Source organism: Oncorhynchus gorbuscha, linkage group LG23, assembly GCF_021184085.1.
Source record: "Oncorhynchus gorbuscha isolate QuinsamMale2020 ecotype Even-year linkage group LG23, OgorEven_v1.0, whole genome shotgun sequence".
In the NCBI taxonomy this organism is placed as follows: Eukaryota; Metazoa; Chordata; class Actinopteri; order Salmoniformes; family Salmonidae; genus Oncorhynchus; species Oncorhynchus gorbuscha.
Window position 1 is genome coordinate 2,258,852 of NC_060195.1, and position 144,179 is coordinate 2,403,030.

Consider the following 144,179-nt stretch of genomic DNA (forward strand, 5'->3'; position numbering starts at 1 on the left):
AGCAGAGTAGAGCAGAACACAGTATATTAGAGCAGAGTAGAACAGAGCAGAGTAGAACAGAGCAGAGTAGAGTAGAACAGAACACAGTATATTAGAGCAGAGTATATTAGAGCAGAGCAGAGTAAAGCAGAGCAGAGTAGAGCAGAGCAGAGCAGAGCAGAGTAGAACAGAACACAGTATATTAGAGCAGAGTAGAACAGAGTAGAGTAGAGTAGAGCAGAGCATGGTAGAGTAGAGCAGAGTAGAACAGAGCAGAGTAGAGTAGAGCAGAGTAGAGCAGAACACAGTATAATAGAGCAGAGTAGAACAGAGCAGAGAAGAACAGAGCAGAGTAGAACAGAGCAGAGTAGAACAGAGCACAGTATAGTAGAACAGGACACAGTATATTAGAGCAGAGCAGAGTAGAGCAGAGTAAAGCAGAGCAAAGTAGAGCAGAGCAGAGCATAGTAGAGTAGAACAGAACACCACATATTAGAGAAGAGTATTTTAGAGCAGATTAGAGTAGAGTAGAGAGAGTAGAGTAGAGTAGAGTAGAGTAGAGCAGAACACAGTATATTAGAGTAGAGTAGAGCAGAGCAGAGCAGATTAGAGCAGAGCAGAATAGAGTAGAACAGAACACAGTACATTAGAGCAGAGCAGAGTAGAGTAGAGCAGAGTAGAGTAGAGGAGAGCAGAGCATGGTAAGGTAGAGTAGAGTAGAGTAGAGCAGAGTAGAGTAGAGCAGAACACTGTATATTAGAGCAGAGTAGAACAGAGCAGAGTAGAGCTGAGTAGAGCTGAGTAGTGCAGAGTAGAGCAGAGCAGGTTAGAGTAGAGTAGAACAGAACACAATATATTAGATCCGAGTAGAACAGAACAGAGTAGAGTAGAACAGAACACAGTATATTAGAGCAGAGTAGAACAGAGCAGAGCAGAGTAGAGTAGAGCAGAGCAGAACAGAGCAGAGTAGAGCAGAGTAGAGCAGAGTAGAGTAGAACCGAGTAGCGTAGAACAGAGTAGAGCAGAGTACAGTAAAAGTAAAGCAGAGTAGAGCAGAGTAGAACACAATACATTAGAGCAGAGTAGAGCAGAGTAGAGTACAGCAGAATAGAGCAGAGCAGAGTAGAACAGAACACAGAACATTAGAGCAAGTAGAGCAGAGTAGAGTAGAACAGAACAGAGTAGAGTTGAACAGAACACAGAATATTATAGCAGAGTAGAGCAGAGCAGAGTAGAGCAGAGTACAGTAGAACAGAACAGAGTAGAGTTGAACAGAACACAGAATATTATAGCAGAGTAGAGCAGAGCAGAGCAGAGTAGAACAGAACACAGTATACTAGAGCAGAGTAGAACAGAACAGAGCAGAGTAGAGTAGAGTAGAGCAGAGCAGAGTAGAGTAGAACAGAACACCGTATATTAGAGCAGAGTAGAACAGAACAGAGTAGAGTTGAACAGAACACAGAGTATTAGAGTAGAGTAGAGTAGAGTAGAGCGGAGTAGAGCAGAGTAGAGTACAACAGAATAGAGCAGAGCAGAGTAGAACAGAACACAGAATATTAGAGCAAATAGAGCAGAGTAGAGTAGAGCAGAGCAGAGTGGAGCAGAGCAGAGTAGAGTAGAACAGAACACCGTATATTAGAGCAGAGTAGAACAGAACAGAGTAGAGTTGAACAGAACACAGTATATTAGAGCAGAGCAGAGTAGAGCAGAGCAGAGTAGAGTAGAACAGAACATAGTATATTAGAGCAGAGTAGAACAGAACAGAGTAGAGTTGAACAGAACACAGAATATTAGAGCAGAGTAGAGCAGAGCAGAATAGAGCAGAGTAGAGTAGAACAGAACACAGTATATTAGAGCAGAGTAGAACAGAACAGAGCAGAGCAGAGTAGAGTAGAGTAGAGTAGAGTAGAGTAGAGTAGAGTAGAGCAGAGTAGAGTAGAGTAGAGTAGAGCAGAGTAGAGTAGAGTAGAGCAGAGCAGAGTGGAGCAGAGCAGAGTAGAGTAGAACACAACACAGTATATTAGAGCAGAGTAGAGTAGAACAGAACAGAACAGAGAGTTGAACAGATCACAGAGTATTAGAGTAGAGTAGAGCAGAGTAGAGCAGAGCAGGGCAGGGCAGGGCAGGAGAGGGCAGGGCAGGGCAGGGCAGAGTAGAACAGAACACAGAATATTAGAGCAGAGTAGAGCAGAGCAGAGTAGAACAGAGCAGAGTAGAGTAGAACAGAACACAGAATATTAGAGCAGAGCAGAGTAGAACAGAGCAGAGTAGAGTAGAACAGAACACATAATATTAAAGCAGAGTAGAACAGAAAAGAGTAGAGTAGAACAGAGAATATTCGAGCAGAGTAGAGCAGAGCAGAGTAGAACAGAGCAGAGTAGAGTAGAACAGAACACAGAATATTAGAGCAGAGCAGAGTAGTGTAGAACAGAACACAGTATATTAGAGCAGAGTTGAGCAGAGTAGAGTAAAACAGAGCAGAGTAGAGTAGAACAGAACACAGAATATTACAGCAGAGTAGAACAGAACAGAGTAGAGCAGAGCAGAGTAAACAGAACACAGTATATTAGAGCAGAATAGAACAGAGTCATTGCAAACCATTTCAATTTAGTTGAGGTTAGGGGATTGCGGTGGCCAGGTCATCTGATGCAGCACTCCTTCACTCTCCTTGGTAAAATAGCATCTCACAAAGACACAGTGTTTGGAACCAAAAATCTCTCATTTGGACTCCAGACCAAAGGACAAATTTCCACCGGTCTAATGTCCATTTAGAGTCAGTTTCATCATAGAGCATGATCATAGAGCATGATGTTTTTTTGCGACTGCACTTTTTTGCGACTGCACTTCTTAAAAAATCGTTTCTCTTTGCTTATTTGAGCTGTTCTTGCCATAATATGGACTTGGTATTTTAACGTATTACCATTTTACCATATAGGGCTATCTTCTGTATATCACCCCTACCTGTCACAACACAACTGACGTTAAGTTCTTTGGGAACGGGGGGCAGTATTGAGTAGCTTGGATGAATAAGGTTCCCTGAGTAAAGTGCCTGCTTCTCAGGCCCAGAAGCTAGAATATGCATATAATTAGTATATTTGGACCGGACACACTCTAAAGTCTCCAAAACTGTTCAAATAATGTCTGTGAGTATAACATAACTCACAAACCTGAGAAAAATCCAACCAGGAAGTGGGAAATCAGAGGTTTGTAGTTTAAAAAAAAGTATGTGCCAATCCAATATACAGTGTAAATGGGGTCAGATTGTACTTCCTAAGGCTTCCACTAGATGTCAACAGTCTTTAAAACGTTGTTACAGGCTTCTACTATGAAGGGGGAGCGAATAAGAGCTGTTTGAACCAGGGGTCTGGCTGAAAGCCTTTAGCTAAGTCTCGCACGCGGCCGTGAGGGCAAGCTCCGTCCCTTTCATACCTAAAGACAAAGGAATTGTCCGGTTGAAACATTATTGAAGATTTATGATAAAAACATCCTAAAGATTGATTATATACATCCTTTGACATGTTTCTACCAAACTGTAATGGAACTTTTTTGACTTTCCGTCTGGACTTAGTGCCTGCGCATTGTGCATTTGGATTACTGGATTCAACGCGTGAACAAAAAGGAGGTATTTGGACATAAAGATAAACTTAAGTGATTCATTTTAACGCTATTTCTGACTGTTGTGACACCTCTCCTTGGTTGGAAAATGTCTGTATGGTTTTCTGTGGCTAGGTGCTAACATAAGATAATCGCAAAGTATGCTTTCGCCGTAAAGCCTTTTAGAAATGAGACACTGTGGCTGGATGTTTGAGAAATTTTATTATGAGATTTCTGTTGTTTGAATTTGCCGCCCTGCAATTTCACTGGCTGTTGGCGAAGTGGGACGCTACCGTCCCACATATCCCAGAGAGATTTTACGGAAATGAATCCCTTTAACTTAAGTTAACAGCCACACATGTTAATTGAAATGACTTCCAGGTGACTACCTCATGAAGCCAGTTGTAAGAATGACCAAGAGTGTGCAAAGTTTTCATCAAGGCAAATGGTGGCTATTTGAAGAATCTCAAATATAAAATGTTGTTTAACACTTTTTTGGTTACTACATGATTCCATATGTGTTATTTCATAGTTTTAATGTCTTCACTATTATTCTACAAATATAGAAATTGGTAAAAATAAAGAAAAACCCTGGAATGAGTTTGTTTAACTGGTAGTGTAAGTGTTCAGACCCTTTACTTTGTTGAAGCACCAGTGACTATAGCCTTGAGGAATTTTGGGTATGACTCTACAAGCATGTCACGCCTGTATTTGGGAAGTTTCTCCCGTTCTTCTCTGCAGATTCTGTAAAGCTCTGTCAGGTTGGATGTGGAGTGTCGCTGCACAGCAATTTTCAGGTTTCTCCAAAGATGTTTGATCAGGTTCAAGTCCGGTCTCTGGCTCGTCCACTCAAGGACATTCAGAGACTTGTCCAGAAGTCGCTCCTGCGTTGTCTTGGCTGTGTGCTTAGGGTCGTTGTCCGGTTGGAAGGTGAACCTTCACACCAGTCTGAGGTCCTGAGCGCTCTGGAGCATATTTTCATCAAGGATCTCGCTGTACTTTGATCCATTCATCCTTCCCTCAATCCCAGTTCCTGCCAATGAAAACATCCCCACAGCATGATGCTGCCACCACCATGCTTCACTTTAGGGATGGTATCATGTTTCCCCTAGACGTGACGCTTGGCATTCAGGCCAAATAATTTAATATAGATTTCATCAGACTAGAGAATCTTGTTTCTAATGGTGTGACAGTCCTTTAGGTGCCTTTTGGCCTTTTGGCAAACTCCAAGCAGGCTGTCATGTGCCTTTTACTGAGGAGTGGCTTCCGTCTGGCCACTCTACCATAAAGGCCTGATTGGTGGAGTGCTGCAGAGATGGTTGTCCTTCTTGAAGGTTCTCCCATCTCCACAGAAGAACTCTGAAGCTCTGTCAGAGTGACCATTGGGTTCTTGGTCACCTCTCTGACCAAGACTCTTCTCCCCCAAATGCTCAGTTTGGCTGGGCGGGCAGCTCTAGGAAGAGCCTTGGTGGTTACAAACTTCTTTCATTTAAGAATGATGGAGGTCACGGTGTTCTTGGGAACCTTCAATGCTGCAGACAGTTTTTTTGTACCCTTTCCCAGATCTGTGACTCAACACAATCCTGTCTCAGAGCTCTATGGACAATTCCTTCAACCTCATTATTATTTATTTTGCTCTGAACTCATGGCTTGAGTTTTGCTCTGACATGTACTGCCAACTGTGGGACCTTATATAGACAGGTGTGTGACTTTCCAAATCATCACCATGGACTCCAATCAAGTTGTAGAAACATCTCAAGGATGATCAATGGAAGCTCTGGAGTGGCACAGCTTTCCAAGGCACTGCATCGCAGTGCTTGAGGCATCACTACAAGCCCGGGTTCGATCCCAGGCTGTGTCACAGCCGGCCTTGACCTGGAGTCTAATGAGGTGGCGCACAATTGGCCCAGCATTGTCTGGGTTAGGGGACGGTTTGACCAGAAGTGATTTCCTTGTCCCATCTCGCTCTAGCGACTCATTGTGGTGGGCTCGGCACCTGCAAGCTAAATTCCATCGCCAGTTGGAAGGTGTTTCCTCCGACACGGCTGGCTTCCGGGTGAAGCAAGCAGTGTGTCAAGATCAAATCAAATCAAATTGTATTGGTCACACACATGGTCAGCAGATGTTAATGCGAGTGTAGCAAAGTGCTTGTGCTTCTAGTTCCGACCTTGCAGTAATATCTAACCTGTAATCTAACAATTTCACATCAACTTCCTTATACACACAAGTGTAAATACATTAATAAGAATATGTACATATAAATATACAGTGGGGCAAAAAATTATTTAGTCAGCCACCAAATGTGCAAGTTCTCCCACTTAAAAAGATGAGAGAGGCCTGTAATTTTCATCATAGGTACACTTCAACTATGACAGACAAAATGAGAAAAAAATATCCAGAAAATCACATTGTAGGATTTTTTATGAATTTCTTTGCAAATTATGGTGGAAAATAAGTATTTGGTCAATAACAAAAGTTTATCTCAATACTTTGTTATATACCCTTTGTTGGCAATGACAGAGGTCAAACGTTTTCTGTAAGTCTTCACAAGGTTTTCACACACTGTTGCTGGTATTTTGGCCCATTCCTCCATGCAGACCTCCTCTAGAGCAGTGATGTTTTGGGGCTGTTGCTAGGCAACACGGACTTTCAACTCCCTCCAAAGATTTTCTATGGGGTTGAGATCTGGAGACTGGCTAGGCCACTCTAGGACCTTGAAATGCTTCTTACGAAGCCACTCCTTTGTTCCCCGGGCGGTGTGTTTGGGATCATTGTCATGTTTTACTCACGTCGGCTGCAGTGAAGGAGAGGTTTTGGTTGCGGGCCTTGTTAGTGACACTGTATTGTCCTCAAAGCGGGCAAAAAAGTTATTTAGTCTGCCTGGGAGCAAGACATCCTGGTCCGTGACTGGGCTGGTTTTCTTTTGTAATCCGTGATTGACTGTAGACCCTGCCACATACCTCTTGTGTCTGAGCCGTTGAATTGAGATTCTACTTTGTCTCTATACTGACGCTTAGCTTGTTTGATTGCCTTGCGGAGGGATAGTTACACTGTTTGTATTCGGTCATGTTTCCGGTCACCTTGCCCTGATTAAAAGCAGTGGTTCGGGCTTTCAGTTTCACGCAAATGCTGCCATCAATCCACGGTTTCTGGTTTGGGAATGTTTTAATCGTTGCTATGGGAACGACATCTTCAACGCACGTTCTAATGAACTCGCTCACCGAATCAGCGTATTCGTCAATGTTGTTGTCTGACGCAATACGAAACATATCCCAGTCCACGTGATGGAAGCAGTCTTGGAGTGTGGAATCAGATTGATCAGACTAGCGTTGAACAGACCTCAGCGCGGGAGCTTCTTGTTTTAGTTTCTGTCTGTAGGCAGGGATCAACAAAATGGAGTCGTGGTCAGCTTTTCCGAAAGGAGGGCGGGGCAGGGCCTTATATGCGTCGCGGAAGTTGGAATAGCAATGATCTAAGGTTTTTCCCGCCCTGGTTGCGCAATCGATATGCTGATAAAATTTAGAGAGTCTTGTTTTCAGATTAGCCTTGTTAAAATCCCCACCTACAATGAATGCAGCCTCCGGATAAATGGTTTCCAGTTTGCAAAGAGTCAAATAAGGTTCGTTCAGAGCCATCGATGTGTCTGCTTGGGGGGGAATATATACGGCTGTGATTATAATCGAAGAGAATTCCCTTGGAAGATAATGCGGTCGACATTTGGTTTTGAGGAATTCTAAATCAGGTGAACAGAAGGACTTGAGTACCTGTATGTTGTTATGATCACACCATGTCACGTTAACCATGAAGCATACGCCCCCGCCCCTCTTCTTACCAGAAAGATGTTTGTTTCTGTCGGCGCGATGCGTGGAGAAACCCGCTGGCTGCACCGATTCCGATAGAGTCTCTCCAGTGAGCCATGTTTCCGTGAAGCAAAGAACATTACAGTCTCTGATGTCCCTCTGGAATGCTACCCTTACTCGGATTTCATCAACCTTGTTGTCAATAGACTGGACATTGGCGAGAAGAATGCTAGGGAGTGGTGTACGATGTGGCCGTCTCCGGAGTCTGACCAGAAGACCGCTCCGTTTCCCCCTTTTACGAAGCCGTTTTTTGGGGTCGCCGGCTGGGATCCATTCCATTGTCCTGGGTGAAAGGCAGTACACAGGATCCGCTTCGCAAAAGTCATATTCTTGGTCTTACTGATGGTGAGTTGACGCTGCTCTTATGTTCAGTAGTTCTTCTCGACTGTATGTAATGAAACCTAAGATGACCTGGGGTACTAATGTAAGAAATAACACGTAAAAAAACAAAAAACTGCATAGTTTCCTAGGAACGCGAAGCGAGGCGGCCATCTCTGTCGGCGCCGGAAGTAAAAGTGTTAAGAAGCCCAGTTTGATTGATTCTTTAATTAGCACAACAGTTTTCAGCTGTGGTAGCATACTTTTTTTTTTCTAATGATCAATTAGCCTGTTAAAATGATACACTTGGATTAGGTAACACAACGTGATACACTTGGATTAGCTAACACAACGTGATACACTTGGATTAGCTAACACAACGTGATACACTTGGATTAGCTAACACAACGTGATACACTTGGATTAGCTAACACAACGTGATACACTTGGATTAGCTAACACAACGTGATACACTTGGATTAGCTAACACAACGTGATACACTTGGATTAGCTAACACAACGTGATACACTTGGATTAGCTAACACAACGTGATACACTTGGATTAGCTAACACAACGTGATACACTTGGATTAGCTAACACAATGTGATACACTTGGATTAGCTAACACAACGTGATACACTTGGATTAGCTAACACAACGTGATACACTTGGATTAGGTAACACAACGTGATACACTTGGATTAGGTAACACAACGTGATACACTTGGATTAGCTAACACAACGTGATACACTTGGATTAGCTAACACAACGTGATACACTTGGATTAGCTAACACAACGTGATACACTTGGATTAGCTAACACAACGTGATACACTTGGATTAGCTAACACAATGTGATACACTTGGATTAGCTAACACAATGTGATACACTTGGATTAGCTAACACAATGTGATACACTTGGATTAGCTAACACAATGTGATACACTTGGATTAGCTAACACAACATGCCTTTGGAATACAGGAGTGATGGTTGCTGATAATGGGCCTCTGTACGCCTATGTAGATATTCCTTTAAAAATCTACTGTTTCCAGCTACAATAGTCATTTACAACATTAACAATGTCTACACAGAATTTCTGATCAATTTGATGTTATTTTAATGGACAAAACATGTGCTTTTCTTTCAAAAATAAGGAAATGTCTAATTGACCACAAACTTTTGAACGGCAGTTCAAGTTTTATATTAAGTCTGCAAGCTAGATCCCTGCAATGTCTCATTGAAGGGATCTAGATAACTTTTCTGGACTCTCTGGACTAAAATATAATTATGATAAGTGTACAATATTACGTATTGGATCTTTAACAAATACAACTTTTACATTACCCTGGTCCTGTGATCTTGGTAAGCATGGCGCTTGTAAATACAACTTTTACATTACCCTGCAGTTTACCTATAAAATGGGCTGACGATGAAGTAGACATACTTGGTATATATATCACAAAATATATAAATGCAAGATTAAAACCAATTGATTTCAGCATTACCCCAAAAATGGAGGAGGCAGGTGGCAGCGGGAGGAGGTGTCTGTCTGCCCAATATAAAGGATCAATACTGGAGAAGGCAGGTGGCAGCAGGAGGAGGTGTCTGTCAATATAAAGGATCAATACTGGAGAAGGCAGGTGGCAGCAGGAGGAGGTGTCTGTCAATATAAAGGATCAATACTGGAGAAGGCAGGTGGCAGCGGGAGGAGGTGTCTGTCAATATAAAGGATCAATACTGGAGGAGGCAGGTGGCAGCGGGAGGAGGTGTCTGTCAATATAAAGGATCAATACTGGAGAAGGCAGGTGGCAGCAGGAGGAGGTGTCTGTCTGCCCAATATAAAGGATCAATACTGGAGGAGGCAGGTGGCAGTGGGAGGAGGTGTCTGTCAATATAAAGGATCAATACTGGAGAAGGCAGGTGGCAGCAGGAGGAGGTGTCTGTCTGCCCAATATAAAGGATCAATACTGGAGGAGGCAGGTGGCAGCGGGAGGAGGTGTCTGTCAATATAAAGGATCAATACTGGAGAAGGCAGGTGGCAGCGGGAGGAGGTGTCTGTCAATATAAAGGATCAATACTGGTGAAGGCAGGTGGCAGCGGGAGGAGGTGTCTGTCTGCCCAATATAAAGGATCAATACTGGAGAGGGCAGGTGGCAGCAGGAGGAGGTGTCTGTCAATATAAAGGATCAATACTGGAGAAGGCAGGTGGCAGCGGGAGGAGGTGTCTGTCAATATAAAGGATCAATACTGGAGAAGGCAGGTGACAGCGGGAGGAGGTGTCTGTCAATATAAAGGATCAATACTGGAGAGGGCAGGTGGCAGCGGGAGGAGGTGTCTGTCTGCCCAATATAAAGGATCAATACTGGAGAAGGCAGGTGGCAGCGGGAGGAGGTGTCTGTCAATATAAAGGATCAATACTGGAGAAGGCAGGTGGCAGCAGGAGGAGGTGTCTGTCAATATAAAGGATCAATACTGGAGAAGGCAGGTGGCAGTGGGAGGAGGTGTCTGTCTGCCCAATATAAAGGATCAATACTGGAGGAGGCAGTTGGCAGCGGGAGGAGGTGTCTGTCTGCTCAATATAAAGGATCAATACTGGAGGAGGCAGGTGGCAGCAGGAGGAGGTGTCTGTCTGCCCAATATAAAAGATCAATACTGGAGAAGGCAGGTGGCAGCAGGAGGAGGTGTCTGTCTGCCCAATATAAAGGATCAATACTGGAGAGGGCAGGTGGCAGCGGGAGGAGGTGTCTGTCAATATAAAGGATCAATACTGGAGAAGGCAGGTGGCAGCAGGAGGAGGTGTCTGTCAATATAAAGGATCAATACTGGAGAAGGCAGGTGGCAGCGGGAGGAGGTGTCTGTCTGCCCAATATAAAGGATCAATACTGGAGAGGGCAGGTGGCAGCGGGAGGAGGTGTCTGTCAATATAAAGGATCAATACTGGAGAAGGCAGGTGGCAGCAGGAGGAGGTGTCTGTCTGCCCAATATAAAGGATCAATACTGGAGAAGGCAGGTGGCAGCGGGAGGAGGTGTCTGTCTGCCCAATATAAAGGATCAATACTGGAGGAGGCAGTTGGCAGCGGGAGGAGGTGTCTGTCTGCCCAATATAAAGGATCAATACTGGAGGAGGCAGTTGGCAGCGGGAGGAGGTGTCTGTCTGCTCAATATAAAGGATCAATACTGGAGGAGGCAGGTGGCAGCGGGAGGAGGTAGGGAACTGGTCTGTCTGCCCAATATAAAGGATCAATACTGGAGGAGGAAGGTGGCAGCGGGAGGAGGTGTCTGTCTGCCCAATATAAAGGATCAATACTGGAGGAGGCAGGTGGCAGCGGGAGGAGGTAGGGAACTGGTCTGTCTGCCCAATATAAAGGATCAATACTGGAGGAGGCAGGTGGTAGCAGGAGGAGGTGTCTGTCTGCCCAATATAAAGGATCAATACTGGAGAGGGCAGGTGGCAGCAGGAGGAGGTGTCTGTCAATATAAAGGATCAATACTGGAGGAGGCAGGTGGCAGCGGGAGGAGGTGTCTGTCAATATAAAGGATCAATACTGGAGAGGGCAGGTGGCAGCGGGAGGAGGTGTCTGTCTGCCCAATATAAAGGATCAATACTGGAGAATGCAGGTGGCAGCAGGAGGAGGTGTCTGTCAATATAAAGGATCAATACTGGAGAGGGCAGGTGGCAGCGGGAGGAGGTGTCTGTCTGCCCAATATAAAGGATCAATACTGGAGAGGGCAGGTGGCAGCGGGAGGAGGTGTCTGTCTGCCCAATATAAAGGATCAATACTGGAGAATGCAGGTGGCAGCAGGAGGAGGTGTCTGTCAATATAAAGGATCAATACTGGAGAAGGCAGGTGGCAGCGGGAGGAGGTGTCTGTCAATATAAAGGATCAATACTGGAGAGGGCAGGTGGCAGCGGGAGGAGGTGTCTGTCAATATAAAGGATCAATACTGGAGAAGGCAGGTGGCAGCGGGAGGAGGTGTCTGTCAATATAAAGGATCAATACTGGAGAGGGCAGGTGACAGCGGGAGGAGGTGTCTGTCTGCCCAATATAAAGGATCAATACTGGAGAGGGCAGGTGGCAGCGGGAGGAGGTGTCTGTCAATATAAAGGATCAATACTGGAGAAGGCAGGTGGCAGCGGGAGGAGGTGTCTGTCAATATAAAGGATCAATACTGGAGAGGGCAGGTGACAGCGGGAGGAGGTGTCTGTCAATATAAAGGATCAATACTGGAGAGGGCAGGTGGCAGCGGGAGGAGGTGTCTGTCAATATAAAGGATCATAAATGGCGGAGGAATAAAAACAGCGTAAATAGGAAAGTATACCTCCTCATTTGAGGAGCAGGATGTTGACAAATGTAGTTGGTATCTTATTAGGATCCCCATAAGCTGTTGTAAAAGCAGCAGTTGCTCTTCCTGGGGTCCACACAGAACACAGAACCCAGAACACAGAACCCAGAACCCAGAACACAAAACATTAAACATAATGGCATAATACAGAACATCATTAGATAAGAACAGCGTCGTCCGGGTTAGGGAGGGTTTGGCCTAGCGTCGTCCGGGTTAGGGAGGGTTTGGCCTAGCGTCGTCTGGGTTAGGGAGGGTTTGGCCTAGCGTCGTCCGGGTTAGGGAGGGTTTGGCCTAGCGTCGTCCGGGTTAGGGAGGGTTTGGCCTAGCGTCGTCCAGGTTTGGGAGGATTTGGCCTAGCGTTGTCCGGGTTAGGGAGGGTTTGGCCTAGCGTCGTCTGGGTTTGGGAGGGTTTGGCCTAGCGTCGTCCAGGTTTGGGAGGATTTGGCCTAGCGTCGTCTGGGTTAGGGAGGGTTTGGCCTAGCGTCGTCCGGGTTTGGGAGGGTTTGGCCTAGCGTCGTCCAGGTTTGGGAGGATTTGGCCTAGCGTCGTCTGGGTTAGGGAGGGTTTGGCCTAGCGTCGTCTGGGTTTGGGAGGGTTTGGCCTAGCGTCGTCTGGGTTAGGGAGGGTTTGGCCTAGCGTCGTCTGGGTTAGGGAGGGTTTGGCCTAGCGTCGTCCGGGTTAGGGAGGGTTTGGCCGGTAGGGATATCCTTTTCTCATCACGACTCCTGTGGCGGGCCGGGCACAGTGCACACTGACCAGGTCACTACACACATTGGTGCAGCTGGCTTCCGGGTTGGATGCGCGCTGTGTTAGAAGCAGTGCGGTTTGGTTGGGTTGTGGCTTTCAACCTACGTCTCTCCCGAGCCATTATTGTAACTACTAACAATTGTATACCACGAAATTAGGGGGTAAAATATATATATTTTTCAATAGCCTACATATAAATACATACACACAAACTATCTAGGTCAAATAGGGGAGAGGTGTTGTGCCGTGAGGTGTTACTTTATCTGGTTTTTGAAACCAGATTTGCTGTTTATTTGAGCAATATGGGATGGAAGCAAGTTCCATGCGACAAGTTCCATGCAATAAGGGCTCTATATAATATTATACGCTTTCTTGAATTTGTTATGGATTTGGGAACTATAAAAAGACCCCTGTCTGGTGGGGTAAGTGTGTGTGTGTCAGAGCTGTGTGTAAGTTGACTATGAAAACAAGTTGGGATTTTAGGCACATTGAAGTTTCTTATGAAGAGAAGAAGTGATGCAGTTAGTCTCTCCTCAACTCTTAGCCAAGAGAGACTGGCAGCATAGTATTTATATCAGCCCTGTGATTACAATGAAGAGCAGAACGTTCCGCTCTGCTCTGGGCAAGCTGCAGCTTTACTAGGTCTTTCCTTGCAGCACTGGACCACACGACTGGACAATAATCAAGATAAGACCAAACTAGAGCCTGCAGGACTTTCTTTGTGGAGTATGGTGTCAAAAAAGCAGAGCATCTCTTTATTACGGCTAGACGTCTCCCCATCTTTACTGTGCCATACATATTGTACTCCACTCTGTATCTACTGACCCAGCTTCCTCCAGGCTCTCTTCTCATACCCTCTGTATCTACTGACCCAGCTTCCTCCAGGCTCTCTTCTCATACCCTCTGTATCTACTGACCCAGCTTCCTCCAGGCTCTCTTCTCATACCCTCTGTATCTACTGCCCCAGCTTCCTCCAGGTCAGTAAATACATAGCTCTCTTCTCATACCCTCTGTATCTACTGACCCAGCTTCTTCCAGGCTCTCTTCTCATACCCTCTGTATCTACTGCCCCAGCTTCCTCCAGGTCAGTAAATACATAGCTCTCTTCTCATACCCTCTGTATCTACTGACCCAGCTTCCTCCAGGCTCTCTTCTCATACCCTCTGTTTCTACTGACCCAGCTTCCTCCAGGTCAGTAAATACATAGCTCTCTTCTCATACCCTCTGTATCTACTGACACAGCTTCCTCCAGGCTCTCTTCTCATACCCTCTGTATCTACTGACCCAGCTTCCTCCAGGCTCTCTTCTCATACCCTCTGTATCTACTGACCCAGCTTCTTCCAGGCTCTCTTCTCATACCCTCTGTATCTACTGACCCAGCTTCCTCCAGGCTCTCTTCTCATACCCTCTGTATCTACTGACCCAGCTTCCTCCAGGTCAGTAAATACATAGCTCTCTTCTCATACCCTGGCCTGCATGGCCACGCAGTCGTGGGTGAACAGGGAGTACAGGAAAAACATTACATTTACATTTAAGTCATTTAGCAGACGCTCTTATCCAGAGCGACTTACAAATTGGTGCATTCACCTTATGACATCCAGTGGAACAGTCACTTTACAATAGTGCATCTAAATCTTAAAGGGGGGGGGGGTGAGAGGGATTACTTATCCTATCCTAGGTATTCCTTAAAGAGGTGGGGTTTCAGGTGTCTCCGGAAGGTGGTGATTGACTCCGCTGTCCTGGCGTCGTGAGGGAGTTTGTTCCACCATTGGGGGGCCAGAGCAGCGAACAGTTTTGACTGGGCTGAGCGGGAACTGAACTTCCTCAGTGGTAGGGAGGCGAGCAGGCCAGAGGTGGATGAACGCAGTGCCCTTGTTTGGGTGTAGGGCCTGATCAGAGCCTGGAGGTACTGAGGTGCCGTTCCCCTCACAGAACGCACCCTTGTGGGGCCCCCGTGTTGAGGATCAGCGGGGAGGAGATGTTGTTGCCTACCCTCACCACCTGGGGGCGGCCCGTCAGGAAGTCCAGTACCCAGTTGCACAGGGCGGGGTCGAGACCGAGGGTCTCGAGCTTGATGACGAGCTTGGAGGGTACTATGGTGTTAAATGCTGAGCTATAGTCGATGAACAGCATTCTCACATAGGTATTCCTCTTGTCCAGGTGGGTTAGGGCAGTGTGCAGTGTGGTTGAGATCGCATCGTCTGTGGACCTATTTGGGCGGTAAGCAAATTGGAGTGGGTCTAGGGTGTCAGGTAGGGTGGAGGTGATATGGTCCTTGACTAGTCTCTCAAAGCACTTCATGATGACGGAAGTGAGTGCTACGGGGCGGTAGTCGTTTAGCTCAGTTACCTTAGTTTTCTTGGGAACAGGAACAATGGTGGCCCTCTTGAAGCATGTGGGAACAGCAGACTGGTATAGGGATTGATTGAATATGTCCGTAAACACACCGGCCAGCTGGTCTGCGCATGCTCTGAGGGCGCGGCTGGGGATGCCGTCTGGGCCTGCAGCCTTGCGAGGGTTAACACGTTTAAATGTCTTACTCACCTCGGCTGCAGTGAAGGAGAGACTGCATGTTTTCGTTGCAGGCCGTGTCAGTGGCACTGTATTGTCCTCAAAGCGGGCAAAAAAGTTATTTAGTCTGCCTGGGAGCAAGACATCCTGGTCCGTGACTGGGCTGGGTTTCTTCTTGTAGTCCGTGATTGACTGTAGACCCTGCCACATGCCTCTTGTGTCTGAGCAGTTGAATTGAGATTCTACTTTGTCTCTGTAATGACGCTTAGCTTGTTTAATAGCCTTGCGGAGGGAATAGCTGCACTGTTTGTATTCGGTCATGTTGCCAGACACCTTGCCCTGATTAAAAGCAGTGGTTTGCGCTTTCAGTTTCACGCGAATTCTGCCATCAATCCACGGTTTCTGTTTAGGGAATGTTTTTATCGTTGCTATGGGAACGACATCTTCAACGCACGTTATAATGAACTCGCACACCGAGTCAGCGTATTCGTCAATATTTTTATCTGACGCAATACGAAACATGTCCCAGTCCACGTGAAGGAAGCAGTCTTGGAGTGTGGAATCAGCTTGGTCGGACCAGCGTTGGACAGACCTCAGCGTAGGAGCCTCTTGTTTAAGTTTCTGCCTGTAGGCAGGGATCAACAAAATGGAGTCGTGGTCAGCTTTTGCGAAAGGGGGGCGGGGCAGGGCCTTATATGCGTCGTGGAAGTTAGAGTAACAATGATCCAAGGTTTTACCACCCCTGGTTGCGCAATCGATATGCCAGTTTCCCTTTATAACCAGACAAGATGGTTCTATGGGGCCAGTTTCCCTTTATAACCAGACAAGATGGTTCTAGGGGCCAGTTTCCCTTTATAACCAGACAAGATGGTTCTAGGGTCCAGTTTCCCTTTATGGAACAACTTGATGGTTAAGTTTATACATTAATACCGACTTGTTAAGGTAAGGGTTTGGGATGAGGATAAAAACAGAATGTGTAGCACTGGGATTGAACCCGCAATCCTAGGAGCTGAAACGCTTGGTTTGCCATAGTGGACGTTATCGAATACATCTCCCGATGTCCTGGGACCTGGACAAACGTCAAATACTGAGGACTGTCTGGTGTGATCTTGCTGACCATCCTGCAATCACTATCGTCCAATCACTATCACTGTCCTCCAATCACTATCGTCCAATCACTGTCCTCCAATCACTGACCTCCAATCACTGTCCTCCAATCACTATCGTCCAATCACTGTCCTCCAATCACTGTCCTCCAATCACTGTCCTCCAATCACTATCGTCCAATCATTATCCTCCAATCGCTGGCCTACAATCATAAGCTAGTTAGGTTGTTTATAAGTCAACAAGGGAGACTGTCGATGACGATCATTAAAATTCTGACGAAGGTGAGGAAGATAATGGGGGTGATGATGATGATGGTGTAGTACATGTTTGTGTGTGTGTGTGTATGTGTATGTGTGTGTGTGTGTATGTGTATGTGTGTGTGGGTGCATGTGTGTAACCATAGCAGTGTGTAGCTGAAGGGAGGCTCGTGCCCAGACTATGAGCATGTCCGGCAGCATTCCCTGGGCAGGCAGGCTCTCTGCCGCAGCCATGTGTGTGTGTGTGTGGTGTGTGTGTGTGTGTGTGTGTGTGTGTGTGTGTGTGTGTTTGTGTGTGTGTGTGTGTGTGTGTGTGTGTGTGTGTGTGTGTGTGTGTGTGTGTGTGTGTGTGTGTGTTTATAAACACAGAGCAGGCGGTCTGTGTCTCAGTGCTGAGTGGTTCTGACAGCTCCTGATGGTTTGTTTTAGGTTGGATAGTGATGCTGAGCGGTGTGTGTAGAGTTGGGTCTGTCTTTGGGGCCTTGGGACAGGATGAACACTACTAAGGAGTCCCTTAACGTGCCACCCACTCTCTAACCCCCCCTCCCTAACGTGCCACCCACTCTCTACCCTCCCACACACACACACACACACACACACACAAACCCTCACCCCACAAATACTCACCCGAGGTCCCAGAAAGCCCACCATCAGAAGCTATGTTTTCATGGCAGAGTTATTTTCTTGCTAAATGCGCAGCTCTGAGGACCTGTGTGTGTGTGTGTGTGTGTGTGTGTGTGTGTGTGTGTGTGTGTGTGTGTGTGTGTGTGTGTGTGTGTGTGTGTGTGTGTGTGTGTGTGTGTGTGTGTGTGTGTGTGTGTGTGTGTGTGCGTGTGTGTGTGTGTCTATATATATATATATATGTATTTATGTGTATATACAGTGTGGGGCATAGTGACCAAGGTTGGCACAACCTCAGCAAGCCCATCTGAATCCAATAACACAGACAGACCTACATGGTGCCTGGCTGGTCTCTCTCTAGCAGCAGGGCTAAGGTTAGAACAGACCAGCACAGTGCCTGGCTGGTCTCTCTCTAGCAGGGCTGTGGTTAGAACAGACCTACATGGTGCCTGGCTGGTCTCTCTCTAGCAGGGCTGTGGTTAGAACAGACCTACATGGTGCCTGGCTGGTCTCTCTCTAGCAGGGCTGTGGTTAGAACAGACCTACATGGTGCCTGGCTGGTCTCTCTCTCTCTCTAGCAGGGCTGAGGTTAAAACAGACCAGTACAGTGCCTGGCTGGTCCCTCTCTCTCTAGCAGGGCTAAGGATAGAACATACCAGCACAGTGCCTGGCTGGTCTCTCTCTCTCTAGCAGGGCTGAGGTTAGAACAGACCAGCACAGTGCCTGGCTGGTCTCTATCTAGAAGGGCTGAGGTTAGAACAGACCAGCACAGTGCCTGGCTGGTCTCTTTCTCTCTAGCAGGGCTGAGGTTAGAACAGACCAGCACAGTGCCTGGCTGGTCTCTTTCTAGCAGGGCTGAGGTTAGAACAGACCAGTACAGTGCCTTGCTGGTCTCTTTCTAGCAGGGCTGAGGTTAGAACAGACCAGCACAGTGCCTGGCTGGTCTCTATCTAGAAGGGCTGAGGTTAGAACAGACCAGCACAGTGCCTGGCTGGTCTCTTTCTAGCAGGGCTGAGGTTAGAACAGACCAGTACAGTGCCTTGCTGGTCTCTTTCTAGCAGGGCTGAGGTTAGAACAGACCAGCACAGTGCCTGGCTGGTCTCTCTCTAGCAGGGCTGTGGTTAGAACAGACCAGTACAGTGCCTGGCTGGTCTCTCTCTAGCAGGGCTGAGGTTAGAAAAGACCAGTACAGTGCCTGGCTGGTCTCTCTCTAGCAGGGCTGTGGTTAGAACAGACCTACATGGTGCCTGGCTGGTCTCTCTCTAGCAGGGCTGTGGTTAGAACAGACCAGTACAGTGCCTGGCTGGTCTCTCTCTAGCAGGGCTGAGGTTAGAAAAGACCAGTACAGTGCCTGGTTGGTCTCTCTCTAGCAGGGCTGTGGTTAGAACAGACCTACATGGTGCCTGGCTGGTCTCTCTCTAGCAGGGCTGTGGTTAGAACAGACCTACATGGTGCCTGGCTGGTCTCTCTCTAGCAGGGCTGAGTTTAGAACAGACCTACATGGTGCCTGGCTGGTCCCTCTCTAGCAGGGCTATTTATTTATATTTACATTTTAGAACAGACCTACATGGTGCCTGGCTGGTCTCTCTCTAGCAGGGCTGAGGTTAGAACAGACCAGCACAGTGCCTGGCTGGTCTCTCTCTAGCAGGGCTGTGGTTAGAACAGACCTACATGGTGCCTGGCTGGTCTCTCTCTAGCAGGGCTGTGGTTAGAACAGACCTACATGGTGCCTGGCTGGTGTCTCTCTCTCTAGCAGGGCTGAGGTTAAAACAGACCAGTACAGTGCCTGGCTGGTCCCTCTCTCTCTAGCAGGGCTAAGGATAGAACATACCAGCACAGTGCCTGGCTGGTCTCTCTCTCTCTAGCAGGGCTGAGGTTAGAACAGACCAGCACAGTGCCTGGCTGGTCTCTATCTAGCAGGGCTGAGGTTAGAACAGACCAGCACAGTGCCTGGCTGGTCTCTTTCTAGCAGGGCTGAGGTTAGAACAGACCTACATGGTGCCTGGCTGGTCTCTTTCTAGCAGGGCTGAGGTTAGAACAGACCAGTACAGTGCCTTGCTGGTCTCTTTCTAGCAGGGCTGAGGTTAGAACAGACCAGCACAGTGCCTGGCTGGTCTCTCTCTAGCAGGGCTGTGGTTAGAACAGACCAGTACAGTGCCTGGCTGGTCTCTCTCTAGCAGGGCTGAGGTTAGAAAAGACCAGTACAGTGCCTGGCTGGTCTCTCTCTAGCAGGGCTGTGGTTAGAACAGACCTACATGGTGCCTGGCTGGTCTCTCTCTAGCAGGGCTGTGGTTAGAACAGACCAGTACAGTGCCTGGCTGGTCTCTCTCTAGCAGGGCTGAGGTTAGAAAAGACCAGTACAGTGCCTGGTTGGTCTCTCTCTAGCAGGGCTGTGGTTAGAACAGACCTACATGGTGCCTGGCTGGTCTCTCTCTAGCAGGGCTGTGGTTAGAACAGACCTACATGGTGCCTGGCTGGTCTCTCTCTAGCAGGGCTGAGTTTAGAACAGACCTACATGGTGCCTGGCTGGTCCCTCTCTAGCAGGGCTATTTATTTATATTTATATTTTAGAACAGACCTACATGGTGCCTGGCTGGTCTCTCTCTAGCAGGGCTGAGGTTAGAACAGACCAGCACAGTGCCTGGCTGGTCTCTCTCTAGCAGGGCTGTGGTTAGAACAGACCTACATGGTGCCTGGCTGGTCTCTCTCTAGCAGGGCTGTGGTTAGAACAGACCTACATGGTGCCTGGCTGGTCTCTCTCTCTCTAGCAGGGCTGAGGTTAAAACAGACCAGTACAGTGCCTGGCTGGTCCCTCTCTCTCTAGCAGGGCTGAGGTTAGAACAGACCAGCACAGTGCCTGGCTGGTCTCTCTCTAGCAGGGCTGTGGTTAGAACAGACCAGTACAGTGCCTGGCTGGTCTCTCTCTAGCAGGGCTGAGGTTAGAAAAGACCAGTACAGTGCCTGGCTGGTCTCTCTCTAGCAGGGCTGTGGTTAGAACAGACCTACATGGTGCCTGGCTGGTCTCTCTCTAGCAGGGCTGTGGTTAGAACAGACCAGTACAGTGCCTGGCTGGTCTCTCTCTAGCAGGGCTGAGGTTAGAAAAGACCAGTACAGTGCCTGGTTGGTCTCTCTCTAGCAGGGCTGTGGTTAGAACAGACCTACATGGTGCCTGGCTGGTCTCTCTCTAGCAGGGCTGTGGTTAGAACAGACCTACATGGTGCCTGGCTGGTCTCTCTCTAGCAGGGCTGAGTTTAGAACAGACCTACATGGTGCCTGGCTGTTCCCTCTCTAGCAGGGCTATTTATTTATATTTATATTTTAGAACAGACCTACATGGTGCCTGGCTGGTCTCTCTCTAGCAGGGCTGAGGTTAGAACAGACCAGCACAGTGCCTGGCTGGTCTCTCTCTAGCAGGGCTGTGGTTAGAACAGACCTACATGGTGCCTGGCTGGTCTCTCTCTAGCAGGGCTGTGGTTAGAACAGACCTACATGGTGCCTGGCTGGTCTCTCTCTAGCAGGGCTGTGGTTAGAACAGACCTACATGGTGCCTGGCTGGTCTCTCTCTCTCTCTAGCAGGGCTGAGGTTAAAACAGACCAGTACAGTGCCTGGCTGGTCCCTCTCTCTCTAGCAGGGCTAAGGATAGAACATACCAGCACAGTGCCTGGCTGGTCTCTCTCTCTCTAGCAGGGCTGAGGTTAGAACAGACCAGCACAGTGCCTGGCTGGTCTCTATCTAGCAGGGCTGAGGTTAGAACAGACCAGCACAGTGCCTGGCTGGTCTCTATCTAGCAGGGCTGAGGTTAGAACAGACCAGCACAGTGCCTGGCTGGTCTCTATCTAGCAGGGCTAAGGTTAGAACAGACCAGCACAGTGCCTGGCTGGTCTCTATCTAGCAGGGCTAAGGTTAGAACAGACCAGCACAGTGCCTGGCTGGTCTCTATCTAGCAGGGCTGAGGTTAGAACAGACCTACATGGTGCCTGGCTGGTCTATATCTAGCAGGGCTGAGGTTAAAACAGACCTACATGGTGCCTGGCTGGTCTCTCTCTAGCAGGGCTGAGGTTAGAACAGACCAGCACAGTGCCTGGCTGGTCTCTCTCTAGCAGGGCTGTGGTTAGAACAGACCTACATGGTGCCTGGCTGGTCTCTCTCTAGCAGGGCTGTGGTTAGAACAGACCTACATGGTGCCTGGCTGGTCTCTCTCTAGCAGGGCTGTGGTTAGAACAGACCTACATGGTGCCTGGCTGGTCTCTCTCTCTCTAGCAGGGCTGAGGTTAAAACAGACCAGTACAGTGCCTGGCTGGTCCCTCTCTCTCTAGCAGGGCTAAGGATAGAACATACCAGCACAGTGCCTGGCTGGTCTCTCTCTCTCTAGCAGGGCTGAGGTTAGAACAGACCAGCACAGTGCCTGGCTGGTCTCTATCTAGCAGGGCTGAGGTTAGAACAGACCAGCACAGTGCCTGGCTGGTCTCTTTCTAGCAGGGCTGAGGTTAGAACAGACCTACATGGTGCCTGGCTGGTCTCTTTCTAGCAGGGCTGAGGTTAGAACAGACCAGTACAGTGCCTTGCTGGTCTCTTTCTAGCAGGGCTGAGGTTAGAACAGACCAGCACAGTGCCTGGCTGGTCTCTCTCTAGCAGGGCTGTGGTTAGAACAGACCAGTACAGTGCCTGGCTGGTCTCTCTCTAGCAGGGCTGAGGTTAGAAAAGACCAGTACAGTGCCTGGCTGGTCTCTCTCTAGCAGGGCTGTGGTTAGAACAGACCTACATGGTGCCTGGCTGGTCTCTCTCTAGCAGGGCTGTGGTTAGAACAGACCAGTACAGTGCCTGGCTGGTCTCTCTCTAGCAGGGCTGAGGTTAGAAAAGACCAGTACAGTGCCTGGTTGGTCTCTCTCTAGCAGGGCTGTGGTTAGAACAGACCTACATGGTGCCTGGCTGGTCTCTCTCTAGCAGGGCTGTGGTTAGAACAGACCTACATGGTGCCTGGCTGGTCTCTCTCTAGCAGGGCTGAGTTTAGAACAGACCTACATGGTGCCTGGCTGGTCCCTCTCTAGCAGGGCTATTTATTTATATTTATATTTTAGAACAGACCTACATGGTGCCTGGCTGGTCTCTCTCTAGCAGGGCTGAGGTTAGAACAGACCAGCACAGTGCCTGGCTGGTCTCTCTCTAGCAGGGCTGTGGTTAGAACAGACCTACATGGTGCCTGGCTGGTCTCTCTCTAGCAGGGCTGTGGTTAGAACAGACCAGTACAGTGCCTGGCTGGTCTCTCTCTCTAGCAGGGCTGAGGTTAGAAACAGACCAGTACAGTGCCTGGCTGGTCTCTCTCTAGCAGGGCTGAGGTTAGAACAGACCAGCATGGTGCCTGGCTGGTCTCTCTCTAGCAGGGCTGTGGTTAGAACAGACCAGTACAGTGCCTGGCTGGTCTCTCTCTAGCAGGGCTGAGGTTAGAAAAGACCAGTACAGTGCCTGGCTGGTCTCTAGCAGGGCTGTGGTTAGAACAGACCTACATGGTGCCTGGCTGGTCTCTCTCTAGCAGGGCTGTGGTTAGAACAGACCAGTACAGTGCCTGGCTGGTCTCTCTCTAGCAGGGCTGAGGTTAGAAAAGACCAGTACAGTGCCTGGTTGGTCTCTCTCTAGCAGGGCTGTGGTTAGAACAGACCTACATGGTGCCTGGCTGGTCTCTCTCTAGCAGGGCTGTGGTTAGAACAGACCTACATGGTGCCTGGCTGGTCTCTCTCTAGCTAGCAGGGCTGAGTTTAGAACAGACCTACATGGTGCCTGGCTGTTCCCTCTCTAGCAGGGCTATTTATTTATATTTATATTTTAGAACAGACCTACATGGTGCCTGGCTGGTCTCTCTCTAGCAGGGCTGAGGTTAGAACAGACCAGCACAGTGCCTGGCTGGTCTCTCTCTAGCAGGGCTGTGGTTAGAACAGACCTACATGGTGCCTGGCTGGTCTCTCTCTAGCAGGGCTGTGGTTAGAACAGACCTACATGGTGCCTGGCTGGTCTCTCTCTAGCAGGGCTGTGGTTAGAACAGACCTACATGGTGCCTGGCTGGTCTCTCTCTAGCAGGGCTGAGGTTAAAACAGACCAGTACAGTGCCTGGCTGGTCCCTCTCTCTCTAGCAGGGCTAAGGATAGAACATACCAGCACAGTGCCTGGCTGGTCTCTCTCTCTCTAGCAGGGCTGAGGTTAGAACAGACCAGCACAGTGCCTGGCTGGTCTCTATCTAGCAGGGCTGAGGTTAGAACAGACCAGCACAGTGCCTGGCTGGTCTCTATCTAGCAGGGCTGAGGTTAGAACAGACCAGCACAGTGCCTGGCTGGTCTCTATCTAGCAGGGCTAAGGTTAGAACAGACCAGCACAGTGCCTGGCTGGTCTCTATCTAGCAGGGCTAAGGTTAGAACAGACCAGCACAGTGCCTGGCTGGTCTCTATCTAGCAGGGCTGAGGTTAGAACAGACCTACATGGTGCCTGGCTGGTCTATATCTAGCAGGGCTGAGGTTAAAACAGACCAGCACAGTGCCTGGCTGGTCTCTCTCTAGCAGGGCTGAGGTTAGAACAGACCAGCACAGTGCCTGGCTGGTCTCTTTCTAGCAGGGCTGAGGTTAGAACAGACCAGCATGTGCCTGGCTGGTCTCTCTCTAGCAGGGCTGAGGTTAGAACAGACCAGTACAGTGCCTGGCTGGTCTCTTTCTAGCAGGGCTGAGGTTAGAACAGACCTACATGGTGCCTGGCTGGTCTCTCTCTAGCAGGGCTGAGGTTAGAACAGACCAGCACAGTGCCTGGCTGGTCTCTCTCTAGCAGGGCTGAGGTTAGAACAGACCAGTACATGTGCCTGGCTGGTCTCTCTCTAGCAGGGCTGAGGTTAGAACAGACCTACATGGTGCCTGGCTGGTCTCTTTCTAGCAGGGCTGAGGTTAGAACAGACCAGTACAGTGCCTGCTGGTCTCTTTCTAGCAGGGCTGAGGTTAGAACAGACCAGCACAGTGCCTGGCTGGTCTCTCTCTAGCAGGGCTGTGGTTAGAACAGACCAGTACAGTGCCTGGCTGGTCTCTCTCTAGCAGGGCTGAGGTTAGAAAAGACCAGTACAGTGCCTGGCTGGTCTCTCTCTAGCAGGGCTGTGGTTAGAACAGACCTACATGGTGCCTGGCTGGTCTCTCTCTAGCAGGGCTGTGGTTTAGAACAGACCAGTACAGTGCCTGGCTGGTCTCTCTCTAGCAGGGCTGAGGTTAGAAAAGACCAGTACAGTGCCTGGTTGGTCTCTCTCTAGCAGGGCTGTGGTTAGAACAGACCTACATGGTGCCTGGCTGGTCTCTCTCTAGCAGGGCTGTGGTTAGAACAGACCTACATGGTGCCTGGCTGGTCTCTCTCTAGCAGGGCTGAGTTTAGAACAGACCTACATGGTGCCTGGCTGGTCCCTCTCTAGCAGGGCTATTTATTTATATTTATATTTTAGAACAGACCTACATGGTGCCTGGCTGGTCTCTCTCTAGCAGGGCTGAGGTTAGAACAGACCAGCACAGTGCCTGGCTGGTCTCTCTCTAGCAGGGCTGAGGTTAAAACAGACCAGTACAGTGCCTGGCTGGTCTCTCTCTAGCAGGGCTGGGTTAGAACAGACCAGCACAGTGCCTGGCTGGTCTCTCTCTAGCAGGGCTGAGGTTAGAACAGACCAGTACAGTGCCTGGCTGGTCTCTATCTAGCAGGGCTGAGGTTAGAACAGACCAGTATGGTGCCTGGCTGGTCTCTCTCTAGCAGGGCTGTGGTTAGAACAGACCAGTACAGTGCCTGGCTGGTCTCTCTCTAGCAGGGCTGAGGTTAGAAAAGACCAGTACAGTGCCTGGCTGGTCTCTCTCTAGCAGGGCTGTGGTTAGAACAGACCTACATGGTGCCTGGCTGGTCTCTCTCTAGCAGGGCTGTGGTTAGAACAGACCAGTACAGTGCCTGGCTGGTCTCTCTCTAGCAGGGCTGAGGTTAGAAAGACCAGTACAGTGCCTGGTTGGTCTCTCTCTAGCAGGGCTGTGGTTAGAACAGACCTACATGGTGCCTGGCTGGTCTCTCTCTAGCAGGGCTGTGGTTAGAACAGACCTACATGGTGCCTGGCTGGTCTCTCTCTAGCAGGGCTGAGTTTAGAACAGACCTACATGGTGCCTGGCTGTTCCCTCTCTAGCAGGGCTATTTATTTATATTTATATTTTAGAACAGACCTACATGGTGCCTGGCTGGTCTCTCTCTAGCAGGGCTGAGGTTAGAACAGACCAGCACAGTGCCTGGCTGGTCTCTCTCTAGCAGGGCTGTGGTTAGAACAGACCTACATGGTGCCTGGCTGGTCTCTCTCTAGCAGGGCTGTGGTTAGAACAGACCAGCACATGGTGCCTGGCTGGTCTCTCTCTAGCAGGGCTGTGGTTAGAACAGACCACATGGTGCCTGGCTGGTCTCTCTCTAGCAGGGCTGAGGTTAAAACAGACCAGTACAGTGCCTGGCTGGTCCCTCTCTCTAGCAGGGCTAAGGATAGAACATACCAGCACAGTGCCTGGCTGGTCTCTCTCTCTCTAGCAGGGCTGAGGTTAGAACAGACCAGCACAGTGCCTGGCTGGTCTCTATCTAGCAGGGCTGAGGTTAGAACAGACCAGCACAGTGCCTGGCTGGTCTCTATCTAGCAGGGCTGAGGTTAGAACAGACCAGCACAGTGCCTGGCTGGTCTCTATCTAGCAGGGCTAAGGTTAGAACAGACCAGCACAGTGCCTGGCTGGTCTCTATCTAGCAGGGCTAAGGTTAGAACAGACCAGCACAGTGCCTGGCTGGTCTCTATCTAGCAGGGCTGAGGTTAGAACAGACCTACATGGTGCCTGGCTGGTCTATATCTAGCAGGGCTGAGGTTAAAACAGACCTACATGGTGCCTGGCTGGTCTCTCTCTAGCAGGGCTGAGGTTAGAACAGACCAGCACAGTGCCTGGCTGGTCTCTTTCTAGCAGGGCTGAGGTTAGAACAGACCAGCACAGTGCCTGGCTGGTCTCTCTCTAGCAGGGCTGAGGTTAGAACAGACCAGTACAGTGCCTGGCTGGTCTCTCTCTATCTAGCAGGGCTGAGGTTAGAACAGACCTACATGGTGCCTGGCTGGTCTCTCTCTAGCAGGGCTGAGTTTAGAACAGACCTACATGGTGCCTGGCTGGTCCCTCTCTAGCAGGGCTATTTATTTATATTTATATTTTAGAACAGACCTACATGGTGCCTGGCTGGTCTCTCTCTAGCAGGGCTGAGGTTAGAACAGACCAGCACAGTGCCTGGCTGGTCTCTCTCTAGCAGGGCTGAGGTTAAAACAGACCAGTACAGTGCCTGGCTGGTCCCTCTCTCTCTAGCAGGGCTAAGGATAGAACATACCAGCACAGTGCCTGGCTGGTCTCTCTCTATCTAGCAGGGCTGAGGTTAGAACAGACCAGCACAGTGCCTGGCTGGTCTCTATCTAGCAGGGCTGAGGTTAGAACAGACCTACATGGTGCCTGGCTGGTCTCTCTCTAGCAGGGCTGTGGTTAGAACAGACCAGTACAGTGCCTGGCTGGTCTCTCTCTAGCAGGGCTGAGGTTAGAAAAGACCAGTACAGTGCCTGGCTGGTCTCTCTCTAGCAGGGCTGTGGTTAGAACAGACCTACATGGTGCCTGGCTGGTCTCTCTCTAGCAGGGCTGTGGTTAGAACAGACCAGTACAGTGCCTGGCTGGTCTCTCTCTAGCAGGGCTGAGGTTAGAAAAGACCAGTACAGTGCCTGGTTGGTCTCTCTCTAGCAGGGCTGTGGTTAGAACAGACCTACATGGTGCCTGGCTGGTCTCTCTCTAGCAGGGCTGTGGTTAGAACAGACCTACATGGTGCCTGGCTGGTCTCTCTCTAGCAGGGCTGAGTTTAGAACAGACCTACATGGTGCCTGGCTGTTCCCTCTCTAGCAGGGCTATTTATTTATTTATATTTTAGAACAGACCTACATGGTGCCTGGCTGGTCTCTCTCTAGCAGGGCTGAGGTTAGAACAGACCAGCACAGTGCCTGGCTGGTCTCTCTCTAGCAGGGCTGTGGTTAGAACAGACCTACATGGTGCCTGGCTGGTCTCTCTCTAGCAGGGCTGTGGTTAGAACAGACCTACATGGTGCCTGGCTGGTCTCTCTCTAGCAGGGCTGTGGTTAGAACAGACCTACATGGTGCCTGGCTGGTCTCTCTCTCTCTCTAGCAGGGCTGAGGTTAAAACAGACCAGTACAGTGCCTGGCTGGTCCCTCTCTCTCTAGCAGGGCTAAGGATAGAACATACCAGCACAGTGCCTGGCTGGTCTCTCTCTCTAGCAGGGCTGAGGTTAGAACAGACCAGCACAGTGCCTGGCTGGTCTCTATCTAGCAGGGCTGAGGTTAGAACAGACCAGCACAGTGCCTGGCTGGTCTCTATCTAGCAGGGCTGAGGTTAGAACAGACCAGCACAGTGCCTGGCTGGTCTCTATCTAGCAGGGCTAAGGTTAGAACAGACCAGCACAGTGCCTGGCTGGTCTCTATCTAGCAGGGCTAAGGTTAGAACAGACCAGCACAGTGCCTGGCTGGTCTCTATCTAGCAGGGCTGAGGTTAGAACAGACCTACATGGTGCCTGGCTGGTCTATATCTAGCAGGGCTGAGGTTAAAACAGACCTACATGGTGCCTGGCTGGTCTCTCTCTAGCAGGGCTGAGGTTAGAACAGACCAGCACAGTGCCTGGCTGGTCTCTTTCTAGCAGGGCTGAGGTTAGAACAGACCAGCACAGTGCCTGGCTGGTCTCTCTCTAGCAGGGCTGAGGTTAGAACAGACCTACACAGTGCCTGGCTGGTCTCTCTCTAGCAGGGCTGAGGTTAGAACAGACCTACATGGTGCCTGGCTGGTCTCTCTCTAGCAGGGCTGAGGTTAGAACAGACCAGCACAGTGCCTGGCTGGTCTCTCTCTAGCAGGGCTAAGGTTAGAACAGACCAGCACAGTGCCTGGCTGGTCTCTCTCTAGCAGGGCTGAGGTTAGAACAGAGCTACATGGTGCCTGGCTGGTCTCTCTCTAGCAGGGTTGAGGTTAGAACAGACCTATATGGTGCCTGGCTGGTCTCTTTCTAGCAGGGCTGAGGTTAGAACAGACCAGTACAGTGCCTTGCTGGTCTCTTTCTAGCAGGGCTGAGGTTAGAACAGACCAGCACAGTGCCTGGCTGGTCTCTCTCTAGCAGGGCTGTGGTTAGAACAGACCAGTACAGTGCCTGGCTGGTCTCTCTCTAGCAGGGCTGAGGTTAGAAAAGACCAGTACAGTGCCTGGCTGGTCTCTCTCTAGCAGGGCTGTGGTTAGAACAGACCTACATGGTGCCTGGCTGGTCTCTCTCTAGCAGGGCTGTGGTTAGAACAGACCAGTACAGTGCCTGGCTGGTCTCTCTCTAGCAGGGCTGAGGTTAGAAAAGACCAGTACAGTGCCTGGTTGGTCTCTCTCTAGCAGGGCTGTGGTTAGAACAGACCTACATGGTGCCTGGCTGGTCTCTCTCTAGCAGGGCTGTGGTTAGAACAGACCTACATGGTGCCTGGCTGGTCTCTCTCTAGCAGGGCTGAGTTTAGAACAGACCTACATGGTGCCTGGCTGGTCCCTCTCTAGCAGGGCTATTTATTTATATTTATATTTTAGAACAGACCTACATGGTGCCTGGCTGGTCTCTCTCTAGCAGGGCTGAGGTTAGAACAGACCAGCACAGTGCCTGGCTGGTCTCTCTCTAGCAGGGCTGAGGTTAAAACAGACCAGTACAGTGCCTGGCTGGTCCCTCTCTCTCTAGCAGGGCTAAGGATAGAACATACCAGCACAGTGCCTGGCTGGTCTCTCTCTATCTAGCAGGGCTGAGGTTAGAACAGACCAGCACAGTGCCTGGCTGGTCTCTATCTAGCAGGGCTGAGGTTAGAACAGACCAGCACAGTGCCAGGCTGGTCTCTTTCTAGCAGGGCTGAGGTTAGAACAGACCTACATGGTGCCTGGCTGGTCTCTTTCTAGCAGGGCTGAGGTTAGAACAGACCAGTACAGTGCCTTGCTGGTCTCTTTCTAGCAGGGCTGAGGTTAGAACAGACCAGCACAGTGCCTGGCTGGTCTCTCTCTAGCAGGGCTGTGGTTAGAACAGACCAGTACAGTGCCTGGCTGGTCTCTCTCTAGCAGGGCTGTGGTTAGAACAGACCTACATGGTGCCTGGCTGGTCTCTCTCTAGCAGGGCTGAGGTTAGAACAGACCAGCACAGTGCCTGGCTGGTCTCTCTCTAGCAGGGCTGTGGTTAGAACAGACCTACATGGTGCCTGGCTGGTCTCTCTCTAGCAGGGCTGTGGTTAGAACAGACCTACATGGTGCCTGGCTGGTCTCTCTCTAGCAGGGCTGTGGTTAGAACAGACCTACATGGTGCCTGGCTGGTCTCTCTCTCTCTCTAGCAGGGCTGAGGTTAAAACAGACCAGTACAGTGCCTGGCTGGTCCCTCTCTCTCTAGCAGGGCTAAGGATAGAACATACCAGCACAGTGCCTGGCTGGTCTCTCTCTCTCTAGCAGGGCTGAGGTTAGAACAGACCAGCACAGTGCCTGGCTGGTCTCTATCTAGCAGGGCTGAGGTTAGAACAGACCAGCACAGTGCCTGGCTGGTCTCTATCTAGCAGGGCTGAGGTTAGAACAGACCAGCACAGTGCCTGGCTGGTCTCTATCTAGCAGGGCTAAGGTTAGAACAGACCAGCACAGTGCCTGGCTGGTCTCTATCTAGCAGGGCTAAGGTTAGAACAGACCAGCACAGTGCCTGGCTGGTCTCTATCTAGCAGGGCTGAGGTTAGAACAGACCTACATGGTGCCTGGCTGGTCTATATCTAGCAGGGCTGAGGTTAAAACAGACCTACATGGTGCCTGGCTGGTCTCTCTCTAGCAGGGCTGAGGTTAGAACAGACCAGCACAGTGCCTGGCTGGTCTCTTTCTAGCAGGGCTGAGGTTAGAACAGACCAGCACAGTGCCTGACTGGTCTCTCTCTAGCAGGGCTGAGGTTAGAACAGACCTACACAGTGCCTGGCTGGTCTCTCTCTAGCAGGGCTGAGGTTAGAACAGACCTACATGGTGCCTGGCTGGTCTCTCTCTAGCAGGGCTGAGGTTAGAACAGACCAGCACAGTGCCTGGCTGGTCTCTCTCTAGCAGGGCTTAGGTTAGAACAGACCAGCACAGTGCCTGGCTGGTCTCTCTCTAGCAGGGCTGAGGTTAGAACAGAGCTACATGGTGCCTGGCTGGTCTCTCTCTAGCAGGGTTGAGGTTAGAACAGACCTATATGGTGCCTGGCTGGTCTCTTTCTAGCAGGGCTGAGGTTAGAACAGACCAGTACAGTGCCTTGCTGGTCTCTTTCTAGCAGGGCTGAGGTTAGAACAGACCAGCACAGTGCCTGGCTGGTCTCTCTCTAGCAGGGCTGTGGTTAGAACAGACCAGTACAGTGCCTGGCTGGTCTCTCTCTAGCAGGGCTGAGGTTAGAAAAGACCAGTACAGTGCCTGGCTGGTCTCTCTCTAGCAGGGCTGTGGTTAGAACAGACCTACATGGTGCCTGGCTGGTCTCTCTCTAGCAGGGCTGTGGTTAGAACAGACCAGTACAGTGCCTGGCTGGTCTCTCTCTAGCAGGGCTGAGGTTAGAAAAGACCAGTACAGTGCCTGGTTGGTCTCTCTCTAGCAGGGCTGTGGTTAGAACAGACCTACATGGTGCCTGGCTGGTCTCTCTCTAGCAGGGCTGTGGTTAGAACAGACCTACATGGTGCCTGGCTGGTCTCTCTCTAGCAGGGCTGAGTTTAGAACAGACCTACATGGTGCCTGGCTGGTCCCTCTCTAGCAGGGCTATTTATTTATATTTATATTTTAGAACAGACCTACATGGTGCCTGGCTGGTCTCTCTCTAGCAGGGCTGAGGTTAGAACAGACCAGCACAGTGCCTGGCTGGTCTCTCTCTAGCAGGGCTGTGGTTAGAACAGACCTACATGGTGCCTGGCTGGTCTCTCTCTCTCTAGCAGGGCTGAGGTTAAAACAGACCAGTACAGTGCCTGGCTGGTCCCTCTCTCTCTAGCAGGGCTAAGGATAGAACATACCAGCACAGTGCCTGGCTGGTCTCTCTCTATCTAGCAGGGCTGAGGTTAGAACAGACCAGCACAGTGCCTGGCTGGTCTCTATCTAGCAGGGCTGAGGTTAGAACAGACCAGCACAGTGCCTGGCTGGTCTCTTTCTAGCAGGGCTGAGGTTAGAACAGACCTACATGGTGCCTGGCTGGTCTCTTTCTAGCAGGGCTGAGGTTAGAACAGACCAGTACAGTGCCTTGCTGGTCTCTTTCTAGCAGGGCTGAGGTTAGAACAGACCAGCACAGTGCCTGGCTGGTCTCTCTCTAGCAGGGCTGTGGTTAGAACAGACCAGTACAGTGCCTGGCTGGTCTCTCTCTAGCAGGGCTGTGGTTAGAACAGACCTACATGGTGCCTGGCTGGTCTCTCTCTAGCAGGGCTGAGGTTAGAACAGACCAGCACAGTGCCTGGCTGGTCTCTCTCTAGCAGGGCTGTGGTTAGAACAGACCTACATGGTGCCTGGCTGGTCTCTCTCTAGCAGGGCTGTGGTTAGAACAGACCTACATGGTGCCTGGCTGGTCTCTCTCTAGCAGGGCTGTGGTTAGAACAGACCTACATGGTGCCTGGCTGGTCTCTCTCTCTCTAGCAGGGCTGAGGTTAAAACAAACCAGTACAGTGCCTGGCTGGTCCCTCTCTCTCTAGCAGGGCTAAGGATAGAACATACCAGCACAGTGCCTGGCTGCTCTCTCTCTCTCTAGCAGGCCCTACACCCAAACAAGGGCACTGCGTTCATCCACCTCTGGCCTGCTCGCCTCCCTACCACTGAGGAAGTACAGCTCCCGCTCAGCCCAGTCAAAACTGTTCGCTGCCCTGGCCCCCCAATGGTGGAACAAACTCCCTCACGACGCCAGGACAGCGGAGTCAATCACCACCTTCCGGAGACACCTGAAACCCCACCTCTTTAAGGAATACCTAGGATAGGTTAAGTAATACCTCTCACCCCACCCCCCCTAAGTTTTAGATGCACTATTGTTAAGTGACTGTCCCACTGGATGTCATAAGGTGATTGCACCAATTTGTAAGTCGCTCTGGATAAGAGCGTCTGCTAAATGACTTAAATGTTAATGTTATGTTAATGTTAGAACAGACCAGCACAGTGCCTGGCTGGTCTCTATCTAGCAGGGCTGAGGTTAGAACAGACCAGCACAGTGCCTGGCTGGTCTCTATCTAGCAGGGCTGAGGTTAGAACAGACCAGCACAGTGCCTGGCTGGTCTCTATCTAGCAGGGCTAAGGTTAGAACAGACCAGCACAGTGCCTGGCTGGTCTCTATCTAGCAGGGCTAAGGTTAGAACAGACCAGCACAGTGCCTGGCTGGTCTCTATCTAGCAGGGCTGAGGTTAGAACAGACCTACATGGTGCCTGGCTGGTCTATATCTAGCAGGGCTGAGGTTAAAACAGACCTACATGGTGCCTGGCTGGTCTCTCTCTAGCAGGGCTGAGGTTAGAACAGACCAGCACAGTGCCTGGCTGGTCTCTCTCTAGCAGGGCTGAGGTTAGAACAGACCAGTACAGTGCCTGGCTGGTCTCTCTCTAGCAGGGTTGAGGTTAGAACAGACCAGCACAGTGCCTGGTTGGTCTCTCTCTAGCAGGGCTGAGGTTAGAACAGACCAGTACAGTGCCTGGCTGGTCTCTCTCTAGCAGGGCTAAGGTTAGAACAGACCTGCACAGTGCCTGGCTGGTCTCTCTCTAGCAGGGCTAAGGATAGAACAGACCTGCACAGTGCCTGGCTGGTCTCTCTCTAGCAGGGCTGGGGTTAGAACAGACCTACACAGTGCCTGGCTGGTCTCTCTCTAGCAGGGCTAAGGATAGAACAGACCAGCACAGTGCCTGGCTGGTCTCTCTCTAGCAGGGCTGAGGTTAGAACAGACCTACATGGTGCCTGGCTGGTCTCTCTCTAGCAGGGTTGAGGTTAGAACAGACCTACATGGTGCCTGGCTGGTCTCTCTCTAGCAGGGTTGAGGTTAGAACAGACCAGTACAGTGCCTGGCTGGTCTCTCTCTAGCAGGGCTGAGGTTAGAACAGACCAGTACAGTGCCTGGCTGGTCTCTCTCTAGCAGGGCTAAGGTTAGAACAGACCAGTACAGTGCCTGGCTGGTCTCTCTCTAGCAGGGCTGAGGTTAGAACAGACCAGCACAGTGCCTGGCTGGTCTCTCTCTAGCAGGGCTAAGGTTAGAACAGACCAGCACAGTGCCTGGCTGGTCTCTTTCTAGCAGGGCTGAGGTTAGAACAGACCAGCACAGTGCCTGGCTGGTCTCTCTCTAGCAGGGCTGAGGTTAGAACAGACCAGTACAGTGCCTGGCTGGTCTCTCTCTAACAGGGCTAAGGTTAGAACAGACCAGCACATTGCCTGGCTGGTCTCTCTCTAGCAGGGCTAAGGTTAGAACAGACCAGTACAGTGCCTGGCTGGTCTCTCTCTAGCAGCAGGGCTGAGGTTAGAACAGACCTACATGGTGCCTGGCTGGTCTCTTTCTAGCAGGGCTGAGGTTAGAACAGACCAGCACATTTCCTGGCTGGTCTCTCTCTAGCAGGGCTAAGGTTAGAACAGACCAGCACAGTGCCTGGCTGGTCTCTTTCTAGCAGGGCTGAGGTTAGAACAGACCAGCACATTGCCTGGCTGGTCTCTCTCTAGCAGCAGGGCTGAGGTTAAAACAGACCTACATGGTGCCTGGCTGGTCTCTCTCTAGCAGGGCTGAGGTTAGAACAGACCAGTACAGTGCCTGGCTGGTCTCTCTCTAGCAGGGCTGAGGTTAGAACAGACCAGTACAGTGCCTGGCTGGTCTCTCTCTAGCAGGGCGAAGGTTAGAACAGAGCTACACAGTGCCTGGCTGGTCTCTTTCTAGCAGGGCGAAGGTTAGAACAGAGCTACACAGTGCCTGGCTGGTCTCTTTCTAGCAGGGCCAAGGTTAGAACAGACCAGTACAGTGCCTGGCTGGTCTCTCTCTAGCAGGGCTAAGGTTAGAACAGACCTACACAGTGCCTGGCTGGTCTCTTTCTAGCAGGGCTGAGGTTAGAACAGACCAGTACAGTGCCTGGCTGGTCTTTCTCTAGCAGGGCTAAGGTTAGAACAGACCTACATGGTGCCTGGCTGGTCTCTCTCTAGCAGGGCTGAGGTTAGAACAGACCAGCACAGTGCCTGGCTGGTCTCTCTCTATCTAGCAGGGCTGAGGTTAAAACAGACCTACATGGTGCCTGGCTGGTCTCTCTCTATCTAGCAGGGCTGATGTTAAAACAGACCTACATGGTGCCTGGCTGGTCTCTCTCTAGCAGGGCTGAGGTTAGAACAGACCAGTACAGTGCCTGGCTGGTCTCTTTCTAGCAGGGCTGAGGTTAGAACAGACCAGCACAGTGCCTGGCTGGTCTCTCTCTAGCAGGGCTAAGGTTAGAACAGACCAGCACAGTGCCTGGCTGGTCTCTCTCTCTCTAGCAGGGCTGTGGTTAGAACAGACCTACATGGTGCCTGGCTGGTCTCTCTCTAGCAGGGCTGTGGTTAGAACAGACCTACATGGTGCCTGGCTGGTCTCTCTCTAGCAGGGCTGTGGTTAGAACAGACCTACATGGTGCCTGGCTGGTCTCTCTCTCTCTCTAGCAGGGCTGAGGTTAAAACAGACCAGTACAGTGCCTGGCTGGTCCCTCTCTCTCTAGCAGGGCTAAGGATAGAACATACCAGCACAGTGCCTGGCTGGTCTCTCTCTCTCTAGCAGGGCTGAGGTTAGAACAGACCAGCACAGTGCCTGGCTGGTCTCTATCTAGCAGGGCTGAGGTTAGAACAGACCAGCACAGTGCCTGGCTGGTCTCTATCTAGCAGGGCTGAGGTTAGAACAGACCAGCACAGTGCCTGGCTGGTCTCTATCTAGCAGGGCTAAGGTTAGAACAGACCAGCACAGTGCCTGGCTGGTCTCTATCTAGCAGGGCTAAGGTTAGAACAGACCAGCACAGTGCCTGGCTGGTCTCTATCTAGCAGGGCTGAGGTTAGAACAGACCTACATGGTGCCTGGCTGGTCTATATCTAGCAGGGCTGAGGTTAAAACAGACCTACATGGTGCCTGGCTGGTCTCTCTCTAGCAGGGCTGAGGTTAGAACAGACCAGCACAGTGCCTGGCTGGTCTCTTTCTAGCAGGGCTGAGGTTAGAACAGACCAGTACAGTGCCTGGCTGGTCTCTCTCTAGCAGGGTTGAGGTTAGAACAGACCAGCACAGTGCCTGGTTGGTCTCTCTCTAGCAGGGCTGAGGTTAGAACAGACCAGTACAGTGCCTGGCTGGTCTCTCTCTAGCAGGGCTAAGGTTAGAACAGACCTGCACAGTGCCTGGCTGGTCTCTCTCTAGCAGGGCTAAGGATAGAACAGACCTGCACAGTGCCTGGCTGGTCTCTCTCTAGCAGGGCTGGGGTTAGAACAGACCTACACAGTGCCTGGCTGGTCTCTCTCTAGCAGGGCTAAGGATAGAACAGACCAGCAGGGCTGTGGTTAGAACAGACCTACATGGTGCCTGGCTGGTCTCTCTCTAGCAGGGCTGTGGTTAGAACAGACCAGTACAGTGCCTGGCTGGTCTCTCTCTAGCAGGGCTGAGGTTAGAAAAGACCAGTACAGTGCCTGGTTGGTCTCTCTCTAGCAGGGCTGTGGTTAGAACAGACCTACATGGTGCCTGGCTGGTCTCTCTCTAGCAGGGCTGTGGTTAGAACAGACCTACATGGTGCCTGGCTGGTCTCTCTCTAGCAGGGCTGAGTTTAGAACAGACCTACATGGTGCCTGGCTGGTCCCTCTCTAGCAGGGCTATTTATTTATATTTATATTTTAGAACAGACCTACATGGTGCCTGGCTGGTCTCTCTCTAGCAGGGCTGAGGTTAGAACAGACCAGCACAGTGCCTGGCTGGTCTCTCTCTAGCAGGGCTGTGGTTAGAACAGACCTACATGGTGCCTGGCTGGTCTCTCTCTCTCTAGCAGGGCTGAGGTTAAAACAGACCAGTACAGTGCCTGGCTGGTCCCTCTCTCTCTAGCAGGGCTAAGGATAGAACATACCAGCACAGTGCCTGGCTGGTCTCTCTCTCTCTAGCAGGGCTGAGGTTAGAACAGACCAGCACAGTGCCTGGCTGGTCTCTATCTAGCAGGGCTGAGGTTAGAACAGACCAGCACAGTGCCTGGCTGGTCTCTTTCTAGCAGGGCTGAGGTTAGAACAGACCTACATGGTGCCTGGCTGGTCTCTTTCTAGCAGGGCTGAGGTTAGAACAGACCAGTACAGTGCCTTGCTGGTCTCTTTCTAGCAGGGCTGAGGTTAGAACAGACCAGCACAGTGCCTGGCTGGTCTCTCTCTAGCAGGGCTGTGGTTAGAACAGACCAGTACAGTGCCTGGCTGGTCTCTCTCTAGCAGGGCTGTGGTTAGAACAGACCTACATGGTGCCTGGCTGGTCTCTCTCTAGCAGGGCTGAGGTTAGAACAGACCAGCACAGTGCCTGGCTGGTCTCTCTCTAGCAGGGCTGTGGTTAGAACAGACCTACATGGTGCCTGGCTGGTCTCTCTCTAGCAGGGCTGTGGTTAGAACAGACCTACATGGTGCCTGGCTGGTCTCTCTCTAGCAGGGCTGTGGTTAGAACAGACCTACATGGTGCCTGGCTGGTCTCTCTCTCTCTAGCAGGGCTGAGGTTAAAACAAACCAGTACAGTGCCTGGCTGGTCCCTCTCTCTCTAGCAGGGCTAAGGATAGAACATACCAGCACAGTGCCTGGCTGCTCTCTCTCTCTCTAGCAGGGCTGAGGTTAGAACAGACCAGCACAGTGCCTGGCTGGTCTCTATCTAGCAGGGCTGAGGTTAGAACAGACCAGCACAGTGCCTGGCTGGTCTCTATCTAGCAGGGCTGAGGTTAGAACAGACCAGCACAGTGCCTGGCTGGTCTCTATCTAGCAGGGCTAAGGTTAGAACAGACCAGCACAGTGCCTGGCTGGTCTCTATCTAGCAGGGCTAAGGTTAGAACAGACCAGCACAGTGCCTGGCTGGTCTCTATCTAGCAGGGCTGAGGTTAGAACAGACCTACATGGTGCCTGGCTGGTCTATATCTAGCAGGGCTGAGGTTAAAACAGACCTACATGGTGCCTGGCTGGTCTCTCTCTAGCAGGGCTGAGGTTAGAACAGACCAGCACAGTGCCTGGCTGGTCTCTTTCTAGCAGGGCTGAGGTTAGAACAGACCAGTACAGTGCCTGGCTGGTCTCTCTCTAGCAGGGTTGAGGTTAGAACAGACCAGCACAGTGCCTGGTTGGTCTCTCTCTAGCAGGGCTGAGGTTAGAACAGACCAGTACAGTGCCTGGCTGGTCTCTCTCTAGCAGGGCTAAGGTTAGAACAGACCTGCACAGTGCCTGGCTGGTCTCTCTCTAGCAGGGCTAAGGATAGAACAGACCTGCACAGTGCCTGGCTGGTCTCTCTCTAGCAGGGCTGGGGTTAGAACAGACCTACACAGTGCCTGGCTGGTCTCTCTCTAGCAGGGCTAAGGATAGAACAGACCAGCACAGTGCCTGGCTGGTCTCTCTCTAACAGGGCTAAGGTTAGAACAGACCAGCACATTGCCTGGCTGGTCTCTCTCTAGCAGGGCTAAGGTTAGAACAGACCAGTACAGTGCCTGGCTGGTCTCTCTCTAGCAGCAGGGCTGAGGTTAGAACAGACCTACATGGTGCCTGGCTGGTCTCTTTCTAGCAGGGCTGAGGTTAGAACAGACCAGCACATTTCCTGGCTGGTCTCTCTCTAGCAGGGCTAAGGTTAGAACAGACCAGCACAGTGCCTGGCTGGTCTCTTTCTAGCAGGGCTGAGGTTAGAACAGACCAGCACATTGCCTGGCTGGTCTCTCTCTAGCAGCAGGGCTGAGGTTAAAACAGACCTACATGGTGCCTGGCTGGTCTCTCTCTAGCAGGGCTGAGGTTAGAACAGACCAGTACAGTGCCTGGCTGGTCTCTCTCTAGCAGGGCTGAGGTTAGAACAGACCAGTACAGTGCCTGGCTGGTCTCTCTCTAGCAGGGCGAAGGTTAGAACAGAGCTACACAGTGCCTGGCTGGTCTCTTTCTAGCAGGGCGAAGGTTAGAACAGAGCTACACAGTGCCTGGCTGGTCTCTTTCTAGCAGGGCCAAGGTTAGAACAGACCAGTACAGTGCCTGGCTGGTCTCTCTCTAGCAGGGCTAAGGTTAGAACAGACCTACACAGTGCCTGGCTGGTCTCTTTCTAGCAGGGCTGAGGTTAGAACAGACCAGTACAGTGCCTGGCTGGTCTTTCTCTAGCAGGGCTAAGGTTAGAACAGACCTACATGGTGCCTGGCTGGTCTCTCTCTAGCAGGGCTGAGGTTAGAACAGACCAGCACAGTGCCTGGCTGGTCTCTCTCTATCTAGCAGGGCTGAGGTTAAAACAGACCTACATGGTGCCTGGCTGGTCTCTCTCTATCTAGCAGGGCTGATGTTAAAACAGACCTACATGGTGCCTGGCTGGTCTCTCTCTAGCAGGGCTGAGGTTAGAACAGACCAGTACAGTGCCTGGCTGGTCTCTTTCTAGCAGGGCTGAGGTTAGAACAGACCAGCACAGTGCCTGGCTGGTCTCTCTCTAGCAGGGCTAAGGTTAGAACAGACCAGCACAGTGCCTGGCTGGTCTCTCTCTAGCAGGGCTGAGGTTAAAACAGACCAGTACAGTGCCTGGCTGGTCTCTCTCTCTCTAGCAGCAGGGCTGAGGTTAGAACAGACCAGCACAGTGCCTGGCTGGTCTCTCTCTAACAGGGCTAAGGTTAGAACAGAACAGCACAGTGCCTGGCTGGTCTCTTTCTAGCAGGGCTGAGGATATAACAGACCAGCACAGTGCCTGGCTGGTCTCTTTCTAGCAGGGCTGAGGTTAGAACAGACCAGCACAGTGCCTGGCTGGTCTCTCTGTAGCAGGGCTGAGGTTAGAACAGACCAGCACAGTGCCTGGCTGGTCTCTCTCTAACAGGGCTGAGGTTAGAACAGACCAGCACAGTGCCTGGCTGGTCTCTCTCTAGCAGGGCTGAGGTTAGAACAGACCTGCACAGTACCTGTCTGGTCTCTTTCTAGCAGTGCTGAGGTTAGAACAGACCTGCACAGTGCCTGGCTGGTCTCTCTCTAGCAGGGCTGAGGTTAGAACAGACCTGCACAGTGCCTGTCTGGTCTCTCTCTAGCAGGGCTGAGGTTAGAACAGACCAGGACAGTGCCTGGCTGGTCTCTCTCTCTCTAGCAGCAGGGCTGAGGTTAGAACAGACCAGCACAGTGCCTGGCTGGTCTCTCTCTAACAGGGCTGAGGTTAGAACAGACCAGCACAGTGCCTGGCTGGTCTCTCTCTAGCAGGGCTGAGGTTAGAACAGACCTGCACAGTGCCTGTCTGGTCTCTTTCTAGCAGTGCTGAGGTTATAACAGACCTGCACAGTGCCTGGCTGGTCTCTCTCTAGCAGGGCTGAGGTTAGAACAGACCTGCACAGTGCCTGTCTGGTCTCTCTCTAGCAGGGCTGAGGTTAGAACAGACTAGGACAGTGCCTGGCTGGTCTCTCTCTCTCTAGCAGCAGGGCTGAGGTTAGAACAGACCAGCACAGTGCCTGGCTGGTCTCTCTCTAACAGGGCTAAGGTTAGAACAGACCAGCACAGTGCCTGGCTGGTCTCTCTCTAGCAGGGCTGAGGTTAGAACAGACCCACACAGTGCCTGTCTGGTCTCTTTCTAGCAGGGCTGAGGTTAGAACAGACCTGCACAGTGCCTGGCTGGTCTCTCTCTAGCAGGGCTGAGGTTAGAACAGACCAGTACAGTGCCTGGCTGGTCTCTCTCTAGCAGGGCTGAGGTTAGAACAGACCAGTACAGTGCCTGGCTGGTCTCTCTCTAGCAGGGCTGAGGTTAGAACAGACCAGTACAGTGCCTGGCTGGTCTCTCTCTAGCAGGGTTGAGGTTAGAACAGACCAGCACAGTGCCTGGCTGGTCTCTCTCTAGCAGGGTTGAGGTTAGAACAGACCAGCACAGTGCCTGGCTGGTCTCTCTCTAGCAGGGTTGAGGTTAGAACAGACCAGCACAGTGCCTGGCTGGTCTCTCTCCAGCAGGGTTGAGGTTAGAACAGAACTTGTAGGACATTTGGCATGTTGGATTCACAATTCCCTCTTTTTTAGTGGCAGGTACAGTATACAGCTCTGGGGTGTGTGGAGGGGTTAGAGGGAGTGTGGGACAGAGAGGAAGGGGAGGGAGTGGAGGGAGAGTGGGAGTTGTTTTGAAGTCATAGTGACCTTTCTCCTGATTGGAACGTTTCCACCTCTCCTTAACAAGCCTCCTAATGAGGAGTCAACCGGATGCCAATCACGTCGCTTTGTGCCCTAGAGTTAATTGGACGTGCCGGCCAACTGGAAGTCACACTCAATTTCGTCTTGGCTTTGATTGGTTATTCAAATATCATCCAAAGTTGTCGTCTTCTGCTCCACTGATCTCCAGCCAGCCTGAAGAGGAACAACACTTATCTGATTTACTGATTTTAGAATTGGAGGAGACTTCACACCTGATGTTACTGAGACACCTGATGTTACTGAGACACCTGATGTTACTGAGACACCTGATGTTACTGCTGTTACTGCTGTTACTGAGACACCTGATGTTACTGAGACACCTGATGTTACTGAGACACCTGATGTTACTGAGACACCTGATGTTACTGAGACACCTGATGTTACTGAGACACCTGATGTTACTGCTTTTACTGCTGTTACTGAGACACCTGATGTTACTGAGACACCTGATGTTACTGAGACACCTGATGTTACTGAGACACCTGATGTTACTGATGTTAATGAGACACCTGATGTTGCTGATGTTACTGATGTTACTGAGACACCTGATGTTGCTGAGACACCTGATGTTACTGAGACACCTGATGTTACTGATGTTACTGATGTTACTGAGACACCTGATGTTGCTGATGTTACTGATGTTACTGATGTTACTGAGACACCTGATGTTGCTGATGTTACTGATGTTACTGATGTTACTGAGACACCTGATGTTGCTGATGTTACTGATGTTACTGATGTTACTGAGACACCTGATGTTGCTGATGTTACTGATGTTACTGAGACACCTGATGTTACTGAGACACCTGATGTTACTGATGTTACTGAGACACCTGATGTTATTGAGACACCTGATGTTACTGAGACACCTGATGTTACTGCTGTTACTGCTGTTACCGAGACAACTGATGTTATTGAGCCTTGTCTGAGTACTCAGGTCTACCTACCTTTTGTAGAAGAGATCGTCATTTTCTCTCCTTCTCTGTCCTCTTGCTGTCTCTTCTCTCCTTCTCTCCCCTGGTAGTGCCAGTCTACCCCCAGTGTGGGTAATGGCTCATAGCATCCAGCTTTTACTGGCATCTGAACCTGAACAAGAGGAGAGGAGGAGTACAGGAGGAAAGAGGAGAAGGGAAAAGGAAGTAGAAATAAGGAGAAGAAACAGCAGCCCATCTTTGAGCTGCTGGGCTTTGAATGCCAGGACGCATTCACCCACCGCAAATGTGTTGTGAATTATCTCTCCCTCCTTCTCTTTCTCTCTCTCTCTCTCTCTCTCTCTCTCTCTCTCTCTCTCTCTCTCTCTCTCTCTCTCTCTCTCTCTCTCTCTCTCTCTCTCTCTGTCTCTCTCTCTCTCTCTCTCTCTCTTCTCCCCCTCTCTCTCTCTCCCCCCCTCTCTCTCTCTCTCTCTCTCTCTCTCTCCCTCCTCCCTCCCCCTCCCTCCTTCTCTCTCTCTCTCTCTCTTTCTTTTTCTCTCTTATCTCTTTCTTTTTCTCACTCTCTCTCTCCCTCTCCTTTCTCTTTCTCTCTCATTCCCTCTCTTTATCTCTCTCCTCTTTCTCTATTTCCTCTCTCCTCTCTCTCTCTCTCTTCTCTCTCAATTTAACACACATTAAACTTCTTTCCACTAGGCTGTCTGTAGTCCAATAACACACCCAACACTTCTCTCTCTCTTTATCTCATCTCTCTCTCTCCTCTTTCACTATTTCCTCTCTCTCCTCTCTCTTTCTCTCTCTCTCACTTGATCTCCTCTCTCACTTTAATAGACATTAAGCTTCTTCTGTCCTCAGTGTTTCCACTAGGCTGTCTGTAGTCTAATAACACATCCATCTCTCAACTGTTTTTTCAGCTAATTATTTTTGATGAAAATGTCCTTCTTCCCCCTCTCTCTGTCTATCCCTCGCTCTCTTTGTCTCTCCCTCCAACTTTCTCTAATATAATACATATTCCAATTAGCAGATGCTTTTATCCAAAGTGACTTACAGTCATGTGTGCAAACATTTTATGTGTGGGTGGTCCCGGGAATCGAACCCACTATGCTGGGGTGACAGGCACCATGTTCCATCAACTGAGCTCTCCTCTCCCTCCCTCTGTCCTTCTCGCTCTCCTCCCCTCCTTCCGTCTCCCCCCTTTCCCTCTATGTCTCCCCCCCGCTCCCCCTCCCTCCTTCTGGCAGTATGGTTAATGGTTGTGGTCAGAGCAACAAAAACACTGGTAATTGATAATGAGACTGAGACTGGGGATCTAAGTATATAACAGAGTCCAGCAGCATGTCTCCAGGTTCTCACAGCTCAGTCTGGCAGATAGAGAGATAAACAGGCAGAGTGATTTGGGCATTTGGGATTCTGGGTGTGGTTTGGGAATAATAATCCTTCCCAAAGGGCTTTGTAAAGATGGGAAACTTCTTCCGCAACAATGATTAGCCCTGGGCAGCTTAAAACGTATACATTATTAGCCTGACGAGTCATGACTCACACTAAATGATTAAATTATTAACAGCTTAATCTTAAATGTAACTAAATGTAAACAAAAACTTAATCCCCAATTTAAAAAAAAAAAATTTGAGAGGGGCATAAAAAAATAACTAGTAATGCTGAATTAAGAAAGGTAAAAGTCTGTAAACATTTGTATAAATTGCTGAGGTGTAGTCAATAACACAATAACATGATACAAATATGAAAATATGAAATGTTTATTTTATGTATTTGCTATTCAGAAAAACTGGAGGAATAAGGCTTGAAATGAATTATATTTTTTTCTAGAAGCTAGAAAAAAAAGCTTTCAGGAAGCTAGGCGTATGTTTAACATCACTACTTATATGTGACCCGTTCCAGGAAGCTTCAGGAAACTAGATGTATGTTTAACATCACTACTTATATGTGACCCGTTCCAGGAAGCTTCAGGAAGCTAGGCGTATGTTGAACATCACTACTTACATGTAACCCGTACCAGGAAGCTTCAGGAAGCTAGATGTATGTTTAACATCACTACTTATATGTGACCCGTACCAGGAAGCTTCAGGAAGCTAGGCGTATGTTGAACATCACTACTTATATGTGACCCATACCAGGAAGCTTCAGGAAGCTAGATGTATGTTTAACTTCAATACTTATATGTGACCCGTACCAGGAAGCTTCTGGAAGCTAGGCGTATGTTGAACATCACTACTTACATGTAACCCGTACCAGGAAGCTTCAGGAAGCTAGATGTATGTTTAACATCACTACTTATATGTGACCCGTACCAGGAAGCTTCAGGAAGCTAGGCGTATGTTGAACATCACTACTTATATGTGACCCGTACCAGGAAGCTTCAGGAAGCTAGATGTATGTTGAACATCACTACTTATATGTGACCCGTACCAGGAAGCTTCAGGAAGCTAGATGTATGTTTAACATCACTACTTATATGGTACCCGTACCAGGAAGCTTCAGGAAGCTAGGCATATGTTGAACATCACTACTTATATGTGACCCGTACCAGGAAGCTTCAGGAAGCTAGGCGTATGTTGAACATCACTACTTACATGTAACCCGTACCAGGAAGCTTCAGGAAGCTAGGCGTATGTTGAACATCACTACTTATATGTGACCCGTACCAGGAAGCTTCAGGTAGCTAGGCGTATGTTGAACATCACTACTTATATGTGACCCGTTCCAGGAAGCTTCAGGAAACTAGATGTATGTTTAACATCACTACTTATATGTGACCCGTACCAGGAAGCTTCAGGAAGCTAGGCGTATGTTGAACATCACTACTTACATGTAACCCGTACCAGGAAGCTTCAGGAAGCTAGATGTATGTTTAACATCACTACTTATATGTGACCCGTACCAGGAAGCTTCAGGAAGCTAGATGTATGTTTAACATCACTACTTACATGTGACCCGTACCAGGAAGCTTCAGGAAGCTAGGCGTATGTTGAACATCACTACTTATATGTGACCCGTACCAGGAAGCTAGGCGTATGTTGAACATCACTACTTACATGTAACCCGTACCAGGAAGCTAGGCGTATGTTGAACATCACTACTTATATGTGACCCATACCAGGAAGATTCAGGAAGCTAGATGTATGTTTAACATCACTACTTATATGTGACCCGTACCAGGAAGCTTCAGGAAGCTAGGTGTAAGTTGAACATCACTACTTATATGTGACCCGTACCAGGAAGCTAGGCGTATGTTGAACATCACTACTTTTATGTGACCCGTACCAGGAAGCTAGGCGCATGTTGAACATCACTACTTATATGTGACCCATACCAGGAAGCTTCAGGAAGCTAGGCGTATGTTGAACATCACTACTTATATGTGACCCGTACCAGGAAGCTTCAGGAAGCTAGATGTATGTTGAACATCACTACTTATATGTGACCCGTACCAGGAAGCTTCAGGAAGCTAGATGTATGTTTAACATCTCTACTTATATGTGACCCGTACCAGGAAGCTAGGCGTATGTTGAACATCACTACTTATATGTGACTCGTACCAGGAAGCTAGGCATATGTTGAACATCACTACTTATATGTGACCCGTACCAGGAAGCTTCAGGAAGCTAGGCATATGTTGAACATCACTACTTATATGTGACCCATACCAGGAAGCTTCAGGAAGCTAGGCATATGTTGAACATCACTACTTACATGTGACCCGTACCAGGAAGCTTCAGGAAGCTAGGCGTATGTTGAACATCACTACTTATATGTGACCCATACCAGGAAGCTTCAGGAAGCTAGGCGTATGTTGAACATCACTACTTACATGTGACCCGTACCAGGAAGCTTCAGGAAGCTAGGCGTATGTTGAACATCACTACTTATATGTGACCCGTACCAGGAAGCTTCAGGAAGCTAGGCGTATGTTGAACACCACTACTTACATGTGACCCGTGCTAGATGTATGTTGAACATCACTACTTATATGTAACCCGTACCAGGAAGCTTCAGGAAGCTAGGCGTATGTTGAACATCACTACTTATATGTGACCCGTACCAGGAAGCTAGGCGTATGTTGAACATCACTACTTACATGTAACCCGTACCAGGAAGCTAGGCGTATGTTGAACATCACTACTCATATGTGACCCATACCAGGAAGATTCAGGAAGCTAGATGTATGTTTAACATCACTACTTATATGTGACCCGTACCAGGAAGCTTCAGGAAGCTAGGTGTAAGTTGAACATCACTACTTATATGTGACCCGTACCAGGAAGCTAGGCGTATGTTGAACATCACTACTTTTATGTGACCCGTACCAGGAAGCTAGGCGTATGTTGAACATCACTACTTATATGTGACCCATACCAGGAAGCTTCAGGAAGCTAGGCGTATGTTGAACATCACTACTTATATGTGACCCGTACCAGGAAGCTTCAGGAAGCTAGATGTATGTTGAACATCACTACTTATATGTGACCCGTACCAGGAAGCTTCAGGAAGCTAGATGTATGTTTAACATCACTACTTATATGTGACCCGTACCAGGAAGCTAGGCGTATGTTGAACATCACTACTTACATGTGACCCGTACCAGGAAGCTAGGCGTATGTTGAACATCACTACTTACATGTAACCCGTACCAGGAAGCTAGGCATATGTTGAACATCACTACTTACATTTGACCTGTACCAGGAAGCTTCAGGAAGCTAGGCGTATGTTGAACATCACTACTTATATGTGACCCATACCAGGAAGCTTCAGGAAGCTAGGCATATGTTGAACATCACTAATTACATGTGACCCGTACCAGGAAGCTTCAGGAAGCTAGGCGTATGTTGAACATCACTACTTATATGTGACCCGTATCAGGAAGCTTCAGGAAGCTAGGCGTATGTTGAACATCACTACTTACATGTGACCCGTACCAGGAAGCTTCAGGAAGCTAGGCGTATGTTGAACATCACTACTTATATGTGACCCGTACCAGGAAGCTTCAGGAAGCTAGGCGTATGTTGAACACCACTACTTACATGTGACCCGTACCAGGAAGCTAGATGTATGTTGAACATCACTACTTATATGTAACCCGTACCAGGAAGCTTCAGGAAGCTAGGCGTATGTTGAACATCACTACTTATATGTGACCCGTACCAGGAAGCTAGGCGTATGTTGAACATCACTACTTACATGTAACCCGTACCAGGAAGCTAGGCGTATGTTGAACATCAAAACTCATATGTGACCCATACCAGGAAGATTCAGGAAGCTAGATGTATGTTTAACATCACTACTTATATGTGACCCGTACCAGGAAGCTTCAGGAAGCTAGGTGTAAGTTGAACATCACTACTTATATGTGACCCGTACCAGGAAGCTAGGCGTATGTTGAACATCACTACTTTTATGTGACCCGTACCAGGAAGCTAGGCGTATGTTGAACATCACTACTTATATGTGACCCATACCAGGAAGCTTCAGGAAGCTAGGCGTATGTTGAACATCACTACTTATATGTGACCAGTACCAGGAAGCTTCAGGAAGCTAGATGTATGTTGAACATCACTACTTATATGTGACCCGTACCAGGAAGCTTCAGGAAGCTAGATGTATGTTTAACATCACTACTTATATGTGACCCGTACCAGGAAGCTAGGCGTATGTTGAACATCACTACTTACATGTGACCCGTACCAGGAAGCTAGGCGTATGTTGAACATCACTACTTACATGTAACCCGTACCAGGAAGCTAGGCATATGTTGAACATCACTACTTACATTTGACCTGTACCAGGAAGCTTCAGGAAGCTAGGCGTATGTTGAACATCACTACTTACATGTAACCCGTACCAGGAAGCTAGGCGTATGTTGAACATCACTACTTACATGTGACCCGTACCAGGAAACTTCAGGAAGCTAGGCGTATGTTGAACATCACTACTTACATGTGACCCGTACCAGGAAGCTTCAGGAAGCTAGGCGTATGTTGAACATCACTACTTACATGTAACCCATACCAGGAAGCTAGGCGTATGTTGAACATCACTACTTACATGTAACCCGTACCAGGAAGCTAGGCGTATGTTGAACATCACTACTCATATGTGACCCATACCAGGAAGATTCAGGAAGCTAGATGTATGTTTAACATCACTACTTATATGTGACCCGTACCAGGAAGCTTCAGGAAGCTAGGTGTAAGTTGAACATCACTACTTATATGTGACCCGTACCAGGAAGCTAGGCGTATGTTGAACATCACTACTTTTATGTGACCCGTACCAGGAAGCTAGGCGTATGTTGAACATCACTACTTATATGTGACCCATACCAGGAAGCTTCAGGAAGCTAGGCGTATGTTGAACATCACTACTTACATGTGACCCGTACCAGGAAGCTTCAGGAAGCTAGGCGTATGTTGAACATCACTACTTACATGTAACCCATACCAGGAAGCTAGGCATATGTTGAACATCACTACTTACATGTGACCCGTACCAGGAAGCTTCAGGAAGCTAGGCGTATGTTGAACATCACTACTTATATGTGACCCGTACCAGGAAGCTTCAGGAAGCTAGGCATATGTTGAACTTCACTACTTACATGTGACCCGTACCAGGAAGCTTCAGGAAGCTAGGCGTATGTTGAACATCACTACTTATATGTGACCCGTACCAGGAAGCTTCAGGAAGCTAGATGTATGTTGAAGATCACTACTTATATGTGACCCGTACCAGGAAGCTAGGCGTATGTTGAACATCACTACTTATATGTAACCCGTACCAGGAAGCTAGGTGTATGTTGAACATCACTACTTATATGTGACCCGTACCAGGAAGCTAGGCGTATGTTGAACATCACTACTTATATGTGACCCGTACCAGGAAGCTAGGTGTATGTTGAACATCACTACTTATATGTGACCCGTACCAGGAAGCTAGGCGTATGTTGAACATCACTACTTATATGTGACCTGTACCAGGAAGCTAGGCGTATGTTGAACATCACTACTTATATGTGACCCGTACCAGGAAGCTAGGCGTATGTTGAACATCACTACTTATATGTAACCCGTACCAGGAAGCTAGGCGTATGTTGAACATCGCTACTTATATGTAACCCGTACCAGGAAGCTAGGCGTATGTTGAACATCACTACTTATATGTAACCCGTACCAGGAAGCTAGGCGTATGTTGAACATCACTACTTATATGTGACCCGTACCAGGAAGCTAGGCGTAGGTTGAACATCACTACTTATATGTAACCCGTACCAGGAAGCTAGGCGTATGTTGAACATCACTACTTATATGTGACCCCGTACCAGGAAGCTAGGCGTATGTTGAACATCACTACTTATATGTGACCCGTACCAGGAAGCTAGGCGTATGTTGAACATCACTACTTATATGTGTTATGCTGGTGAATGAGGACCCAAAAGCGACTTAACGAAAACAGAGTCTTTATTCCAGTATAAGACAAAAGTAATAATCCTGGATATAACAAGGAGAAAACAAAACAGGAAAAACTTAAATCCACTCGTAGTAGCGAGGACTGACTGGAGACTCGACCATAGACTGCAGGTTGCTTAGGGAAGCCACCGACCGTAGCAGACTAAGACACCTGCTCACACGCAGCATCTGAAGAAGACAAAACACGACAGGGCGAGACCAGGACACAGAACAGCGAACATCATACAAGGATCCGACAAGGACAGAAGCGGAAAACAAGGGGAGAAATAGGGGCTCTAATCAGAGGGCAAAATAGGGGACAGGTGTGAAAAGAGTAAATGAGTGAGTAGGAGAATGAGGAACAGCTGGGAGCAGGAACGGAACGATAGAGAGAAGAGAGAGAGGGAGGGGGAGAGAGAGGGATAGAAAGAGGGAACAAACCTAATAAGACCAGCAGGGGGAAACGAACAGAAGGGAAAGCACAAGGACAAGACAATATATGACAAAACATGACAATATGTGACCCGTACCAGGAAGCTAGGCGTATGTTGAACATCACTACTTATATGTAACCCGTACCAGGAAGCTAGGCGTATGTTGAACATCACTACTTATATGTGACCCGTACCAGGAAGCTAGGCGTATGTTGAACATCACTACTTATATGTAACCCGTACCAGGAAGCTAGGCGTATGTTGAACATCACTACTTATATGTGACCAATACCAGGAAGCTAGGCGTATGTTGAACATCACTACTTATATGTAACCCGTACCAGGAAGCTTCAGGAAGCTAGGCGTATGTTGAACATCACTACTTATATGTGACCCGTACCAGAAAGCTAGGCGTATGTTGAACATCACTACTTATATGTAACCCGTACCAGGAAGCTAGGTGTATGTTGAACATCACTACTTATATGTGACCCGTACCAGGAAGCTAGGCGTATGTTGAACATCACTACTTATATGTAACCCGTACCAGGAAGCTTCAGGAAGCTAGGCGTATGTTGAACATCACTACTTATATGTGACCCGTACCAGGAAGCTTCAGGAAGCTAGGCGTATGTTGAACATCACTACTTATATGTGACCCGTACCAGGAAGCTAGGCGTATGTTGAACATCATTACTTATATGTAACCCGTACCAGGAAGCTAGGCGCATGTTGAACATCACTACTTCACAAGAGAGGCATTTGAATGTAAACATATTGTTTTTTACATCAGAAATGCCTTCTGGAACATGTGAACCTTAATGTGCCTTAATAACACACTTGTAGGCCATCTGTAAATGTAGGCCATCTGTAAATGTAGGCCAGACTGTAAATGTAGGCCAGACTGTAAATGTAGGCCATCTGTAAATGTAGGCCATATGTAAATGTAGGCCAGACTGTAAATGTAGGCCAGACTGTAAATGTAGGCCATATGTAAATGTAAGCCATCTGTAAATGTAGGCCAGACTGTAAATGTAGGCCATCTGTAAATGTAGGCCATCTGTAAATGTAGGCCATCTGTAAATGTAGGCCAGACTGTAAATGTAGGCCAGACTGTAAATGTAGGCCATCTGTAAATGTAGGCCAGACTGTAAACTCTCCTTCCAGACACATATCAAACATCTCCAATCTAAAATCAAATCTAGAGTCGGCTTTCTATTCCGCAACAAAGCCTCCTTCACTCACACCGCCAAACTTACCCTAGTAAAACTGACTATCCTACCGATCCTCGACTTCGGCGATGTCATCTACAAAATAGCTTCCAATACTCTACTCAGCAAACTGGATTCAGTTTATCACAGTGCCATCCGTTTTGTTACTAAAGCACCTTATACCACCCACCAGTGGGACCTGTATGCTCTAGTCGGCTGGCCCTCGCTACATATTCGTCGCCAGACCCACTGGCTCCAGGTCATCTACAAGTCCATACTAGTTAAAGCTCTGCCCTATCTCAGTTCACTGGTCACGATGGCAACTAAATGAGAACTTGTTCTCAACTAGCCTACCTGGTGAAATAAAGGTGAAATAAAATAAAAAATAGGAATACAATTGTTAAATTACAAGCCTAGTTGTTTTAGCCATGGAAAAAGTCAGAAACCTTCCCACTAGCCATGATTGGCTGAGATAATGGATGGGCTGGACATGTCGATAGTTTGAATTGGTCTGCCGTGTAGATCTTATCTGCACTATCTGCTATAGATTCTAAGGAATCATTAGGTTCTGACAATCTGGATCCATATTTACTCAAGTGTGCGGCACCTATTATTGCTTAGGTAGTGACGCATATCTTTATTAATCAAACATTTGTCTTAGGAAAGATTCCTAAATCTTGAAAAACAGCTTTTGTTTTACCACTCCTCAAGGGAGGTGATGGTAGTGAGTTGGATAATTATCAGCCCATCTCTAAGCACTCCTGTTTGGCTCAAATGGATGGGTGGGGGCGAGACTAAGGTTGAAGAGGGTGTGAATGATGCAGAATGTGTGTAGACAAATAAGAGCTTTCCAGTAGGTGTATCAACACATTCACAAGCCATTTTCTCAAAAGTGGGGTTACAAGATGATCAACTTTCAAAGGATAATTACTTTCCCATTGTTCCTCAACTGCGGTGTCTGATATACCATTTTTTAGCTCCGAGTCTCTAGTTTTCGAATGTAAAAGACAAATGTTGCAACAGTATATATGACCGAATCTAGGTGGTGGATCACATATTGTATAATAAAATGATAAAACAACTATCTATAACATTTCAGCTTCCTTATAACTGTAAAATACATATTTGTATATGAAAATGCATATTTTCTAAAGGTCTCCCTTGATCAAAACATTTGCACCCATCTCTGTGAACGTCTCACAGACCTCTAGCTACAGAACTCATTCTCTTTTCATCTCATATTAATATTGCCAGTCTATAATAAACACAAAGTGTTTTTTGTTTTAAATTATTTTAGATTACTGGCTATAAATCAATCTCTGAATGTGCTACAGAGATGAAACCACTCTCTCCTGCTGCGTTACGATGTAATGATTCAAATCAAATCAAATCAAATTTATTTGTCACATACACATGGTTAGCAGATGTTAATGCGAGTGTAGCGAAATGCTTGTGCTTCTAGTTCCGACAATGCAGTGATAACCAACAAGTAATCTAACTAACAATTCCAAAACTACTGTCTTATACACAGTGTAAGGGGATAAGGAACATGTACATAAGGATATATGAATGAGTGATGGTACAGAGCAGCATACAGTAGATGGTATCGAGTACAGTATATACATATGAGATGAGTATGTAGACAAAGTAAACAAAGTGGCATAGTTAAAGTGGCTAGTGATACATGTGTTACATAAGGATGCAGTCGATGTTGTAGAGTACAGTATATACATATGTATATGAGATGAATAATGTAGGGTAAGTAACATTATATAAGGTAGCATTGTTTAAAGTGGCTAGTGATATATTTACATCATTTCCCATCAATTCCCATTATTAAATGGCTGGAGTTGGGTCAGTGTCAATGACAGTGTGTTGGCAGCAGCCACTCAATGTTAGTGGTGGCTATTTAACAGTCTGATGGCCTTGAGATAGAAGCTGTTTTTCAGTCTCTCGGTCCCAGCTTTGATGCACCTGTACTGACCTCGCCTTCTGGATGATAGCGGGGTGAACAGGCAGTGGTTCGGGTGGTTGATGTCCTTGATGATCTTTATGGCCTTCCTGTAACAACGGGTGGTGTAGGTGTCCTGGAGGGCAGGTAGTTTGCCCCCGGTGATGCGTTGTGCAGTCCTCACTACCCTCTGGAGAGCCTTACGGTTGAGGGCGGAGCAGTTGCCGTACCAGGCGGTGATACAGCCCGCCAGGATGCTCTCGATTGTGCATCTGTAGAAGTTTGTGAGTGCTTTTGGTGACAAGCCGAATTTCTTCAGCCTCCTGAGGTTGAATAGGCGCTGCTGCGCCTTCTTCACGACGCTGTCAGTGTGAGTGGACCAATTCAGTTTGTCTGTGATGTGTATGCCGAGGAACTTAAAACTAGCTACCCTCTCCACTACTGTTCCATCGATGTGGATAGGGGGTGTTCCCTCTGCTGTTTCCTGAAGTCCACAATCATCTCCTTAGTTTTGTTGACGTTGAGTGTGAGGTTATTTTCCTGACACCACACTCCAAGGGCCCTCACCTCCTCCCTGTAGGCCGTCTCGTCGTTGTTGGTAATCAAGCCTACCACTGTTGTGTCGTCCGCAAACTTGATGATTGAGTTGGAGGCGTGCGTGGCCACGCAGTCGTGGGTGAACAGGGAGTACAGGAGAGGGCTCAGAACGCACCCTTGTGGGGCCCCCGTGTTGAGGATCAGCGGGGAGGAGATGTTGTTGCCTACCCTCACCACCTGGGGGCGGCCCGTCAGGAAGTCCAGTACCCAGTTGCACAGGGCGGGGTCGAGACCCAGGGTCTCGAGCTTGATGACGAGCTTGGAGGGTACTATGGTGTTGAATGCCGAGCTGTAGTCGATGAACAGCATTCTCACATAGGTATTCCTCTTGTCCAGGTGGGTTAGGGCAGTGTGCAGTGTGGTTGAGATTGCATCGTCTGTGGACCTATTTGGGCGGTAAGCAAATTGGAGTGGGTCTAGGGTGTCAGGTAGGGTGGAGGTGATATGGTCCTTGACTAGTCTCTCAAAGCACTTCATGATGACGGAAGTGAGTGCTACGGGGCGGTAGTCGTTTAGCTCAGTTACCTTACCTTACCTTATTCAAGGCATATTTAGGGGCTGTGACATAGGGTTCAGCCAGGAGTTGATGGACAGTTGTAGGGTGAATGAAATGGGGGACATCCCAGCTTCAAGTGGTGTCAGATTTCACATCCTGCTTCACACATGCAGAATAGACATAGACAGTGAGAATCAGGGCTACCTCTCAATGCAAACCATTTCAATCCGCAGATTTATGAGGAAAAAATGTTGGTCGGAACCAGTACCAGACAGGTCCCCTAATAAGTCTGGCTGCACTTCTGACTAGCTGTCACTGCAAATTATGTGACTAAACAGCCTAGGAACAGTGGGTTAATTGCCTGTTCAGGGGCAGAATGACAGTTTTGTACCTTGTACAGCTCAGGGGTTTGAACTTGCAACCTTCCAGTTACTAGTCTAACGCTCTAACCACTAGGCTACCCTGACGGCCCAAATGTGGAAAGATAAATTCAACTCAATCTTTCATTGAATCAGATGGCTTTTACATCAAAAAAAATATTTCATGTTGACAATTATTTGAATGATTACTTCACTGGAAAAGTTGGCAAACTTTGTACTGTACTCATGTATGAAAAGCTAATAATGAATGTAAAGCATTGCAAGTTTGAATTTTGTAAAGTTAGTGTGGGAGAGGTGGAACATTTATTGTTGTCCATCAATAATGATACACCTCCTGGCATTGACAACTTAGATAGAAAGCTACTGAGGATGGTAGCTGACTCTATAGCCACTCCTATCTGTCATATTTTTTGTCCTCAGGCCTGGAGGGAAGACAAAGTCATTCCGCTTCCCAAGAGTGGTAAAGCGGCCTTTACTGGTTCCAACAGCAGACCTATCAGCTGCCAGCTCTTAGCAAACTGTTGGAAAACATTGTATTTGACCAAATTAACAACAGACTTTTAGCATGCTCATAGAGAAGGTGACTCAACATGTACTGCACTGACACAAATGACTGATCATTTGTTAAAATAAATTGTTAATAAGAAGATTGTGGGAGTTGTACTGTTAGATTTCAGTGCAGCCTTTGATATTATTGACCATAACCTGTTGTTGAGAAAACCTATGTATTATGGCTTGTCAACCTCTGCTCTGAATCCACAACATGGCAATCTATCTAATAGAACTCAGAGGGATTTTATCAATGGAAGCTTCTCTAATGTCAAACATGTAAAGTTTGGTGTACCGCAGGGCAGCTCTCTAGGCCCTCTACTCTTTTCTATTTTTACCACTGTCCTGCCACAGGCATTAAACAAAGCATGTGTGTCCATTTATGCTGATGATTCAACCATATACGCATCAGCAACCACAGCTAATGAAGTCACCAGGGGTCTTTTTACAGTCCCCAAATCCAGAACAAATTCAAGAAAGAGTTCAGTATTACATAGAGCTATTATTGTACGGAACTTCGTTCCATCTCATATTGCTCAAATGAACAGCAAACCTGGTTTATAAAAACAGATAAAGCAACACCTCACGAAACTACCCCGCTCCCGTATTTGACCTAGATAGTTTGTGTGTATACATTGATATGTCGGCTATGTGTAACTTTTCAAAAATGTACGTAGTTCTGTCATTGAGATGTCCTTGTCTATATATTTTCTATATTATGTCATATTCATGTTTTGTATGGACCCCTTTCTGATATGATCTGATCTGTTCTGTTGTGATATGTTCCGTTCTGATCTGTTCTGATCTGTTCTGATCTGTGATCTGTTCTGTTGTGATATGTTCCGTTCTGATCTGTTCTGATCTGTCGTGATCTGTTCTGTTGTGATATGTTCCGTTCTGATCTGTTCTGATCTGTCGTGATCTGTTCTGTTGTGATATGTTCCGTTCTGATCTCCTTTCCCGTCAAAGTGTTTCCACTGAGCAGGATTATATTTTAGACCTTTCTGATGAATGAGGGGTTTCATATAGCTGGATGTGGTTTCTGAAAGAGAGAGAGAGAGAAATGGGGAAAAGAGAGAGAGAGAAATGGGGGAAAAGAGAGAGAGAGAAATGGGGGAAAAGAGAGAGAGAGAAATGGGGGAAAAGAGAGAGAGAGAGAAATGGGGGAAAAGAGAGAGAGAGAGAAATAGGGAAAAGAGAGAAAGAGTTGAAGGGAGAAAATAAAATATACATTTGGCACGGCAGCAAAAGCTTTTGAAAAACCATGAAAAATCAGCAGTTCTTTAACAGTTAGATTGTCATCTTTATGAGTGTCTTCTGGGGGATGGCAGCAGAGAGGAGAGGGGAGAAAGGGGGAAGAGAAGGAGGGAGGAGAAGGAGGAATGGAGAGGGGGCTTACAGGCTGAGCCAGCTGGGTCTGGGCCTGGTTAGAACCCCTATTATCATCACCACACTAGCTAATTCACATGTCAATCACTCTGTGGTGGGGAGGGGTGGAGTGTGTGTGTGTGTGTGTGTGTGAGTGTGAGTGTGAGTGTGTGCATGTGCGAGTGTGAGTGTGTGCCTGTGTGAGTGTGTGTGTGTGTGTGTGTGTGTGTATGTGTGCGTGTGTGTGTGTGTGTGTGTGTGTGTGTGTGTGTGTGTGTGTGTGTGTGTGTGTGTGTGTGTGTGTGTGTGTGTGTGTGTGTGTGTGTGTGTGTGTGTGTGTGTGTGTGTGTGTGTGTGTGTGTGTGGATAGGGGCCTCTGGCAGCTCCACTGAATACTTCCAGGCGACTAATCGACTCGCACATCTTATCATATATAATATTTTATTATATATATATATATTATAACCTCAACAAGCTAGCCTTTGTGAGACCTGAAAATCATCAGTTTGTTACACAATTTGGACAATGTTCCCTCTCTAATCAGGAACTGATCCTGAACCTGGTTACCAGGTGAGTAGACCCTCTAACCAATCAGCTAAAACCAGCAGTAGTTCTGGATAGGGCATATCAGATGAAGTCACACAGTCTGTCTCTGTTAAAGTGTTGATGGTTTTGATAATTTTGTTTTATGTTTTTGAGTAAAACAACCAAGTTGTCTGAATTTAAACAAAGTAATTTCAGGGAATTAATAATAGCCCTAAAAATGTGTTGGATTTACTGATAATAGGATTAAACATGATTTGATGTAACTTACATATTTAGCAAACCCAACATGTTAGTGTTTCACAAACAATTGATGTTTGAACATAGTTAAATTAATTCGATCATTTGTCATTTTAACCGACTTTGGCATTGTTGAGAGTGATGTGCAGTTTGCAAACAATCTGTTATTTTTGAACAACTCGAGAGTAATGACTTGTTTTGCTGAGTGACTCGTTCGTTGTAGTAATTTGTTTGACATGCTGGCAGTCCAAAAGATGGATTCCTACGGCTCAGTAGAAGAAAAATACATGTTTTACTGATAATTGATCGCATGCAGCAAGAATGAATGCAATTCATTGATTATTGAATGTTATGATGGACACAGCTTTGATGAACCCAGACATACACATCCTCAACAAACTGGAGAACAAATCATTTGGGGGATGCAGTTGATGAAAGATATTGTGCTTGTCACCCTCACCGGAGTCAAGTTGTTCAAAATATAGTCTGGTTGCTGCCACAATAAGACCTTGTTTCAAACGTATCAAGAAATAATCCTATTCCTATATGCCTAGCAATCAACACAGGTATACTGTTTAAACCACACGTTTACAAGTCTGAGTAACAAATGCCAGCTCCAATAAACCCCCGATGGTGAACAACAATTTCAGTTCACTTGTAGGAGGTTCTGTGTGCTACTAACTCAAATGAACATATTGAGTTGAAAGATTCTTTCTTTAGACAGAACAAGTTTTTTTTAAATTGTCAGTAAAGAAGAGCCAAACTTCCCATCGCTATTGGTGAGCAAGCACAGTGATCAATCCACCAGCAGTAAATGGAGATAGAACTAAAAGCTTTTTAGGATGCTGTATTTACCTCTGTCATTGACTGTGTGATGGTGGTATCACCTTTAAAGATGCTATCATCTTTATGGTCTTTAAAGGTCAATTGTCTGACGGATTGGACATCCATTGATCATGATCCATTACACCTCAACAAGTTGCTTAAAAGGTATATGTAACTATACTTGTCATTCTTCAAACATTCATACAACAGTGTGTACAATTATCATGAACAAAAAACATTTTGAATTACCCACAATCCTCTAAAAAAATGGAGCCATGGCAAGTTGTTCCAATAATATTTTCTCAAAATTGAGTAAATTAAATCACTAAATGTTCTCTCTCTCTGGTTATCCTCATAAAGATACTTACATTTTGAGCAAAATATTAAGTAGATTTATGATTACATTTTGAGGAGGAAATTAAATGAACAAATCCTTGAAATGACTTGCATGTTAGTGTATTTATTTGTATTTGTATTTATTATGGATCCCCATTAGTTCCTGCCAAGGCAGCAGCGACTCTTCCTGGGTTTTATTATGGATCCCCATTAGATCCTGCCAAGGCAGCAGCTACTCTTCCTGAGGTTTATTATGGATCCTCATTAGTTCCTGTCAAGGCAGCAGCTACTCTTCCTGGGGTTTATTATGGATCCTCATTAGTTCCTGCCAAGGCAGCAGCGACACTTCCTGGGGTTTATTATGGATCACCAATCATTCCTGCCAAGGCAGCAGCTACTCTTCCTGAGGTATATTATGGTTCCCCATTAGTTCCTGTCAAGGCAGCAGCTACTCTTCCTGAGGTTTATTATGGATCCTCATTAGTTCCTGCCAAGGCAGCAGATACACTTCCTGGGGTTTATTATGGATACCCATTAGTTCCTGCCAAGGAAGCAGCTACTCTTCTTGGTGTTTATTATGGTTCCCCATTAGCTCCTGTCAAGGCAGCAGCTACTCTTCTTGAGGCTTATTATGGTTCCCCATTAGTTGCTGTCAAGGCAGCAGCTACTCTTCCTGGGGTTTATTATGGATCCCCATTAGATCCTGCCAAGGCAGCAGCTACACTTCATGGGGTTTATTATGGATCCCCATTAGTTCCTGCCAAGGCAGCAGCTACTCTTCCTGAGGCTTATTATGGTTCCCCATTAGTTCCTGTCAAGACAGCAGCTACTCTTCATGGGGTTTATTATGTATCCCCATTGCTTCCTGCCAAGGCAGCAGCTACTCTTCCTGGGGTTTATTATGGATCCCAATTAGTTCCTGTCAAGGCAGCAGCTACACTTCCTGGGATGTATTATGGATCCCCAATAATTCCTGCCAAGGCAGCAGCTACTCTTCCTGGGGTTTATTATGGATCCCCACTAGTTCCTGCCAAGGCAGCATCTACTCTTCCTGGGGTTTATTATGGATCCCCATTAGATCCTGCCAAGGCAGCAGCTACTCTTCCTGGGGTTTATTATGGATCCCCATTAGTTCCTGCCAAGGCAGCAGCTACTCTTCCTGGGGTTTATTATGGATCCTCATTAGTTCCTGCCAAGGCAGCAGCTACACTTCATGGGGTTTATTATGGATCCCCATTAGTTCCTGCCAAGGCAGCAGCTACTCTTCCTGAGGCTTATTATGGTTCCCCATTAGTTCCTGTCAAGACAGCAGCTACTCTTCATGGGGTTTATTATGTATCCCCATTGCTTCCTGCCAAGGCAGCAGCTACTCTTCCTGGGGTTTATTATGGATCCCAATTAGTTCCTGTCAAGGCAGCAGCTACACTTCCTGGGATGTATTATGGATCCCCAATAATTCATGCCAAGGCAGCAGCTACTCTTCCTGAGGTTTATTATGGATCCCCATTAATTCCTGCCAAGGCAGCAGCTACTCTTCCTGGGGTTTATTATGGATCCCCATTAGTTCCTGTCAAGGCAGCAGCTACTCTTCCTGGGGTTTATTATGTATCCCCATTGGTTCCTGCCAAGGCAGCAGCTACTCTTCCTGGGGTTTATGATGGATCCCCATTAGTTCCTGCCAAGGCAGCAGCTACTCTTCCCGAGGTTTGTTATGGATCGTCATTAGTTCCTGTCAAGGCAGCAGCTACTCTTCCTGGGGTTTATTATGGATCCTCATTAGTTCCTGTCAAGGCAGCAGCTACTCTTCCTGGGGTTTATTATGTATCCCCATTGGTTCCTGCCAAGGCAGCAGCTACTCTTCCTGGGGTTTATGATGGATCCCCATTAGTTCCTGCCAAGGCAGCAGCTACTCTTCCCGAGGTTTGTTATGGATCGTCATTAGTTCCTGTCAAGGCAGCAGCTACTCTTCCTGGGGTTTATTATGGATCCTCATTAGTTCCTGCCAAGGCAGCAGCGACACTTCCTGGGGTTTATTATGGATCACCAATCATTCCTGCCAAGGCAGAAGCTACTCTTCCTGAGGTTTATTATGGTTCCCCATTAGTTCCTGTCAAGGCAGCAGCTACTCTTCCTGAGGCTTATTATGGTTCCCCATTGGTTCCTGCCAAAGCAGCAGCTACTCTTCATGGGGTTTATTATGTATCCCCATTGCTTCCTGCCAAGGCAGCAGCTACTCTTCCTGGGGTTTATTATGGATCCCAATTAGTTCCTGTCAAGGCAGCAGCGACACTTCCTGGGGTTTATTATGGATCCCCAATCATTCCTGCCAAGGCAGCAGCTACTCTTCCTGAGGTTTATTATGGTTCCCCATTAGTTCCTGTCAAGGCAGCAGCTACTCTTCCTGAGGCTTATTATGGTTCCCCATTAGTTCCTGTCAAGGCAGCAGCTACTCTTCCTGGGGTTTATTATGGATCCCCAATCATTCCTGCCAAGGCAGCAGCTACTCTTCCTGAGGTTTGTTATGGATCCTCATTAGTTCCTGTCAAGGCAGCAACTACTCTTCCTGGGGTTTATTATGTATCCCCATTGGTTCCTGCCAAGGCAGCAGATACTCTTCCTGGGGTTTATTATGGATCCCCATTAGTTCCTGTCAAGGCAGCAACTACTCTTCCTGGGGTTTATTATGTATCCCCATTAGTTCCTGTCAAGGCAGCAGCTACTCTTCTTGGGGCTTATTATGGTTCCCCATTAGTTCCTGTCAAGGCAGCAGCTACTCTTCCTGGGGTTTATTATGGATCCCAAATAGTTCCTGCCAAGGCAGCAGCTACTCTTCCTGGGGTTTATTATGGATCCCAATTAGTTCCTGTCAAGGCAGCAGCGACACTTCCTGGGGTTTATTATGGATCCCCAATCATTCCTGCCAAGGCAGCAGCTACTCTTCCTGAGGTTTATTATGGTTCCCCATTAGTTCCTGTCAAGGCAGCAGCTACTCTTCCTGAGGCTTATTATGGTTCCCCATTAGTTCCTGTCAAGGCAGCAGCTACTCTTCCTGGGGTTTATTATGGATCCCCAATCATTCCTGCCAAGGCAGCAGCTACTCTTCCTGAGGTTTGTTATGGATCCTCATTAGTTCCTGTCAAGGCAGCAACTACTCTTCCTGGGGTTTATTATGTATCCCCATTGGTTCCTGCCAAGGCAGCAGATACTCTTCCTGGGGTTTATTATGGATCCCCATTAGTTCCTGCCAAGGCAGCATCTACTCTTCCTGGGGTTTATTATGGATCCCCATTAGATCCTGCCAAGGCAGCAGCTACTCTTTCTGGGGTTTATTATGGATCTTCATTAGTTCCTGCCAAGGCAGCAGCTACACTTCATGGGGTTTATTATGGATCCCCATTAGTTCCTGCCAAGGCAGCAGCTACTCTTCCTGAGGCTTATTATGGTTCCCCATTAGTTCTTGTCAAGACAGCAGCTACTCTTCATGGGGTTTATTATGTATCCCCATTGCTTCCTGCCAAGGCAGCAGCTACTCTTCCTGGGGTTTATTATGGATCCCAATTAGTTCCTGTCAAGGCAGCAGCTACTCTTCCTGAGGTTTATTATGGATCCCCAATAATTCCTGCCAAGGCAGCAGCTACTCTTCCTGAGGTTTATTATGGATCCCCATTAATTCCTGCCAAGGCAGCAGCTACTCTTCCTGGGGTTTATTATGGATCCCCATTAGTTCCTGTCAAGGCAGCAGCTACTCTTCCTGGGGTTTGTTATGGATCCTCATTAGTTCCTGCCAAGGCAGCAGCTACTCTTCCTGGGGTTTATTATGGATCCCCAATAGTTCCTGTCAAGGCAGCAGTTACTCTTCCTGTGGTTTATTATGGACCACACATTAGGGGCTGCCAAGGCAGCAGCTACTCTTCCTGGGGTTTATTATGTATCGCTATTGGTTCCTGCCAAGGCAGCAGCTACTCTTCCTGGGGTTTATTATGGAATCCCATTAGTTCCTGTCAAGGCAGCAGATACACTCCCTGGGGTTTATTATGGATACCCATTAGTTCCTGCCAAGGCAGCAGCTACTCTTCCTGAGGTTTATTATGGCTCCCCATTAGTTCCTGTCAGGCAGCATCTACACTTCCTGAGGCTTATTATGGTTCCCCATTAGTTCCTGTCAAGGCAGCAGCTACTCTTCCTGTAGTTTATTATGGTTCCCCATTAGTTCCTGTCAAGGCAGCAGCTACTCTTCCTGGGGTTTATTATGGATCCTCATTAGTTCCTGCCAAGGCAGCAGATACACTTCCTGGGGTTTATTATGGTTCCCCATTAGTTCCTGTCAAGGCAGCAGCTACTCTTCTTGAGGCTTATTATGGTTCCCCATTAGTTGCTGTCAAGGCAGCAGCTACTCTTCCTGGGGTTTATTATGGATCCCCATTAGATCCTGCCAAGGCAGCAGCTACTCTTCCTGGGGTTTATTATGGATCCCCACTAGTTCCTGCCAAGGCAGCATCTACTCTTCCTGGGGTTTATTATGGATCCCCATTAGATCCTGCCAAGGCAGCAGCTACTCTTCCTGGGGTTTATTATGGATCCCCATTAGTTCCTGCCAAGGCAGCAGCTACTCTTCCTGGGGTTTATTATGGATCCTCATTAGTTCCTGCCAAGGCAGCAGCTACTCTTCCTGGGGTTTATTATGGATCCTCATTAGTTCCTGCCAAGGCAGCAGATACACTTCCTGGGGTTTATTATGGATACCCATTAGTTCCTGCCAAGGAAGCAGCTACTCTTCTTGGTGTTTATTATGGTTCCCCATTAGTTCCTGTCAAGGCAGCAGCTACTCTTCTTGAGGCTTATTATGGTTCCCCATTAGTTGCTGTCAAGGCAGCAGCTACTCTTCCTGGGGTTTATTATGGATCCCCATTAGATCCTGTCAAGGCAGCAGCTACTCTTCCTGGGGTTTATTATGGATCCCCACTAGTTCCTGCCAAGGCCGCATCTACTCTTCCTGGGGTTTATTATGGATCCCCATTAGATCCTGCCAAGGCAGCAGCTACTCTTCCTGGGGTTTATTATGGATCCCCATTAGTTCCTGCCAAGGCAGCAGCTAGTCTTCCTGGGGTTTATTATGGATCCTCATTAGTTCCTGCCAAGGCAGCAGCTACTCTTCCTGGGGTTTATTATGGATCCTCATTAGTTCCTGCCAAGGCAGCAGCTACACTTCATGGGGTTTATTATGGATCCCCATTAGTTCCTGCCAAGGCAGCAGCTACTCTTCCTGAGGCTTATTATGGTTCCCCATTAGTTCCTGTCAAGACAGCAGCTACTCTTCATGGGGTTTATTATGTATCCCCATTGCTTCCTGCCAAGGCAGCAGCTACTCTTCCTGTGGTTTATTATGGACCACACATTAGGGGCTGCCAAGGCAGCAGCTACTCTTCCTGGGGTTTATTATGTATCGCTATTGGTTCCTGCCAAGGCAGCAGCTACTCTTCCTGGGGTTTATTATGGAATCCCATTAGTTCCTGTCAAGGCAGCAGATACACTCCCTGGGGTTTATTATGGCTCCCCATTAGTTCCTGTCAGGCAGCATCTACTCTTCCTGAGGCTTATTATGGTTCCCCATTAGTTCCTGTCAGGCAGCAGCTACTCTTCCTGAGGCTTATTATGGTTCCCCATTAGTTCCTGTCAAGGCAGCAGCTACTCTTCCTGTAGTGTATTATGGTTCCCCATTAGTTCCTGTCAAGGCAGCAGCTACTCTTCCAGGGGTTTATTATGGATCCCAATGAGTTCCTGTCAAGGCAGCAGCTACTCTTCCTGGGGTTTATTATGGATCCCGATTAGTTCCTGTCAAGGCAGCAGCTACTCTTCCTGGGGTTTATTATGGATCCTCATTAGTTCCTGCCAAGGCAGCAGATACACTTCCTGGGGTTTATTATGGATACCCATTAGTTCCTGCCAAGGAAGCAGCTACTCTTCTTGGTGTTTATTATGGTTCCCCATTAGTTCCTGTCAAGGCAGCAGCTACTCTTCTTGAGGCTTATTATGGTTCCCCATTAGTTGCTGTCAAGGCAGCAGCTACTCTTCCTGGGGTTTATTATGGATCCCCATTAGATCCTGCCAAGGCAGCAGCTACTCTTCCTGGGGTTTATTATGGATCCCCACTAGTTCCTGCCAAGGCAGCATCTACTCTTCCTGGTGTTTATTATGGATCCCCATTAGATCCTGCCAAGGCAGCAGCTACTCTTCCTGGGGTTTATTATGGATCCCCATTAGTTCCTGCCAAGGCAGCAGCTACTCTTCCTGGGGTTTATTATGGATCCTCATTAGTTCCTGCCAAGGCAGCAGCTACACTTCATGGGGTTTATTATGGATCCCCATTAGTTCCTGCCAAGGCAACAGCTACTCTTCCTGAGGCTTATTATGGTTCCCCATTAGTTCCTGTCAAGACAGCAGCTACTCTTCATGGGGTTTATTATGTATCCCCATTGCTTCCTGCCAAGGCAGCAGCTACTATTCCTGGGGTTTATTATGGATCCCAATTAGTTCCTGTCAAGGCAGCAGCTACACTTCCTGGGATGTATTATGGATCCCCAATAATTCCTGCCAAGGCAGCAGCTACTCTTCCTGAGGTTTATTATGGATCCCCATTAATTCCTGCCAAGGCAGCAGCTACTCTTCCTGGGGTTTATTATGGATCCTCATTAGTTCCTGTCAAGGCAGCAGCTACTCTTCCTGGGGTTTATTATGTATCCCCATTGGTTCCTGCCAAGGCAGCAGCTACTCTTCCTGGGGTTTATGATGGATCCCCATTAGTTCCTGCCAAGGCAGCAGCTACTCTTCCTGAGGTTTGTTATGGATCGTCATTAGTTCCTGTCAAGGCAGCAGCTACTCTTCCTGGGGTTTATTATGGATCCTCATTAGTTCCTGCCAAGGCAGCAGCGACACTTCCTGGGGTTTATTATGGATCACCAATCATTCCTGCCAAGGCAGAAGCTACTCTTCCTGAGGTTTATTATGGTTCCCCATTAGTTCCTGTCAAGGCAGCAGCTACTCTTCCTGAGGCTTATTATGGTTCCCCATTAGTTCCTGTCAAGGCAGCAGCTACTCTTCCTGGAGTTTACTATGGATCCCCATTGGTTCCTGTCAAGGCAGCAGCTACTCTTTCTGTGGTTTATTATGGATCCCCATTAGTTCCTGCCAAGGCAGCAGCTACTCTTCCTGAGGTTTATTATGGATCCTCATTAGTTCCTGCCAAGGCAGCAGATACACTTCCTGGGGTTTATTATGGATACCCATTAGTTCCTGCCAAGGAAGCAGCTACTCTTCTTGGTGTTTATTATGGTTCCCCATTAGTTCCTGTCAAGGCAGCAGCTACTCTTCTTGAGGCTTATTATGGTTCCCCATTAGTTGCTGTCAAGGCAGCAGCTACTCTTCCTGGGGTTTATTATGGATCCCCATTAGATCCTGCCAAGGCAGCAGCTACTCTTCCTGGGGTTTATTATGGATCCCCACTAGTTCCTGCCAAGGCAGCATCTACTCTTCCTGGGGTTTATTATGGATCCCCATTAGATCCTGCCAAGGCAGCAGCTACTCTTCCTGGGGTTTATTATGGATCCCCATTAGTTCCTGCCAAGGCAGCAGCTACTCTTCCTGGGGTTTATTATGGATCCTCATTAGTTCCTGCCAAGGCAGCAGCTACTCTTCCTGAGGCTAATTATGGTTCCCCATTAGTTCCTGTCAAGGCAGCAGCTACTATTCCTGGGGTTTATTATGGATCCCCATTAGTCCCTTTCAAGGCAGCAGCTACTCTTCCTGGGGTTTATTATGGATACCCAATAATTCCTGCCAATGCAGCAGCTACTCTTCCTGAGGTTTATTTTGGATCCCCATTAGTTCCTGTCAAGGCAGCAGCTACTCTTCCTGGGGTTTATTATGGATCCCCATTAGTTCCTGCCAAGGAAGCAGCTACTCTTCCTGGGGCTTATTATGGTTCCCCATTAGTTCATGTCAAGGCAGCAGCTACTCTTCCTGAGGTTTATTATGGATCCTCATTAGTTCCTGCCAAGGCAGCAGATACACTTCCTGGGGTTTATTATGGATACCCATTAGTTCCTGCCAAGGCAGCAGCTACTCTTCTTGGTGTTTATTATGGTTCCCCATTAGTTCCTGTCAAGGCAGCAGCTACTCTTCTTGAGGCTTATTATGGTTCCCCATTAGTTCCTGTCAAGGCAGCAGCTACTCTTCCTGGGGTTTATTATGGATCCCCAATCATTCCTGCCAAGGCAGCAGCTACTCTTCCTTAGGTTTGTTATGGATCCCCAATCATTCCTGCCAAGGCAGCAGCTACTCTTCCTTAGGTTTGTTATGGATCCTCATTAGTTCCTGTCAAGGCAGCAACTACTCTTCCTGGGGTTTATTATGTATCCCCATTGGTTCCTGCCAAGGCAGCAGATACTCTTCCTGGGGTTTATTATGGATCCCCATTAGTTCCTGCCAAGGCAGCAGCTACTCTTCCTGAGGCTTATTATGGTTCCCTATTAGTTCCTGCCAAGGCAGCAGCTACTCTTCCTGGGGTTTGTTATGGATCCCCATTAGTTCCTGCCAAGGCAGCAGCTACTCTTCCTGGGGTTTATTATGGATCCCCATTAGTTCCTGTCAAGGCAGCAGTTACTCTTCCTGTGGTTTATTATGGACCACACATTAGGGGCTGCCAAGGCAGCAGCTACTCTTCCTGGGGTTTATTATGTATCGCTATTGGTTCCTGCCAAGGCAGCAGCTACTCTTCCTGGGGTTTATTATGGAATCCCATTAGTTCCTGTCAAGGCAGCAGATACACTCCCTGGGGTTTATTATGGATACCCATTAGTTCCTGCCAAGGCAGCAGCTACTCTTCCTGAGGTTTATTATGGCTCCCCATTAGTTCCTGTCAGGCAGCATCTACACTTCCTGAGGCTTATTATGGTTCCCCATTAGTTTCTGTCAAGGCAGCAGCTACTCTTCCTGTAGTTTATTATGGTTCCCCATTAGTTCCTGCCGAGGCAGCAGTTACTCTTCTTGGGGTTTATTATGGATCCCCATTAGTTCCTGTCAAGGCAGCAGCTACTCTTCCTGGGGTTTATTATGGATCCCCATTAGTTCCTGCCAAGGCAGCAGCTACACTTTCTGGGGTTTATTATGGATACCCAATAATTCCTGCCAAGGCAGCAGCTACTCTTCCTGAGGTTTATTTTGGATCCCCATTAGTTCCTGTCAAGGCAGCAGCTACTCTTCCTGGGGTTTATTATGGATCCCCATTAGTTCCTGCCAAGGAAGCAGCTACTCTTCCTGGGGTTTATTATGGATCCCCATTAGTTCCTGCCAAGGCAGCAGCTACTCTTCCTGGGGTTTATTATGGACCCCCATTAGTTCCTGCCAAGGCAGCAGCTACTCTTCCTGAGGCTTATTATGGTTCCCTATTAGTTCCTGCCAAGGCAGCAGCTACTCTTCCTGGGGTTTATTATGCAATCCCATTAGTTCCTGTCAAGGCAGCAGCTACTCTTCCTGGAGTTTATTATGGTTCCCCATTAGTTCCTGTCAAGGCAGCAGCTACTCTTCCAGGGGTTTATTATGGATCCCAATGAGTTCCTGTCAAGGCAGCAGCTACTCTTCCTGGGGTTTATTATGGATCTCCATTAGTTCCTGTCAAGGCAACAGCTACTCTTCCTGGGGCTTATTATGGTTCCCTATTAGTTCCTGCCAAGGCAGCAGCTACTCTTCCTGGGGTTTATTATGCAATCCCATTAGTTCCTGTCAAGGCAGCAGCTACTCTTCCTGGGGCTTATTATGGTTCCCCATTAGTTCCTGTAAAGGCAGCAGCTACTCTTCCTGGGATTTATTATGGATCCTCATTAGGGGCTGCCAAGGCAGCAGTTGCTCTTCATGGGGTTTATTATGGATCCCCATTAGTTCCTGCCAAGGCAGCAGCTACTCTTCCTGAGGTTTATTATGGTTCCCCATTAATTCCTGCCAAGGCAGCAGCTACTCTTCCTTGGATTTATCATGGATCCCCATTAGTTCCTGTCAATGCAGCAGCTACTCTTCCTGGGGTTTATTATGGATCCCCATTAGTTCCTGTCAAGGCAGCAGCTACTCTTCCTGGGGTTTATTATGGATCCTCATTAGGGGCTGCCGAGGCAGCAGTTACTCTTCTTGGGGTTTATTATGGATCCCCATTAGTTCCTGTCAAGGCAGCAGCTACTCTTCCTGGGGTTTATTATGGATCCCCATTAGTTCCTTCCAAGGCAGCAGCTACACTTTCTGGGGTTTATAATGGATACCCAATAATTCCTGCCAAGGCAGCAGCTACTCTTCCTTGGATTTATCATGGATCCCCATTAGTTCCTGTCAATGCAGCAGCTACTCTTCCTGGGGTTTATTATGGATCCCCATTAGTTCCTGTCAAGGCAGCAGCTACTCTTCCTGGGGTTTATTATGGATCCCCATTAGTTCCTGCCAAGGCAGCAGCTACTCTTCCTGGGGTTTATTATGGATCCTCATTAGGGGTTGCCAAGGCAGCAGTTACTCTTCCTGGGATTTATTATGGATCCCCATTAGTTCCTGCCAAGGCAGCAGCTACTCTTCCTGGGGTTTATTATGGTTCCCCATTAGTTCCTGCCAAGGCAGCAGCTACTCTTCCTGGGGCTTATTATGGTTCCCCATTAGTTCCTGTCAAGGCAGCAGCTACTCTTCCTGGGGTTTATTATGGATCCCCATTAGTTCCTGCCAAGGCAGCAGCTACTCTTCCTGAGGCTTATTATGGTTCCCTATTAGTTCCTGCCAAGGCAGCAGCTACTCTTCCTGGGGTTTATTATGGATAACCATTAGTTCCTGCCAAGGCAGCAGCTACTCTTCCTGGAGTTTATTATGGTTCCCCATTAGTTCCTGTCAAGGCAGCAGCTACTCTTCCAGGGGTTTATTATGGATCCCAATGAGTTCCTGTCAAGGCAGCAGCTACTCTTCCTGGGGTTTATTATGGATCCCCATTAGTTCCTGCCAAGGCAGCAGCTACTCTTCCTGGGGTTTATTATGGATCCCCATTAGTTCCTGTCAAGGCAGCAGCTACTCTTCCTGGGGTTTATTATGGATCCTCATTAGTTCCTGTCAAGGCAGCAGCTACTCTTCCTGAGGTTTATTATGCAATCCCATTAGTTCCTGTCAAAGCAGCAGCTACTCTTCCTGGAGTTTATTATGGTTCCCCATTAGTTCCTGTCAAGGCAGCAGCTACTCTTCCTGGGGTTTATTATGGATCCCCATTAGTTCCTGCCAAGGCAGCAGCTACTCTTCCTGGGGTTTATTATGGATCCCCATTAGTTCCTGTCAAGGCAGCAGCTACTCTTCCTGGGGTTTATTATGGATCCCCATTAGTTCCTGCCAAGGCAGCAGCTACTCTTCCTGGGGTTTATTATGGATCCCCATTAGTTCCTGCCAAGGCAGCAGCTACTCTTCCTGGGGTTTATTATGGATCCCCATTAGTTCCTGTCAAGGCAGCAGCTACTCTTCCTGGGGTTTATTATGGATCCCCATTAGTTCCTGCCAAGGCAGCAGCTACTCTTCCTGGGGTTTATTATGGACCCCCATTAGTTCCTGCCAAGGCAGCAGCTACTCTTCCTGAGGCTTATTATGGTTCCCTATTAGTTCCTGCCAAGGCAGCAGCTACTCTTCCTGAGGTTTATTATGGTTCCCCATTAGTTCCTGTCAAGGCAGCAGCTACTCTTCCTGAGGCTTATTATGGTTCCCCATTAGTTCCTGTCAAGGCAGCAGCTACTCTTCCTGGGGTTTGTTATGGATCCCCATTAGTTCCTGCCAAGGCAGCAGCTACTCTTCCTGGGGTTTATTATGGATCCCCATTAGTTCCTGTCAAGGCAGCAGTTACTCTTCCTGTGGTTTATTATGGACCACACATTAGGGGCTGCCAAGGCAGCAGCTACTCTTCCTGGGGTTTATTATGTATCGCTATTGGTTCCTGCCAAGGCAGCAGCTACTCTTCCTGGGGTTTATTATGGAATCCCATTAGTTCCTGTCAAGGCAGCAGATACACTCCCTGGGGTTTATTATGGATACCCATTAGTTCCTGCCAAGGCAGCAGCTACTCTTCCTGAGGTTTATTATGGCTCCCCATTAGTTCCTGTCAGGCAGCATCTACACTTCCTGAGGCTTATTATGGTTCCCCATTAGTTTCTGTCAAGGCAGCAGCTACTCTTCCTGTAGTTTATTATGGTTCCCCATTAGTTCCTGCCGAGGCAGCAGTTACTCTTCTTGGGGTTTATTATGGATCCCCATTAGTTCCTGTCAAGGCAGCAGCTACTCTTCCTGGGGTTTATTATGGATCCCCATTAGTTCCTGCCAAGGCAGCAGCTACACTTTCTGGGGTTTATTATGGATACCCAATAATTCCTGCCAAGGCAGCAGCTACTCTTCCTGAGGTTTATTTTGGATCCCCATTAGTTCCTGTCAAGGCAGCAGCTACTCTTCCTGGGGTTTATTATGGATCCCCATTAGTTCCTGCCAAGGAAGCAGCTACTCTTCCTGGGGTTTATTATGGATCCCCATTAGTTCCTGCCAAGGCAGCAGCTACTCTTCCTGGGGTTTATTATGGACCCCCATTAGTTCCTGCCAAGGCAGCAGCTACTCTTCCTGAGGCTTATTATGGTTCCCTATTAGTTCCTGCCAAGGCAGCAGCTACTCTTCCTGGGGTTTATTATGCAATCCCATTAGTTCCTGTCAAGGCAGCAGCTACTCTTCCTGGAGTTTATTATGGTTCCCCATTAGTTCCTGTCAAGGCAGCAGCTACTCTTCCAGGGGTTTATTATGGATCCCAATGAGTTCCTGTCAAGGCAGCAGCTACTCTTCCTGGGGTTTATTATGGATCTCCATTAGTTCCTGTCAAGGCAGCAGCTACTCTTCCTGGGGCTTATTATGGTTCCCTATTAGTTCCTGCCAAGGCAGCAGCTACTCTTCCTGGGGTTTATTATGCAATCCCATTAGTTCCTGTCAAGGCAGCAGCTACTCTTCCTGGGGCTTATTATGGTTCCCCATTAGTTCCTGTAAAGGCAGCAGCTACTCTTCCTGGGGTTTATTATGGATCCTCATTAGGGGCTGCCAAGGCAGCAGTTGCTCTTCATGGGGTTTATTATGGATCCCCATTAGTTCCTGCCAAGGCAGCAGCTACTCTTCCTGAGGTTTATTATGGTTCCCCATTAATTCCTGCCAAGGCAGCAGCTACTCTTCCTTGGATTTATCATGGATCCCCATTAGTTCCTGTCAATGCAGCAGCTACTCTTCCTGGGGTTTATTATGGATCCCCATTAGTTCCTGTCAAGGCAGCAGCTACTCTTCCTGGGGTTTATTATGGATCCTCATTAGGGGCTGCCGAGGCAGCAGTTACTCTTCTTGGGGTTTATTATGGATCCCCATTAGTTCCTGTCAAGGCAGCAGCTACTCTTCCTGGGGTTTATTATGGATCCCCATTAGTTCCTTCCAAGGCAGCAGCTACACTTTCTGGGGTTTATAATGGATACCCAATAATTCCTGCCAAGGCAGCAGCTACTCTTCCTTGGATTTATCATGGATCCCCATTAGTTCCTGTCAATGCAGCAGCTACTCTTCCTGGGGTTTATTATGGATCCCCATTAGTTCCTGTCAAGGCAGCAGCTACTCTTCCTGGGGTTTATTATGGATCCCCATTAGTTCCTGCCAAGGCAGCAGCTACTCTTCCTGGGGTTTATTATGGATCCTCATTAGGGGTTGCCAAGGCAGCAGTTACTCTTCCTGGGATTTATTATGGATCCCCATTAGTTCCTGCCAAGGCAGCAGCTACTCTTCCTGAGGTTTATTATGGTTCCCCATTAGTTCCTGCCAAGGCAGCAGCTACTCTTCCTGGGGCTTATTATGGTTCCCCATTAGTTCCTGTCAAGGCAGCAGCTACTCTTCCTGGGGTTTATTATGGATCCCCATTAGTTCCTGCCAAGGCAGCAGCTACTCTTCCTGGCGTTTATTATGGATCCCCATTAGTTCCTGTCAAGGCAGCAGCTACTCTTCCTGGGGTTTATTATGGATCCCCATTAGTTCCTGCCAAGGCAGCAGCTACTCTTCCTGGGGTTTATTATGGATCCCCATTAGTTCCTGCCAAGGCAGCAGCTACTCTTCCTGAGGCTTATTATGGTTCCCTATTAGTTCCTGCCAAGGCAGCAGCTACTCTTCCTGGGGTTTATTATGGATAACCATTAGTTCCTGCCAAGGCAGCAGCTACTCTTCCTGGAGTTTATTATGGTTCCCCATTAGTTCCTGTCAAGGCAGCAGCTACTCTTCCAGGGGTTTATTATGGATCCCAATGAGTTCCTGTCAAGGCAGCAGCTACTCTTCCTGGGGTTTATTATGGATCCCCATTAGTTCCTGCCAAGGCAGCAGCTACTCTTCCTGGGGTTTATTATGGATCCCCATTAGTTCCTGTCAAGGCAGCAGCTACTCTTCCTGGGGTTTATTATGGATCCTCATTAGTTCCTGTCAAGGCAGCAGCTTCTCTTCCTGAGGTTTATTATGCAATCCCATTAGTTCCTGTCAAAGCAGCAGCTACTCTTCCTGGAGTTTATTATGGTTCCCCATTAGTTCCTGTCAAGGCAGCAGCTACTCTTCCTGGGGTTTATTATGGATCCCCATTAGTTCCTGCCAAGGCAGCAGCTACTCTTCCTGGGGTTTATTATGGATCCCCATTAGTTCCTGTCAAGGCAGCAGCTACTCTTCCTGGGGTTTATTATGGATCCCCATTAGTTCCTGCCAAGGCAGCAGCTACTCTTCCTGGGGTTTATTATGGACCCCCATTAGTTCCTGCCAAGGCAGCAGCTACTCTTCCTGAGGCTTATTATGGTTCCCTATTAGTTCCTGCCAAGGCAGCAGCTACTCTTCCTGGGGTTTATTATGGATCCCAATGAGTTCCTGTCAAGGCAGCAGCTACTCTTCCTGGGGTTTATTATGGATCCCCATTAGTTCCTGCCAAGGCAGCAGCTACTCTTCCTGGGGTTTATTATGGATCCCCATTAGTTCCTGTCAAGGCAGCAGCTACTCTTCCTGGGGTTTATTATGGATCCTCATTAGTTCCTGTCAAGGCAGCAGCTTCTCTTCCTGAGGTTTATTATGCAATCCCATTAGTTCCTGTCAAAGCAGCAGCTACTCTTCCTGGAGTTTATTATGGTTCCCCATTAGTTCCTGTCAAGGCAGCAGCTACTCTTCCTGGGGTTTATTATGGATCCCCATTAGTTCCTGCCAAGGCAGCAGCTACTCTTCCTGGGGTTTATTATGGATCCCCATTAGTTCCTGTCAAGGCAGCAGCTACTCTTCCTGGGGTTTATTATGGATCCCCATTAGTTCCTGCCAAGGCAGCAGCTACTCTTCCTGGGGTTTATTATGGACCCCCATTAGTTCCTGCCAAGGCAGCAGCTACTCTTCCTGAGGCTTATTATGGTTCCCTATTAGTTCCTGCCAAGGCAGCAGCTACTCTTCCTGGGGTTTATTATGCAATCCCATTAGTTCCTGTCAAGGCAGCAGCTACTCTTCCTGGAGTTTATTATGGTTCCCCATTAGTTCCTGTCAAGGCAGCAGCTACTCTTCCAGGGGTTTATTATTGATCCCAATGAGTTCCTGTCAAGGCAGCAGCTACTCTTCCTGGGGTTTATTATGGATCTCCATTAGTTCCTGCCAAGGCAGCAGCTACTCTTCCTGGGGTTTATTATGGATCCCCATTAGTTCTTGTCAAGGCAGCTGCTACTCTTCCTGAGGTTTATTATGGTTCCCCATTAGTTCCTGTCAAGGCAGCATCTACTCTTCCTGAGGCTTATTATGGTTCCCCATTAGTTCCTGTCAAGGCAGCAGCTACTCTTCCTGGGGTTTATTATGGATCCCCATTAGTTCCTGTCAAGGCAGCAGCTACTCTTCCTGGGGTTTATTATGGATCCTCATTAGTTCCTGCCAAGGCAGCAGCTACACTTCCTGGGGTTTATTATGGATCCCCATTAGTTCCTGCCAAGGCAGCAGCTACTCTTCCTGAGGCTTATTATGGTTCCCCATTAGTTCCTGTCAAGGCAGCAGCTAATCTTCCTGGGGTTTATTATGGATCCCCATTAGTTCCTGCCAAGGCAGCAGCTACTCTACCTGGGGTTTATTATGGATCCCCATTAGTTCCTGTCAAGGCAGCAGCTACTCTTCCTGGGGTTTATTATGGATCCCCATTAGTTCCTGCCAAGGCAGCAGCTACTCTTCCTGGGGTTTATTATGCAATCCCATTAGTTCCTGTCAAGGCAGCAGCTACTCTTCCTGGGGTTTATTATGGATCCTCATTAGGGGTTGCCAAGGCAGCAGTTACTCTTCCTGGGGTTTATTATGGATCCCCATTAGTTCCTGCCAAGGCAGCAGCTACTCTTCCTGAGGTTTATTATGGTTCCCCATTAGTTCCTGCCAAGGCAGCAGCTACTCTTCCTGGGGCTTATTATGGTTCCCCATTAGTTCCTGTCAAGGCAGCAGCTACTCTTCCTGGGGTTTATTATGGATCCCCATTAGTTCCTGCCAAGGCAGCAGCTACTCTTCCTGGCATTTATTATGGATCCCCATTAGTTCCTGTCAAGGCAGCAGCTACTCTTCCTGGGGTTTATTATGGATCCCCATTAGTTCCTGCCAAGGCAGCAGCTACTCTTCCTGGGGTTTATTATGGATCCCCATTAGTTCCTGCCAAGGCAGCAGCTACTCTTCCTGAGGCTTATTCTGGTTCCCTACTAGTTCCTGCCAAGGCAGCAGCTACTCTTCCTGGGGTTTATTATGGATAACCATTAGTTCCTGTCAAGGCAGCAGCTACTCTTCCAGGGGTTTATTATGGATCCCAATGAGTTCCTGTCAAGGCAGCAGCTACTCTTCCTGGGGTTTATTATGGATCCCCATTAGTTCCTGCCAAGGCAGCAGCTACTCTTCCTGGGGTTTATTATGGATCCCCATTAGTTCCTGTCAAGGCAGCAGCTACTCTTCCTGGAGTTTATTATGGTTCCCCATTAGTTCCTGTCAAGGCAGCAGCTACTCTTCCAGGGGTTTATTATGGATCCCAATGAGTTCCTGTCAAGGCAGCAGCTACTCTTCCTGGGGTTTATTATGGATCCCCATTAGTTCCTGCCAAGGCAGCAGCTACTCTTCCTGGGGTTTATTATGGATCCCCATTAGTTCCTGTCAAGGCAGCAGCTACTCTTCCTGGGGTTTATTATGGATCCTCATTAATTCCTGTCAAGGCAGCAGCTACTCTTCCTGAGGTTTATTATGCAATCCCATTAGTTCCTGTCAAGGCAGCAGCTACTCTTACTGGAGTTTATTATGGTTCCCCATTAGTTCCTGTCAAGGCAGCAGCTACTCTTCCAGGGGTTTATTATGGATCCCAATGAGTTCCTGTCAAGGCAGCAGCTACTCTTCCTGGGGTTTATTATGGATCCCCATTAGTTCCTGCCAAGGCAGCAGCTACTCTTCCTGGGGTTTATTATGGATCCCCATTAGTTCCTGTCAAGGCAGCAGCTACTCTTCCTGGGGTTTATTATGGATCCTCATTAATTCCTGTCAAGGCAGCAGCTACTCTTCCTGAGGTTTATTATGCAATCCCATTAGTTCCTGTCAAGGCAGCAGCTACTCTTACTGGAGTTTATTATGGTTCCCCATTAGTTCCTGTCAAGGCAGCAGCTACTCTTCCAGGGGTTTATTATGGATCCCAATGAGTTCCTGTCAAGGCAGCAGCTACTCTTCCTGGGGTTTATTATGGATCCCCATTAGTTCCTGCCAAGGCAGCAGCTACTCTTCCTGGGGTTTATTATGGATCCCCATTAGTTCCTGTCAAGGCAGCAGCTACTCTTCCTGGGGTTTATTATGGATCCTCATTAATTCCTGTCAAGGCAGCAGCTACTCTTCCTGAGGTTTATTATGCAATCCCATTAGTTCCTGTCAAGGCAGCAGCTACTCTTCCTGGAGTTTATTATGGTTCCCCATTAGTTCCTGTCAAGGCAGCAGCTACTCTTCCAGGGGTTTATTATGGATCCCAATGAGTTCCTGTCAAGGCAGCAGCTACTCTTCCTGGGGTTTATTATGGATCCCCATTAGTTCCTGTCAAGGCAGCAGCTACTCTTCCTGGGGTTTATTATGGATCCTCATTAGTTCCTGCCAAGACAGCAGCTACACTTCCTGGGGTTTATTATGGATCCCCATTAGTTCCTGTCAAGGCAGCAGCTACTCTTCCTGGGGTTTATTATGTATCCTCATTAGTTCCTGCCAAGGCAGCAGCTACACTTCCTGGGGTTTATTATGGATCCCCATTAGTTCCTGCCAAGGCAGCAGCTACTCTTCCTGAGGCTTATTATGGTTCCCCATTAGTTCCTGTCAAGGCAGCAGCGACTCTTCCTGGGGTTTATTATGGATCCCCATTAGTTCCTGCCAATGCAGCAGCTACTCTTCCTGGGGTTTATTATGGATCCCCATTAGTTCCTGCCAAGGCAGCAGCTACTCTTCCTGGGGTTTATTATGGATCCCCATTAGTTCCTGTCAAGGCAGCAGCTACTCTTCCTGGGGTTTATTATGGATCCCCATTAGTTCCTGCCAAGGCAGCAGCTACTCTTCCTGGGGTTTATTATGCAATCCCATTAGTTCCTGTCAAGGCAGCAGCTACTCTTCCTGAGGCTTATTATGGTTCCCCATTAGGTCCTGTCAAGGCAGCAGCTACTCTTCCTGGGGTTTATTATGGATCCCCATTAGTTCCTGCCAAGGCAGCAGCTACTCTTCCTGGGGTTTATTATGGATCCCCATTAGTTCCTGTCAAGGCAGCAGCTACTCTTCCTGGGGTTTATTATGGATCCCCATTAGTTCCTGCCAAGGCAGCAGCTACTCTTCTTGGGGTTTATTATGCAATCCCATTAGTTCCTGTCAAGGCAGCAGCTACTCTTCCTGGAGTTTATTGTGGTTCCCCATTAGTTCCTGTCAAGGCAGCAGCTACTCTTCCAGGGGTTTATTATGCATCCCAATGAGTTCCTGTCAAGGCAGCAGCTACTCTTCCTGGGGTTTATTATGGATCCCCATTAGTTCCTGCCAAGGCAGCAGCTACTCTTCCTGGGGCTTATTATGGTTCCCCATTAGTTCCTGTCAAGGCAGCAGCGACTCTTCCTGGGGTTTATTATGGATCCCCATTAGTTCCTGCCAATGCAGCAGCTACTCTTCCTGGGGTTTATTATGGATCCCCATTAGTTCCTGCCAAGGCAGCAGCTACTCTTCCTGGGGTTTATTATGGATCCCCATTAGTTCCTGTCAAGGCAGCAGCTACTCTTCCTGGGGTTTATTATGGATCCCCATTAGTTCCTGCCAAGGCAGCAGCTACTCTTCCTGGGGTTTATTATGCAATCCCATTAGTTCCTGTCAAGGCAGCAGCTACTCTTCCTGAGGCTTATTATGGTTCCCCATTAGTTCCTGTCAAGGCAGCAGCTACTCTTCCTGGGGTTTATTATGGATCCCCATTAGTTCCTGCCAAGGCAGCAGCTACTCTTCCTGGGGTTTATTATGGATCCCCATTAGTTCCTGTCAAGGCAGCAGCTACTCTTCCTGGGGTTTATTATGGATCCCCATTAGTTCCTGCCAAGGCAGCAGCTACTCTTCTTGGGGTTTATTATGCAATCCCATTAGTTCCTGTCAAGGCAGCAGCTACTCTTCCTGGAGTTTATTGTGGTTCCCCATTAGTTCCTGTCAAGGCAGCAGCTACTCTTCCAGGGGTTTATTATGCATCCCAATGAGTTCCTGTCAAGGCAGCAGCTACTCTTCCTGGGGTTTATTATGGATCCCCATTAGTTCCTGCCAAGGCAGCAGCTACTCTTCCTGGGGCTTATTATGGTTCCCTATTAGTTCCTGCCAAGGCAGCAGCTACTCTTCCTGGGGTTTATTATGCAATCCCATTAGTTCCTGTCAAGGCAGCAGCTACTCTTCCTGGAGTTTATTATGGTTCCCCATTAGTTCCTGTCAAGGCAGCAGCTACTCTTCCAGGGGTTTATTATGGATCCCAATGAGTTCCTGTCAAGGCAGCAGCTACTCTTCCTGGGGTTTATTATGGATCCCCATTAGTTCCTGCCAAGGAAGCAGCTACTCTTCCTGGGGTTTATTATGGATCCCCATTAGTTCTTGTCAAGGCAGCAGCTACTCTTCCTGAGGTTTATTATGGTTCCCCATTAGTTCCTGTCAAGGCAGCATCTACTCTTCCTGAGGCTTATTATGGTTCCCCATTAGTTCCTGTCAAGGCAGCAGCTACTCTTCCTGGGGTTTATTATGGATCCCCATTAGTTCCTGTCAAGGCAGCAGCTACTCTTCCTGGGGTTTATTATGGATCCTCATTAGTTCCTGTCAAGGCAGCAGCTACTCTTCCTGGGGTTTATTATGGATCCCCATTAGTTCCTGCCAAGGCAGCAGCTACACTTCCTGGGGTTTATTATGGATCCCCATTAGTTCCTGCCAAGGCAGCAGCTACTCTTCCTGGGGCTTATTATGGTTCCCCATTAGTTCCTGTCAAGGCAGCAGCTACTCTTCCTGGGGTTTATTATGGATCCCCATTAGTTCCTGCCAAGGCAGCAGCTACTCTTCTTGGGGTTTATTATGCAATCCCATTAGTTCCTGTCAAGGCAGCAGCTACTCTTCCTGGAGTTTATTGTGGTTCCCCATTAGTTCCTGTCAAGGCAGCAGCTACTCTTCCAGGGGTTTATTATGGATCCCAATGAGTTCCTGTCAAGGCAGCAGCTACTCTTCCTGGGGTTTATTATGGATCCCCATTAGTTCCTGCCAAGGCAGCAGCTACTCTTCCTGGGGCTTATTATGGTTCCCTATTAGTTCCTGCCAAGGCAGCAGCTACTCTTCCTGTGGTTTATTATGCAATCCCATTAGTTCCTGTCAAGGCAGCAGCTACTCTTCCTGGAGTTTATTATGGTTCCCCATTAGTTCCTGTCAAGGCAGCAGCTACTCTTCCAGGGGTTTATTATGGATCCCAATGAGTTCCTGTCAAGGCAGCAGCTACTCTTCCTGGGGTTTATTATGGATCCTCATTAGTTCCTGCCAAGACATCAGCTACACTGCCTGGGGTTTTTTATGGATCCCCATTAGTTCCTGCCAAGTCAGCAGCTACTCTTCCTGTGGTTTATTATGGATCCTCATTAGGGGCTGCCAAGGCAGCAGGTACTATTCCTGGGGTTTATTATGGATCCCCATTAGTTCCTGCCAAGGCAGCAGCTACTCTTCCTGAGGTGTATTATGGTTCCTCATTAGTTTCTGCCAAGGCAGCAGCTACACTTTCTGGGGTTTATTATCGATCCCAAATAATTTCTGCCAAGGCAGCAGCTACTATTCCTGGGGTTTATTATGGATCCCCATTAGTTCCTGCCAAGGCAGCAGCTACTCTTCCTGGGGTTTATTATGGATCCCCATTAGTTCATGCCAAGGCAGCAGCTACTCTTCCTGAGGTTTATTATGGATCCTAATTAGTTCCTGCCAAGGCAGCAGATACACCTCCCGGGGTTCATTATGGATACCCATTAGTTCCTGCCAAGGCAGCAGTTACTCTTCCTGAGGTTTATTATGGCTCCCTTTTAGTTCCTGTCAAGGCAGCATCTACTCTTCCTGAGGCTTATTATGGTTCCCCATTAGTTCCTGTCAAGGCAGCAGCTACTCTTCCTGGGGTTTATTATGGATCCTCATTAGTTCCTGCCAAGGCAGCAGCTACACTTCCTGGGGTTTATTATGGATCCCCATTAGTTCCTGCCAAGGCAGCAGCTACTCTTCCTGAGGCTTATTATGGTTCCCTATTAGTTCCTGCCAAGGCAGCAGCTACTCTTCCTGGGGTTTATTATGGAATCCCATTAGTTCCTGTCAAGGCAGCAGCTACTCTTCCTGGAGTTTATTATGGTTCCCCATTAGTTCCTGTCAAGGCAGCAGCTACTCTTCCTGGGGTTTATTATGGATCCCCATTAGTTCCTGTCAAGGCAGCAGCTACTCTTCCTGGGGTTTATTATGGATCCCCATTAGTTCCTGTCAAGGCAGCAGCTACTCTTCCTGGGGTTTACTATGGATCCCCGTTAGTTCCTGCCAAGGCAGCAGCTACAATTCCTGGTGTTTATTATGGATCCCCATTAGTTCCTGCCAAGGCAGCAGCTACTCTTCCTGAGGCTTATTATGGTTCCCCATTAGTTCCTGCCAAGGCAGCATCTACTATTCCTGGTATTTATTATGGATCCCCATTAGTTCCTGTCAAGGCAGCAGCCACTCTTCCTGGGGTTTATTATGTCCCAAACACACACACATTAAGGCACTTACAATACATACAAAACAAAATATAAAACAGTACATCATATAACATTATTACACCACTACATATCTACAATATAAAATGTATAATACTACCATACAACAATATTACAATGTACGTGTGTGTAGAGTGTGTCTGTTCCTGTGTGTCTGTTCCTGTGTGTCTGTTCCTGTGTGTTCCTGTGTGTCTGTTCCTGTGTGTTCCTGTGTGTTCCTGTGTGTCTGTGCCTGTGTGTCTGTTCCTGTCTGTTCCTGTGTGTCTGTTTCTGTGTGTCTGTTCCTGTGTGTCTGTTCCTGTGTGTTCCTGTGTGTCTGTTCCTGTGTGTCTGTTCCTGTGTGTCTGTTCCTGTGTGTCTGTTCCTGCGTGTCTGTTCCTGTCTGTTCCTGTGTGTCTGTTCCTGTCTGTTCCTGTGTGTCTGTTCCTGTCTGTTCCTGTGTGTCTGTTCCTGTGTGTCTGTTCCTGTGTGTCTGTTCCTGTCTGTTCCTGTGTGTCTGTTCCTGTGTGTTCCTGTGTGTTCCTGTGTGTCTGTTCCTGTCTGTTCCTGTCTGTTCATGTGTGTCTGTTCCTGTCTGTTCCTGTGTGTCTGTTCCTGTCTGTCTGTTCCTGTGTGTCTGTACCTGTCTGTCTGTTCCTGTGTGTCTGTTCCTGTGTGTCTGTTCCTGTGTGTCTGTTCCTGTGTGTCTGTTCCTGTCTGTTCCTGTGTGTCTGTTCCTGTCTGTTCCTGTGTGTCTGTTCCTGTCTGTTCCTGTGTGTCTGTTCCTGTGTGTCTGTTCCTGTGTGTCTGTTCCTGTGTGTATACTGCGTATGTTTGTGTAACTTCACAGTTCCCACTGCTCCAGAAGGTGTATTTTTACCTGATTATTAAATCTGATTCTACTGCTGCATCAGTTACCTGACGTGGAATAGAGTTCCATGTAGTCATGGCTCTATGTAGTACTGTGGAATAGAGTTCCATGTAGTCATGGCTCTATGTAGTACTGTGGAATAGAGTTCCATGTAGTCATGACTCTATGTAGTACTGTGGAATAGAGTTCCATGTAGTCATGGCTCTCTGTAGTACTGTGGAATAGAGTTCCATGTAGTCATGGCTCTATGTAGTACTGTGGAATAGAGTTCCATGTAGTCATGGCTCTCTGTAGTACTGTGGAATAGAGTTCCATGTAGTCATGCCTCTATGTAGTACTGTGGAATAGAGTTCCATGTAGTCATGGCTCTATGTAGTACTGTGGAATAAAGTTCCATGTAGTCATGGCTCTATGTAGTACTGTGGAATAGAGTTCCATGTAGTCATGGCTCTATGTAGTACTGTGGAATAGAGTTCCATGTAGTCATGGCTCTCTGTAGTACTGTGGAATAGAGTTCCATGTAGTCATGCCTCTATGTAGTACTGTGGAATAGAGTTCCATGTAGTCATGGCTCTATGTAGTACTGTGGAATAAAGTTCCATGTAGTCATGGCTCTATGTAGTACTGTGGAATAGAGTTCCATGTAGTCATGACTCTATGTAGTACTGTGGAATAGAGTTCCATGTAGTCATGGCTCTATGTCGTACTGTGAGCCTCCCATAGTCTGTTCTGGACTTGGGGACTGTGAAGAGACCTCTGGTGGCATGTCTTGTGGGGTATGCATGGGTGTTTGAGCTGTGTGCCAGTAGTTTAGACAGACAGCTCTGTGCATTCAGCATGTCGACACTTCTTACAAAAACAAGTAGTGATGATGTCAGTCTCTCCTCCACATTCAGCCATGAGAGATTGACATGCACGTGTACTTTTAAGGGCCAGCCATGCTGCCCTGTCCTGAGCCAAATTACATTTTCCTAAGTCCCTCTTTGTGGCACCTGACCACATGACTGAACAGTATGCCAGCAGTGTACACCTTCCGGTTCTGGTGTTGAATGGAGTATCATTCTCTTCTTTCTTTTGCAAAATAACTATGAATTAACAGACTTATTTTCTAATAATGTCAACATCTAACATCACAATAAGGTGTAGGAGGTACCATGAATTAAAGTGAACAATAGCAGGAATATGTTCTCCAGAGAAGTAGAACATTTTTCCCTCAGTGGCACAGATGCTAGCCTAGCTTCTAACTAACGTTAGCTAGCTATCAAGCTAGCCAGGTTTCCTTAGCAGATGGGCAGGGACTCTGCTGTCCTAGCTTCAAGGGGAAGCTGGTTCCAACATTGGGGTGCCAAGACAGAAAAGCTTGGACTGGGCTTAATGTATGTGATGTGAACAGAGAGGTCTACTTGGGGACCTGAATATTTACTTGTTTTCATCAAGTTGTCCGCTCAAGTGGAAGCTTCTTACTGTAACCAGTGCCTGTAAAATATGGTTATTATTATTCAACCTGACAGGGTGTTTACAAACACTACAGGAACTACATCATCCACAAGTATTGATCACATTTTTACTAATGCTGTAGCACTTTGTTCTAAAGCTGTATCCGTACCCATTGGATGCTGTTATCACAATATAGTTGCTATATCCAGGAAAGCCAAGGTTACAAAAGCTGGGCCTCAAACAGTGAATAAGAGATAAGCCAAAAAAGTCTCTTATATGGATATGTTAAAAATATTTGTTGGTCTGATGTGATTAACCCCCTAGAGTCGATTAACGTACTGGCGAATCAATCTAAGGAACATTAGAATAAATACCTGTCTAAAAGCGACCCATCTGGTTATGCTTCCCATCGAGCTCGTGGTGTGGAGGAGATCTTCGTGGGCTATACTCAGCCTTGTCTCAGGGTCTGTTGATATCCCTCTAGTGGTGTGGAGGAGATCTTCGTGGGCTATACTCAGCCTTGTCTCAGGGTCTATTGATATCCCTCTAGTGGTGTGGAGGAGATCTTCGTGGGCTATACTCAGCCTTGTCTCAGGGTCTGTTGATATCCCTCTAGTGGTGTGGAGGAGATCTTCGTGGTCTATACTCAGCCTTGTCTCAGGGTCTGTTGATATCCCTCTAGTGGTGTGGAGGAGATCTTCATGGGCTATACTCAGCCTTGTCTCAGGGTCTGTTGATATCCCTCTAGTGGTGTGGAGGAGATCTTCATGGGCTATACTCAGCCTTGTCTCAGGGTCTGTTGATATCCCTCTAGTGGTGTGGAGGAGATCTTGGTGGGCTATACTCAGCCTTGTTTCAGGGTAGCAAGTTGGTGGTCTGTTGATATCCCTCTAGTGGTGTGGGGGCTGTGTTTTGGCAAAGTGGCTGGGGTTATATCCTGTTTGGCCCTGTCCAGGGATATCTTCATACAGGGCCACAGTGTCCCACGACCCCCCCTTTCTCACCCTCCAGTATCTATACTGCAATAGTCTTTGTGCCTGGGGGGTAAGGGTCAGTTTGTTATATCTGTTGTACTTCTCCTGTCTTATCTGGTGTCCTGTGTGAGGAGTCATCATGCCAGGTAGTACTGAGGCATGGTCCTAGGGCTCAGGTCCTCCGAGAGAGAGAAAGAGAGAATTAGAGAGAGCATACTTAAATTCACACAGGACACCGGATAAGACAAGATAAGCACTTCAGATATAACAAACTGACCCTAGCCCACCGACACAAACTAAGGCAGCATAAATACTGGAGGCTGAGACAGGAGGGGTCAGGAGACACTGTGGCCCCATCCGAAGATACCCCCAGACAGGGCCAAACAGGAAGGATATAACCCCACCCACTTTGCCAAATAACAGCCCCCACACCACTAGAGGGATATCTTCAACCCCCAACTTACCATCCTGAGACAAGGCCGAGTATAGCCCACAAAGATCTCCGCCACGGCACAACCCAAGGGGGGAGGTGCCAACCCAGACAGGAAGATCACGTCAGTGACTCAACCCACTCAAGTGACGCACCCCTCCTAGGGACGGTATGAAAGAGCCCCAGTAAGCCAGTGACTCAGCCCCTGTAATAGGGTTAGAGGCAGAGAATCCCAGTGGAGAGAGGGGAACCAGCCAGGCAGAGACAGCAAGGGCGGTTCGTTGCTCCAGAGCCTTTCCGTTCACCTTCACACTCCTGGGCCAGACTACACTCAATCATATGACCCACTGAAGAGATGAGTCTTCAGTAAAGACTTAAAGGTTGAGACCGAGATTGCGTCTCTCACATGGGTAGGCAGACCATTCCATAGAAATGGAGCTCTGTTGGAGAAAGCCCTGCCTCCAGCTGTTTGCTTAGAAATTCTCGGGACAATTAGGAGGCCTGCATCTTGTGACCATAGCGTATGTGTAGGTGTGACCGGCAGGACCAAATCAGAAAGATAGGTTGGAGCAAGCCCATGTAATGCTTTGTAGGTTAGCAGTAAAACCTTGAAATCAGCCCTTGTCTTAACAGGAAGCCAGTGTAGGGAGGCTAGAACTGGAGTAATATGATAATTTGTTTTGGTTCTAGTCAGGATTCTAGCAGCCTTATTTAGCACTAACTGAAGTTTATTCAGTTTTTTTTATCCGGGTAGCCGGAAAGCATTGCAGTGGTCTATCGTACAAGTAACAAAAGATTGGATTAATTTTTCTGCATCATTTTTTGACAGAAAGTTTCTGATTTTTGCAATGTTACGTAGATGGAAAAAAGTTGTCCTTGAAACAGTCTTGATATGTTCGTCAAAAGAGAGCTTAGGGTCCAGAGTAACGCCGAGGTCCTTCACAGTTTTATTTGATACGACTGTACAAGATTAATTGTCAGATTCAACAGAAGATTTCTTTGTTTCTTGGGACCTTAAAACAAGCATCTCTGTTTTGTCTGAGTTTAAAAGTAGAACGTTTGCAGCCATCCACTTCCTTATGTCTGAAACACAGGCTTCTAGCGAGGGCAATTTTGGGGCTTCAACATGTTTCATTAAAATGTACAGCTGTGTGTCATTCACATAGCAGTGAACATTATCATTATGTTTTCGAACGACATCCCCAAGAGGTAAAATATAGAGAGAAAACAATAGTGGTCCTAAAACGGAACCTTGAGGAACACCGACATTTACAGTTGATATGTCAAAGGACAAACCATTCACAGAGACAAATCTTTCCAACAGATAAGATCTAAATCAGACCAGATCTCGTCCATGTAGACCAATTTGGGTTTCCAATCTCTCCAAAAGAATAGGGTGATCGATGGTATCAAAAGCAGCACTAAGGTCTAGGAGTACGAGGACAGATGCAGAGCCTCGGTCTGACGCCATTAAAAGGTAATTTACCACCTTCACAAGTTCAGTCTCAGTGCTCTGATGGGGTCTAAAACCAGTGAGAAGCATTTCATATACATTCTTTGTCTTCAGGAAGGCAGGAAGTTGCTGCGCAAAAGCTTTTTCCATTTTTTTTGAGAGGAATGGAAGATTCGATATAGGCCAATAGTTTTTTTATATTTTCTGGGTCAAGGTTTGGCTTTTTCAAGAGAGGCTTTATTACTGCCACTTTTAGTGAGTTTGGTACACATCCGGTGGATAGAGAGCCATTTATTATGTTCAACATAGGAGGGCCAAGCACAGGAAGCAGCTCTTTCAGTGGTTTAGTTGGAATAGGGTCCAGTATGCAGCTTGAAGGTTTAGAGGCCATGGTTATTTTCATCACCGAAAGGTTGCAAGTTCAAATCCCCGAGCTGACGAGGTACAAATCTGTTGTTCTGTCCCTGAACAGGCAGTTAACCCACTGTTCCTAGGCCGTCATTGAAAAAAAGGATTTGTTCTTAACTGACTTGCCTACTTAAATAAAGGTAAAATAAAAAAGATATATTACTAAAACACTTCATGATGACTCCTTGCTGTCCGCCTGGCCATGCTGCTGCTCCAGTTTCAACTGTTCTGCCTGCGGCTATGGAACCCTGACCTGTTCACCGGACGGACAACCTGTCCCAGGCCTGCTGTTTTCAACTCTCTAGAGACAGCAGGCACAGTAGAGTTACTCTTAATGATCGGCTATGAAATGCCAACTGACATTTACTCCTGAGGTGCTGACTTGTTGCACCCTCGACAACTACTGTGATTATTATCATTTGACCATGCTGGTCATTTATGGACATTTGAACATCTTGGCCATGTTCTGTTATAATCTCCACCCGGCACAGCCAGAAGAGGACTGGCCACCACTCAGAGCCTGGCTCCTCTAGGTTACCTCCTAGGTTTCTGCCTTCTAGCGAGATTTTCCTAGCCACTGTGCTTCTACATCTTCATCGCTTGCTGTTTGTTTGCTTGCTGTTTGCTGTTTGGGGGTTTAGACTTTGTGATATCCGCAGATGTAAAAAGGGCTTTCTAAATAAATTTGATTTAAGAGAATTCAGTTTAAGAGAATGTGCAAAGCTTTCATCAAGTCAAAGGGTGGCTACTTTGAAGAATCTTCTCAAATATAAATGATATATTATACTTCTTGGATATAGGGGGCGCTCTTTTAATTTATGGATAAAAAACATTCCCGTTTTAAACAAGATATTTTGTCACGAAAAGATGCTCGACTATGCATATAATTGACAGCTTTGGAAAGGAAACACTCTGACGTTTCCAAAACTGCAAAGATATTGTCTGTGAGTACCACAGAGCTAATGCTACAGGTGAAACCAAGATGAAATTTCATACAGGAAGTGCCCCAGATTTTGAATGCACTACCATTACTAAACCCCAGGAAGTGTACTATAACCATGTAAATGTAATGTAATGTGTTCCAATGTCTCCTTATATGGCTGTGTATGGGTCACGAATGAGCTTAGACTTTCTGTCGTTTCCCCAAGGTGTCGACAGCATTGTGACGTATTTGTAGGCAAATCATTGGAAGATTGACCTTAAGAGACTACATCTACCAGGTGGCCGCTTGGTGTCCTCCATTGCAATTATTGCGTAATCTCCAGCTGCGTGTATTTTTCGTTTGCTTCGAGGAGAAACACAGCTGCCACGAATGATTTATCGTCGAATAGATATGTGAAAAAAACCTTGAGGTTTGACTCTAAACAACGTTTGCCATGTTTCTGTCGATATTATGGAGTTCATTTGGTAAAAAGTTTGGCGTTGTAGAGACTGCATTTTCTGTTTGTTTTTCTTAGCCAAACGTGATGAACAAAATGGAGCGATTTCTCCTTCACAAGTAATCTTTTTGGAAAAACTGAACATTTGCTATCTAAATGGGAGTCGTCTCATTGAAAACATCTGAAGTTCTTCAAAGGTAAATGATTTTATTTGAATGCTTTTCTTGTTTTTGTGAAAATGTTGCCTGCTGAATGCTAGGCTTAATGCTATGCTAGCTATCAATACTCTTACACAAATGTTTGTGTAGCTATGGTTGAAAAGCATATTTTGAAAATCTGAGATGACAGTGTTGTTAACAAAAGGCTAAGCTTGTGAGTGAATATAGTTCTTTCATTTCATTTGCGATTTTCATGAATAGTTAACGTTGCGTTATGGTAATGAGCTTGAGGCTATAATTACGCTCCCGGATACGGGATTGCTCGACGCTAGAGGTTAATTATATTATATAGTAACTTTTTTGGTTACTACATGATTCCATGTGTTATTTCATAGTTTAGATGTAGTCACTATTATTCTACAATGTAGAAAAAAGTTGTTTTAAAAATAAATAAAAATTAAATTATTGAATGACTAGGTGTGTCCAAACTTTTGGCTGGTACTCTATATATTTTATGTAAAGGGGTACTAACATTCTAAATCAAAATAGCAAAATGATCCATAATATCTTAATACATTTCCATATATCAACTTAGAACCACGGAAAGAATTTGTAAGGAGCATCCAGATGCTACACTTAATGAATTTATGAAATTGCTTCTTCCAGTTATTGATAAACATGCACCTGTTAAGATACTGACTGTTAGAACTGTTAAGGCTCCATGGATTAATGATGGATTGAAAAACTGTATGGTTGAAAGAGATGTGGCAAAAGCAGTGGCTAATAAGTCTGGCTGCACATCTGACTGCAAAATTATGTGATAAATAAAATAATTTAAAAAACTATATTATGAAATCAAGATGATTAATATAAAAAATAACTATAACCAGTCACTACCACTACTATAACTATAACCAGTCACTACCACTACTATAACCATAACCAGTCACTACCACTACTATAAATATAACCAGTCACTGCCACTACTATAACGATAACCAGTCACTACCACTACTATAAATATAACCAGTCACTGCCACTACTATAACTATAACCAGTCACTACCACTACTATAAATATAACCAGTCACTACCACTACTATAACTATAACCAGTCACTACCACTACTATAACTATAACCAGTCACTACCACTACTATAACTATAACCAGTCACTACCACTACTATAACTATAACCAGTCACTACCACTACTATAACTATAACCAGTCACTACCACTACTATAACTATAACCAGTCACTACCACTACTATAACTATAACCAGTCACTACCACTACTATAACTATAACCAGTCACTAAATAATAAAAAAAAAAAACTATATTATGAAATCAAGATGATTAATATAAAAAATGCTTCGCAATACCCACTACATGCCCACACCAGTAGAAATCCACTTTTTCGAGCTGAAAGACGATGGACAGAGCATACCCATTATGTTGTACAATGATGTGAGTTAACAAGTCATCCTTATAGTGAAATTGTGAGATATTTGGTCCTAAAGGCAGGAATTATTGGGGATCCATAATAAACCCCAGGAAGTGTACTATAACCAGTCACTACCACTACCATAACCTGTCACTACCACTACTATAACCAGTCACTACCACTACTATAACTATAACCAGTGACTGCCACTACTATAACTATAACCAGTGACTACCACTAATATAACCAGTCACAGCCACTACAATAATTATAACCAGTCACTACCACTACTATAACCAGTCACTACCACTACTATAACCAGTCACTACCATTACTATAACTATAACCAGTCACTACCACTACTATAATTATAACCAGTCACTACCACTACTATAACCAGTCACAGCCACTACTATAACTCTAACCATTCAATACCATTACTAATGTAGAAACTACCACTACTATAACTATAACCAGTCACTACCACTACTATAACCAGTCACTACCACTACTATAACTATAACCAGTCACTGCCACTACTATAACCAGTCACTACCACTACTATAACCAGTCACTGCCACTACTATAACCAGTCACTACCACAACTATAACCAGTCACTACCACTACTATAACCAGTCACTGCCACTACTATAACTGTAACCAGTCACTGCCACTACTATACCTATAACCAGTCACTACCACTACTATAACTATAACCAGTCACTGCCACTACTATAACCAGTCACTGCCACTACTATAACTATAACCAGTCACTACCACTACTATAACCAGTCACTACCACTACTATAACCAGTCACTACCACTACTATAACCAGTCACTACCACTACTATAACCAGTCACTACCACTACTATAACCAATAACTACCACTGCAATAACCATTCACTACCACTACTATAACTATAACCAGTCACTGCCACTACTATACCTATAACCAGTCACTACCACTGCAATAACCAGTCACTACCACTACTATAACTATAACCAGTAACTACCACTACTATAACTATAAACAGTCACTACCATTACTATAACTATAACCAGTCACTGCCACTACTATAACCAGTCACTGCCACTACTATAACTATAACCAGTCACTACCACTACTATAACCAGTCACTACCACTACTATAACCAGTCACTACCACTATTATAACCAGTCACTACCACTACTATAACTATAACCAGTCACTACCACTACTATAACTATAACCAGTCACTACCACTACTATAACTATAACCAGTCACTACCACTACTATAACTATAACCAGTCACTACCACTACTATAACTATAACCAGTCACTACCACTGCCACTACTATAACCAGTCACTACCACTACTATAACTATAACCAGTCACTACCACTACTATAACTATAACCAGTCACTACCACTGCCACTACTATAACCAGTCACTACCACTACTATAACTATAACCAGTCACTACCACTACTATAACTATAACCAGTCACTACCACTACTATAACTATAACCAGTCACTACCACTACTATAACTATAACCAGTCACTACCACTACTATAACTGTAACTAGTCACTACCACTACTATAACTATAACCAGTCACTACCACTGCCACTACTATAACCAGTCACTACCACTACTATAACTATAACCAGTCACTACCACTACTATAACTATAACCAGTCACTACCACTACTATAACTATAACCAGTCACTACCACTACTATAACTATAACCAGTCACTACCACTGCCACTACTATAACCAGTCACTACCACTACTATAACTATAACCAGTCACTACCACTGCCACTACTATAACCAGTCACTACCACTACTATAACTATAACCAGTCACTACCACTACTATAACTATAACCAGTCACTACCACTACTATAACTATAACCAGTCACTACCACTACTATAACTATAACCAGTCACTACCACTACTATAACTATAACCAGTCACTACCACTACTATAACTATAACCAGTCACTACCACTACTATAACTATAACCAGTCACTACCACTGCCACTACTATAACCAGTCACTACCACTACTATAACTATAACCAGTCACTACCACTACTATAACTATAACCAGTCACTACCACTGCCACTACTATAACCAGTCACTACCACTACTATAACTATAACCAGTCACTACCACTACTATAACTATAACCAGTCACTACCACTACTATAACTATAACCAGTCACTACCACTACTATAACTATAACCAGTCACTACCACTACTATAACTATAACTAGTCACTACCACTACTATAACTATAACCAGTCACTACCACTACTATAACTATAACCAGTCACTACCACTACTATAACTATAACCAGTCACTACCACTACTATAACTATAACCAGTCACTACCACTACTATAACCAGTCACTACCACTACTATAACTATAACCAGTCACTACCACTGCCACTACTATAACCAGTCACTACCACTACTATAACTATAACCAGTCATTACCATTACTATAACTATAACCAGTCACTACCACTACTATAACTATAACCAGTCACTACCACTACTATAACTATAACCAGTCACTACCACTACTATAACCAGTCACTACCACTACTATAACTATAACCAGTCACTACCACTGCCACTACTATAACCAGTCACTACCACTGCCACTACTATAACCAGTCACTACCACTACTATAACCAGTCACTACCACTACTATAACCAGTCACTACCACTACTATAACTATAACCAGTCACTACCATTACTATAACTATAACCAGTCACTACCACTACTATAACCAGTCACTACCAGTACTATAACCAGTCACTACCACTACTATAACCAGTCACTACCACTACTATAACTATAACCAGTCACTACCACTACTATAACTATAACCAGTCACTACCACTACTATAACTATAACCAGTCACTACCACTACTATAACTATAACCAGTCACTACCACTACTATAACTGTAACCAGTCACTACCACTACCACTACTATAACCAGTCACTACCACTACTATAACTATAACCAGTCACTACCACTACTATAACTGTAACCAGTCACTACCACTACCACTACTATAACCAGTCACTACCACTACTATAACTATAACCAGTCACTACCATTACTATAACTATAACCAGTCACTACCACTACTATAACCAGTCACTACCAGTACTATAACCAGTCACTACCACTACTATAACCAGTCACTACCACTACTATAACTATAACCAGTCACTACCACTACTATAACTATAACCAGTCACTACCACTACTATAACTATAACCAGTCACTACCACTACTATAACTATAACCAGTCACTACCACTACTATAACTGTAACCAGTCACTACCACTACCACTACTATAACCAGTCACTACCACTACTATAACTATAACCAGTCACTACCACTACTATAACTGTAACCAGTCACTACCACTACTATAACTATAACCAGTCACTACCACTACTATAATTATAACCATTCACTACCACTACTATAACCAGTCACTACCACTACTATAACCAGTCACTACCACTACTATAACCAGTCACTACCACTACTATAACCAGTCACTACCACTACTATAACTATAACCAGTCACTACCACTACTATAACCAGTCACTACCACTACTATAACCAGTCACTACCACTACTATAACTATAACCAGCCACTACCACTACTATAACCAGTCACTGCCACTACTATAACTATAACCAGTCACTACCACTACTATAACCAGTCACTACCATTACTATAACCAGTCACTACCACTACTTTAACCAGTCACTACCACTACTATAACCAGTCACTACCACTACTATAACTATAATCAGTCACTACCACTACTATAACTATAACCAGTCACTACCACTACTATAACCAGTCACTACCACTACTATAACCAGTCACTACCACTACTATAACTATAACCAGTCACTACCACTACTATAACCAGTCACTACCACTACTATAACCAGTCACTACCACTACTATAACCAGTCACTACCAGTACTATAACCAGTCACTACCACTACTATAACTATAACCAGTCACTACCACTACTATAACCAGTCACTGCCACTACTATAACTATAACCAGTCACTACCACTACTATAACCAGTCACTACCACTACTATAACTATAACCAGTCACTACCACTGCTATAACCAGTCACTACCACTACCACTACTATAACCAGTCACTACCACTACTATAACCAGTCACTACCACTACTATAACTATAACCAGTCACTGCCACTACTATAACTATAACCAGTCACTACCACTACTATAACTATAACCAGTCACTACCACTACTATAACTGTAACCAGTCACTACCACTACTATAACTATAACCAGTCACTACCACTACTATAACTATAACCAGTCACTACCACTGCCACTACTATAACCAGTCACTACCACTACTATAACTATAACCAGTCACTACCACTACTATAACTATAACCAGTCACTACCACTACTATAACTATAACCAGTCACTACCACTACTATAACTATAACCAGTCACTACCACTACTATAACTGTAACTAGTCACTACCACTACTATAACTATAACCAGTCACTACCACTACTATAACTATAACCAGTCACTACCACTACAATAACTATAACCAGTCACTACCACTACTATAACTATAACCAGTCACTACCACTACTATAACCAGTCACTACCACTACTATAACTATAACCAGTCACTACCACTGCCACTACTATAACCAGTCACTACCACTACTATAACTATAACCAGTCATTACCATTACTATAACTATAACCAGTCACTACCACTACTATAACTATAACCAGTCACTACCACTACTATAACTATAACCAGTCACTACCACTACTATAACCAGTCACTACCACTACTATAACTATAACCAGTCACTACCACTGCCACTACTATAACCAGTCACTACCACTGCCACTACTATAACCAGTCACTACCACTACTATAACCAGTCACTACCACTACTATAACCAGTCACTACCACTACTATAACTATAACCAGTCACTACCATTACTATAACTATAACCAGTCACTACCACTACTATAACCAGTCACTACCAGTACTATAACCAGTCACTACCACTACTATAACCAGTCACTACCACTACTATAACTATAACCAGTCACTACCACTACTATAACTATAACCAGTCACTACCACTACTATAACTATAACCAGTCACTACCACTACTATAACTATAACCAGTCACTACCACTACTATAACTGTAACCAGTCACTACCACTACCACTACTATAACCAGTCACTACCACTACTATAACTATAACCAGTCACTACCACTACTATAACTGTAACCAGTCACTACCACTACTATAACTATAACCAGTCACTACCACTACTATAATTATAACCATTCACTACCACTACTATAACCAGTCACTACCACTACTATAACCAGTCACTACCACTACTATAACTATAACCAGTCACTACCACTACTATAACCAGTCACTACCACTACTATAACCAGTCACTACCACTACTATAACCAGTCACTACCACTACTATAACTATAACCAGTCACTACCACTACTATAACCAGTCACTACCACTACTATAACTATAACCAGTCACTACCACTACTATAACCAGTCACTACCACTACTATAACCAGTCACTACCACTACCATAACCAGTCACTACCACTACTATAACCAGTCACTACCACTACTATAACTATAACCAGTCACTACCACTACTATAACCAGTCACTGCCACTACTATAACTATAACCAGTCACTACCACTACTATAACCAGTCACTACCACTACTATAACTATAACCAGTCACTACCACTACTATAACTGTAACCAGTCACTACCACTACTATAACTATAACCAGTCACTACCACTGCCACTACTATAACCAGTCACTACCACTACTATAACTATAACCAGTCACTACCACTACTATAACTATAACCAGTCACTACCACTACTATAACTATAACCAGTCACTACCACTACTATAACTATAACCAGTCACTACCACTACTATAACTGTAACCAGTCACTACCACTACTATAACTATAACCAGTCACTACCACTACTATAACTATAACCAGTCACTACCACTACTATAACTATAACCAGTCACTACCACTACTATAACTATAACCAGTCACTACCACTACTATAACCAGTCACTACCACTACTATAACTATAACCAGTCACTACCACTGCCACTACTATAACCAGTCACTACCACTACTATAACTATAACCAGTCATTACCATTACTATAACTATAACCAGTCACTACCACTACTATAACTATAACCAGTCACTACCACTACTATAACTATAACCAGTCACTACCACTACTATAACCAGTCACTACCACTACTATAACTATAACCAGTCACTACCACTGCCACTACTATAACCAGTCACTACCACTGCCACTACTATAACCAGTCACTACCACTACTATAACCAGTCACTACCACTACTATAACCAGTCACTACCACTACTATAACTATAACCAGTCACTACCATTACTATAACTATAACCAGTCACTACCACTACTATAACCAGTCACTACCACTACTATAACCAGTCACTACCACTACTATAACTATAACCAGTCACTACCACTACTATAACCAGTCACTGCCACTACTATAACCAGTCACTACCATTACTATAACTATAACCAGTCACTACCACTACTATAATTATAACCAGTCACTACCACTACTATAACCAGTCACAGCCACTACTATAACTCTAACCATTCAATGCCATTACTAATGTAGAAACTACCACTACTATAACTATAACCAGTCACTACCACTACTATAACCAGTCACTACCACTACTATAACTATAACCAGTCACTGCCACTACTATAACCAGTCACTACCACTACTATAACCAGTCACTGCCACTACTATAACCAGTCACTACCACAACTATAACCAGTCACTACCACTACTATAACCAGTCACTGCCACTACTATAACTGTAACCAGTCACTGCCACTACTATACCTATAACCAGTCACTACCACTACTATAACTATAACCAGTCACTGCCACTACTATAACCAGTCACTGCCACTACTATAACTATAACCAGTCACTACCACTACTATAACCAGTCACTACCACTACTATAACCAGTCACTACCACTACTATAACCAGTCACTACCACTACTATAACCAGTCACTACCACTACTATAACCAATAACTACCACTGCAATAACCAGTCACTACCACTACTATAACTATAACCAGTCACTGCCACTACTATACCTATAACCAGTCACTACCACTGCAATAACCAGTCACTACCACTACTATAACTATAACCAGTAACTACCACTACTATAACTATAAACAGTCACTACCATTACTATAACTATAACCAGTCACTGCCACTACTATAACCAGTCACTGCCACTACTATAACTATAACCAGTCACTACCACTACTATAACCAGTCACTACCACTACTATAACCAGTCACTACCACTATTATAACCAGTCACTACCACTACTATAACTATAACCAGTCACTACCACTACTATAACTATAACCAGTCACTACCACTACTATAACTATAACCAGTCACTACCACTACTATAACTATAACCAGTCACTACCACTACTATAACTATAACCAGTCACTACCACTGCCACTACTATAACCAGTCACTACCACTACTATAACTATAACCAGTCACTACCACTACTATAACTATAACCAGTCACTACCACTGCCACTACTATAACCAGTCACTACCACTACTATAACTATAACCAGTCACTACCACTACTATAACTATAACCAGTCACTACCACTACTATAACTATAACCAGTCACTACCACTACTATAACTATAACCAGTCACTACCACTACTATAACTGTAACTAGTCACTACCACTACTATAACTATAACCAGTCACTACCACTACTATAACTATAACCAGTCACTACCACTGCCACTACTATAACCAGTCACTACCACTACTATAACTATAACCAGTCACTACCACTGCCACTACTATAACCAGTCACTACCACTACTATAACTATAACCAGTCACTACCACTACTATAACTATAACCAGTCACTACCACTACTATAACTATAACCAGTCACTACCACTACTATAACTATAACCAGTCACTACCACTACTATAACTATAACCAGTCACTACCACTACTATAACTATAACCAGTCACTACCACTACTATAACTATAACCAGTCACTACCACTGCCACTACTATAACCAGTCACTACCACTACTATAACTATAACCAGTCACTACCACTACTATAACTATAACCAGTCACTACCACTGCCACTACTATAACCAGTCACTACCACTACTATAACTATAACCAGTCACTACCACTACTATAACTATAACCAGTCACTACCACTACTATAACTATAACCAGTCACTACCACTACTATAACTATAACCAGTCACTACCACTACTATAACTGTAACTAGTCACTACCACTACTATAACTATAACCAGTCACTACCACTACTATAACTATAACCAGTCACTACCACTACTATAACTATAACCAGTCACTACCACTACTATAACTATAACCAGTCACTACCACTACTATAACCAGTCACTACCACTACTATAACTATAACCAGTCACTACCACTGCCACTACTATAACCAGTCACTACCACTACTATAACTATAACCAGTCATTACCATTACTATAACTATAACCAGTCACTACCACTACTATAACTATAACCAGTCACTACCACTACTATAACTATAACCAGTCACTACCACTACTATAACCAGTCACTACCACTACTATAACTATAACCAGTCACTACCACTGCCACTACTATAACCAGTCACTACCACTGCCACTACTATAACCAGTCACTACCACTACTATAACCAGTCACTACCACTACTATAACCAGTCACTACCACTACTATAACTATAACCAGTCACTACCATTACTATAACTATAACCAGTCACTACCACTACTATAACCAGTCACTACCAGTACTATAACCAGTCACTACCACTACTATAACCAGTCACTACCACTACTATAACTATAACCAGTCACTACCACTACTATAACTATAACCAGTCACTACCACTACTATAACTATAACCAGTCACTACCACTACTATAACTATAACCAGTCACTACCACTACTATAACTGTAACCAGTCACTACCACTACCACTACTATAACCAGTCACTACCACTACTATAACTATAACCAGTCACTACCACTACTATAACTGTAACCAGTCACTACCACTACCACTACTATAACCAGTCACTACCACTACTATAACTATAACCAGTCACTACCATTACTATAACTATAACCAGTCACTACCACTACTATAACCAGTCACTACCAGTACTATAACCAGTCACTACCACTACTATAACCAGTCACTACCACTACTATAACTATAACCAGTCACTACCACTACTATAACTATAACCAGTCACTACCACTACTATAACTATAACCAGTCACTACCACTACTATAACTATAACCAGTCACTACCACTACTATAACTGTAACCAGTCACTACCACTACCACTACTATAACCAGTCACTACCACTACTATAACTATAACCAGTCACTACCACTACTATAACTGTAACCAGTCACTACCACTACTATAACTATAACCAGTCACTACCACTACTATAATTATAACCATTCACTACCACTACTATAACCAGTCACTACCACTACTATAACCAGTCACTACCACTACTATAACCAGTCACTACCACTACTATAACCAGTCACTACCACTACTATAACTATAACCAGTCACTACCACTACTATAACCAGTCACTACCACTACTATAACCAGTCACTACCACTACTATAACTATAACCAGTCACTACCACTACTATAACCAGTCACTGCCACTACTATAACTATAACCAGTCACTACCACTACTATAACCAGTCACTACCACTACTATAACTATAACCAGTCACTACCACTACTATAACCAGTCACTACCATTACTATAACCAGTCACTACCACTACTTTAACCAGTCACTACCACTACTATAACCAGTCACTACCACTACTATAACTATAATCAGTCACTACCACTACTATAACTATAACCAGTCACTACCACTACTATAACCAGTCACTACCACTACTATAACCAGTCACTACCACTACTATAACTATAACCAGTCACTACCACTACTATAACCAGTCACTACCACTACTATAACCAGTCACTACCACTACTATAACCAGTCACTACCAGTACTATAACCAGTCACTACCACTACTATAACTATAACCAGTCACTACCACTGCCACTACTATAACCAGTCACTACCACTACTATAACTATAACCAGTCACTACCACTACTATAACTATAACCAGTCACTACCACTACTATAACTATAACCAGTCACTACCACTACTATAACTATAACCAGTCACTACCACTACTATAACTATAACCAGTCACTACCACTACTATAACTATAACCAGTCACTACCACTACTATAACTATAACCAGTCACTACCACTACTACTACTATAACCAGTCACTACCACTACTATAACTATAACCAGTCACTACCACTACTATAACTATAACCAGTCACTACCACTACCACTACTATAACCAGTCACTACCACTACTATAACTATAACCAGTCACTACCACTACTATAACTATAACCAGTCACTACCACTACTATAACTATAACCAGTCACTACCACTACTATAACTATAACCAGTCACTACCACTACTATAACTGTAACTAGTCACTACCACTACTATAACTATAACCAGTCACTACCACTACTATAACTATAACCAGTCACTACCACTACTATAACTATAACCAGTCACTACCACTACTATAACTATAACCAGTCACTACCACTACTATAACCAGTCACTACCACTACTATAACTATAACCAGTCACTACCACTGCCACTACTATAACCAGTCACTACCACTACTATAACTATAACCAGTCATTACCATTACTATAACTATAACCAGTCACTACCACTACTATAACTATAACCAGTCACTACCACTACTATAACTATAACCAGTCACTACCACTACTATAACCAGTCACTACCACTACTATAACTATAACCAGTCACTACCACTGCCACTACTATAACCAGTCACTACCACTGCCACTACTATAACCAGTCACTACCACTACTATAACCAGTCACTACCACTACTATAACCAGTCACTACCACTACTATAACTATAACCAGTCACTACCATTACTATAACTATAACCAGTCACTACCACTACTATAACCAGTCACTACCAGTACTATAACCAGTCACTACCACTACTATAACCAGTCACTACCACTACTATAACTATAACCAGTCACTACCACTACTATAACTATAACCAGTCACTACCACTACTATAACTATAACCAGTCACTACCACTACTATAACTATAACCAGTCACTACCACTACTATAACTGTAACCAGTCACTACCACTACCACTACTATAACCAGTCACTACCACTACTATAACTATAACCAGTCACTACCACTACTATAACTGTAACCAGTCACTACCACTACCACTACTATAACCAGTCACTACCACTACTATAACTATAACCAGTCACTACCACTACTATAACTATAACCAGTCACTACCACTACTATAACCAGTCACTACCACTACTATAACCAGTCACTACCACTACTATAACCAGTCACTACCACTACTATAACTATAACCAGTCACTACCACTACTATAACTATAACCAGTCACTACCACTACTATAACTATAACCAGTCACTACCACTACTATAACTATAACCAGTCACTACCACTACTATAACTGTAACCAGTCACTACCACTACCACTACTATAACCAGTCACTACCACTACTATAACTATAACCAGTCACTACCACTACTATAACTGTAACCAGTCACTACCACTACTATAACTATAACCAGTCACTACCACTACTATAATTATAACCAGTCACTACCACTACTATAACCAGTCACTACCACTACTATAACCAGTCACTACCACTACTATAACCAGTCACTACCACTACTATAACCAGTCACTACCACTACTATAACTATAACCAGTCACTACCACTACTATAACCAGTCACTACCACTACTATAACCAGTCACTACCACTACTATAACTATAACCAGCCACTACCACTACTATAACCAGTCACTGCCACTACTATAACTATAACCAGTCACTACCACTACTATAACCAGTCACTACCACTACTATAACTATAACCAGTCACTACCACTACTATAACCAGTCACTACCATTACTATAACCAGTCACTACCACTACTTTAACCAGTCACTACCACTACTATAACCAGTCACTACCACTACTATAACTATAATCAGTCACTACCACTACTATAACTATAACCAGTCACTACCACTACTATAACCAGTCACTACCACTACTATAACCAGTCACTACCACTACTATAACTATAACCAGTCACTACCACTACTATAACCAGTCACTACCACTACTATAACCAGTCACTACCACTACTATAACCAGTCACTACCAGTACTATAACCAGTCACTACCACTACTATAACTATAACCAGTCACTACCACTACTATAACCAGTCACTACTACTATAACTATAACCAGTCACTACCACTACTATAACCAGTCACTACCACTACTATAACTATAACCAGTCACTACCACTGCTATAACCAGTCACTACCACTACCACTACTATAACCAGTCACTACCACTACTATAACCAGTCACTACCACTACTATAACTATAACCAGTCACTACCACTACTATAACTATAACCAGTCACTACCACTACTATAACTATAACCAGTCACTACCACTACTATAACTGTAACAGTCACTACCACTACTATAACTATAACCAGTCACTACCACTACTATAACTATAACCAGTCACTACCACTGCCACTACTATAACCAGTCACTACCACTACTATAACTATAACCAGTCACTACCACTACTATAACTATAACCAGTCACTACCACTACTATAACTATAACCAGTCACTACCACTACTATAACTATAACCAGTCACTACCACTACTATAACTGTAACTAGTCACTACCACTACTATAACTATAACCAGTCACTACCACTACTATAACTATAACCAGTCACTACCACTACTATAACTATAACCAGTCACTACCACTACTATAACTATAACCAGTCACTACCACTACTATAACCAGTCACTACCACTACTATAACTATAACCAGTCACTACCACTGCCACTACTATAACCAGTCACTACCACTACTATAACTATAACCAGTCATTACCATTACTATAACTATAACCAGTCACTACCACTACTATAACTATAACCAGTCACTACCACTACTATAACTATAACCAGTCACTACCACTACTATAACCAGTCACTACCACTACTATAACTATAACCAGTCACTACCACTGCCACTACTATAACCAGTCACTACCACTGCCACTACTATAACCAGTCACTACCACTACTATAACCAGTCACTACCACTACTATAACCAGTCACTACCACTACTATAACTATAACCAGTCACTACCATTACTATAACTATAACCAGTCACTACCACTACTATAACCAGTCACTACCAGTACTATAACCAGTCACTACCACTACTATAACCAGTCACTACCACTACTATAACTATAACCAGTCACTACCACTACTATAACTATAACCAGTCACTACCACTACTATAACTATAACCAGTCACTACCACTACTATAACTATAACCAGTCACTACCACTACTATAACTGTAACCAGTCACTACCACTACCACTACTATAACCAGTCACTACCACTACTATAACTATAACCAGTCACTACCACTACTATAACTGTAACCAGTCACTACCACTACTATAACTATAACCAGTCACTACCACTACTATAATTATAACCATTCACTACCACTACTATAACCAGTCACTACCACTACTATAACCAGTCACTACCACTACTATAACTATAACCAGTCACTACCACTACTATAACCAGTCACTACCACTACTATAACTATAACCAGTCACTACCACTACTATAACCAGTCACTACCACTACTATAACTATAACCAGTCACTACCACTACTATAACCAGTCACTACCACTACTATAACCAGTCACTACCACTACCATAACCAGTCACTACCACTACTATAACCAGTCACTACCACTACTATAACTATAACCAGTCACTACCACTACTATAACCAGTCACTGCCACTACTATAACTATAACCAGTCACTACCACTACTATAACCAGTCACTACCACTACTATAACTATAACCAGTCACTACCACTACTATAACTGTAACCAGTCACTACCACTACTATAACTATAACCAGTCACTACCACTGCCACTACTATAACCAGTCACTACCACTACTATAACTATAACCAGTCACTACCACTACTATAACTATAACCAGTCACTACCACTACTATAACTATAACCAGTCACTACCACTACTATAACTATAACCAGTCACTACCACTACTATAACTGTAACCAGTCACTACCACTACTATAACTATAACCAGTCACTACCACTACTATAACTATAACCAGTCACTACCACTACTATAACTATAACCAGTCACTACCACTACTATAACTATAACCAGTCACTACCACTACTATAACCAGTCACTACCACTACTATAACTATAACCAGTCACTACCACTGCCACTACTATAACCAGTCACTACCACTACTATAACTATAACCAGTCACTACCATTACTATAACTATAACCAGTCACTACCACTACTATAACTATAACCAGTCACTACCACTACTATAACTATAACCAGTCACTACCACTACTATAACCAGTCACTACCACTACTATAACTATAACCAGTCACTACCACTACTACTATAACCAGTCACTACCACTACTATAACCAGTCACTACCACTACTATAACCAGTCACTACCACTACTATAACCAGTCACTACCACTACTATAACTATAACCAGTCACTACCACTACTATAACTATAACCAGTCACTACCACTACTATAACCAGTCACTACCACTACTATAACCAGTCACTACCACTACTATAACTATAACCAGTCACTACCACTACTATAACCAGTCACTGCCTACTACTATAACCAGTCACTACCACTACTATAACCAGTCACTACCACTACTATAACTATAACCAGTCACTACCACTACTATAACTGTAACCAGTCACTACCACTACTATAACTATAACCAGTCACTACCACTGCCACTACTATAACCAGTCACTACCACTACTATAACTATAACCAGTCACTACCACTACTATAACTATAACCAGTCACTACCACTACTATAACTATAACCAGTCACTACCACTACTATAACTATAACCAGTCACTACCACTACTATAACTGTAACCAGTCACTACCACTACTATAACTATAACCAGTCACTACCACTACTATAACTATAACCAGTCACTACCACTACTATAACTATAACCAGTCACTACCACTACTATAACTATAACCAGTCACTACCACTACTATAACCAGTCACTACCACTACTATAACTATAACCAGTCACTACCACTACTACTATAACCAGTCACTACCACTACTATAACTATAACCAGTCACTACCACTACTATAACTATAACCAGTCACTACCACTACTATATCTATAACCAGTCACTACCACTACTATAACTATAACCAGTCACTACCACTACTATAACCAGTCACTACCACTACTATAACTATAACCAGTCACTACCACTGCCACTACTATAACCAGTCACTACCACTGCCACTACTATAACCAGTCACTACCACTACTATAACCAGTCACTACCACTACTATAACCAGTCACTACCACTACTATAACTATAACCAGTCACTACCATTACTATAACTATAACCAGTCACTACCACTACTATAACCAGTCACTACCAGTACTATAACCAGTCACTACCACTACTATAACCAGTCACTACCACTACTATAACTATAACCAGTCACTACCACTACTATAACTATAACCAGTCACTACCACTACTATAACTATAACCAGTCACTACCACTACTATAACTATAACCAGTCACTACCACTACTATAACTGTAACCAGTCACTACCACTACCACTACTATAACCAGTCACTACCACTACTATAACTATAACCAGTCACTACCACTACTATAACTGTAACCAGTCACTACCACTACTATAACTATAACCAGTCACTACCACTACTATAATTATAACCATTCACTACCACTACTATAACCAGTCACTACCACTACTATAACCAGTCACTACCACTACTATAACCAGTCACTACCACTACTATAACCAGTCACTACCACTACTATAACTATAACCAGTCACTACCACTACTATAACCAGTCACTACCACTACTATAACCAGTCACTACCACTACTATAACTATAACCAGTCACTACCACTACTATAACCAGTCACTGCCACTACTATAACTATAACCAGTCACTACCACTACTATAACCAGTCACTACCACTACTATAACTATAACCAGTCACTACCACTACTATAACCAGTCACTACCATTACTATAACCAGTCACTACCACTACTTTAACCAGTCACTACCACTACTATAACCAGTCACTACCACTACTATAACTATAATCAGTCACTACCACTACTATAACTATAACCAGTCACTACCACTACTATAACCAGTCACTACCACTACTATAACCAGTCACTACCACTACTATAACTATAACCAGTCACTACCACTACTATAACCAGTCACTACCACTACTATAACCAGTCACTACCACTACTATAACCAGTCACTACCACTACTATAACCAGTCACTACCACTACTATAACTATAACCAGTCACTACCACTACTATAACCAGTCACTGCCACTACTATAACTATAACCAGTCACTACCACTACTATAACCAGTCACTACCACTACTATAACTATAACCAGTCACTACCACTACTATAACTGTAACCAGTCACTACCACTACTATAACCAGTCACTACCACTACTATAACTATAACCAGTCACTACCACTACTATAACTATAACCAGTCACTACCACTACTATAACTATAACCAGTCACTACCACTACTATAACCAGTCACTACCACTACTATAACCAGTCACTACCACTACTATAACCAGTCACTACCACTACTATAACCAGTCACTACCACTACTATAACTGTAACCAGTCACTACCACTACTATAACCAGTCACTACCACTACTATAACTATAACCAGTCACTACCACTAATACTGTAGTCACTACCACTACTATAACTATAACCAGTCACTACCACTACTACTGTAGTCACTACCACTACTATAACTATAACCAGTCACTACCACTACTATAACTATAACCAGTCACTACCACTACTATAACTGTAACCAGTCACTACCACTAATACTGTAGTCACTACCACTACTATAACTATAACCAGTCACTACCACTACTATAACTGTAACCAGTCACTACCACTACTATAACCAGTCACTACCACTACTATAACCAGTCACTACCACTACTATAACTATAACCAGTCACTACCACTACTATAACCAGTCACTACCACTACTATAACTATAACCAGTCACTACCACTACTGTAACCAGTCACTACCACTACTATAACAGTAACCAGTCACTACCACTACTATAACTATAACCAGTCACTACCACTACTGTAACCAGTCACTACCACTACTATAACCAGTCACTACCACTACTATAACCAGTCACTACCACTACTATAACTGTAACAAGTCACTACCACGACTATAACTGTAACCAGTCACTACCACTACTATAACTATAACCAGTCACTACCACTACTATAACCAGTCACTACCACTACTATAACTATAACCAGTCACTACCACTAATACTGTAGTCACTACCACTACTATAACTATAACCAGTCACTACCACTAATACTGTAGTCACTACCACTACTATAACTATAACCAGTCACTACCACTACTACTGTAGTCACTACCACTACTATAACTATAACCAGTCACTACCACTACTACTGTAGTCACTACCACTACTATAACTATAACCAGTCACTACCACTACTATAAACAGTCACTACCACTACTATAACTATAACCAGTCACTACCACTACTATAACTGTAACCAGTCACTACCACTACTATAACTATAACCAGTCACTACCACTACTATAAACAGTCACTACCACTACTATAACCAGTCACTACCACTACTATAAACAGTCACTACCACTACTATAACTATAACCAGTCACTACCACTACTATAACTGTAACCAGTCACTACCACTACTATAACTATAACCAGTCACTACCACTACTATAAACAGTCACTAATATAATAATATATGCCATTTAGCAGACACTTTTATCCAAAGAGACTTACAGTCATGTGTGCATACATTCTACGTATGGGTGGTCCTGGGAATCGAACCCACTACCCTAGCGTTACAAGCGCCATGCTCTACCAACTGAGCTACAGAAGGACCACACTACCACTACTATAACTATAACCAGTCACTACCACTACTATAACTATAACCAGTCACTACCACTGCCACTACTATAACCAGTCACTACCACTACTATAACTATAACCAGTCACTACCACTACTATAACTATAACCAGTCACTACCACTACTATAACTATAACCAGTCACTACCACTACTACTGTAGTCACTACCACTACTATAACTATAACCAGTCACTACCACTACTATAACTATAAGCAGTCACTACCACTACTATAACCAGTCACTACCACTACTATAACCTGTCACTACCACTACTATAACTATAACCATTCACTACCACTGCTATAACTATAAGTAGTCACTACCACTACTACTGTAGTCACTACCACTACTATAACCAGTCACTACCACTACTATAACCAGTCACTACCACTACTACTGTAGTCACTACCACTACTATAACCAGTCACTACCACTACTATAACTATAACCAGTCACTACCACTACTACTGCAGCCACTACCACTACTATAACCAGTCACTACCACTACTACTGTAGTCACTACCACTACTATAACTATAACCAGTCACTACCACTACTATAACTGTAACCAGTCACTACCACTAATACTGTAGTCACTACCACTACTATAACTATAACCAGTCACTACCACAACTACTGTAGTCACTACCACTACTATAACTATAACCAGTCACTACCACTACTATAACTATAACCAGTCACTACCACTACTATAACTGTAACCAGTCACTACCACTAATACTGTAGTCACTACCACTACTATAACTATAACCAGTCACTACCACTACTATAACCAGTCACTACCACTACTATAACTGTAACCAGTCACTACCACTACTATAACCAGTCACTACCACTACTATAACCAGTCACTACCACTACTATAACTATAACCAGTCACTACCACTACTATAACTGTAACCAGTCACTACCACTACTATAACCAGTCACTACCACTACTAAACCAGTCACTACCACTACTATAACCAGTCACTACCACTACTATAACTGTAACCAGTCACTACCACTACTATAACCAATCACTACCACTACTATAACTATAACCAGTCACTACCACTACTATAACTATAACCAGTCACTACCACTACTATAACTATAACCAGTCACTACCACTACTATAACCAGTCACTACCACTACTATAAATATAACCAGTCACTACCACTACTACTGTAGTCACTACCACTACTATAACCAGTCACTACCACTACTATAACTATAACCAGTCACTACCACTACTACTGCAGCCACTACCACTACTATAACCAGTCACTACCACTACTACTGTAGTCACTACCACTACTATAACTATAACCAGTCACTACCACTACTATAACTGTAACCAGTCACTACCACTAATACTGTAGTCACTACCACTACTATAACTATAACCAGTCACTACCACAACTACTGTAGTCACTACCACTACTATAACTATAACCAGTCACTACCACTACTATAACTATAACCAGTCACTACCACTACTATAACTGTAACCAGTCACTACCACTAATACTGTAGTCACTACCGCTACTATAACTATAACCAGTCACTACCACTACTATAACCAGTCACTACCACTACTATAACTGTAACCAGTCACTACCACTACTATAACCAGTCACTACCACTACTATAACCAGTCACTACCACTACTATAACTATAACCAGTCACTACCACTACTATAACTGTAACCAGTCACTACCACTACTATAACCAGTCACTACCACTACTATAACCAGTCACTACCACTACTATAACCAGTCACTACCACTACTATAACTGTAACCAGTCACTACCACTACTATAACCAATCACTACCACTACTATAACTATAACCAGTCACTACCACTACTATAACTATAACCAGTCACTACCACTACTATAACTATAACCAGTCACTACCACTACTATAACCAGTCACTACCACTACTATAAATATAACCAGTCACTACCACTACTACTGTAGTCACTACCACTACTATAACTATAACCAGTCACTACCACTACTATAACTATAACCAGTCACTACCACTACTATAACTGTAACCAGTCACTACCACTACTATAACCAGTCACTACCACTACTATAACCAGTCACTACCACTACTATAACTATAACCAGTCACTACCACTACTATAACCAGTCACTACCACTACTATAACCAGTCACTACCACTACTATAACTATAACCAGTCACTACCACTACTATAACCAGTCACTGCCACTACTATAACTATAACCAGTCACTACCACTACTATAACCAGTCACTACCACTACTATAAATATAACCAGTCACTACCACTACTTTAACCAGTCACTACCACTACTATAACCAGTCACTACCACTACTATAACTATAATCAGTCACTACCACTACTATAACTATAACCAGTCACTACCACTACTATAACCAGTCACTACCACTACTATAACTATAACCAGACACTACCAATACTATAACCAGTCACTACCACTACTATAACCAGTCACTACCACTACTATAACTGTAACCAGTCACTACCACTACTATAACCAGTCACTACCACTACTATAACTATAACCAGTCACTACCACTACTATAACTATAACCAGTCACTACCACTACTATAACTATAACCAGTCACTACCACTACTATAACCAGTCACTACCACTACTATAACTGTAACCAGTCACTACCACTACTATAACCAGTCACTACCACTACTATAACCAGTCACTACCACTACTATAACCAGTCACTACCACTACTATAACTGTAACCAGTCACTACCACTACTATAACCAGTCACTACCACTACTATAACTATAACCAGTCACTACCACTACTAATACTACTGTACTATCACTACCACTACTATAACCAGTCACTAACCACTCACTACCACTACTACTGTAGTCACTACCACTACTATAACTATAACCAGTCACTACCACTACTATAACTATAACCAGTCACTACCACTACTATAACTGTAACCAGTCACTACCACTAATACTGTAGTCACTACCACTACTATAACTATAACCAGTCACTACCACTACTATAACTGTAACCAGTCACTACCACTACTATAACCAGTCACTACCACTACTATAACCAGTCACTACCACTACTATAACTATAACCAGTCACTACCACTACTATAACCAGTCACTACCACTACTATAACTATAACCAGTCACTACCACTACTGTAACCAGTCACTACCACTACTATAACAGTAACCAGTCACTACCACTACTATAACTATAACCAGTCACTACCACTACTGTAACCAGTCACTACCACTACTATAACCAGTCACTACCACTACTATAACTATAACCAGTCACTACCACTAATACTGTAGTCACTACCACTACTATAACTATAACCAGTCACTACCACTAATACTGTAGTCACTACCACTACTATAACTATAACCAGTCACTACCACTACTACTGTAGTCACTACCACTACTATAACTATAACCAGTCACTACCACTACTACTGTAGTCACTACCACTACTATAACTATAACCAGTCACTACCACTACTATAAACAGTCACTACCACTACTATAACTATAACCAGTCACTACCACTACTATAACTGTAACCAGTCACTACCACTACTATAACTATAACCAGTCACTACCACTACTATAAACAGTCACTACCACTACTATAACTATAACCAGTCACTACCACTACTATAAACAGTCACTACCACTACTATAACTATAACCAGTCACTACCACTACTATAACTGTAACCAGTCACTACCACTACTATAACTATAACCAGTCACTACCACTACTATAAACAGTCACTAATATAATAATATATGCCATTTAGCAGACACTTTTATCCAAAGAGACTTACAGTCATGTGTGCATACATTCTACTTATGGGTGGTCCAGTCACCCACTACCCTAGCTTACAAGCGCCATGCTCTACCAACTGAGCTACAGAAGGACCACACTACCACTACTATAACTATAACCAGTCACTACCACTACTATAACTATAACCAGTCACTACCACTGCCACTACTATAACCAGTCACTACCACTACTATAACTATAACCAGTCACTACCACTACTATAACTATAAACCAGTCACTACCACTACTATAACTATAACCAGTCACTACCACTACTACTGTAGTCACTACCACTACTATAACTATAACCAGTCACTACCACTACTATAACTATAACCAGTCACTACCACTACTATAACCAGTCACTACCACTACTACAACTATAACCAGTCACTACCACTACTATAACTATAACCATTCACTACCACTACTATAACTATAACCAGTCACTACCACTACTACTGTAGTCACTACCACTACTATAACCAGTCACTACCACTACTATAACCAGTCACTACCACTACTACTGTAGTCACTACCACTACTATAACCAGTCACTACCACTACTATAACTATAACCAGTCACTACCACTACTACTGCAGCCACTACCACTACTATAACCAGTCACTACCACTACTATAACTATAACCAGTCACTACCACTACTACTGTAGTCACTACCACTACTATAACTATAACCAGTCACTACCACTACTATAACTGTAACCAGTCACTACCACTAATACTGTAGTCACTACCACTACTATAACTATAACCAGTCACTACCACTAATACTGTAGTCACTACCACTACTATAACTATAACCAGTCACTACCACTACTATAACTGTAACCAGTCACTACCACTACTATAACCAGTCACTACCACTACTATAACCAGTCACTACCACTACTATAACTATAACCAGTCACTACTACTACTATAACCAGTCACTACCACTACTATAACTATAACCAGTCACTACCACTACTGTAACCAGTCACTACCACTACTATAACAGTAACCAGTCACTACCACTACTATAACTATAACCAGTCACTACCACTACTGTAACCAGTCACTACCACTACTATAACCAGTCACTACCACTACTATAACTATAACCAGTCACTACCACTAATACTGTAGTCACTACCACTACTATAACTATAACCAGTCACTACCACTAATACTGTAGTCACTACCACTACTATAACTATAACCAGTCACTACCACTACTACTGTAGTCACTACCACTACTATAACTATAACCAGTCACTACCACTACTACTGTAGTCACTACCACTACTATAACTATAACCAGTCACTACCACTACTATAAACAGTCACTACCACTACTATAACTATAACCAGTCACTACCACTACTATAACTGTAACCAGTCACTACCACTACTATAACTATAACCAGTCACTACCACTACTATAAACAGTCACTACCACTACTATAACTATAACCAGTCACTACCACTACTATAAACAGTCACTACCACTACTATAACAATAACCAGTCACTACCACTACTATAACTGTAACCAGTCACTACCACTACTATAACTATAACCAGTCACTACCACTACTATAAACAGTCACTAATATAATAATATATGCCATTTAGCAGACACTTTTATCCAAAGAGACTTACAGTCATGTGTGCATACATTCTACTTATGGGTGGTCCCGGGAATCGAACCCACTACCCTAGCATTACAAGCGCCATGCTCTACCAACTGAGCTACAGAAGGACCACACTACCACTACTATAACTATAACCAGTCACTACCACTACTATAACTATAACCAGTCACTACCACTGCCACTACTATAACCAGTCACTACCACTACTATAACTATAACCAGTCACTACCACTACTATAACTATAACCAGTCACTACCACTACTATAACTATAACCAGTCACTACCACTACTACTGTAGTCACTACCACTACTATAACTATAACCAGTCACTACCACTACTATAACTATAACCAGTCACTACCACTACTATAACCAGTCACTACCACTACTACAACTATAACCTGTCACTACCACTACTATAACTATAACCATTCACTACCACTACTATAACTATAACCAGTCACTACCACTACTACTGTAGTCACTACCACTACTATAACCAGTCACTACCACTACTATAACCAGTCACTACCACTACTACTGTAGTCACTACCACTACTATAACCAGTCACTACCACTACTATAACTATAACCAGTCACTACCACTACTACTGCAGCCACTACCACTACTATAACCAGTCACTACCACTACTATAACTATAACCAGTCACTACCACTACTACTGTAGTCACTACCACTACTATAACTATAACCAGTCACTACCACTACTATAACTGTAACCAGTCACTACCACTAATACTGTAGTCACTACCACTACTATAACTATAACCAGTCACTACCACTACTACTGTAGTCACTACCACTACTATAATTATAACCAGTCACTACCACTACTATAACTATAACCAGTCACTACCACTACTATAACTGTAACCAGTCACTACCACTAATACTGTAGTCACTACCGCTACTATAACTATAACCAGTCACTACCACTACTATAACCAGTCACTACCACTACTATAACTGTAACCAGTCACTACCACTACTATAACCAGTAACTACCACTACTATAACCAGTCACTACCACTACTATAACTATAACCAGTCACTACCACTACTATAACTGTAACCAGTCACTACCACTAATACTGTAGTCACTACCACTACTATAACTATAACCAGTCACTACCACTAATACTGTAGTCACTACCACTACTATAACTATAACCAGTCACTACCACTACTACTGTAGTCACTACCACTACTATAACTATAACCAGTCACTACCACTACTACTGTAGTCACTACCACTACTATAACTATAACCAGTCACTACCACTACTATAAACAGTCACTACCACTACTATAACTGTAACCAGTCACTACCACTACTATAACTATAACCAGTCACTACCACTACTATAACCAGTCACTACCACTACTATAACTGTAACCAGTCACTACCACTACTATAACTATAACCAGTCACTACCACTACTATAACCAGTCACTACCACAAACAGTCACTAATATAATAATATATGCCATTTAGCAGACGCTTTTATCCAAAGCGACTTACAGTCATGTGTGCATACATTCTACGTATGGGTGGTCCCGGGAATCGAACCCACTACCCTGGCGTTACAATCGCCATGCTCTACCAACTGAGCTACAGAAGGACCACACTACCACTACTATAACTATAACCAGTCACTACCACTACTATAACTATAACCAGTCACTACCACTGCCACTACTATAACCAGTCACTACCACTACTATAACTATAACCAGTCACTACCACTACTATAACTATAACCAGTCACTACCACTACTATAACTATAACCAGTCACTACCACTACTATAACTATAACCAGTCACTACCACTACTATAACCAGTCACTACCACTACTATAACCAGTCACTACCACTACTATAACTATAACCAGTCACTACCACTACTACTGTAGTCACTACCACTACTATAACCAGTCACTACCACTACTATAACCAGTCACTACCACTACTACTGCAGCCACTACCACTACTATAACCAGTCACTACCACTACTACTGTAGTCACTACCAAATCAAATCAAATCAAATTTATTTATATAGCCCTTCGTACATCAGCTGATATCTCAAAGTGCTGTACAGAAACCCAGCCTAAAACCCCAAACAGCAAACAATGCAGGTGTAAAAGCACGGTGGCTAGGAAAAACTCCCTAGAAAGGCCAAAACCTAGGAAGAAACCTAGAGAGGAACCGGGCTATGTGGGGTGGCCAGTCCTCTTCTGGCTGTGCCGGGTAGAGATTATAACAGAACATGACCAAGATGTTCAAATGTTCATAAATGACCAGCATGGTCAAATAATAATAAGGCAGAACAGTTGAAACTGGAGCAGCAGCACAGTCAGGTGGACTGGGGACAGCAAGGAGCCATCATGTCAGGTAGTCCTGGGGCACGGTCCTAGGGCTCAGGTCCTCCGAGAGAGAGAAAGAAAGAAAGAGAGAATTAGAGAGAGCATATGTGGGGTGGCCAGTCCTCTTCTGGCTGTGCCGGGTGGAGATTATAACAGAACGTGGCCAAGATGTTCAAATGTTCATAAATGACCAGCATGGTTGAATAATAGTAAGGCAGAACAGTTGAAACTGGAGCAGGAGCATGGCCAGGTGGACTGGGGACAGCAAGGAGTCCTCATGTCAGGTAGTCCTGAGACATGGTCCTAGGGCCCAGGCCAGTTGAAACTGGAGCAGCAGCATGGCCAGGTGGACTGGGGACAGCAAGGAGTCATCATGTCAGGTAGTTCTGGGGCATGGTCCTAGGGCTCAGGTCCTCCGAGAGAGAGAAAGAAAGAGAGAAGGAGAGAATTAGAGAACGCACACTTAGATTCACACAGGACACCTGAATAGGACAGGAGAAGTACTCCAGATAAACAAACTGACCCCAGCCCCCGACACATAAACTACTGCAGCATAAATACTGGAGGCTGAGACAGGAGGGGTCAGGAGACACTGTGGCCCCATCCGAGGACACCCCTACAGGGCCAAACAGGAAGGATATAACCCCACCCACTTTGCCAAAGCACAGCCCCCACACCACTAGAGAGGAAATCTTCAACCACCAACTTACCATCCTGAGACAAGGCCGAGTATAGCCCACAAAGATCTCCGACACGGTACAACCCAAGGGGGGACCAGGACAGGCCGACCACAACAGTGAATCAACCCACCCAGGTGAAGCACCCCCAGGGACGGCACGAGAGAGCCCCAGCAAGCCAGTGACTCAGCCCCGTAACAGGGTTAGAGGCAAAGAATCCCAGTGAAAAGAGGGGAACCGGCCAGGCAGAGACAGCAAGGGCGGTTCGTTGCTCCAGAGCCTTTCCGTCACCTTCCCACTCCTGGGCCAGACTACACTCAATCATATGACCCACTGAAGAGATGAGTCTTCAGTAAAGACTTAAAGGTTGAGACCGAGTTTGCGTCTCTGACATGGGTAGGCAGACCGTTCCATAAAAATGGAGCTCTATAGGAGAAAGCCCTGCCTCCAGCTGTTTGCTTAGAAATTCTAGGGACAATTAGGAGGCCTGCCACTCTTGTGACCGTAGCGTACGTGTAGGTATGTACGGCAGGACCAAATCAGAGAGGTAGGTAGGAGCAAGCCCATGTAATGCTTTGTAGGTTAGCAGTAAAACCTTGAAATCAGCCCTTGCTTTACTATAACCACTACTATAACCAGTCACTACCACTACTATAACTATAACCAGTCACTACCACTACTACTGTAGTCACTACCACTACTATAACTATAACCAGTCACTACCACTACTATAACTGTAACCAGTCACTACCACTACTACTGTAGTCACTACCACTACTATAACTATAACCAGTCACTGCCACAACTATAACTATAACCAGTCACTACCACTACTATAACTATAACCAGTCACTACCACTACTATAACTATAACCAGTCACTACCACTAATACTGTAGTCACTACCACTACTATAACTATAACCAGTCACTACCACTACTACTGTAGTCACTACCACTACCACTACTATAACCAGTCACTACCACTACTATAACCAGTCACTACCACTACTATAACCAGTCACTACCACTACTATAACTGTAACCAGTCACTACCACTACTATAACCAGTCACTACCACTACTATAACCAGTCACTACCACTACTATAACCAGTCACTACCACTACTATAACTATAACCAGTCACTACCACTACTACTGTAGTCACTACCACTACTATAACTATAACCAGTCACTACCACTACTACTGTAGTCACTACCACTACTATAACTATAACCAGTCACTACCACTACTATAACTGTAATCAGTCACTACCACTAATACTGTAGTCACTACCACTACAATAACTATAACCAGTCACTACCACTACTATAACTATAACCAGTCACTACAACTAATACTGTAGTCACTACCACTACTATAACTATAACCAGTCACTACCACTACTATAACTATAACCAGTCACTACCACTACTATAACCAGTCACTACCACTACTATAACTATAACCAGTCATTACCACTAATACTGTAGTCACTACCACTACTATAACTATAACCAGTCACTACCACTACTACTGTAGTCACTACCACTACTATAACTATAACCAGTCACTACCACTACTACTGTAGTCACTACCACTACTATAACTATAACCAGTCACTACCACTACTATAACTGTAACCAGTCACTACTATAACTATAACCAGTCACTACCACTACTTTAACTATAACCAGTCACTACCACTAATACTGTAGTCACTACCACTACTATAACTATAACCAGTCACTACCACTACTACTGTAGTCACTACCACTACTATAACTATAACCAGTCACTACCACTACTATAACTATAACCAGTCACTACCACTACTATAACTGTAACCAGTCACTACCACTACTATAACTATAACCAGTCACTACCACTACTATAACCAGTCACTACCACTACTATAACTGTAACCAGTCACTACCACTACTATAACCAGTCACTACCACTACTATAACTGTAACCAGTCACTACCACTACTATAACCAGTCACTACCACTACTATAACCAGTCACTACCACTACTATAACCAGTCACTACCACTACTATAACTGTAACCAGTCACTACCACTACTATAACCAGTCACTACCACTACTATAACTATAACCAGTCACTACCACTAATACTGTAGTCACTACCACTACTATAACTATAACCAGTCACTACCACTACTACTGTAGTCACTACCACTACTATAACTATAACCAGTCACTACCACTACTATAACTGTAACCAGTCACTACCACTAATACTGTAGTCACTACCACTACTATAACTATAACCAGTCACTACCACTACTATAACTGTAACCAGTCACTACCACTACTATAACCAGTCACTACCACTACTATAACCAGTCACTACCACTACTATAACTATAACCAGTCACTACCACTACTATAACCAGTCACTACCACTACTATAACTATAACCAGTCACTACCACTACTGTAACCAGTCACAACCACTACTATAACAGTAACCAGTCACTACCACTACTATAACTATAACCAGTCACTACCACTACTGTAACCAGTCACTACCACTACTATAACCAGTCACTACCACTACTATAACCAGTCACTACCACTACTATAACTGTAACCAGTCACTACCACGACTATAACTATAACCAGTCACTACCACTACTATAACCAGTCACTACCACTACTATAACTATAACCAGTCACTACCACTAATACTGTAGTCACTACCACTACTATAACTATAACCAGTCACTACCACTAATACTGTAGTCACTACCACTACTATAACTATAACCAGTCACTACCACTACTACTGTAGTCACTACCACTACTATAACTATAACCAGTCACTACCACTACTACTGTAGTCACTACCACTACTATAACTATAACCAGTCACTACCACTACTATAAACAGTCACTACCACTACTATAACTATAACCAGTCACTACCACTACTATAACTGTAACCAGTCACTACCACTACTATAACTATAACCAGTCACTACCACTACTATAAACAGTCACTACCACTACTATAACTATAACCAGTCACTAACTACTATAAACAGTCACTACCACTACTATAACTATAACCAGTCACTACCACTACTATAACTGTAACCAGTCACTACCACTACTATAACTATAACCAGTCACTACCACTACTATAAACAGTCACTAATATAATAATATATGCCATTTAGCAGACACTTTTATCCAAAGAGACTTACAGTCATGTGTGCATACATTCTACGTATGGGTGGTCCCGGGAATCGAACCCACTACCCTAGCGTTACAAGCGCCATGCTCTACCAACTGAGCTACAGAAGGACCACACTACCACTACTATAACTATAACCAGTCACTACCACTACTATAACTATAACCAGTCACTACCACTGCCACTACTATAACCAGTCACTACCACTACTATAACTATAACCAGTCACTACCACTACTATAACTATAACCAGTCACTACCACTACTATAACTATAACCAGTCACTACCACTACTACTGTAGTCACTACCACTACTATAACTATAACCAGTCACTACCACTACTATAACTATAAGCAGTCACTACCACTACTATAACCAGTCACTACCACTACTACAACTATAACCTGTCACTACCACTACTATAACTATAACCATTCACTACCACTACTATAACTATAACCAGTCACTACCACTACTACTGTAGTCACTACCACTACTATAACCAGTCACTACCACTACTATAATCAGTCACTACCACTACTACTGTAGTCACTACCACTACTATAACCAGTCACTACCACTACTATAACTATAACCAGTCACTACCACTACTATAACTATAACCAGTCACTACCACTACTATAACTATAACCAGTCACTACCACTACTACTGTAGTCACTACCACTACTATAACTATAACCAGTCACTACCACTACTATAACTATAACCAGTCACTACCACTACTATAACCAGTCACTACCACTACTATAACTATAACCAGTCACTACCACTACTATAACTATAACCAGTCACTACCACTACTATAACTATAACCAGTCACTACCACTACTATAACTATAACCAGTCACTACCACTACTATAACCAGTCACTACCACTACTATAACTATAACCAGTCACTACCACTACTACTGTAGTCACTACCACTACTATAACCAGTCACTACCACTACTATAACCAGTCACTACCACTACTACTGCAGCCACTACCACTACTATAACCAGTCACTACCACTACTACTGTAGTCACTACCACTACTATAACCAGTCACTACCACTACTATAACTATAACCAGTCACTACCACTACTACTGTAGTCACTACCACTACTATAACTATAACCAGTCACTACCACTACTATAACTGTAACCAGTCACTACCACTACTACTGTAGTCACTACCACTACTATAACTATAACCAGTCACTACCACTACTATAACTATAACCAGTCACTACCACTAATACTGTAGTCACTACCACTACTATAACTATAACCAGTCACTACCACTACTACTGTAGTCACTACCACTACTATAACTATAACCAGTCACTACCACTACTATAACTATAACCAGTCACTACCACTACTATAACTATAACCAGTCACTACCACTAATACTGTAGTCACTACCACTACTATAACTATAACCAGTCACTACCACTACTACTGTAGTCACTACCACTACCACTACTATAACCAGTCACTACCACTACTATAACCAGTCACTACCACTACTATAACCAGTCACTACCACTACTATAACTGTAACCAGTCACTACCACTACTATAACCAGTCACTACCACTACTATAACCAGTCACTACCACTACTATAACCAGTCACTACCACTACTATAACCAGTCACTACCACTACTATAACTATAACCAGTCACTACCACTACTACTGTAGTCACTACCACTACTATAACTATAACCAGTCACTACCACTACTACTGTAGTCACTACCACTACTATAACTATAACCAGTCACTACCACTACTATAACTGTAACCAGTCACTACCACTAATACTGTAGTCACTACCACTACTATAACTATAACCAGTCACTACCACTAATACTGTAGTCACTACCACTACTATAACTATAACCAGTCACTACCACTACTATAACTATAACCAGTCACTACCACTACTATAACCAGTCACTACCACTACTATAACTATAACCAGTCATTACCACTAATACTGTAGTCACTACCACTACTATAACTATAACCAGTCACTACCACTACTACTGTAGTCACTACCACTACTATAACTATAACCAGTCACTACCACTACTACTGTAGTCACTACCACTACTATAACTATAACCAGTCACTACCACTACTATAACTGTAACCAGTCACTACTATAACTATAACCAGTCACTACCACTACTTTAACTATAACCAGTCACTACCACTAATACTGTAGTCACTACCACTACTATAACTATGACCAGTCACTACCACTACTACTGTAGTCACTACCACTACTATAACTATAACCAGTCACTACCACTACTATAACTATAACCAGTCACTACCACTACTATAACTATAACCAGTCACTACCACTACTATAACTATAACCAGTCACTACCACTACTATAACTGTAACCAGTCACTACCACTAATACTGTAGTCACTACCACTACTATAACTATAACCAGTCACTACCACTACTACTGTAGTCACTACCACTACTATAACTATAACCAGTCACTACCACTACTATAACTATAACCAGTCACTACCACTACTATAACTGTAACCAGTCACTACCACTAATACTGTAGTCACTACCGCTACTATAACTATAACCAGTCACTACCACTACTATAACCAGTCACTACCACTACTATAACTGTAACCAGTCACTACCACTACTATAACTATAACCAGTCACTACCACTACTATAAACAGTCACTAATATAATAATATATGCCATTTAGCAGATACTTTTATCCAAAGAGACTTACAGTCATTTGTGCATACATTCTACGTATGGGTGGTCCAAGGAATCGAACCCACTACCCTAGCGTTACAAGCGCCATGCTCTACCAACTGAGCTACAGAAGGACCACACTACCACTACTATAACTATAACCAGTCACTACCACTACTATAACTATAACCAGTCACTACCACTGCCACTACTATAACCAGTCACTACCACTACTATAACTATAACCAGTCACTACCACTACTATAACTATAACCAGTCACTACCACTACTATAACTATAACCAGTCACTACCACTACTACTGTAGTCACTACCACTACTATAACTATAACCAGTCACTACCACTACTATAACTATAAGCAGTCACTACCACTACTATAACCAGTCACTACCACTACTACAACTATAACCTGTCACTACCACTGCCACTACTATAACCAGTCACTACCACTACTATAACTATAACCAGTCACTACCACTACTATAACTATAACCAGTCACTACCACTACTATAACTATAACCAGTCACTACCACTACTACTGTAGTCACTACCACTACTATAACTATAACCAGTCACTACCACTACTATAACTATAACCAGTCACTACCACTACTATAACCAGTCACTACCACTACTACAACTATAACCTGTCACTACCACTACTATAACTATAACCATTCACTACCACTACTATAACTATAACCAGTCACTACCACTACTACTGTAGTCACTACCACTACTATAACCAGTCACTACCACTACTATAACCAGTCACTACCACTACTACTGTAGTCACTACCACTACTATAACCAGTCACTACCACTACTATAACTATAACCAGTCACTACCACTACTACTGCAGTCACTACCACTACTATAAACCAGTCACTACCACTACTATAACTATAACCAGTCACTACCACTACTACTGTAGTCACTACCACTACTATAACTATAACCAGTCACTACCACTACTATAACTGTAACCAGTCACTACCACTAATACTGTAGTCACTACCACTACTATAACTATAACCAGTCACTACCACTACTACTGTAGTCACTACCACTACTATAACTATAACCAGTCACTACCACTACTATAACTATAACCAGTCACTACCACTACTATAACTGTAACCAGTCACTACCACTAATACTGTAGTCACTACCACTACTATAACTATAACCAGTCACTACCACTACTATAACTATAACCAGTCACTACCACTACTATAACCAGTCACTACCACTACTATAACTGTAACCAGTCACTACCACTACTATAACCAGTCACTACCACTACTATAACTGTAACCAGTCACTACCACTACTATAACCAGTCACTACCACTACTATAACCAGTCACTACCACTACTATAACCAGTCACTACCACTACTATAACTATAACCAGTCACTACCACTACTACTGTAGTCACTACCACTACTATAACTATAACCAGTCACTACCACTACTACTGTAGTCACTACCACTACTATAACTATAACCAGTCACTACCACTACTATAACTGTAACCAGTCACTACCACTAATACTGTAGTCACTACCACTACAATAACTATAACCAGTCACTACCACTACTATAACTATAACCAGTCACTACCACTACTGTAACCAGTCACTACCACTACTATAACTATAACCAGTCACTACCACTACTGTAACCAGTCACTACCACTACTATAACTATAACCAGTCATTACCACTAATACTGTAGTCACTACCACTACTATAACTATAACCAGTCACTACCACTACTACTGTAGTCACTACCACTACTATAACTATAACCAGTCACTACCACTACTACTGTAGTCACTACCACTACTATAACTATAACCAGTCACTACCACTACTATAAACAGTCACTACCACTACTATAACTATAACCAGTCACTACCACTACTATAACTGTAACCAGTCACTACCACTACTATAACTATAACCAGTCACTACCACTACTACTGTGACCAGTCACTACCACTACTATAACTATAACCAGTCACTACCACTACTATAACTGTAACCAGTCACTACCACTACTATAACTATAACCAGTCACTACCACTACTATAAACAGTCACTACCACTACTATAACTATAACCAGTCACTACCACTACTATAACTATAACCAGTCACTACCACTGCCACTACTATAACCAGTCACTACCACTACTATAACTATAACCAGTCACTACCACTACTATAACCAGTCACTACCACTACTATAACTATAACCAGTCACTACCACTACTATAACTATAACCAGTCACTACCACTACTACTGTAGTCACTACCACTACTATAACTATAACCAGTCACTACCACTACTATAACTATAACCAGTCACTACCACTACTATAACTGTAACCAGTCACTACCACTAATACTGTAGTCACTACCACTACTATAACTATAACCAGTCACTACCACTACTATAACCAGTCACTACCACTACTATAACTATAACCAGTCACTACCACTACTATAACCAGTCACTACCACTACTATAACTGTAACCAGTCACTACCACTAATACTGTAGTCACTACCACTACTATAACCAGTCACTACCACTACTATAACTATAACCAGTCACTATCACTACTATAACCAGTCACTACCACTACTATAACCAGTCACTGCCACTACTATAACTATAACCAGTCACTACCACTACTATAACTATAACCAGTCACTACCACTACTATAACTATAACCAGTCACTACCACTAATACTGTAGTCACTACCACTACTATAACTATAACCAGTCACTACCACTACTACTGTAGTCACTACCACTACTATAATTAGTACCCTAACTGCCCAAAGCTCTCTCCTGGCTCCTTACACTAAGTCTGAATTTGTCCTGCTAGGTGATCTAAACTGGGACATGCTTACACCACAAGACCAAGTCCAAAAGCAATAATACTCCTTAAATCTTTCCCGGATTATTGCCAATCCCAAAAGGTATGACTCCAACCACCCAGAAACGTATACTCATCTTGATTTTAATCTCACTATATCATCCTGATAGGTATTTTTCTGTAATCACCTTAGTGGTCACTGTTTTACAGCCTGTGTTTGTAATGGCTGCTCAGTGAAATCACCTGTCCTGATTTGTCATAGACACATGCTAAAAAACTTTAATGAGCAAGCCTTCCTTCATGAACTGGCTTCTTTAAAATGGTTTAGAATCAGCTTGATCATCTCTGTAGAAGACTCTTGGAGCTTCTATTTTCATATTTTAGAACATGACTGAACATGACTGAGCTCTTTAATCACCACTTTATTAAGTCAGGATTCCTATTTGATTCAGCCACGCCCCCTTGCCCGTCCAACATGTCCTCATCTCCCACCCCTTCTAATGCGACTATCCCCGATGCTTCTCCCTCTTTTTTTCTCCCTACAAAGTTTCTGTCTGCAGGCAGTCTGAGGTGCTAAAATAGCTCCTGAAACTTGACCCCCAAAAAACATCTTAGTCAGATGGTTTAGACCATGTATTCTTTAAGGTTGCTGCCCCTATCATTGCCAAGCCTATCTCCGACCTTTTAAACCTCTCTCTCCTCTCTGGGGAGGTTCCCATTGCTTGGAAGGCAGCCCCGGTTCGTCCTTTATTTAAAGGGGGAGATCAATCTGATCCTAACTGTTATAGGCCTATTTCTATTTTTCCCTGTTTATCAAAAGTGTTTTAAAAACTTGTCAGTAATAAACTGACTGGCTTTCTTGATGTCTATAGTATTCTCTCGGGTATGCAATCTGGTTTTCCTCTCAGGTTATGTATGTGTCACTGCAACCTTAAAGGTCCTCAATGATGTCAACATTTCCCTTGATTCTATGCAATGTTGCGCTGCTATTTTTATTGACTTGGCCAAAGCTTTTGATACGGTCGACCATTCCATTCTTGTGGGCCAGCTAAGGAGTATTGGTGTCTTTGGCCTGGTTTGCTAAATACCTCTCTCAAAGAGTGCAGTGTATAAAGTCTGAAAATCTACTGTCTCAACCATTGCCTCTCACCAAGGGAGTAGCCCAAGCAAGGCTCGATCCCAGGCCCCATTTTCTTCTCAATTTACATCAAACCAAATCAAATGTTATTTGTCATATGCGTCGAATTCAACAGGTGTAGACCTTACAGTGAAATGCTTAAGAAAATACAGAGAAAAAAATGGGTAAGAGATTAGAATAGCAAATAATTAAAGAGCAGCAATAAATAACAATAGTGGGAATACATACAGGCGGTACCGGTACAGAGTCAATGTGTCAATGTGCGGGGGCACCGGTGTCGAGGTAATTGAGATAATTGTACATGCAGGTAGCGTTTCTAAAAGTGGCTATGCATAGATAATAACAGAGAGTAGCAGAATCGTGGGGAGGGGGGTGCAAATAGTCTGGGTAGCCATTTGATTAGCTGTTCAGGAGTCTTATGGCTTGGAGGTAGAAGCTGTCTAGAAGCCTTTTGGGCCTAGACTTGGCGCACCGGTATCGCTTGACGTGCGGTAGCAGAGAGAACAGTCTGACAATTCTTCGGGCCTTCCTCAGACACCGCCTGGTATAGAGGTCCTGGATGGCAAGAAGCTTAACCCCTTGATGTACTGGGCCGTTCGCACTACCCTCTGTAGTGCCTTGCGGTCGGAGGCTGAGCAGTTGCCATACCAGGCAGTGATGCAACCCGTCAGAATGCTCTCAATGGTGCAGCTGTAAAAAAAATGGAGGATATGAGGACCCATGCCAAATCTTTTCAGTCTCCTGAGGGGGAATGGGTTTTGTAGTGCTCTCTTCACGACTGTCTTGGTGTGCTTGGACCATTTTAGTTTGTTGGTGATGTGGACTCCAAGGAACTTGAAGCTATCAACCTGCTCCACTGCAGCCCCATCGATGAGAATGGGGGAGTACACGGTCCTCTTTTTCCTGTAGTCCACAATCATATCCTTTGTCTTGATTAGGCTGAGGAAGAGGTTGTTGGGGGGTATGCAAATTGGAGTGGGTCTAGGGTTTCTGGGATAATGGTGCTGACGTGAGCCATGACCAGTCTTTCAAAGCACTTCATGGCTACAGATGTGAGTCCACGGGTCTGTAGTCATTTAGGCAGCTTACCTTAGTGTTCTTGTGCACAGGGACTATGGTGGTCTGCTTGAAATAGGCTTAAAACATGTTCGTATTACAGACTCGGACAGGGAAAGGTTGAAAATGTAAATGAAGATGCTTGCCAGTTGGTCAGCGCATGCTCGCAGTACACGTCCTGGTAATCTGTTTCCTTGTGAATGTTGACCTGTTTTAAGGTCATACTCACATCGCCTGCGGAGCGCATGATCACACAGTCTTTCGGAAAAGCTAGTGTTCTCATGCATGTTTCAGTGTTATTTGCCTCGAAGCGAGGACAGAAGGAGTGAGCTCGTCTGGTTGGCTCTGGGCCACTCTCTGCTGTGTTTCCTTTTTAGTCTGTAATGATTTGCAAGCCCTGCCACGAGCGTCAGAGCCAGTGTAGTAACTATGTGTAGTAACTATGTGTAGTACTATGTGTAGTACTATGTGTAGTAACTATGTGTAGTACTATGTGTAGTAACTATGTGTAGTACTATGTGTAGTACTATGTGTAGTACTATGTGTAGTTCTATGTGTAGTACTATGTGTAGTACTATGTGTAGTAACTATGTGTAGTAACTATGTGTAGTACTATGTGTAGTACTATGTGTAGTACTATGTGTAGTGCGAATCGATCTTAGTCCTGTATTGAAGCTTTGCCTATTTGATGTTTCGTTGGAGGACATAGCGGGATTTCTTATAAGCTTCTGGGGTTAGAGTCCCGCTCCTTGAAAGCAGAAGCTATACTCTTTAGCTCGGTGCGGATGTTGCCTGTAATCCATGGCTTCTGGTTGGGGTATGTAGGTACGGTCACTTTGGTGACGACATCATCGATGCACTTATTGATGAAGCCAATTACTTATGTGGTGTACTCCTCATTGCCATCAGAGGAATCCCGGAAGATATTCCAGCATATTTTTGCAAAACAGTCCTGTAGTTTAGCATCTGCTTCATCATAAAGGTAAAATAAATACAAATCTGACCACTTTTTTATTAATCTAGTCACTGGCGCTTCCTGCTTTGATTTTTGCTTCTAAGCAGGAATCTGGAGGATAGAATTATGGTCAGATTTGACAAATGGAGGGAGATCTTTGTATGCATCTCTGTGTGTGGAGTAAAGGTGGTCCAGTTTTTTCCTTCTGGTTGCAAATTGCAAATTTAACTTGCTGATAGAAATTTGGTCAAAATATTTAATCTTACCTGAATTAGAGTCCCCGGCTACTAGGAGTGGTATGAAATGGCATGCTATAATATACAGACCACAAATTCCAATTGGCTATACTTAAACTCGTTAATTAACATCATCATCAGCTCTGGCATATTCCCCAACATTTGAAACCAAGGACTTATCACCCCAATCCACAAAAGTGGAGACAAATTTGACTCCAATAACTAACGTGGGATATGCGTCAACAGCAACCTTGGGAAAATCCGCTGCATTATCATTAATGGCAGACTTGTACATTTCCTCAGTGAAAACAATGTACTGAGCAAATGTCAAATGGGCTTTTAACCAAATTACTGTACAACAGACCATATATTCACCATGCACACCCTAATCAACAACCAAACAAATAAAATACATGGACACAAACAACAAGCCTGCGGTTAAAATTGGCAAAAAACACATTTCTTTCCACAGGGCAGAGGGGTGAGACAGAGATGCAGCTTAAGCCTTACCCTCGTCAGTACACGAGGAACAACCACAGTTCAGTCAGTACACGAGGAACAACCACAGTTCAGTCAGTACACAGAGGAACAACCACAGTTCAGTCAGTACACGAGGAACAACCACAGTTCAGTCAGTACATGAGGAACTACCACAGTTCAGTCAGTACACAGAGGAACAACCACAGTTCAGTCAGTTCAGTCAGTACACGAGGAACAACCACAGTTCAGTCAGTTCAGTAAGTACACGAGGAACAACCACAGTTCAGTCAGTTCAGTCAGTACACGGAGGAACAACCACAGTTCAGTCAGTACACAGAGGAACAACCACAGTTCAGTCAGTACATGAGGAACTACCACAGTTCAGTCAGTTCAGTCAGTACATGAGGAACAACCACAGTTCAGTCAGTTCAGTAAGTACACGAGGAACAACCACAGTTCAGTCAGTTCAGTCAGTACACGAGGAACAACCACAGTTCAGTCAGTTCAGTAAGTACACGAGGAACAACCACAGTTCAGTCAGTTCAGTAAGTACACGAGGAACAACCACAGTTCAGTAAGTACACGAGGAACAACCACAGTTCAGTCAGTACACGAGGAACAACCACAGTTCAGTCAGTACACGGAGGAACAACCACAGTTCAGTCAGTACACAGAGGAACAACCACAGTTCAGTCAGTTCAGTCAGTACACAGAGGAACAACCATAGTTCAGTCAGTACATGAGGAACAACCACAGTTCAGTCAGTACACAGAGGAACAACCACAGTTCAGTCAGTTCAGTCAGTACACAGAGGAACAACCATAGTTCAGTCAGTACATGAGGAACAACCACAGTTCAGTCAGTACATGAGGAACAACCACAGTTCAGTCAGTACATGAGGAACAACCACAGTTCAGTCAGTACACGGAGGAACAACCACAGTTCAGTCAGTTCAGTCAGTACACGAGGAACAACCATAGTTCAGTCAGTACACAGAGGAACAACCACAGTTCAGTCAGTACATGAGGAACAACCACAGTTCCAACACTACGTACACATACAGTGCCTTGCGAAAGTATTCGGCCCCTTGAACTTTGCGACCTTTTGCCACATTTCAGGCTTCAAACATAAAGATATAAAACTGTATTTTTTTGTGAAGAATCAACAAGTGGGACACAATCATGAAGTGGAACAACATTTATTGGATATTTCAAACTTTTTTAACAAATCAAAAACTGAAAAATTGGGCGTGCAAAATTATTCAGCCCCTTTACTTTCAGTGCAGCAAACTCTCTCCAGAAGTTCAGTGAGGATCTCTGAATGACCTAATTATGATAAATACAATCCACCTGTGTGTAATCAAGTCTCCATATAAATGCACCTGCACTGTGATAGTCTCAGAGGTCCGTTAAAAGCGCAGAGAGCATCATGAAGAACAAGGAACACACCAGGCAGGTCCGAGATACTGTTGTGAAGAAGTTTAAAGACGGATTTGGATACAAAAAGATTTCCCAAGCTTTAAACATCCCAAGGAGCACTGTGCAAGCGATAATATTGAAATGAAAGGAGTATCAGACCACTGCAAATCTACCAAGACCTGGCCGTCCCTCTTTCAGCTCATACAAGGAGAAGACTGATCAGAGATGCAGCCAAGAGGCCCATGATCACTCTGGATGAACTGCAGAGATCTACAGCTGAGGTGGGAGACTGTCCATAGAACAACAATCAGTCGTATATTGCACAAATCTGGCCTTTATGGAAGAGTGGCAAGAAGAAAGCCATTTCTTAAAGATATCCATAAAAAGTGTCGTTTAAAGTTTGCCACAAGCCACCTGGGAGACACACCAAACATGTGGAAGAAGGTGCTCTGGTCAGATGAAACCAAAATTGAACTTTTTGGCAACAATGCAAAACGTTATGTTTGGCGTAAAAGCAACACAGCTCATCACCCTGAACACACTATCCCCACTGTCAAACATGGTGGTGGCAGCATCATGGTTTGGGCCTGCTTTTATTCAGCAGGGACAGGGAAGATGGTTAAAATTGATGGGAAGATGGATGGAGCCAAATACAGGACCATTCTGGAAGAAACCCGATGGAGTCTGCAAAAGACCTGAGACTGGGATGGAGATTTGTCTTCCAACAAGACAATGATCCAACACATAAAGCAAAATCTACAATGGAATGGTTCAAAAATAAACATATCCAGGTGTTAGAATGGCCAAGTCAAAGTCCAGACCTGAATCCAATCGAGAATCTGTGGAAAGAACTGAAAACTGCTGTTCACAAATGCTCTCCATCCAACCTCACTGAGCTCGAGCTGTTTTGCAAGGAGGAATGGGAAAAATTGTCAGTCTCTCGATGTAAGAAACTGATTGAGACATACCCCAAGCGACTTACAGCTGTAATTGCAGCAAAAGGTGGCGCTACAAAGTATTAACTTAAGGGGCATGAATAATTTTGCACGCCCAATTTTTTAGTTTTTGATTGGTTAAAAAAGTTTGAATTATCCAAGAAATGTCGTTACACTTCATGATTGTGTCCCATTTGTTGTTGATTCTTCACAAAAAAATACAGTTTTATATCTTTATGTTTGAAGCCTGAAATGTGGCAAAAGGTCGCAAAGTTCAAGGGGGCCGAATACTTTCGCAAGGCACTGTACGTCAATGCGAAAACAATAATCAGCAGAGAATACTGAACGCTAATACTCACAAGCTTAATCCTGCACCAATTAAGGCAGGTAACAGGTGCCCTATATACCCAGAAGTCGTGACAGTGGCAGAATACATGACCACTGTGAATGTCCCAAAATTAAGGAAATCTTTGACTATGTACAGACTCGCTGAGCATAGCCTTGCTATTGAAAAAGGCTGCCGAAGGCAGACTTGACTCTCAAGAGAACACAGACTATGTGCACACTGCCCACAAAATGAGCTGCACTTCCTAACATCTTGCCAAATGTATGACCATATAAGAGACACATATTTCCCTCAGATTCCACAGATCCACAAAGAATTTGAAAACAAATCCAATTTTGATAAACTCCCATATCTATTGGGTGAAATACCTTAGTGTGCCATCACAGCAGCCCGATTTGTGACCTGTTGCCACGAGAAAAGGGAAACCAGTGAAGAACAAACACCATTGTAAATACAACCTAAATGTATGTTTAACATTGTAATAGACATAATATGACGTCTGAAATGACTTTATTCTTTTGGAACTTCTGTGAGTGTAATGTTTACTGTTCATTTTGTATTGTTATAGAGGACGAGGGAGGGTGAGGGAGAGAGAGCTGTAATTTACATTCAGCAGAAGGATCTGAAAGACAGTATGCTGTTTCAATCACTACACAGTCCCAAAGACTTCTTCACCCTGCTGCCAACATGTGGCTTCTCACACAAACGTGTGCACACACACACACGCACGCACGCACGCACCCTCCCTCCCTCTAGGCTGTGTGTAACAGTGGAGCTGTGGTTTGGGCTCGCGATGGTTTAATGCGTTGAGGTTGGAGCTCTATCAGGAGCAGCAGAGATGATTTATTAGAGGTTCAGATCTGTTTTTAGAGATAATGAGGCTCCGTCAGAGTTAATAAAGCTGTTCGGAACCATAGGACTCTAGAACCATCACAACCCTTCTACTGAAGCCACTGGTCCTGTCACACACTAACAATGGGCTAAACATAGAACTGTGTGTGTCTGGGTGTGTGAGAAACTGGGCCAGATCGGGGGCTCCAATAATGGTGGAAACAATCCCAATGCCTGTAGTTTTGCCAAACAGAGACTCATCCATCAGAACACACACACACACACACACACACACACACACACACACACACACACACACACACACACACACACACACACACGCACGCAACGCACGCACAAACACACGCACACGCACACGCACACGCACACACACACACACACACACACACACACACACACACACACACACACACACACACACACACACACACACACACACACACACACACACACACACACACACACGCATGCACAGTACATATACCCACACTGTATGTGGACTCTATACGCTAGGCAACAGATACATATACTCAAACTGTCATCCCCAAAGCCAACACTCTTTTGGTCGCCTTTCCTTCCAGTTCTCTCCTGCCAATGACTGAAATTGCAAGAATCACTGATGTTGGAGACTTATATCTCCCTCATTAACTTTAAGTGTCAGCTGTCAGAGCAGCTCACCGATTGCTGCAGCTGTACACAGCCCATCTGTAAACAGCCGATCCAACCAACTGCCTACCTCATCCCCATATTTGTTTTTCTGCTCTTTTGTACACCAGTATTTCTACATGCACATCATCATCTGCACGTATATCACTCCAGTGTAAATTGCTAAATTGTAATTACTTTGCCACTATTGGTCTATTTATTGCCTTACCTCCTTACGTCATTTGCTCACACTGTGTAGAGATTTTTCTATTGTGTTATTGACTGTACGTTTGTTTACTCCATGTGCAACTCTGTGTTGTTGTTTGTGTTGCACTGCTTTGCTTTATCTTCGCCAGGTTGCAGTAGTAAATGAGAACTTGTTCGCAACTGGCCTACCTGGTTAGTCACTTTAATTATGTTTTATATACTGTTGACGCGTTCTGACCTTTATTTCCTTTGTTTTGTCTTTATTTAGTATTTGTCTTTATTCTGTTTCGGCCTAGTATGGTTCTCAATCAAACAAGCATTTAGCTACACTCGCATTTAACATCTGCTAACCATGTGTATGTGACAAATACATTTGATTTTGAATCAGAGGCAGGTGTCGTTAGTTGTCTCTGATTGAGAATCATACTTTTATTTATTTATTTATTTCACCTTTATTTAAGGCCAAGATAAAGCAAAGCAGTTCGACAGATACAACGACACAGAGTTACACATGGAGTAAAACAAACATACAGTCAATAATACAGTATAAACAAGTCTATATACGATGTGAGCAAATGAGGTGTGAAGGGAGGTAAAGGCAAAAAAGGCCATGGTGGCAAAGTAAATACAATATAGCAAGTAAAACACTGGAATGGTAGATTTGCAATGGAAGAATGTGCGAGGCAATCATTTGAGAAATCAAGGCTGTCGAGTCTGCCGATGAGGATGTGGTGATTGACAGAGTCGAAAGCCTTGGCCAGATCAATGAATACAGCTGCACAGTAATGTTTCTTATCGATGGCGGTTAAGATATCATTTAGGACCTTGAGCGTGGCTGAGGTGCACCCATGACCAGCTCTATAACCAGACTGCATAGCAGAGAAGGTATGGTGAGATTCGAAATGGTCGGTAATCTGTTTGTTCACTTGGCTTTTGAAGACCTTAGAAAGGCAGGGCAGGATAGATATAGGTCTGTAGCAGTTTGGGTCAAGAGTGTCCCCCCCTTTGAAGAGGGGGATGACCGCAGCTGCTTTCCAATCTTTGGGAATCTCAGACGACACGAAAGAGAGGTTGAACAGGCTAGTAATAGGGGTGGCAACAATTTCGGCAGATAATTTTTAGAAAAGAAAGGGTCCAGATTGTCTAGCCCGGCTGATTTGTAGGGGTCCAGATTTTGCAGCTCTTCCAGATCATCAGCTGAAAGGATTTGGGAGAAGGAGAAATGGGGAAGGCTTGGGCGAGTTGCTGTTGGGGGTGCAGTGCTGGTGACCGGGGTAGGAGTAGCCAGGTGGAAAGCATGGCCAGCCGTAGAAAAATGCTTATTGAAATGCTCAATTATGGTGGATTTATCAGTGGTGACAGTGTTTCCTATCTTCAGTGCAGTGGGCAGCTGGGAGGAGGTATTCTTATTCTCCATGGACTTTACAGTGTCACAGAACTTTTTTGAGTTACTTAGGTAGCCTGGGTTTCACTGTTGGTTTGTGGGTGTTTGTTTCCTTGTCTGTGTTTGTCACCACACGGGACTGTTTCTGTTTGGTTTTCGTTCATGTTCACATTTATTGTTTTGTAATTCTTAGTGTTCAGTTTATGTTTTATTATAAACGATATAGACACTTACCACGCTGCGTTTTGGTCCGATCCCAGCTACACCTCCTCTTCAGATGAAGAGGACAAAATCTGCCGTTACAACTGTTTAACTCATCTCATATGTACTGTATATATCTGATGCCCAGATAGCAATTTTTTTAAATTTTTTTATTTATTTCACCTTTTGCCTTTTGCAAAATAATTAAATAATAATAAAATAATTAATCCCCCTTGGCGTTTTTACTATTTGTTGCGTTACAATCTTTAAATGGATTTTTATTTGGATTTCATGTAATGGACAAACACAAAATAGTCCAAATTGGTGAAATGAAAAAAATTACTTGTTTCATAAATTTCTAAAAAATAAACAATGACCAGTGGTGCCTGCATATGTATTCAACCCCTTTGCTACCACCACCTTCAGAAGTCACATCATTAGTTAAATAAGGTCCACCTGCGCACAATCTAAGTTTCACACGATCCGTCATATGATCTCAGTGTATATATACACCTGTTATGAAAGGCCCCAGAGTCTGCAACACCACCAAGCAAGCAGCACCATGAAGGAGCTGTCCACAGCTGTCCACACAGGTCAGGGACAGAGTTGTGGAGAAGTACAGATCAGGGTTGGGTTATAAAAAAATAAAAAAAATAAAAAAAATAATTAGAAACTTTGAACATCCCAAGGAGCACCATTAAATCTATTATTTAAAAAATTGAAAGAATATGGCACCACAACAAACCTGCCAAGAGAGGACCACCCACCAAAACTCAAAGACCAGGCAAGGAGGGCATCAATCAGAGAGGCAACAAAGAGACTGCAAAGCTCCACAGTGGAGATTGGAGTATCTGTCAATAGGACCACTTTAAGCCGTACACTCCACAGAGTTGGGCTTTACAGAAGAGTGGCCAGAAAAAAAGCCATTGCTTAAAGAAATGTTTGTTGTTGGCCAAAAGCAATGTAGGAGAGACATGGTGGAATAAGGTACTCTGGTCAGATGGGAATAAAATGTAGCTTTTTGGCTTCTTGGCATCCCCAGGTCAGATGTTAGCCGGCTCTTTGTAGGTCTGGGGTGTTGCATGGGTTAGGTTATCAGACCTAGGCTTCTTCTTGGCATCCCCAGGTCAGATGTTAACTGGCTCTTTGTAGGTCTGGGGTGTTGCATGGGCTAGGTTATCAGGCCTAGGCTTCTTCTTGGCATCCCCAGGTCAGATGTTAACCAGCGCTTTGTAGCCCCACTCGACTTTCAGGCACCACTATAGCTAGCTAGTTTAATTAGGCTAGATATAAATGCTGAATCTAGCTAGCTAAATATGGAGAGTCTGTGGTGTAATAATGTTTACAAATTATATCTTCATACGTGAATTTCTGCCCATGCAATATTGACATATGAAGACATGATTTGGAAACATAATTACACCACAGACACATAGTGCATTAATGTGGCATTTAGCAAAGTAGGCTAGCTAGGCTGGCTAGCTAGATATCTCAGCAAAATGTTCTACAACCTGTCAAATATATAACCTAATGATTTGCTGGTAAAGCTAGTAAATGTTGCTAAAATAACACTTGTTTTGAGGCTTGGCTTACTAGGTTTGAGTGCACTAACATTATGGTCCATCAGTTTCCAACCAAAGTAGCTCTCCACTCCACTCTGAAACCACGTCCCTACTAAACCATGCCTCTAGTCCAGGGTTCCTCCAGGAATCATTTGCTACATTGAAACATTAAAGCTTCCTTCAAGATGCCCTCAACTAACCAAAGGTGCAAAGATGAACCACTGATTACCAACCCTAGTCAAAAATATCCTTTAGGTTTACTGATTTTTCCAATAGAATCTTAGAGGATTCTCACAATCCTATAGGATTGTGTGTCAGATCTATCATAATTCTATTGGATTTCTATTGGACTACTGTTTTTCCTATTGTGAATCAAAAGCAATCCTATTGGACCCTATATGATTCATGCAGGATTTTGTATCGCCTCTATCAGAATCGTATTGGGGTCTTATTGGCACTCTGATTGGATCCTATACGTTTTTGATGAGTCTTGTATGATTTTGTAACTTTTTGTCTTTGTTCCTAACCCATTCAATTATAGTTTGTTGTCATTCATTTCTTTGATCGGAAACAACACTTCCATATTAATTTCTGTTCATTTCACTTGTAAGAAAGACTGTCCCGTTCAGAGTGACTGATGACGTCGAGCGCGCGCCCAGTGTTAGTTCAGCTCGCGAGCTGTGCAGAGAACCTCTGGGTTTCTGACGTTATTGAACCGCCTGTTTTATCCTTCACTCTGTGTTAATGCAACAACTGTGAATACAGTGTTTGCTTCCTTATGTTTCCTGACAAAGTAATCCATGTTTTAGTCATATTTTGATCATTGTACGTTATTTTATTCATTCGTTTCTATGCTAGCTAAGAAACTACTGTTTGCCACGTTTAGTCCGTCAGCTTACTAGCTCGCTAAAATGTAGACATTTGCATATCTCGTTTTTGAGTCACTGCATTGTTATAGCAGATTACATAATGCTAAATATATGTCAATATAAATTAAGCCCGTTTTTATGATTCCTGGTAGATGATCAAAATAAATCACATCCCGTTTTAGGACTCATTCAGCATTCTTGATCTAGTTAACATTAATACCAAAAGTGTCATTTATAATCCTAAAACATACGTTGAAAATGATGCTGTCGCTTTCCGTTGCTTTTGATAAATAGCACAGTTTTGAAGTTTCCAAGTCAATACTCAATAAACAGTTTAATATATTGAAAACCTTAACATAAAATACCTACACATACATGTACCACAATAGTAATCATGTTCCTTTTGTAAACACCCTGTTGTTTTGAAAAGGGGCAAGTAATCACTCATATTGGTAAGGGGGAAATCAGATTGTATGGCTGGTGAAACTAACACCACTTAAAAAATATTATATTGTTATATTATTACATCACTTGTTCGAAGACAACCTGCTGCATTTTCACTTGGGGGGTCGTCAAAACAGAAAGAGAAACTCATTGGCCTCCTATGGGATTCTATCCTGAAGTATTCTATCCTATAGGAATCCAATACAAGAATCTAATAGAAAAATGATGTCAGATTTAGGAACCAGTCCTATTGGCCTGCTATGGGATTCTATCCTGAAGTATTCTATCCTATAGGATCCTATAGGAATCCAACAGAAGAATCCAATAGAAAAATGTCAGAACTAGTCCTATTTGATTTTATCCTATATGATAGGTTCCACAATCTGACAGGATTGGAATCCTATAGGATCCTATAGGAATCCTACAGAATGGTTCCTTCAGGATCTCCAGGGTTCTAGAGAATGGTTCCTTGAGAATCTCCAGGGTTCTAGAGAATGGTTCCTTGAGGATCTCCAGGGTTCTAGAGAATCTCACCTTGCAGATAATTTTTTGTGTGTTAATTTTGTTGTACTTTTCACCTCCTTTTCTCTCTCCAATTTCATGATGTCCAATTAGTAGTTACAGTCCTGTCACATTGCTGCACCTCCATTAGAAGAAGAGAAGAGAAGGTTGAGAGCCATGCGTCCTTCGAAACACGACCCTGCCAGCTGCACTGCTTCTTGACACACTGCTCACTTATCCTGGAAGCCAGCCAAACCAATGTGTCAGAGGAAACATTGTGCAGTTGGCAACTGAAATCAGCGTGCATCCCGCCACAAGGACTCGCTAGAGCGTGATGGGGCAAGTACATCCCGGCCGGCCAAACCCTCCCCTAACCCGGACACTGCGCCGCGCTGCCTCATTGGTATCCTGGTCGCAGCCGGCTGGAACACAGCCTGGGATCAAACCCGGGTCTATAGTGAAGCCTATAGCACTGCATCACAGCCTTGGATTAATCCCGGGTCTGTAGTGAAGCCTATAGCACTGCATCACAGCCTGGAATTAATCCCGGGTCTGTAATGAAGCCTATAGCACTGCATCACAGCCTGGGATCAAACCCGGGTCTATAGTGAAGCCTATAGCACTGCATCACAGCCTGGGATTAATCCCGGGTCTATAGTGAAGCCTATAGCACTGCATCACAGCCTTGGATTAATCCCGGGTCTGTAGTGAAGCCTATAGCACTGCATCACAGCCTTGGATTAATCCCGGGTTTGTAGTGAAGCCTATAGCACTGCATCACAGCCTGGGATTAATCCCGGGTCTGTAGTGAAGCCTATAGCACTGCATCACAGCCTTGGATTAATCCCGGGTTTGTAGTGAAGCCTATAGCACTGCATCACAGCCTGGGATTAATCCCGGGTCTGTAGTGAAGCCTCTAGCACTGCATCACAGCCTTGGATTAATCCCGGGTCTGTAGTGAAGCCTATAGCACTGCATCACAGCCTTGGATTAATCCCGGGTTTGTAGTGAAGCCTATAGCACTGCATCACAGCCTGGGATTAATCCCGGGTCTGTAGTGAAGCCTATAGCACTGCATCACAGCCTTGGATTAATCCCGGGTTTGTAGTGAAGCCTATAGCACTGCATCACAGCCTGGGATTAATCCCGGGTCTGTAGTGAAGCCTCTAGCACTGCATCAAAGCCTTGGATTAATCCCGGGTCTGTAGTGAAGCCTATAGCACTGCATCACAGCCTTGGATTAATCCCGGGTTTGTAGTGAAGCCTATAGCACTGCATCACAGCCTGGGATTAATCCCGGGTCTGTAGTGAAGCCTATAGCACTGCATCACAGCCTTGGATTAATCCCGGGTTTGTAGTGAAGCCTATAGCACTGCATCACAGCCTGGGATTAATCCCGGGTCTGTAGTGAAGCCTCTAGCACTGCATCACAGCCTGGGATCAAACCCGGGTCTATAGTGAAGCCTATAGCACTGCATCTGTCACGCTTTGGTTTTAGTATTTTGTGTTTTCTTTAATTATTTGTTCAGGCCAGGGTGTGACATGGGGTTATTGTATTGTCGTATTGGGGTTTTTGTAGGCATTGGGATTGTGGTTGATTAAATAGGCTTGGCTGCCTGATTCTCAATCAGAGTCAGGTGATTCTTGTTGTCTCTGATGGAGAACCGTATTTAGGTAGGGCTTTGTATTTCGTGGGTGATTGTTCTGTCTCTGTGTAGTTTCACCAGATAGGCTGTAATTAGGTTTTCAGTTCCGTTTGTTGTTTTGCTTTTGTATTAAGTTATTTCATGTATCGCTCTTCATTTATTAAAGACATGAGTAACCACCACGCTGCATTTCGGTCCGACTCTCTTTCTACAAACGAAGAACGCCGTTACAGCATCACAGCCTGGGATTAATCCCGGGTCTGTGGTGAAGCCTATAGCACTGCATCACAGCCTGGGATTAATCCCGGGTCTATAGTGAAGCCTATAGCACTGCATCACAGCCTGGGATTAATCCCGGGTCTGTAGTGAAGCCTATAGCACTGCATCACAGCCTGGGATTAATCCCGGGTCTATAGTGAAGCCTATAGCACTGCATCACAGCCTGGGATTAATCCCGGGTCTGTGTTATAGCACTGCATCACAGCCTGGGATTAATCCCAGGTCTGTAGTGAAGCCTATAGCACTGCATCACAGCCTGGGATTAATCCCAGGTCTGTAGTGAAGCCTATAGCACTGCATCACAGCCTGGGATTAATCCCGGGTCTGTAGTGAAGCCGATAGCACTGCATCACAGCCTGGGATTAATCCCGGGTCTGTAGTGAAGCCTATAGCACTGCATCACAGCCTGGGATTAATCCCGGGTCTGTAGTGAAGCCTCTAGCACTGCATCACAGCCTTGGATCAAACCCGGGTCTCTCTCAGCCTCTCAGTCAGTAGAGCGTTTTATAGAGGCTAGCCTGGTAGATAGTATCACTCATTACAAATACATTTGATATGACAGGGAGACGCAGGGCTGTGTGTGTCTGTGTGTGTGTTCCTGTGTGTCAGTGTGTGTGTGTCTGTATGTCGGTGTGTGTGTTTCTGTGTGTCGGTGTGTGTGTTTCTGTGTGTCGGTGTGTGTGCCTGTGTGTCAGTGTGTGTGTTTCTGTGTGTCGGTGTGTGTGTTTCTGTGTGTCGGTGTGTGTGTTCCTGTGTGTCTGTGTGTGTGATCCTGTGTGTCAGTGTGTGTGTTTCTGTGTGTCAGTGTGTGTGTTTCTGTGTGTCTGTGTGTGTGTTCCTGTGTGTCTGTGTGTGTGATCCTGTGTGTCAGTGTGTGTGTTTCTGTGTGTCAGTGTGTGTGTCAGTGTGTGTGTTTCTGTGTGTCAGTGTGTGTGTCAGTGTGTGTGTTTCTGTGTGTCAGTGTGTGTGCCTGTGTGTCGGTGTGTGTGTTTCTGTGTGTCAGTGTGTGTGTTTCTGTGTGTCAGTGTGTGTGTCAGTGTGTGTGTTTCTGTGTGTCAGTGTGTGTGTTTCTGTGTGTCAGTGTGTGTGTTTCTGTGTGTCAGTGTGTGTGTTTCTGTGTGTCAGTGTGTGTGTTTCTGTGTGTCAGTGTGTGTGTCAGTGTGTGTGTTTCTGTGTGTCAGTGTGTGTGTTTCTGTGTGTCAGTGTGTGTGTCAGTGTGTGTGTTTCTGTGTGTCAGTGTGTGTGTTTCTGTGTGTCAGTGTGTGTGTTTCTGTGTGTCAGTGTGTGTGTTTCTGTGTGTCAGTGTGTGTGTTTCTGTGTGTCAGTGTGTGTGTTTCTGTGTGTCAGTGTGTGTGTCAGTGTGTGTGTTTCTGTGTGTCAATGTGTGTGTCAGTGTGTGTGTTTCTGTGTGTCAGTGTGTGTGTTTCTGTGTGTCAGTGTGTGTGTTTCTGTGTGTCAGTGTGTGTGTTTCTGTGTGTCAGTGTGTGTGTTTCTGTGTGTCGGTGTGACATCATTGTGTCTCCCTCTGGTTCCAATCAGACCATCTCCCTCTGACAGCAGCACCTGATGATGCTACGACTGATACCACTGTGTGTGTGTGCCGACCTGACTGCATGTGTGCCTGTGTTCATTCGTCTGTCCTTCCTTCCGTCCGTGTGTGTGTGTCTGTGTGTGTCTGTGTGTGTCTGTGTGTGTTTGTGTGTCCGTCCGTCCGTGTGTGTCTGTCTGTGTGTGTGTGTTTGTGTGTCCTTTTGTCCATGTATGTGTCTGTCTGTGTGTGTGTTTTTGTGTGTGTGTTTGTGTGTCCGTCCGTGCGTGTGTGTCTGCGTGTTGTGTGTGTGTTCAGGGCCCAGTAATCAGCAGGGTAAATTAGTTTGTCCATGTGTATGTGTCTGCGTGTTGTGTGTGTGTTCAGGGCCCAGTAATCAGCAGGGTAAATTAGCGCTCCGTAACTACATCCTGACCGCCAGTCTTAGTGATCTAAAGACCAGCAAAACCCTTCCAGACCGTCAAATCTCATTTTATTCCTCACATGCGTGGTAAACAACAGGTGTAGACGAACAGTGAAATTCTGACTGACAGGTCCTTCCCAACAATACATAAAGGAAAGAAATAGAGAACATATAGAGAAATAATAACACAAGGAATAAATACACAATGAGTAGCAATAACATGGCTGTAGAGTATAGACAGGGTTCCAGTACTGAGTCAATGTGCAGGGTACGAGGTAATAACATGGCTGTACAGTATAGACAGGGTTCCAGTACTGAGTCAATGTGCAGGGTACGAGGTAATAACATGGCTGTACAGTATAGACAGGGTTCCAGTACTGAGTCAATGTGCAGGGTACGAGGTAATAACATGGCTGTACAGTATAGACAGGGATCCAGTACTGAGTCAATGTGCAGGGTACTTTCTAATAACATGGCTGTACAGTATAGACAGGGTTCCAGTACTGAGTCAATGTGAAGGGTCTAAAAACATGGCTGTACACTATAGACAGGGTTCCAGTACTGAGTCAATGTGCAGGGTAGAATAACATGGCTGTACAGTATAGACAGGGTTCCAGTACTGAGTCAATGTGAAGGGTGCGAGGTAATAACATGGCTGTACAGTATAGACAGGGTTCCAGTACTGAGTCAATGTGAAGGGTACGAGGTAATAACATGGCTGTATAGACAGGCTACCAGTACTGAGTCAATGTGCAGGGTACGAGGTAATAACATGGCTGTACAGTATAGACAGGGTTCCAGTACTGAGTCAATGTGAAGGGTACGAGGTAATAACATGGCTGTACAGTATAGACAGGGTTCCAGTACTGAGTCAATGTGAAGGGTACGAGGTAATAACATGGCTGTATAGACAGGCTACCAGTACTGAGTCAATGTGCAGGGTACGAGGTAATGCATAACTAGGAATAAAGTGGTCTGAATACTTTCTGAGGGCACTGTATAACTAGGAATAAAGTGGTCTGAGTACTTTCTGAAGGCACTGTATAACTAGGAATAAAGCGGTCTGAATACTTTCTGAAGGCACTGTATAACTAGGAATAAAGTGGTCTGAATACTTTCCCAAGACACTGTATAACTAGGAATAAAGTGGTCTGAATACTTTCCCAAGACACTGTATAACTAGGAATAAAGTGGTCTGAATACTTTCTGAGGGCACTGTATAACTAGGAATAAAGTGGTCTGAATACTTTCCCAAGACACTGTATAACTAGGAATAAAGTGGTCTGAATACTTTCCCAAGACACTGTATAACTAGGAATAAAGCGGTCTGAATACTTTCTGAAGGCACTGTATAACTAGGAATAAAGTGGTCTGAATACTTTCCCAAGACACTGTATAACTAGGAATAAAGTGGTCTGAATACTTTCCCAAGACACTGTATAACTAGGAATAAAGTGGTCTGAATACTTTCTGAGGGCACTGTATAACTAGGAATAAAGTGGTCTGAATACTTTCCCAAGGCAGTGTATAACTAGGAATAAAGTGGTCTGAATACTTTCTGAGGGCACTGTATAACTAGGAATAAAGTGGTCTGAATACTTTCTGAGGGCACTGTATAACTAGGAATAAAGCGGTCTGAATACTTTCTGAAGGCACTGTATAACTAGGAATAAAGTGGTCTGAATACTTTCCCAAGACACTGTATAACTAGGAATAAAGTGGTCTGAATACTTTCCCAAGACACTGTATAACTAGGAATAAAGTGGTCTGAATACTTTCCCAAGACACTGTATAACTAGGAATAAAGTGGTCTGAATACTTTCTGAGGGCACTGTATAACTAGGAATAAAGCGGTCTGAATACTTT